Raw genomic sequence first — 144,179 nt, 5'->3', positions numbered from 1 at the left:
CTGTCTGTGGAGACTTAGCAGTGGCTGAGCAATCCCTGTCCCAGTCAAAAGGGACACCAGTAACAGCCACTGTATCTTCATGATGATACTTTTATGCTTTGTGCTTGTCCCCAATTTATTATATCCCAAAGTCCAAGAGTCTTCTCATAGAGATTGCATTGCTGACAGCATCTTCATCCATGTTTCAGCTGTGCTGCCTATGTTGATGAGAATAGACTCTATGTAGCTTGGTCCAATGTGAGTGTTTTAATGGAGGAGGGGAAATTTCTAAATTAGGTTAATTCATTATGCTCTTTTATCATTGCCTATTACTAGAAAAATTCTAGCAAATGAGCTTGTGCTACTTCATTTGCATCGTTGGTTTGCTTCTGTTTAATTCCGGCAGACTCTTTGGACCCAGATTCCAAGGGGATGACCATGTTGCAGGAAAAACATGGTCACAGCAGAACTTCCCAGCCATTAGTTATGATAGCTTTGACTTTTCTACCAGGCTAAATTTCAGAACAACATTGATTTTTATTTCGTGTAACTTGTGATTCGCTGAGTTATAGCTGACAGCAGCTTTTCCCCGTCCTTAAGGGGTCATTCTGAATACATGTGCGTGTTTGAAAGCTGCAGAATCACAGCTTAAAAAGAAAGTCCTCTAAACATGCTTAGCTGAGTGTAATACCTTTCCCTTTCCACTTAGTTTTAAAGCCAAATGTCATAAAAACAACTGTCAGTGCTTTGATGTGGGTTCATAATTTTCTCATTGATGCTATTAATATTGCATGCCCACTTGCTCCATGGTGGGTGTCAGCACTTGCTAACAGCAGCCATCTGTGAGAAAGGAGCTGCTTCCTGGCATGGAGTAAAATTTAGGCCAGCTGTGGATGCTGGAACCACATCTTAGAGACTGTTCCTCTGGGCTCTCCCTTCCCTGTGCTTTGCCTGAGACTCTGCACTGAGCAGATTTTCTGGTACCCAGGATCCCACAGCATGTGGAGTTGCATTTCTGTATTAATGTCTGTGCCTCACGCTCTGAAGGCAGAAGGTAGAGGCTGAATTATTCCTGCATTGGGCTCGTGCCGTTGTCATTCCAGAAAGCTGATATCCCTCAACTCAAGGGACTGGCCTATTTCAATGCATTTAATTGTGAAGTAGTTACCAACAAACGATGCTCTTGTTCAATTTGGGCAATATTTTAAACTTGATGTCTCCCCCTCCATCTGTTCAGCGGAAGTGGTGTTTTATGGGTCTAGTGGAACAAGTGAAAATGCAGTTGCAATGCTGGCCTGACAGTTTGGGGCAAGCCAGTTTTCCTGTGTTTTTTTTCTTGTGATGTTGGAAAAAAGTCTTACCAACTCTGCCCTTTAGCTGTAATTTCTGGAAATATAAACAGGTTAGAATTCAGAGAGCAGTGGAAACCAACCAACCAAGCAAGCTCCAAGCAGCATCCCAGGCAAGTCCTACATATAGGAGATGTATGTTTTGCCACATGTTGAATTGTTTGCAGTCAAACTTCCAGGATCTGAATGGATTTTCAAACTTGTGTCAGAGCTCAGTGCTGAGGTTACTTTCAGCAAAAAGTAATCTGTCAGTGCTGTTCTCTTAGTCTGCGTTAACTATCTCGCTAGGGGTTTTGTGACACACCTGCTCTTCCGGGGCCAGTCCTTATGAAAAATAATGGCCTTTGGCCAAATCCTGCCTCCAGTTGTGTGGTCTGACCTCAGGTTTTCATTTAATTTACAGAACTGAGGTTTATAAAATAGCTGTGTTTAACTGCATCAATTCTCATCTTGATGTGACACCTAAATGACATTTGCGATAGGAGCATGGTCTCAAGATTTCTGCTGTTTCCCAGCACACATTCATCCTTTCTGTAGCTCCCTTTCAAAGTCCTTTCCCTCTCACTAGATTTCCTTTCTCAGAGTTCTTGGGACAGGCATTTTGCAGATGGCTGCAGGTCAGTCACTCGGAAAAGGACTCCTACCCTGGAGGTGCTTCCTTATAGACAGGGAAAAGAATGCCTGGTTCTGCCGTCCAAGCGGCCTTTAGAAGAATGGTAGCTTGTTTCTTTGAGGGCAAACAAACCTTCTGCAAAGACTTAGGAAATGATTCATTTACACAGTCTGCAGTATTGGCTTGTCAGACTGGGATCATACGTTGCACTTTATGATATAATGCCCCTGAATGTGAATCAGATCAAGGCACTCTTACAGTTTGCAGCAGACAAAGTTATATTAGTGCTGATAATTACTAAAAGGGTATAATGATCTACCCAGATAATTATGACTGAGTTCTATCAGTAGCACTGAACACTCACCTTCTGATAAAGGGCCCAGCTTTCAACTTTGCTGAGCTGGGAATGGTACAAGCCCAGAAAACTGGCACAGAATCTGCCTTGGTGGCTGGTCACATACTGGCCACATGTAAATGTTGTATGGGATCAGAAGACAGATGAGGTTAGAACTGGGTTTATGCTTTTCTTCCTCAAACTTCTCTGTCATATAGTGGAACTAGTCAAAGGGGCAGAGAAACTTCCCTCTTCAGCTCACAAGTCATCAGAGATTTGTATTATCTTATACAAATCCTGTTCCAGACTTCAAGGAATGCAGTCCCAGATCCTTCAGCGGCTCCCAATTTTTCCATTGTAAATACCAGAACCACTGCTTAACCCCCACTGTGGTGATCTCTGCAGGGAGACCAGGACCTGAATGGGCTGTAGAAGCACCAGTAGCTGTCTCAGTCATACAGGTGGGTTCTTGATATTGAAGATGTTAACTGTGGCCAGGCCCTGAAGGTAATGTGCAGAAATATGTGCTCGATACGTGTAAGTAACTCCTGCTTGGCAGATGAGTAGAAGTATTTGCTCTCCACATGGATAGTGAGACACATGCAACCAGAGCTGGATTCTCATGGGAGCTGAGCACTGCCTTCTGTGTGCACCTGAAACAGGCAGTAATTTCTCTGCTGCATTATTGAATCACATAATACTCTTTGAAAGCAAATAAATGAAGTTTTTTTCACGGCAAGAAATTTATGGATAAGATATTCAGTACAGGAATTTTGTTTCAAGGGAGTAAATACAGGAATGGTACAGGTTCAGGTGGAGGCCTGGCACAGCAAACAGGCTGAGCAGTGAGGTCTGGTAGCATTTTCTGATCGGGCTGGGATTTCTTTCTGAATGAAGATTGAGACGGGCTTTGTTTTGCCAGAGAGAACATGGAGGCTCTCTGTTTATTGGTAGATGCTGTTTGTTGTCTCCTTCATAAAAATCCTTGATGGAAGAAAGAATTCTTTGTGGCAAAAAGGGATCATGCCAAGTAAAATAACAAGAGGTGGTGGCTTGAAATAGCGTTAAATATTTATAGGAGAAGCACGAAATATATTCTATTTTCAATGCATGCCTTAATGCCACATTTTAGATTTTCGTTGATAGCATTTCTAATCAGCAGGCCCTTATCCATTCTCTACCAGTTGCAGCTTAATGACATATAATTATATTGGTTCTTTATCACTCAACTTGCCAAGTTGTTTATCTCTTGGAAGGAAGGATGGAGAGGAGAATTTATTGCCTCTTTGTCTCTTGATGTTCTACAACACAAATGCGCATTTTTCCAAAGCCTTTGGGAAGGTGCATTATCTGAAGTTCCAGGCGATTGCACACCTAGAAATGGAGGTGCTGTACGCTGCCTGCACTGATAATCTAGCCGAGTCCTTTTAATACCACATTACACTGTTTCCACAGAGTTTGGTGAAAAGATTAGTGAGGTAGCTGAATGATAAACAGTAATTTCTGATGTGTGCACATAGAGCATTCACGTGCACCTAAACTGGATTTTTGACAGCTGTTGCCAGCAAGTTATCAAAGCAGATTTTTTTAGGATATACAGGTAAAGAGTAGAGGTTTGTAATTCCTGGCAGTGTTCTCTTCCAGGGCATAAGGTGGCAGTGCAGCTAGAGGGGAGTACTTCTCTAGCCTCTCCATGGAAGTCAGCGTGGGCCAGCCACTTACCAAGGCACTTGCTGCTGGGAGGGGGCTGCGTCCTGTGCTGATGTGCCCACTGGAAGAGTGAACTTGGGTGCATCTTTAAGAACTGTGAGCACAGCTTTGGCTACAGAGTAGGCGCTTCTTTGGTCTTTTGCTTTCAAAGAAGTTAAGGTAATCCTGGGAGGAGGAAGTTCTGGGCTTGTTAGAAAAGTGGCAGCAGATTAAGTGGTTTAGGTATAAAACACCTGCTTCAAGTGGTATGGACACCCAGTGTAAACGTGCTTGTGCAAATTCCAGCCTTTGCTTCTATTTTGTGCAGTTGGATTGCCAAGTTAAGAATTACTGGCTGTTGAAGGAGTTAGGCCCACATTAAATGTGTTGGCGTTAAAGTTTAGATTGTAATAAATCATTCTCTAAAGAGAGTCTAGCCAGTGTCTTCTCTGTTGTCAGTTTGGGTGAAGAAGCTGAAGGGAAGGCTGATAAATTCCAGTAGATCCAAGTCGTGGTGGTCCTCTCCTCTCTGGTGGGAGTTACCATTCGTAGAGCCAAGTTGCAAGAATGAGTGCCTCAGCCTTTGTCACTGGAGTTGCAAAGTTAGCCGAAATCAGGGGCACTTCAGTCTAAGTCAGCAGATGCTATATACAAATGGTTTAGTACAGACACTTCTTCCCTTCTGCCAGCTCTTCTGGGTGAACAGTAGCTTTTGGCAGAAGGGCTTCTTCAAATAGTCTCATGGGGCAGAGCGATGTCACACAGCTACATTTGTATGTTAAGAGCGTGTGGCCCGGTGCCCTCCGTCTCCAGAGCTCTCTTAAATGCTTCTAGGCCAAGATCATTGCTCGCTTATTATAACTCACATGCTGTACTTGGAAGAACTGATTCATGTTGAGTGCAGCATCACTGATTCATAGGAAGGACAGATCCAAGTTGCTTGTGGCATGTGTGTCAGAGTGCCATGATAATAATGGGGAATGACAGCAATACCTCACCTTCCAACTTTTCTAAGTACTTTCCAGCCATTAACTAATTAACAACCTGCACAGGATCCCTGGGAGGTGGCCAGCAGGCTGGCTCTTTGTCAGAGGGAGGTTATATGGAGATTCTAACATCCTTGGACTCAGCTCGTGATACCCTGGTCACTGCACACAGCACACTTACAGGTAACTGGAACCTGAGCTCTTTCCCTTTTGTAGGGCCAGGTAGGAAATGGTTTTCTCTTCTATGTCTCCCTGGCACTGGCACCTTTTCAAGCTTTTCAGAAAAGAGTGGGAGTGAAAGAAAAGCTATTAAGAAGTTTTCACAAAGGAGTGGAAAAACTTCATGGCGAATCTGGATCCCCTGTGAGGATACCTGACAGCCTGGTGCCTTCATTGAACCTGGGTTTCCCATTCCGGTTAACAGCCCCAAGTCCACACTTTCTTCAGCTGCTCTCTAAGGGAACAGAAATGCTATTCCCTCTCTGTTTCCTCCAGAGGCACGTCCTTCAGATGAAGCCTTCCAGAACAGTGGCATATTCCCATGAAAAGATTCTCTTTCAAGCCACTGACATGTAACTTGCTGAAAAATTCATGACCAGCTCCAGTCAGAGACCCTGGCTCTCCCAGGAGCATGGCCTGTGCCTGTCGGAGTGTGATGTGCCTGCTGGGAGGCAGAGTCCTAACTATAGCATCAGTCCCGGGTGACCAGGGGTTTGTAACAGCATAATTGTAGCCACTGAGGAATGAGGGAATTGAGGCACATTGTAATTATGTGGTTGGCCGGAATCTCCGTGATAAGTCAGTTACAGAATAGAAGAGAACATCAGATTCCTGGAACTTCATCCTGTGCTCCTGCATAGGGAGGCAATGGGAAAAGCCCTCTGATTATTGGATTTGATTCAGATATTGAAGGCTGTATTTTTAAAGGACCTTAGCTCCCCTTGAGAACAGCAGAAATTATGGGGAAGTCAGTATGGGCATGTTAATTAAATTTTTGGAAAGAAAGCAGCTGCTAAGTGATGTAGGTGGAGGGGATCAGAGGCTGCAAACATGTGGAGGGGATGGGGACAGTGCATGTAACAGAATAATAATCAGTAAGTGGTGTGACCAGGTACACTTGCTCCTGTAGCTATAGGCAAGTGTTTGAATGTCAAAATATTAAGGTAAAAATGGCAGAGGGTATGCACCTTTACAAGGACAAGACAACTGGGTGGCAGGTAAGACTTAGTGCTGCAAACTACCTGATGGCTCAGGGGCAGAGGGATGACAAAGCTGACTTTCCATAGATCTTTATCTGGACTGGACCGTTCTGGATGGTGGATAGCTAACAAGTGCAGCAGTACACTAGGGCAAAAGATGATGTTGTTGTCATTGTTTTCAACTGGCAGTGACTGCTGTTCTCTGGAGTACAGGAGATACTTTGTACAATTTAATTCAGAGTATAGATTTGATATGTTAGGTGCTGTGTGTACAGGGGGCAGAACGTGGGACCTCCAGTTGTATTTCTTGGCTGGAGAGCTTACAGCTGCTGGTGGTGAATGCTAGACAGCGAGAGGAGGAGTTTGGACTCTTGGGGTGTGTATCAGGGACAGGTGGTGGCTTGTTTGTTAATTTGTCTCATTTTTACATCTGTAGATTTATTAGGGCAATTTAGAGTGCTAATTTAATCTCTGTGCATTGATTTCCTAATTTGTAAGCCTTTTGCAGGCTGGTGCCTGTGTTCTGGCTAGCTCAGGTAAGCTCTGTTCGTCTTCTGATGCCAAGGATGAGCTTTGTCTGGCCCAGACTGTGTGGTGTAGTCTGCAGTGTCTGGCTTTAGTGCTTTTTCTCATTTAGGCTGAAAGGCTGAGACTTTTGGCAGTGGAAGGCCCAGGATTCTGGCCCTGGCTGTGCAGACAAGTGTGTGATTTGTCTAATAAGAATTCACTGGTACTTTGAGATTATCGGAGTTGGGGATGGGTGTTACTGAATTTTACCTATATCATGTCAAAGGGTTTAGTTAATTGTAGCTGGTGAACAGCTTTGTAAACCTGAGGTAAATGACTCTTCAGATGCACAAAATGTTACCATTCTGTATAAATATTTTCTAGATAATGGAAGAAAAATATTTTAAAACACAATACAGGAACAAGATCTGGAAAGTTGGACTTATTTAGGACCTGTTGCAGTCCGAATTGAATCTGAAGATAATGAAATAGCAATTAAACCATGATGTAATGGCCCATGTTTTCCAGTGGAGGCTCATTCAAGTGTACACACCATTCTGCATCGGCCCAAATTAGACTCGCAGCTCCCAGAATGAAATGGAGAAGTGTGCTCACTGGTACAGCAGGACTTTCATGTGCCTGGCATGCACAGAAAATGATACAGGACTGCCCATTCTCAGCCATGGGCGCAAAGCTTTCACACTTTCTTTCTTCCCATGGTTTGTGCTTTTACTAGCTGATGTCTTGGCGTTTGGCCCCTGTGTGGCAGGCAGCCTGGTTTTTGGCATGCTGAGCCTTAGAGATGCCCTTGACTTTAGTGGGAGCAGAGGGAACTTAGTCCTTTGCAGGACTGGGCCAAGTGTGTCTGAGTCAGAGAAAGGGCAAACAGCCAGGGCATTTTCTTCACAAAGGCAAGGAAGCTGAATTCATTTAAGTTCTTAAAGGAGTGTTTAGCTCCTCAAATTGGAAGGGCCCATAGAAACCTGATAGAGCATTACTGGAGTCTATTCGGTGACTTCGGTGGGAATTGAATAAGACTCTAAATGTGTTAAAGTCTTTGCACTTTTAGCTGTAATGCTGATGCTGATAAGCAGAATTGAATTAAAGATAATAGAGGAAAGAGCTGTCTTCCTCTGTAATGTTATCTGGTTTCTCCTGATAGAAACGTCTGTATCTAGATTATTTTAGGTTTTGTTTTGTTTCCTCGTGGTATCATACTCTCTTTAATAAATAATTTGTGGTTCTTTGTGACAATTTTCTTTACTCCTGAGGAGAGATCCAGTTTCGTATCCCTTCTGGCTTTGAGGTGTGTACTTGCAAACAGCTTCTACCATCTCTTCTTAACATTTCCTCCTGTTTACAGTTATGCCTGCGCCTTGGGAAAAGTTTACTTAATGCAAGGTAAATATTTTCTTTGGTACACCAAGGTTTTATTGTCGTATTTTGTTTCTGATGGGAAATAAGAGCTGTTTGAGCAAGAAATGATTAATTTTGCAAAAGAACCTTCATGTCTTAAAAGTGAGAGGATGCTTTTGTTCAGGTATAAAGGCTAAACAAACAGGATGGGTGGTCACTGCCTTTTCCAAGAGGCCGCTCTTAGGTTTCCCTCTGAAATTTACCACAAGGGGGGAAAAAACCTGAACATTTACACCAGTAGATCTTTGACTAGTTTTCACTGTAGCTTTCTCCTAGCCCAGGTCTGTGTGTCTCACTGGTGTAGCAGATCTCTTAGCTGCCAAGCAGTGCTAGCAAAGATTGGGGCATAAGCAGATACTTTTTGTTGCTGTAACTTGTTTCACCTGGGACAGTGGCACTAATGAGAATGGCTGGCAATGGTGCATATTATCAGCAGAAGTTCTGAGGACATTGCTGGCTGGTATATCATGACCAAAGAGAAGGTAGTATTTTTTTTTCTTCTGAACTGGCCTGTCAAGGAGCCAGTATTGCATTACTGTCTGCAGCACTCTGAAATCACTTGGAGTCTCCCATTAGAATTAGGTAATAATTTGGTGTGTTAATCTGCTGTCTTCTCTTCCACCGAGACATGCGCTTTACTTTCTGTAAAGTTTCCTTTTCTGTGTGTGTTTTCCATTAGTGACCAACTGGGAAATGCTGTATGCTGATGCTCTCTGAAGAACATGGGCAGTTATCCCTTGGATGTAATCCATGGGGTTGCTTTCATGGTCCTTTCTCCTGGCTTGTGACCCAGACAGTGCTGGTGACTAGTAACATGTGGATAGAAATGTCATATTCCAGGGAACGTAGCTGGTGACTCCTTTTCTGTCTGAGCAAATGTGCTTTGTGACCTGTTACGTGTTGCCAGGTAAATGGGATGGGTCACTGGCTTTCCATACTTGATGTTCTTAAGTTTGCTTCTGAGGCATCTTGGTATTGCTGTGAGCTGCTGTGGAGGACTTTGGTACCTCAGGACTGGGCAGGGAGAATCGGGCATCTGCCCAAGGCTGTGAATTAGGGAGGAGCTGACAAAACCATGCTAGTAGCAGAGCAACTTCTTGTATCCCAGCTTCTTTGAGTGGCTCAAGAGAGAAGGATTGATCTAGGTCTCTAAGCACAGTAGCAGGCAGCCAAGGCTGTGCTACCTGTGTTCCCAGCTCCTGGCTGTGACTGCCTCCAGCCTTAGTGGAGACAGCAGGCTGATGAGCAGCCCTTCCAGCTGGGGTGGGACCTCTTGTCTCGCCATGCTCCCTGAGATGACCCTGACCCCACCCTCTGCTGCTGAGGACCCTTGAGCCCTAGGGTGGAGGTTCTTGGTCCCTTAACACTGCCTATCCCTGCAGTGTGTGCTGCTGGCCTTAGATGTTCCCAGACTTCAGAGTGGTGATGCAGAGTCTGCAGAGCTTCTCCAGCTCAGTACACTGTAAGGTACTTACAGCATCTTTTGCTGTAAATTTCTTTAAAGGCCTCGAGTAAATGCAGGGCCAGGAATTAACCTCACTAGGAACAGGCTCATTCAGTGATGATTCTTAGGCCATGGTTAGTCTTTGTGACCTGTTGGTTAGTGTGGCTTTTAATTGGTTTAATGTGTTCTGTGGGGTTTTTTTCTGTTCTAGTTTTTAAATCAAAGCCTCCTGTCTTCTAAGGCCTTCTAGGGACATAAGTTTCTATGAAAATGATAACATTTCGTTATCATAGATGTTTATCACTTTGTGTTTGCATGTCCCTGATGCCAAGCAGTGGATGGTTCTGTCTGTCAGCTTCTATCAAGCTGAGATAATGCCTCTGTTCATGCGAGTTGTTTTTTTTTTTCCTATCAACAGCTTGTATTTGCTCACTGACCTCAGAACTTTTTTTTTAATTCTATATTGTGTTGGTTTTGGCTGGGATGGAGTTAATTTTCTCCACAGCAGCTAGTATGGAGTGATGTTTTGGATTTGTGCTGAGAACAGCGCTGATAATTCAGGGATGTTTTAGTTACTGCTGAGCAGTGCTTACACAGAGTCCAGGCCTGTTCTGCTCCTCACCCCACCCCACCAATGAGGAGGCTGGGACAGCTGACCCCAACTGACCAAAGGGATATTACATACCATGTGATGTCATGCTGGGGGTGTGGGGATTGGTGTGCAAGCGGCTGTGTGGCACCCCAGCACTTGGCACCAAAAAGGACTGTTATGGTTTAACTCCAGCTGGCAACTAAGCCCCACACAGCTGCTCACCTCCCCACGGTGCGACGGGAGAGAGTAGAAGTGTGAAAACTCGTGGGTTGAGATAAAGACAGTTTAATAGGTAAAGCAAAAGCTGGGCATGCAAGCAAAGCGAAACAAGGAATTCGTTCACCGCTCCCCATGGGCAGGCAGGTGTTGAGCCTTCTCCAGGAAAGCAACGCTCTGTCATGTGTAATGGTTACTTCGGAAGACAAACGCCATCACTCTGAACGTCCCCCCCTTCCTTCCTTCTTCCCCAGCTTTATATGCGGAGCATGACGTCATACAGTCTGGGATATCCCTTTGGTCAGTTGGGGCCAGCTGTCCCGGCTGTGTCCCCTCCCGACTCCTTGTGCCCCCCCAGCCTCCTCGCTGGTGGGGTGGGGTGAGGAGCAGACAAGGCCTTGACTCTGTGTAAGCACTGCTCAGCAGTAACTAAAACATTCCTGAATTATTGACACTGCTTTCAGCACAAATCCTAAGCATCGCCCCATACCAGCTGCTGTGAATAGAATTAACTCTACCCCAGCCAAAACCAGTACATACGTTTTCAACGTTTGGTGGCATTTCTCCAGTCTAAGATTGCCTCTTATTGCAGGTGGCTGTGTAGTCCAGCTGGCATCAAATTGGTCTCTGATTTAATGGCACAGCAGCAAACATAGCTGTAGAATGGCTGGCAGCTTCTTTTGCAGAGCCTGGCTATTATGAGTCTGTTCGTCTGCTGAGGTTGTACTGCAGAGATCCTTCTTTTCACAGGAGCATCCTCAGTCACTGCATTCACTCTTGTTATTTATTTTCTGGAGAAACTGCATTGTAAAGGTATTCTGTTTCCTGTATGTGTTTACCCCGTTGCTCTGTGCTGAGCATTTTCCTTTTTGCATATCTTTCTGTACTATACTCTGGACCACAAAGCCTATATTTTCAGGCAGTCTATCTCTCCATGCTTCCTGGGTTCCTTTAAGCACCTGCTTCCTTGGTGCAAATGCTCTCCCTCTTTGGGCTTGTCACTCTCTTCCACGCCCGCTGGATAGTTCAGATGGCCGTGCTGTTTGGAGGCATTTCTCTAGAGCTAGATCGGGAGCCTCGCAGGCTCCTTTGTAGACCAGAACGCTGCATGTCTCAGACTGTGTTTCACTAAGGGACCTCTAGTATCCCTAGAATTACACATAGGCATGGTGACGCACAGCTCTGTAACCAAAGCATTTATTCTTTTCTCTGCTTCATGATTTTGCCTAAACAATAGTGCTTTTAGGCAGGTTCATTTTTTTATTGGGATCACAATGTAGCCGCTGTTCTGTGTTGGTTGGGTTTTTTTTTTTCAGACACTGTCCCTGGCAATAGTGTCTTGCTCATTTCCTGTAGTTTTCTGCTGCTTAGTAAAATCATTGCACCTCCATTTTTCTTGTCTTTTCCTCCTCAAGGACAGATCAGTGTACAGGCTCTGTTCTAGCTTCTGTTGACTTTTTTTCCTCCAGCAATCCAGCATTTCCAGAGGTTTGATATTCCCCCCAGTACTTGCTGTTTTTTCAGATCCTAGGAGGTATTTTGTTGGCCTTTTTCTCTTCTTCACTTGCTATCCAGGTTGTTGACACTGTATTGCATGTACTGTGTGCTGGCTAACAACATGATTGCTCTCAGGTTTCTGAAACTAAACTGGCTCTTCACTTGGTTCTTTAAAGTCTGATGGATCTGGTGACAGAAGCAACCTCCCATTACATTAACAGGTAATGAGAGAGCGCTGAGGGAGAGCGGAGTTCCTCACAGAGCAAGAACAGATGCACAAAGACAGCGAGTAACTTGTCTGAGGTCATTTGTGAAGTCTGTGGCAGGTGTCCCATACTTGTACCCTCAGCACGTGACTCTACCTCTTAATATGTCCTGCAAGGAAACAAAACAACAGGCACAGCCCTGCTCCTACCCCTGGTGAAGACCAGCTCCAGGCGCTGGTTTGTACCGAGGCAGGGCTGGTGTTACTGTGAGCCCAGATTGCTGGTGGTGTGCTGCCAGCTCCCTTGTGTCCCACCATCTTCCCATAGCTTCCCCTGTTCCTCCTGGCATGTGGCCTGGGAATAAATATGCCTATGTTGCTCACTGCAGATATGGGCATCTTGCAGTCAGGTGCCCACTTGAGGTGGCAGTTGCTGCTAGCTGAGCTGAGGAGCAGTAGTTCGCTGCTGTCTGTGTACACATGGAAATGCTCTTTACAGTTGCAAAAGTCAGCCAGGGTTTGTCAGTGCTGGGAGTGGGGCACAGTTGAAGGCTGCCAGAAAGGGATTGCAAGGCTCTGCAGCTCTACACAAAGCAAGCACGGAGACATACCATCTTCTGCCTGCTCTCCAAATTGGCTGGATGTGAGCTGTCTCTCTCTCGGTACTGTGCCTGTGTGTCGGATGCGATTGCTCAGGCACAGCGCTCTGTCGAGGCAGCTGGATCTGCCTCCTCGCTGGCCGTCTCGGGTGCCCTCGCACAGGCTCTCCAGGCTGCGTGCCCGAGTGCCCAGCTGTGGATGTACGCCTGCGGGGACCAGTGCACCTCTAAACCCTCGGCCCTTGTTTGTAATGTCATTGGAGGGTAAAGGCAGGTGGAGGAGCTGCTGAGACTTTCTTGGACCTCTTCTGTCCTTGCATACTGCTTCTCTGTTGTCCTTCCCAGTTTTCAGCCTGCTTTGCTTCTTATAGAATATGTAACAATGCCACTTTGTGCCTCAAAATCCTCAATTAATATACTTCAGTTTTCTTTTAAGGCCTGAAGTTGTTGTAAATAGAAACCAGGGGGTGTCAAACAGTAGTAGACTTCAGTCAGCAGCGGGGTAAGTTTCTTTGCAAAGCTTTTATGCCATAAATCTGATGTGTGCCTGGCACAAGAAATCTATTTTGGGTCCTGTTGTTGTCCTCTTTCCTCCTACCTTGCTTTTTTGTTTGTTTACTTGTTTCTGTGCTTTTTGATGTTTCCTTATTTTTGGTGCTTTCTTTGACCTGACACAAGATTGCATTAGTGTCAGCTGCTTCTCTGGGAGTTTGTGCTTTTGTAGGGGTTTGCATTAGGACCTCAGGCTGCTTTAGAAACACGTACTGAGCAATGGAGGTGCTTCCCTTTTAAAGGAGCAAGTGCAGACAGCTCTGCACATTCTGGACAGAGACCTTCACAGATGGGGTACCCTGATGTGTTGGAAACAGATTGTGGCTTGGCTCTTGTCTGCTTATATCAAAAGGTTTGTGTCCTTTTGTGTCAATGACTTGCAAATGTCCTCCCAGGTTCTTCAGACAAGGCATCTGTGGTTGTATGGAGAAGCTAAGTGGATTGTCCTTGTGAAAATCTGCAGGAAACAGGAATGAAACCAGAAGTGCGAGATAGCTACCAGTTGCTCTAACTGGGATTTGCATCATGGATACAGTGCTGTTTCCAAAACTAGAATGGTACTAGAATGGTCCCTGCTGGCTCAAGCACTCTCCCTTACAGTGACTGAGGCTGGGATGTCCTTACTCCTGGATGCCACCACCTTTTGGGGGGTTCTTTTGTCCTGTGCTGGGCCCAGTGTTCTTGGCCCTGGTGGTTGCAGACTCTATGCAGGAGGCTATGGACAAATGCAGAGGAATTGTGAGTAGTTCCCTGAACCTCTTTGTTTTTTCATTTAGGTGGTAAAAGGATGGTGAACTGTTTTCCTGTTGTAATGTGGACTCAGGCAAGGAAGAGTAGTAGAGCACTACTCTGGAGCAGAAGACTATTTTTTTGAGCAATGAGGCATTAATTGCTGAATCCTTGTTTTAGCAGTTTAAAAATACCAGACCATTGTGGTGGCTGAGATTTAGTCAACAACAGATTTAGTGTGTGAATCTTGTTTTGCTTTCTGCATAAGGTGTCATTTCTCCCCTGACCTATTTAAGAATAGCATTTGTATGTTTGCTCTGCTAGTCTTCCCATCCTGCTGCTCTGAAGCCAGGGTCTAGCTGGCAACTGGAAATATGTGCACGCAGCAACTGCTTCATTTCCTCCTCTGACTGCTCCAGATCCATAATACCCCCAAGGTAGATATGCCATTACGCACGATAAGATCACTAACATAGCAGGTGAATATTAGATATATGAAGCTAGTCAGCTGTAAATAAAAGGCCTGGCAAAGAATAAAAGGCAAAATGTTGTCCCTGAGGAAGTAAATGGGGATATGAATGTCTTCCTGCCCTAGTGCCCTAAAGAGATGATGCAGAATCTGGAACGCATCCACCTCCTGCGTGAAAGGTATGTGGCAGCCTGAGCTTCATGCTTTCCTTACCTGGAGGCAGGAGCTGTGTCCTTCCAAACATACCGTCATATCTTGGGAAGATCAATACAGCAAATCTTCTCATGTGATGTTGGTGTCTGTCTCTGCTTGTGGCATTTGGAGTCCTGAAGTCCATCCCATGCTCTCCTGATTAGAAGTCTTTGTCTTCAGCTCCAGTAGCAGAGCTGCAGACATCCAGAGGACCCCTTGTTCTTTATTTTTCCTTATTGGAGTGGGATTCACCTCCCAGCTCTGCCTGGCAATCCTGGGGTGGCCTTGAGTTAAGTCTTTTAAAAGTCAGATTCATCCTTCTACTCTGTCACAGTGGTTTAGTGTTGACTACAGCAAGTTTCTCAGCTTGCAGACTAAGGATTGCAAAGGCAAAACGAGCTAAAAGGTCACTGGAAGGTGCTGGAAAATGGCAACTGTCTCTCATTTTCAATTACTGGCATTATACTGCTGCTTCCTTATCTCTTCCACAGTTGTGTGGTTGTTGTTGGCTTGGCCTGCATCTGTCTAGTGGGGCATGGGCCAGTGCTTCAGCAGAGTGGAGCTGCAGTCGGCACGATGTACCCTCCCTCTTGCTGTCTTCCTGGAGAGCTGCACACGTGTCTCTTGAGGCAAAACCAACTCTTGGTCTGCCCATGGGGACTGTTGCAGGGGAAGGGGCCGTTTCTTTGGTGAATGTTGTTAGCGTGGGTTGGAATGGTGCTAGGCTGGGTGGGTTCAGCTGGTCATGTTTATCATGGCACATCTTCTGTGGGTATGTCAAGCAGAGGATAAACTGTGGAAGAGCAGAGAAAGCACCAACACCTGCAGAGAATATGAGGAGCAGGGAAACTGGTCCTCTTTTCTTTTTTTCCCTTTCTTCTTCCAAACCTTGTTTGATTCTTTTTTTATGTAAACAAAATGAAAAACATAATAGGCAAGATGCCAAGTGGTTTATTAAAAGCAGTCTTAATGCACCAGCTGGAGTTCAGTAGGAGTTTGGGGTGCCCCCAGAAAAAACCCTAACTGAAGGACTTTTTTATATATAGAATTTTTATTATTGAGGTCCAAGCAAGAAGAGGCTTCCTTTGATATTGTTTACATGGTAAGAGAGAGAACAGTGATGAGAGCAAGCTTACATCTGCCAAACCCTGTGACTGGTGAATGCTCTGTCCACATCGCTGGTTTTTAGCCTGGGTATAGCTGGGGATCAAAAATCTTCTTGAGAGTGGCCAAATTCAAGCTCCTGTGCTGGTGGTTTCTTGTGCTGTCAGCCTTTCCCCTGCTGTGATAGAGCACACTGTGTGGAACAGATCTCAGGTCTCTGCCTCGGGATGCTCCAAGTCTGTTTTAAGATGGTGCAAACGGTGGGGTTGGTGGGCGAGCGTATGTTGCTCCGCTGAGAGTGTAGATACAGACCACTGTGTGGTGCTGTGCCTGTAAGTTGGAGACAAACCCTACACCCAAATGCATGCCCACTAGAGAGGTACAAGAAGCGAGGAAGAGAGGATAAAAGGTAGGAGAAACATGGTAAAGAGACTTGCAAGCTGTCCAAGGCCAGTGGAAGAACTGGCAGTTCAACCTGCATGCCCTGAAGCTGTGTTGCCAGAAGAAAGCAGCGTCTTCCAGTATGAAGTGATGACATCACCCTTATGTGGCTCCAGATACATTGGTGTAAGGGAGCTTTGTATCTTTTTCTGCAGAAAGGGACACTCATGGTGTGTAGAGTAAGAGACTTTTGCATTGATGCAGTACTGCAGCATGATTTTTCCTGGGGTATTTCTCAGGTACAGGTGATGCATGCGTGATAGCCTGATACCTTACTACTATCTTTAACACGCCTTCACCAGAGAAGATGAGAGAAGGGGTGAAGTTCTTGTGCTGAGTTGCAACAGTTGTGATCTTTGAATGCAACGATAGTGTGGTCCCTACCATATAAATATGGGTATTGTTCAAACCCTGTCTGATTTATGTTTCAGATGTCCAGGTGCTGTCGCACTTGATAACTGTTGCTGTAAGGAGCAAGCCCAGATTTGCGTTCTCTGGATTGCTTTGGGGCCTTGCCTTTCTCCAGCTTGAACTGATATAATCACAGCCCTTTTGGTTAAGCCACTGCAGAGACACTGCTATAAGGCTTCCCAGTGTGAATGCTCTTTTGTACCAGAAAAAGACGATGTCTGGAGAGCATAGATCTTTTTACTCTATACTCAGGTTGACTGGCCAACTAAGTAAGCCAATAAATGTTCAGCTTGAACCTGCAAAAAATCCAGCACCGTGGGTTACAGAGCCGTACTGTGGCTGAACAATTACGGGATGTCTGTTGAGTTGGGTCAGTGACTGATCCATTTTAATTGTCCGTTAGAAAGCATTTAAATCACTTGCAGGATGCAAGAAGGGAAGGGCATGGCCGGGCTTTGTTGCCACACTCAAAGGACTCATTAAGTCACAGTAAGTGGATTGCTTGTAACTGTCTCTCCATATGTAGGTTGGAGAGAGACTTCTCTGTAGGTTACAACCTGTAGGTTGCAGGCTGGCTTCTCATACCTGATCTTGGACACTGTTTTGGGATTGACTTCAGGTTGCTAACTCTAATTAGAACTCAAACAATTTGTCTGGGCTATTTCAATCCAAATCAAGGTCATGAAATTTTTATTGCTGCAGTTGTGATGTTGGTGTCTCCAATAAGCTTTTCCTGGTTTACATTTGACTCCTGCTAGCCAGTAAAAGTGAACCTTAGGCTTAAGCTCTGAATTAGGAGTAATAAAGTCCATATGGAGAATTATTTCAGTCTGTCTACAATGGTTTAAGTCCGCACTTCACACAGATGCTTTCATTTGTAGACAAGGGCAAGGGATGCAATCCTGTGGAATGTGGGATAGTTGATAGGCACAGCTGATTTTGAGACATCCTTTTCTGCTTTATAGAGCCCTTCAGCTGTGTAAATAAAAGGCAAAAGAGGGAGTGATAGATTTTTGGGCTTTCTTCTTGCATATGAATCCTTTTCTAGGTAGTCTTTAATTATTTCTTATCAATCCCAGAGAAGTGTTTCGCATTACATTAAAAGAAAAAAAAGAAGGGGGAAAAAAAAAAAGGTTGTGGCCCCATGGAGATAGTTCTGGGAGCTTCCGCCTCATTTTGGTGTCCTTCACTTTTTCTTCTTTTGGCTCCTTCTGGAGTGTCCATTGCTTTGGCAGTCGCAGTCTAAGCATGTCTCCAGATTCAATGGCTTAGAGCACAACCTTTTTGTTTCAAACCGTGGTTCAAAAAAAACCATGACAAATACCCATGTAGTTGTTTTGGGTTGCGTACAAGTGGGTGGAGGTTCTGGTGGCTCTTCCCAAGGCAGCCAGGAGGGTGGAAGCCCTCCACATGCTCTCTCTGGGTAGCAGAAGTGTCCTAGTCACTCAGCTAGCTTTTCTGCATCATCAGGGTATGATGTATCCATACTGTTGTCATATGAAGTTAAGTCACTTTTCCTATCAAAAATAGTTACCTAAAAGTGTGTTTCTTAATGATTTAAAATCCATTACAGTCAATGTTTTAAAAATAATAAATGACCAAGAGGCTTCCTGGCACTGGGTTACCACAGGGGCTTTCCTGGCAGCCAAGCTTTGAATATGAGCTTGCTCCCCATACTCCCCTCTCTGCCTTTCATTTGCTTGTTCCTGTTATGTGACTGTGTGCCTTAGGTGGTTTTGCAACCACTTTGCAGGCCATCTTCTGATGCTGTGATGCTGCGAGGTGCTCACTTAATGTAACCCGTAGGAATATACTTCCCTTCCTTGCTGTGCTGTTATGAGGTTTAATTACTAAATGCCTGGACAAGGTTTCATGTGGAAAGCTGTTTTACTGCCCCACACCCTCTGTACACACACTTCTTCCCCTCCCAGGTCATGTAACCATCCCAAAGCTCAAGTGATTTAGTGAGTGGCCAGGATCCTGGCATGAGTGCAGTTTGAACGGATTGTTTTTGTGTTGATGTGATTAAAAAACACCCAAAAAGAAAATATGTTGCATTAGGGGTGTGCTCTAGGGCTCAGCCCCGTCCCAGCAGGGTGAAGAGGGACTCTTGCTCTCTCCAGTTTTTCTTTCATGGTGTCTCGCAGCGACGCTGAAGCCTCAGTGTCCTTGTTCTTGTTATCTCATCTATTAAGCACTGCCTTTAAATACACACCTAACTTTAAACATTGCTGGCTTTAGTGATGCAAAAATAATCCCATGGTTTGCTTTTTGGGACCACAGCCTGAAGAGTCATGGCTTTGTACAGGAGGGAAAGTGAGAGGTGCTCTCTTAAAACCTGGGCAAGTCCCAATACTTGTTGCACTTGGAAAAGTGAACCTAATGTGAGGAGCCGTGAAGCTTTTGTAATGGGAGCAGGTACTGGGTAACAGGAGTCTGCGGAGCAGCAGCGAGTTTCCACCGTGTGGGAAGAGGCACTTAAAGCGGGTGGGCTGAAGGGTGTTGTGAGATAAGTCAGATGCATTTTGTAAATTGTTGCCTGTGGTTGCATTGGCAGTTTGCAGAGAAAGCGCTGAAAGTGTTGTGGAAAGAAATGTAGTTAGATAGGTAGACTAAGCATTTGAAGAAGAGAGATCCTTGAAGGCCATTTACTGAAAAATACTGTCAAATGTAAATTAAGCAAGGGGAGAAAGATAACTTTGCAGGTTACTTTCATCAACTGTGACAAGCTCCACTGCTTCAGTCCATGCCCAGCTCTTAGCAATTTAACTGGGTGACTCTTGAGTTCCAGACAAAGGACGGCATAATTTAAATTTGAAGAAATATTTAATCAAAACCATTGAATTCACAGCTACTGCATTCACATCCCTTCTGTATTCATTTTTTGACAGTATTTCTGCAAGTGCACTGCAAAGAGTGAATTTTAAACCAGTAAGTCACTTAGTAAAACTCTTAATGCTTCAGTTCCTAACAGAAGCTTGTTTATCCCAGTTGCAAGTCCTCGTGACCTGGGTAGTTTTGCTTGGATACAACCTGAATTCAAAATATCCCTTCCACACAGGGAGCTGCTTATGAACAGCTAGTTCAGAGGCCAGAAGTTACTTGTAGCAAGATTCAGAGGATAACTTCTGAATAAATGAATGTGTTGGAGGAAATCACAAGCTGCTTACAGGGTGTTTGCAAACAGAAACAGAGAGTACATTCATCAAAGAAATTACTCAGTTTGAATAATTTGTTCAGCTCAGAGCATGTTTACCTGCCTGTGAGGGGAATGGGGAGGCTTAATTGGCAAATGTCTGTATTGTGCTTTGAGACAGTTGTATGAAAGGCAATGTGAAAGTGAAGTGATATTGTTACAGTTTCTAGGGTTATAATTTCGTCTGTAGTTTGTGGGAATGCTGCCTTTTTTCAGAGTTGTATAAAGAAAGGACACAACGGTTGTTTTGCAACACGTGCATGTAGGGGAGGTCCCAGAAAGATGCCTTTGCTCCCAAAGGCACTGGCTGCATCTGCCCTGCCCGCAGAGCCGGCCCTGCACACCCACCTCCCAGTCTGCAGGCACCCAGGGGTGCAAGCAGCTGACCACAGACTGCCCTGGGGGCATTGTGGACCCCGAGTGCCCAGGCAGAGTTATGTCTGCTTTAGCTGATGCTGAATATCGCCCTTTTTTATCAAAAAGACATCAGTATTGTATTTTAACTTAACCAAGTTTTGCAGAGAAGACAGTAAATATCTTTCACGTAAGTAGTGAAACCATGACTGCATCCATTCTGCACAACTACTAGCTGCTCTTTCAAATGCACTTTAAGAAAATTGCAAGTAAACATGCAGATGTAGGAAAGCAGATACAGTTCTGCAACAGGGATGGGAAGTACTGTATAAATACCTTCAGATAGTACCTAACAGAGTGTCTCAGTACTCAATATCTAGAGAGAATCCTTCTCAATTATATCACCATTGATTTCTGGGAAATGGATGAGCATCACTGGGAGCAGAATTTGGCCCATATAACTAAGTAATAAAATATCTTTTTGCAGGAAGTATATTTATAAACAAAGAGTGAGCATTGCATCTTCAAGTTACATTTGCAAAGCTACTGCCTGAAAATTGGCATGTGTCCTTCCAGTCAAGGGATGTGAGAAACAGTTTTGCTGCATCACAAGCTGCAAGAGTATCTCTGAGGCTTTGAAAATGAACACCAGTGTCTCTGCAAACAGGATACTCTTTGTGAGTTTTAATTGGAACCAGTCATGTCTGAATACTGCAGGCTTTGAAATAACGTGACTAACCCAAGAAAGCTATTCAAGATCTATCTACAAACAGTATTCCCCAGACACACAGGGGTGAAGAGCTTACTGAGTAAGAGGCCCAGCATGAGATTCTGCTCTGAAATTGAACTGAATTGAACCAATTTTTTGTGTGCGTGTTGTTTTGAAGACATTTGGGTGCTTCAAATATCTTCCTTCCTCTCCTCTCCCTAGCTTGGCAAGAACTAGATGCAAAAATATTGTAAAACAGGACTCTGCAAAGGGGGAATCGAGTCATGGAGAAGCTGAATGACGTAAATTTAAAGTCAATGTTTGTCTTTACACTAACACAACTGGTGCTTGGAAGAGGTGGGGGGGAAGGCTTGTTGGATCGTCTTCTATAACCGTGTAATAGTTGTGTAGAAGCAAATGTCGTGGCTGAGAATTTCATTTCAGCTTTTGCCACTCGGCTGTGAAGCCCTAGCTAAAATACTCAAATACACTTTGTACTTTGCTACAACAGTCTGTTTCTTTAAAAGCTTCCTTAAAGCCAGTGGGCACTGAAAGGAAATTTCTCTGGAAGTAGGTAATTATTGGGTATCTGTCCCCTTTGTTTGCACACATGCTATTATCTTGCGAATTTCTTTTAAAAGAGTTACCAGCGCTGCCTTGGTTGCATTAATGGGTTCTTTGAGGACAGAGATGAGGAAGATCCTCTTGACCATGCACTCCATCCTCTTGGTGAGCACAGGCTGGCCTCTTCCAAAAGCTATCCCTTGCTGACAATCTGGGTGGCTCTCACAGCTCTGGTGAGGTGTGGTAGAGTGCTCTGGTATCTGTATTGTAGCAGTGCTCAGAAGCGGGGCACAGTGTTTCACAGGTCTGCGTGCAGCGTGTACCAGGATCTCGTCTCCACTGCAGAATTATTCTGCAGTCTCAGTTCTGCTCTTTAAAAATTTACTCTCTAGCACTCAAGGCTGCAGAAGGAGTCTAAAAAATGTGACAGGAGTGCAAACCAATGCCATGCTGTATCCCTGACCTTGCAAGGGTTGTGGAATATTAGCTCAGAGACCCTGGAACTGCTTCTTACCTTTCAGTCAGTGTCCTGTGGATTTTGCCATCCTTTGGGCATGGAGTATGTTACCTCAGCATCATTCTATGAGAATTTGCAATTCTGATAACAGGTGGAAATTGGAGGGTTTTTTTGGTCTAATTGAGGGATTTTCTTTCAGTAGCTTCTTTGGGAGAAGATCTTCAGTGGATTAGGTGCTTCTTGAAGTACTACATAGAAACTTAGCATGAAGTCATGGACTTGGGAATTCATCTTGCACCTAAGAAATGGAAGTTTTTTGACCATTGCTCTACAGGGAAGAATGCAGTCATCAACACCTTGCATGTCGAGTTGAGACAGCATTACAGGGAGCAAGGTTGCCTGGGAGCCTGCCAGGAGGCATAGCAAAAACTCATTAAACCAATGCGTGTTTTGAGTGGAGAGACTTGTGTCTGTATGAACAAGAGGTGTATGAAGGGGATGAGGTAGCAGAGATAATTTCTGGGAGGCAGGAATTGGTGCTGCTGCAAAACTTAAGGATTCTTAATGAAGCAGTAGTTTCAGTATCATTTTCATGGAAAAAAGGGTACAAACCCCATCTTATAATCAGGAGGCGGAATGCACCGTCTTGCTAGGAGTTTCCTAGGAGTGCTTTGTTGCATGCTTGCTGGTTTGTCAGATGATGAGAGCAGTGAAAGCATTTTGTTTTGAAATGTAATCTCCACAGAAATTCTTAATCACAGAATCACAGAATCACTAGGTTGGAAAGGACCTTCAAGATCATCAAGTCCAACCATTAATCCAGCGCCACCATGTCCCCTAAACCATGTCCTGAAGCGCCACATCCACATGTTTTTTGAACACTTCCAGAGATGGCGACTCCACCACCTCCCTGGGCAGCCTGTTCCAATGCTTGACCACCCTCTCGGTGAAGAAATTTTTCCTAATATCCAATCTAAACCTCCCCTGGCGCAACTTGAGGCCATTTCCTCTTGTCCTATCACTAGTTACTTGGGAGAAGAGACCAACACCCTCGTCGCCACAACCCCCTTTCAGGTAGTTGTAGAGAGCGATAAGGTCTCCCCTCAGCCTCCTCTTCTCCAGACTAAACAACCCCAGTTCCCTCAGCCGCTCCTCATAAGACTTGTGCTCCAGACCCCTCACCAGCTTCGTTGCCCTTCTCTGGACACGCTCCAGCACCTCAACATCCTTCTTGTAGTGAGGGGCCCAAAACTGAACACAGGATTCAAGGTGCAGCCTCACCAGTGCCGAGTACAGGGGCATGATCACTTCCCTACTCCTGCTGGCCACACTATTCCTGATACAGGCCAGGATGCTGTTGGCCTTCTTGGCCACCTGGGCACACTGCCGGCTCATGTTCAGCCGGCTGTCAACCAGCACCCCCAAGTCCCTTTCCGCCAGGCTGCTCTCCAGCCACTCCTCCCCAAGCCTGTAGCGTTGCATGGGGTTGTTGTGGCCAAAGCGCAGGACCCTGCACTTGGCCTTATTAAACCTCATACAGTTGGCCTCTGCCCATCGATCCAGCCTGTCCAGATCCCTCTGCAGAGCCCTCCTACCCTCCAGCAGATCAACACTCCCACCTAACTTGGTGTCATCTGCAAACTTATAGAGGGAGCACTCAATTCCCTCATCCAGATCATCTATAAAGATATTGAACAAGACTGGCCCCAGAACCGAGCCCTGGGGAACACCGCTTGTGACCGGCCGCCAGCCAGATTTAATGCCGTTCACCACAACTCTCTGGGCTCGGCCATCCAGCCAGTTCCTCACCCAGCGAAGAGTAAACCCATCTAAGCCACGAGCCGCCAGTTTCTGCAGGAGAATGCTGTGGGAGACGCTGTCAAAGGCTTTACTAAAGTCCAGGTAGACAACATCCACAGTCTTTCCCTCATCCACTAGGCGGGTCACCTGGTCATAGAAGGAGATCAGGTTGGTCAAGCAGGACCTGCCTTTCATGAACCCTTAATGACCCTCACATTTGTAAGAAATCAAGATAATTAGCTTTTAGAATAGAACAGACTATTTCAGTTGGAAGGGACCTACAACAATCATCTAGTCCAACTGCCTGACCAGTTCAGGACTGACCAAAAGTTAAAGCATGGTGTTAAGGGTGTTGTCCAAATCCTCTTAAACACTGACAGGCTTGGGGCATCAACCACCTCACACGGAAGCCTGTTCCAGTGTTTGACCACCTTCTTTGTAAAGAAATATTTCCTAATGTCCTCTCTTTTGACCTTCCAATTTTATCAATATCCTTTTATTTAAAAAAAAAAAAAACAACAAAACCCTAAAAACAAAAACAAAAAAAACAGGAAGAGCGAGAACACCAGAATTTGACTGACTGAATATATGGATATGGCATAATCATTTCTAATAGACAGAAGGTGGTTTTGGACGGGGTTGTTCTATGCAGAACAAGACTAGCGAGACCAAGGAGTTGTTATTACGGCAGGAAAACTTGGCCCCAGATTGAGTTTAACTTGGCCTATTATGCTGTTGACACTTCTCTGCGATGAAAACCTGGGAAGTTTCTGAGCTGAATATGTCTTACTGGCCCTCCATTCTTTACAGGTTTTCTCTAAGTTAAGGTTTGAGTGAATTGGTACAGAACACTTAAAATCTGAAGTCTTACATGGTAGTGAATGTTCTTTTGTCATGATGCAGTGGGACATGGGAATTCTCAAAATTAGAATGGATGGAAGAGCAGATGGGATCTGATCAGGAAAACCATAAATTGTAAGTCTCTTGGTGTATATTGCCTTGTGGTTTGCTTTAGTTTTCATTTATACCAGCTTTAGAAAGTTAATATCAACCGTTAAACCTTTTAGGCTATCTCTCTTCCCCCCCCCCTTTTTTTTTTCTGGTTTAGAAGTGAATAAAAGAGCTTTGTACAGCTCTTGAAACTGAGCCTGAAACAGCTCTGAACAAAATATAGTGTTCCTTTCAAAATCTTTTAAATAATTGCATCATAGGCAAATTGGGCCAAAAAACCGTTAATAGTATTCTTTGTGGAATGAAATCCGATGGGAGGACCTATTTCAGCAAACTGGCATTGTTTACAAATAGATACAGTGACAGATACAGTTGTCCCATTCTGAGGGACAGTTGAAACTTTGTGTCCTGTAATGGACTTCACAGAATAACCGTCTTGCTTTTGATGACAAGCTGAAAACGTGCCTTGGTGCTTCTGTGCCGTGGTCAGCCTCACGCCAGTGATCTCAGGGAATGAAGGCTATCTTTGGCACTGGAAAAGTATTTGTAGGTGGGTTAAAGAGAAAATAAAAGCCGCTTTTGCCATAAGCTCTTAGTCTGTGAGAATCGCTGGAGGGACAGGGAGCCATGTGCAGTACCTCTGTTGGGCTTCATAAGCTGGGAACTCCCTCGCGCTTCCTTGTGCAGAAATACCTGGGCATCGTGTGCTTTCCCTTCACCAGAATAACATGCACAGCACATGTAGTTCTCCTTATTACCTTACAGCAGTTTTCATCACTGTCTCTTCTCCCCCCCCCGCCATTGCTGGAAAACCAGCTGCATTTCAGGATAGAAATCACAAAGATTAGTAATGTTAACTGTTTGACCTAAATCTACAAAAGCATTTAGTTCTCTAGGTAAATAGGCTAGTCTGTTCTTGAAAGTTAGATCAGCACAAGCCCTAGCCTCGGCCCAATTATAGCTATTCCTTGGTGATACAAAGCACGTTATTGCCTACATATGTACTCCGTAGGAGGGTGGGCCATGTTCCTCCATCACCAGAGCAGATCTCCCGGTACATCTCTACTGGGACAGCTGGGCTGTGTCAGCAGAGCCCTCTCCTGGGGACCGGGCACATGGTGGGGATGGTGGTTTTCTGTGAAGGATCACTTCTGTGCTTTCCCAGGTGGTGTGTTCCAAATGACAAAAACATTGACAGCTGCCTCCAATATATGACTTCATTAGTTGTGTGGTCTTTTCCACGCTTCTAGGCCTGAAGGCAAAGCTATAGGGAACAACACTTGGTTGGTGGCTGCCTGTTGTTCAGTATTACCTGTGCAGTATACAGGTGGAGATGAGCAGCTCCACAGTGTAGGGAAGGTCTAGCAGTTCACATAGGACATGAACCTATGAGCAGACATCCTCTTTGGCTGGCGAATACCATATTAATCTACCAGCGGAGCAATTGTTCACACTCTCCCTAATTTGCTGCAGGCAAAATATGCCAGAATAGCTCAGATCACTAGTGTAACACAAACCAGTTGAAGAAGTCATCTGTGAAGGGTGCTTATACAAACTGCTCCCCTGAAGGAGACGAGCAACTGGGGTCAGTAATGTCTTTAAGTGCGTGTTTGTGAATCAAGGTCACCAGGATCCCCACTTGATGCTGTATGTACTAGGGAGAGGGCTGGGACCAGCTGTTGCTCAGGTTTTCAACTGTGTGAGCCCAGGATGAGTCCCTGGGATCCCTTGGGGATCCAGATGTTCAGGAACCCCACTTTGTGGTCCCAGGGACTGGTGCAAAACAGAGATGTGATGGTGTATTTCATTTGTTGTCCCTTGTCACTGGGCAGATGCTTTGAATCTCAGATCTGGCATTTTGGGATCTCATTTAGATGAAGTTAAAAATGTAAGTCAAGTAATAAAAAAAGAAGTGATCATTTTATATGTGGTAATTTGAAAATGGTAACAGAGACTAAAATGCCATGTCATGAAAAACAGTCTAGAGTGAACATGTCTGAATATTTCAGCTGGTCATTTAGTTTTTACATGGAAGGTATTGTCAGTTAAGGCAACATGGATTTGATTATCCCCTATTAGTATGTCAGCTGGAAATCCTGGCAAAATTCCCACTATATCAAAATAAATGCAATTGTTGAAAACGTTAACCTTCCTCGGTTCTTAGGAAAAAACCCACAACTAAACAACCCCTGAAACCCTTAACCATGGCAGCTTTACCTGACCAAAGTGAGAGCAGCGATGCTGTTACCACTTGAGCTTCAAGAACTCTTTGTGTAAGTGACAGTCACCATCTTTGGCTGATACTTCTGAAAAAAACCTACAACTTCCACAACTGAAAAACATAAGTTGCTTCGTTTTAAATTTAAGAGAGTAGCTGATGACTGCAATAACTTGGGTTACCTGTAAATCAGCACAAGGAGAGATCCCTAACACATGCACAGTGCCTTCCATAAAAGGAGCCAACTGAGGGGTTGGAAGGCAAGGTGCCTGTAGAATTGTAACCTTTAAAAATATGCAGTATAGTCCACATCACATCTGATCTGTCTGAAATCATACTCTATTTTCAGGTCTTAAACCAGTTCATTTTACCAAGCGTTGCTTGTTTGTTAAACCAGCTACTTAATTCAGGCTTGAATTATAATATTAAAGATAACACTAGAAAGATTAGGAATTTGAAAGGTCTTACATGTCCTGTGTTTTCCCAAATTATGGAAGTTTTGTAACAATTTCTGGGTATTTTTTTCCCTTAGATCAGTACCCCTGTTCTTAGCAGTCAACAAAAGACTGTACATGTCCACTCCTTGCTGATGTACCGTACTTGGGACTCTATGGTTCTGTTACTCAAAGCTGTGCCACAAACAGCCCTATGATAACAGACCTGTGTGCTAGCAGGACAGAAAGAGGAAGACTTGAATTGTTTTCAGGATATGATCATTTTCCTGCTTAGGTTTTGATTGATTTTAGCAAACGTGTTGCTCTTCTTTATGTGCAAGAAAGCTTTTAATTGGTACTTCTGAATGAATTTCCTTTGGGAAGATCATTCCTTTTGAAGCCCCACACTCCCAGGACAAAACTCTCTCCAAACACAGAGCAGGGAGGAAACAGAGATCTTAATGCTGCTATCTATATCCCCCAGGATGCACTTTGTTTCTTACATCCTAAAAGTGGTTCACTATGATACCAGGTAATTTCAGGTAATTTAAATTTTGCTTTGGAAGTCTGCTTTTAGAAGAAAATTTGGATTGTAAACAACTACAGGAAGAAAAGTTGTAAATAAAAAATTAAAAAGCCTTTACCAGATATAAAAAAAGCTTTCTTTTAATGGTAATACAGTGATTTTTTAGGAATTGGTGACTGCATTTATTTATAACAACCAGCAGTAACCTTACTCAGAGCAAACTTCTAATAGAGAGGCTTCCTTATTCCACCAGAAGGCTCTTTCCTCCCCAGGACACCAGCCTTGGCATCCTTTATTGACAGGCATGCTTTCTGTTCTGCTTTTGCAGGAGGCTGTGAGGACTGCTGAAGATGTCCGATAGTGTGGATGTTGAAGAGAAACCTCCAGCCCCACCGTTGAGAATGAACAGCAACAATCGCGATTCTTCAGCACTAAACCACAGTTCAAAACCGCTCCCCATGGCCCCTGAGGAGAAGAACAAGAAAGCCAGGCTTCGCTCCATCTTCCCAGGAGGAGGGGATAAAAGTAAAGTATCAGCAATGCGAATGGGTGGCTACATGTCTGTTTGCTTTCTGTTGGTTGTTGGTTGCCGTGTTTACTTTCTGCCACTGTTTTCTTTCTGTTTCAGTTGCGGAACATGGTAAAGTCCTTCCAAAGCCTTCTGTTCCAATTACTCTAGTAACGTTTTTTGAAAGAGGAGGAGGTGTTCAGTCAGTTACTTTCTTGTCTTTGAAAAGCCAGTAAGATGTGCACACATTGTGTGACTTGCCTTTTAAAGATAACTTTATAGTTAAACTGGGAAATCCTTTCCTTTGGAGATGGGCCATGAAGATGATCCAAGGGCTACAGCACCTCTCCTATGAAGACAGGCTGAGAGGCTTGGGGTTGTTCAGCCTGGAGAAGGGAAGGCTCTGTGGGGAGACCTTATAGCAGCCTTCTGGTACCTAAAGGGGGCTGGAGAGGGACTTTTTACAAGGGCCTGTATTGATAGGACAAGGGCTAATGGCTTTAAACTGAAAGAGCGTAAATTTAGATTAAATACAAGGGAGAAGTCCTTCGCTATGAGAGTGGTGAGGCACTGGAACTCAGTGAAGTTGTGGATGCCCCATCCTGGAAACATTCAAGGTCAGGCTAGATGGGGCTTTGAGCAACCTGGTCTAGTGGAAGGTGTCCCTGCCCATTGCAGGGGGGTTGGACCTAGATGATCTTTAAGGTCCTTTCCAACCCAAACCATTCTACGACCCTGTGATTTTTCTTTGCATTTGCAGTAAAAACAGAGATTGAGGTTGTATACTTTTGAAAATACATTTGCAGAAGGGAGAAGGCAATATGCCTGACTCTTCTGATGTTTTTTTAATGCATTTGCATTCCAGGAACAGGAGCAAGGCTCTTCTTGCTTGTTGCTTTTGCAGTGAGAGTGGACACAGAATGGCTTGATTTAAAACCTACTAGGTGTGGTTGCAGAAAGAGAGTCTTTTAAACTTGCAGGAAATAGCATTTCAGCTGCAGTCTTTGAAATGCATTTGCAGAAAGGAGTGTGTTTGGAGTTACAGTATTTACAGAATTAAGGGAAGGGATCTTCTTCTTTGTAATGCCATGGGAACTGATGGGCTGCACCTAAAAGTGCTGAAGGAGCTGTCTGATGTCTTTGATTTGGTTATCTTTGAAAGGTTATGGTGATTGGGGGGTGTTGCTGATGGCTGGAAAAAAGCAAATGTCACTTCTGTCTTTAAGAAGGAGGATCGGGGGAACTGTGGGCCAGTCAGCCTTTCGTTGGTCCCTGGGAAGCTAGTGGAGCAAATCCTCCCAGAAACCATTTCCACACAAATGAAGTACAAAAAAGTGATCAGGAATAATCGGCACGGATTTATGAAGGGGAATTGATGCTGAACCACACTGACAGCCTTCTACCATGAGATGACAGGCTTGGTGGTGAATGGAGGGCAGTGGGTGTTATTTCTACTTTAGTAAGGTGTTCAACACAGCCTCCCATAGTATCCTCACAGACAAACTGATGAAGTACAGTTTAGATAAATGGACAGTGAGGTGGACTGAAAACTGGCTGAAATGCTGGGCTCAAAGGGTTGTGATCAGCATCACGAAATCCAGCTAGATTTTGAAAGGGATTCCACCTTCAGAGTGCATTGCTGCTCCTCCAAGGAGAGCTCGGAACTGTGGAAATGGGGTCATTCCCTCGGAGCTCCAGCTCACCTGTGCTGCTCAGCTTCCCTGTTCACGAGTCTCTTCCACATGTCATGGGGAACAGTTGGAGGTAGTCTGGCATTCAAAACTTCTTACAGGCAGTAGAAGGCACAATTTTGGCCCCATTCCTCCCCTCAGTCAGGGGCAGTTCTGATGACTCCTCTCATGTGAAGGCTGTGACTAGATGGGCCCATTCCTCAGGCAGACCTGGCTAGTTCGCTCTGCAGAGTGCTTCCCAAAATGTCCCCTTCTTGGACCAAAATTAATTTTCAATTGATTCTTTTCAAAGGCCAAAATTAAAATCTCCCCTGGCTTGTTTAATTCGTGGAAGGACTTGGGTCACTTCTTCCCCTGACTGCCAGCAGGATGATATCCCTCTCCGAGGGAACATTTCTTAAGCAGGAGATGCTGAAAATGGGGACATCCAGCAACAAACCCTCCTGGAAATGATCAGTGACATTAAAAATAGATATAATTAACTACTAGTCAGAGCAGTCTTAGGAAACATACCAGTATCATGATTTTAAATGTGACTGTGAACAAAAGTAAGCTAAGATTTATAGCTTAATTTTGCTGGGTGAAATAATAAATGGAGGAAGTTTAGCCTGGCTAGCCAAACCCCTTGAGGGGGTTTCGTATCAGGGTTGGCTTGTGGGTCAGGGTATCAGCTGGCCTGTGCATGCTTCACAGACTCAGCGACACGTTTTTGAGAGTCCTGCTTATAAAACAGAAGGCGATTAATACGGCTGCTCTCATCTAGTGCAGTGCTTTGCAACATCACAAATTTATATTAATAGTCCACTGCTGGTACTAGTAAACAGAATGTGAAGAAAACACCATGGCAGGGTGTTTCTGCCTGAACCTGCAGGAACTTTGTTGTCTTTCATTTGCTCACCAGACAGGAGGGATGTGAGGATGGATAGGCTACGGTGTGTTCTCTCCAAGGCAACGGCATATGCCGGGACTGCTGTGCTCAGGGACCGAGAATCTTTCAGTCACTCCTCTGCTGAAGTGTAGGGTTTTCAGTTGGAGTTTGAGCTCTTTTGTGTGTAAAACCTTATTTTGGCAAGCCGCTGATGACACTGTGGGGCCCCTCTCTGCTTCTACAGTTGAAACAAGGCACTTAGGCGTTAGTGTCCTGCTCCTTCCCATAGCACTTGATCCCCACATGTTCCTTGGTATAGCTCCTCTTACCCCGATCTCTGGGGTAAGGTTGCCCATTTCCCAGGGGTAGGAAACCAAGGCAGACATACTGAAATATGTTTCCAGTGTTGCATGGACAATCTGTGTGGAACAAGGAGCTGCACCGGTTCCCCCATAGCCTGTGCTGAAGCTGTGAAATTGGACTTCCTTCCTCAGAGGTAATGATGGTGATGGGAGCTATGTGGAGTTCATAGCATTAGCGTTTCCTTTCAGCAGGGTGCTGTTACCTCAGGAGAATTGAGAGCAGAAAGAAATTACTTGTGTTCTTCCGGTTGTTTGATTCGGCCTTGTTCTTCTTTCATTAAACCACCTGAAATTGCTGTGCTATGAAATAAATTAATACTGTGTGTGAACTAGTGGCTCCATGAAGGCTCTGTAGAGCGTTCAACCTAAAGAAATGACAGGGGAGCAGGCCCACCACAGCTCAGATGCCCCTTTCAGCTGAAGAGGTACATCTGTGTTAAGATTACTGGATGAATAATATCACTCCTATCGAAGCTGCTATCCACTTAGCTGTGGATGGGAGCAGAGGCTAACCTTTAGTCATCTGATTGCCTCCTGTACAGAAAAACAAGAAAAGAGGGAAGGAGAAAAACCCAGCGGTGTTAAGATCAATGGATGAGAAAGAAAAGGACAAGGCTGCTGGTGTGGGACAGGAGCAGCAGAGCAGGAAGGAGGATGGGAGGACAGCGTGAGTAACAGTGGAAAGGAGAGAGGATGGAGGAAAGAACAGAATGAGATGAAGAGGAGGCAAGTGAAAAGGAGGGCATAAGCATGAGGTCAAACCCTTCCTCCGTCTCTGGAGAAAAGCTGCCACTTAGCTGAGTCACATTTTTCTGCCAAACAACTGCTCTTTTAACATAATGATGATGATGATGATGCAGACTGTGGAAGACTGAAGACTCTTTCCTTGTTCACTTTTAATCTGTAATAGTTGCCGAGGTGGTGTGGGTGACTCTCATGGCTAACTGCTGTGCAGCAGGAATGCATTGTGAGGGGCATTTATAAGAAAATCAGCTGGGAATGTCCAGTATAAAACTCTTGAATGCAGTTAGTCAGTACTTCAAAGAAGTCGTGCCTTTTCATATCATTTTGCCAGCTTATGTAAAACAGAAGTGATTTGAGTTGCAGGGTGCAGACAGAAGTGTCAGAGTTTTTAGACTGGGGAGGTGTGAGGGTGTTGCAAGAAGATATTTAATTCTGTATTTAATGTATAGTTTATCAGCATTTGGACCCTAGGTGTTATATCCACACTTATATCTGGTAGGCAAAGGTGCATGAAGTAGATGAGCCAAATATTGGGGAACGAGCTGGAATGCTTGTGGGACGGCAGGAGAGGCCTAGAATGGACGAAGTGCTGCTTTTGATGGAATGTTTTCTGTAATGCTTTATTTAGCTTCTAGATTTGGCTGTTGCTTTGAACTGAATTTGGTGGTCCTTTAAATCTAATTTTCACTGTATTTGCTTGCAAATGATGAGGTGGGAAGCCAGTTTTGTTATCTACAATAAAAAGTTATATATGCTGAAGGGAGGTGACATCTTGTAACTGGCAACATCTATCCTGAAAATTAAACAACATCATCTTAAAAGATAGAAGAAGGGGAAAAGCCTTTGCATTTGTATTTGACACATTGCTGCCATCTTTACTGAATGCTAAATGAAAATAAGTCATCAATTAATGTTGTGTAGGGGTGTGCAGTACAGACAAAAGGTGACAGTTATTTAATGAGATAAATGCAACAATGCAGAGAAAGGATTGGAAACATCCAAAATACTCTATACTATAATTACGAAGAGCAGACCATCTTCCAACTAAAGGAGGCTGAAAGGTAGAATAAGAAATATGTGCAAAAAGAGGCCTCGTGGAGCTACTATCTGTGAGCAAAGACAGACCCAGGCTGGGAGGGATGCTGATACATAGTGAGTTCAGCCTTCGGATGAGACCCCTAGGTAAACTTCTGAAACTGGCAAATATAATACTAAAACACCGAAGGAAAATATTAATTAAAAGTCTGTGAGCATAGTAGTGCTTTATTTTAGAAGGCTGATGTCCCAGAAAATACATTTTGCAAAGCTCCATCCTGGTTGATATTGGTAGAAGGGGACGCTTGCTTTTGAAATAAGACACACACAAAATTGTCTTCCTCCAGCTGTTTTTGATGTGCATAGCATGGCTGTCACTGGCGCTGCACTGAGGGAATATGGGAGGCAAAAACAGGACCTGAAAAACTGCTCCTTTCTCTCCTGCTGATGTGTAACTGTGGCACATGTGTTCATTTTCATATGATCATTAATAAATGGCGATACGCTGGCCTTTAGAGATCCTCATATAGAGTCCCATTGTGATAGGCACAGTAGCAACCTCGCGTGTATCTCCGGATTTCTCACAAATGTTAGCATGAAGTCATGTCACATCAGACCTATGGAGCAAGCCTGCTCAGGACCACAAAGAGGATAGGTAAACCAGACACGCATTAAACTGTTAAGGAGGGCAGCAGAGGAGAGGTGGGATCCTGGGGTGCAGAGTGCTCTCTTTAAAGACTTGAGATGATGTGACTTTTTTGTATGCGACATGAGCGCATTATGCGTGTCTTATTTCCTGAGTTTGTGTTAATAACTCTTGCATACTGCAAGTGGGCACTGTAGTATTTGTTCTGTTCCAATGAGTAGCATGTAATTTTTCCACTGAAATGACAAATGTGTTTGGTAGAGTGGCACTTCCCCTCTCGGCTGTTACGGATACACCACTGGCACTAGAGAAGATGCTACAGATAGCTCTGTGCTGTATTATTCCACCACATGGTAGTTAGTCTTGGAGCACGCTGGTTCTCCAGGGAAGCCAGATATTTCGGGTACCTGCTGGCAGGATAGATGTTTGAATGTGGGTGTATGCTATGTTATCTGGGTGTTTGGGAGTTGTCCAGAAGTGGCATTATTGTCACCATTTTTCAGAGAAATAGCTGTTGAATGTGGATTCTTGATGCATCAGAGTGAAGGCAGCTTCTCTCAGCCTTTAGTCCAGTCATTCTTTACCAGGGTCAATAAAACTGGGATGAAGTAAGATTTGTCAATAGTAAAAAGCACAGGAGATGGATGACCACAAGGGATGTTACTTTCAAAAGGTGTTAAAATAAGAGGGAGATGAGAAACATGCAGATTGACTGACTTCCAAGTCTGTCTCCTTCAATACGATACTCCACACTGTGAATACTGGTGGAGTGATTTAAAAACAAGGAATTCCTGGAGACTAATAAAGCCTGGGTTTTATGGTCATATGTCTTAGTTAATTGAGAGCTCAAATGAAGCTTTTCCAATGGCATTTATAGCATCTTGTTGCTGTGCAGATTCTGTGGTTTCTAATACAGAGCTGCTACTTCAGCCTTTTACTCAGCGAGCAGGCAGGAATTTTTCTTCTCCTGAACTGCCTATTTTCACAGAACTTGTAGGAACCTGGTTATTTTAAAAAACCTCTCCTCTCTGAGTTGGATGCGTTTGACAGAGGGTAGATTTAGACTAGATATAAAGAAGAAATTTTTCACAATGAGGGAGGTGAAACACTGGTACAGGTTGCCCAGGGAGGTGGTAGATGCCCCATCCTGGGAACATTCAAGGTCAGGTTGGACGGGGCACTGAGCAACGTGCTCTAGTTGAAGATGTCCCTGCTTATTGCAGGGGGGGTGGACTAGATGACCTTTAAAAGATCCTTTCCAACCCAAACTATTCTATGATTCTATGACAACAATTTCAAAGCATGTTGGAGAAGACACATGTGCAAACAAGCATGCACACGCATGTCCTGGGTGCTTTACTTCTGTAGGAACACACAGAGCAAAGTCAAATGGGAATTAGTTGGTAGATATGAAACCTTGATGAAAGAAAGAACTGATAATAGAAATCATACTGGTTAGAGAGAGCCTAAGGCGGCTACTTCATGAACAGCTGGCTTTGGCAGCTGTGACACCGATTGGAAGAAAACCAAAATGAAATAACATCTTCTAGACCTTCCCAAACAGGGGTTGACAGTTAGGTGTTGTATTAGCTTGGGTCTGTTTGTCAAATAAGATGGACATTAGTTGATTTGTTTTCCACTTTTAAAATACTGTTTTGAGCACACCTGATTGTGAAAATTTTTGAATGAAAAGCTGTGCAGAAAATAAGCGTGTGTTAACGTTTTGCCTTTAGCCAACAAGAAGAAAGAGAAAGAACGTCCTGAAATCTCTCTTCCTTCAGACTTTGAACATACCATTCATGTGGGATTCGATGCTGTCACTGGAGAATTCACGGTAAGTAACCGCTTACCAGAGCTTCTAGTTTCTTCATGTAAAATAATCTCCTGTTGCCAGAAATGTCAGATGACAGCAACCAGGCTGTGAAGAAAGAGACATTTATTTGTTGGGCTTAGGATGTGGAGTGTTTCACTTCTGATTCAGGCAGTTGTTTTTTTTTTTTTCTCTCCAAGGATTGTCAGCACAGTGTCTGTGGAAAATGAAAACTAGTAAGAACGTAGGTGTATGTTTTTATCAGTCCCACAAGCTGCTACAGTGGTTGGTTTTTCAGGGTCTTTGGAAAAGCATGGAAGACCCACACACATGTGCATAGTGTATGTCTTGCTGTAGAGAACCAGCCCCAAAGTGCAAAGTCCAGCTGCTCTGCAGACAGCCCTTGGAGACACCCAGAAAGCAGCAGCATTGTGGAATTCCATTCATTTTAATTTAATATCCTTCAAAGTATGTCCATAGACTAGGTCATCAGACACATTTCTAGCCTTTATGTATTAATAAAATAGCAATGAGCTTTTTCTACTTATATCACGATAAAGTGTATGAAGTGTTGGGAAGAATGAGTGATAGAAGCTCCCTGAAGTGTGCAGGGGGCTCAAAGCATTTTTTCTCGGACTACTAGTTAGGTGCTGAAACCGTTAATCCTTAAAACTAAGATGGCAGTAAGCTTCTATTCGGTTGAGCTGTGGAGGCGAAAGGAAACATGAGCAACTCTCCGTACCATCAGTAGTACCCTGTGAGCTAAGTGGTCAGACTGTGTTCTCACCCTGTGTCAAACTGTAAAGTGTGCTAATGCTGACTGGCTGCATACACCAAACAGGATGGGACAAATCATATGCCTGAATGAAGGATAGTTAATTTTCAGAACTTGAGCCCTAAATGTGATTTCTTCATAATTTTTTACTTTGATTGCTATTTTTGTTTCTCAAAAATATTTCAGAAAGCTCGAAACTTTCTGTATGCTACAGTAGCAGTAGTAATAATAACAATAACAATGGAAGAAAAAAAGACATATTTAATGACAACATGTCTTCAAAGGAGTAGTGAAATTGAATTATCCTTAGTAATTAGGAAATACAGCTACATTTAAAATATGTGGACTAGTTAATTAGCCTTTTTAAAATAGATGTCACTTATAAAATCTTACATCAAAATTTATTTTGTGACAAACCCTAGGGCTTGATTAAATACTCATTTAAAAACCCTGGATATGGTAATTTTTGATCAGAAACTTAACATAAAGCTTTTAAAATTGTGTTTTGCCCGCTCGCTCTCCTGGTTTTCCTCTTTTTTCCCCCTCTCTGTCTCTCCCTGTAGCTACTTCATTGTTCAGGTTAATCTTCAGTGCTGTTCTCTTTATCTTGGTATCATATTATATATTCTGTTACTTTCTGCTTATGTTTTCTCCCTTTTGTGTTTGCATCCCTTCTTCCTGTCTATCTTTCCCTTTCCCCTTTCTTTCCCTTTCCCTTTCCCCTGAATGTTCAGCTGTTCTTATTCTTTATTTGTTCTTCCTTTCAGCCTTCTGCCTTTATTTCTACCCTGTGCTTCAGCCTTTTTCCTTCTGGCTTTATGCAAAAGCGATGGGTCACAATCGTGTTCTCTCGTAGACTGACTGGTGGTGAGGATCCCAGTTAGTTTTGTGTCCCTGCCAGCTGGAACAAAAAGGGATGTCAAGGTTAACAGACTTCAGTTCTAAGCACAAGCACTCTCTATGAGTACTTCAGAGATCATGGTTTGGATCAGTTTGAATGTTATTATTATCATCTAGTGTGTCAAAACAGTCTCTAGCATCATAGATTTTTTATTTTCTTAATTTATTTTTTATTATTTTTTTTGTGGTGTCAGATGCCACCAGCACAGGTCCTGGCCTTTTAATAGAACAAAGCAATTGTACATAGCTAAATATGTCCAGCGTTATTGCTGTAGCACAATTTCTTTTTAATATCTTTTTCCTTTTCAAAACAGAGGACATTAGATGACTGCTGTTTTACAATTACACAGTATTTCTACAATAATACTTATTCCTAAAGCGTGGAAGTGCAGTGCTGCAGTTTGAGAAGGCTCTAACCAATTCAAAACAAACCAAAGGGACAGGTGACTTCCCCCATGCAGCTTGCCAGCACAGGACTTAACACTGCAGTCCTTAGTGGAGTGAAATGTTAGTCAAAGCAAGGGAATTTTTGCACCATTAAGAGCTAGCAGTCGGCTCCCAACTAATCCCAGATGCAAGCATTATGTTACACATTACATTAGGCACGTTTGATTTGTCCCAACCTGGATGCAACCCATGTGTCAGCTGCTAGGCATGTGGTAAGTGTCTCCTGCCGAAGGGACTGCCACTAGCCTTATCATGTAAAAATATTCCCACTGTCTAGTGATCACACTGTCTGTCTCTTTAAAAAGTTTGGAAGTGCCATGGGAATGTCCAATAAGCGTGCAAATATATGGGGTTTTTTGTTTCGAATTATTACTGTTGTCATGCCAATAGTGTCTGCTCTACTGGTTATGTGCAATGCATTGGGCCATTTTCTGACACCTAACAGTCCCCCCCCAGCTGCATTACCTGATTGCTGTTAGTTGCATCTCAAATCAAAGTTGCATGGGCTCCTGAGTTTCAGCTTTCAGGCTTGAGCACCAAGCTGTGTTGTTGCTCATGAACGTATGTTTTATCTCCATTTCATTGTGCTTGGAGCAACCACGTTTGCTGAAAAGTAGGGCTTTTAAAGCTCAAAAGAAAATTGTTTGGAAACTGTCGGGTGGGAGCATGCTGCTAGAGCTTTATGTTGATTTATTTTGAAGAAACAGTTGCATTTTCTGAATGGAGGAAGAAGTGTGGTTTGCAGGGCTCTGGGAGTGCGTTTTGTAAGGCATGCATTTTTGAAACAGTTTCCTGATTCCTAATCTAGAATAAAATGTGGTCACCCGCCAAACTTTTAAAGTTTCAAGATATGACATTAGCAAGTGGGAGAAAGTTGTGGCTATAGATCCAAAGAAGTTGCACGCTGTTAGTCTAATCAAGCATTTCTTCAGAATTGTCCTGATATTCAGTCTGACACGCATAGATTATTTGCATTACGACAATACACAGTCTCCCAATGTGAAATCTGAGTTTGACCAGCTGCTTTCTCCACTGCACTTGTTGAGTCATGCACTGGCCAGTTGTGATCTTGGGGTTGGAGAACCATGGGAAAAAACTTGTGTAGAGCCATTCAAAAATGTGAACCTGGCTTTCAAAACTAAACAGCAAAAGCCCAGATCTTTCTCTATTTTTATTTTTACTTTTTAACTAAAAAAAGAAATCACAGGTAATTTTTCCAGTCACTTGTCATTAATCCTTAGTAATGTATTTTTATGAGGGAGAGGAAAACTGGTTTAAAAGAGAGAGGAGGGGGAATGATGCTTCCAAACTTTGGACCAGTTGTGATTTTTCTGTTTCCCTAAGCCTGCCTTCCTGTAGCTTTTCCACCACCTAATTTATTTGGTATCTACGTCGTAACTCCCATTTTAGATGGGACTTCCCCATTTTGGCCCATTGGTTTCCTCCTACCACCTTCTAAGTTGTCCCACATTCTGTTTTAACTTTCTTTTCTTTCTTTATTTACGTCCATTACAGCCAGATCTCTATGGCTCACAGATGTGCACAGGGAAGCTCCCAGAGGTGCGTCACAGGCCCAAAAGAATCTTGCATCAAAAAGCTTCTTTGAGATGTCATAGCACTGCAGCAGCAGGTCGATGTGTGTGCAGTAGATTTGTTGCTTGGCTTATCCCACTTTTTCTTCATTAATCCTAAACTTTGGAGGCCCATGTCACACATTGTTTTGTGGAGAACTTCTTAGGAAGAAGCTATATTAAAGTGTTTACCTAGATTGGGGTGGCACGATGGCTAAGTTTAAATTTACTTCAGGTGTAGTTTTTCATTCAGTAAGCCCTACAATTCGCTGGTAGATGTTGGCTGTGCAGTAAATGGGGAAAATTACAGGCTTTCAAATTTAGGAAATTATACTGGATATTTAAGGCAATTTTTCATCAATATAATTTCAATGCAGAGCTGCGGCTTTCAGCAATTGGATCAATTTTCAAATGCCACCTTCACTCGTAAGATGTCCGAGAATTCGTGCACTGCTTTGGCACTCTCAGCCTGTTTTCTCAGTCCCTGGTTTCTGTATATTTACAGTAGAGAACCTACAGAGCTACAGGAGCTCGAAAAAGAGACATCCTTAGCAGCAGTGGTACAACTCAGTGTTATAATTTTGAGAATTTAAATGCAGATTCTTAACCCCACAGTGTTCCCTGGTATGCTGAAAATTCACTGTATCAGGGTGGGGTTTACCTTTTAATCAGACAGCAGTGATCATTTCAGCAAAATGTCTTTGTGTTATTAAGCATTAAAAATCCAGTGTAAAGCTCCTAAAATACACTGTGTTGTCCACAAATACAGAATAGTCTTGTTATATCTGCACTGAATCACCAGGAAAACAAGCTAAGCCTTAAATCATTATTCCATGGAAGAGCAGAGTTGATTTAAAGATGAGTTTCATGCACTTTTTTTCCTGTCACAGTCATAACTTTCTTTTCTTTTTGAAGTTGGATCCTGGTTTTAGCTCTATATTTGATAGAGAAGAGAATGATTGCATCTAATGTATAAGCTACTAATTTTAATTGTAAGGTGTCAATCAAAATTTCTGAAAGTAATCTTACAGGTAGCATGGGATCTTGGTAAAGATCTGTGAGGCTGCAGCTGTTAAATATTCTAAAACCACATTCTTTCCACTTGACATCTGCAGGGCATTCCAGAGCAGTGGGCCAGGCTACTACAGACCTCCAACATAACAAAACTGGAGCAGAAGAAGAACCCACAAGCTGTTCTAGATGTTCTCAAATTTTACGATTCCAAAGAAACAGTTAACAACCAGAAATACATGAGCTTTACATCAGGAGGTAAGTTGACATCTCACTGCGAAAAAGGGAGTGTCAGGCCTCAAAATGAGTCACACTGATGTTCAACATTCAAGTGGTCAAGAAGTAACCTTAAAAAATTCCACTTTGTGGAATATTCCTGAAATGAATTATGTTTCTCCTTTCGTCCCCTAAATGTCATTGAAACGGTAACTTTTCTTTGTCGCTTGTTTTTAGAACTAAATAAGATACTAGATGGAACAATCATCACCGTTTTTCGTTAGAAGCATTAGTGGCCAAAGGTCATGTTTACTTTTATTTCTTTGCATCCTTGTTCCTTCATGGTGTTCAGATAGGGGTACAGGGTATACTTGTTTTATGCATTTTATGAGTTACTCTTGGATCCTTTGAGCAATAGGTTATGGACTATGAGGGATTTGTGTGATATTTTGTGATAGAGGAGAATTTTCAAGGATTTTTTTGTTAGCTGTAGAGAAGATTAGGTTGCTATGCATAAATTCACAAACTAACCTAGAATGGCTGCTAGCCTGATGTAAAAGGAATGTTGTCACAGAGGATGAGAAGGCAGGCATAAGTGCCCAGAGCACTCTCCATGGTAGGGTCATTCCCAGAAGATCCTCAAAACGTGGGCACTACTGTCCAAAAGCCTGCAAATGTGATAGGGATGTCCTTTTTTCTCTTGGTTGCGTACAGTCTTCAAAATTGTAGTGCAGTGTTGCAAAAATGAGAGAGCAATGTGTGCTGCAGTTTGCTTTTTTTTTTTTTTGCCTTTGGCTTTTTCTTTATATGCCAGACAGACCCTGGCTGGTGACACGTCTAACAAGTAAACAGAGGTTTTCACTAGGTGCAGCATATCTGGCTTTTATACCAATGTGTTCTTTTCCTTCCATAATAACAGAGTTGATTTTTAAACAAAAATACCGTTAAGATACCATTACTTTGGTAAAGCTCATGTCAACAGCTTCAGCTAATAAGGAGTGTGGATAGCATTTGTAATTTAACCTGCAGTGGTTCGGTTCCCTACACATGATAGTCTGTGGCAGCAGAGTCTGTAATTTCCTCCGTTTGCTGGTTCAACCAATACAACTTCTAAAATACAGACTGGGAGAGCTTCTTGGAAGTCCTAAAAACTGTGCAGTTAATCTCCAGAATTTACTAACATTTCTCTTCTTTTGAGAGAAAGCATCTTTTTTTCTAAATTTGACAATTAAAAGATTTGACTGTCTAACTTGACACTTAATGTTTGCTAAAATAGCAATTACTTTTGTGGTGAAATGCAAAATTCAAAACAGTTAGTGTACACTCCTGAATTCAGGAGCTGTTACTGTGCTATGTCAGGATAGAACTGCCACGGCTAAGGGGGATTTTGGGGAAGCCTTTATGGGGAAATATTTTCAGCAAGCTAAAGAGAATCAGTGCATGCAATTTATTTAAAGGGGAAAAAAAAAGTAAAAAAAGCTGCTTTAGCCCTTGGGTGGAACAGAAGCATTAACTGTTAAAGAGCAATTTGTATTTTCTGGACCAAGTTTCTATTTGTTTTATTTACTGGCAAAACAGGGCAAAAAATAGACATAAGAAACTGTAGAAAAAGAATAACCTAGTATATTGTCCTGTTGTCTTGCTTGCTATATAAACTAGCTGTTGCTATCAAAGGGATGGTGTGAAAGAAAAATGCTCCCTATTTGGATTTACTCGTTCTGTGGGATTCCCCACAACAGGCAGTTTTAAAACAGCATCTGGTTAATTTTCCCTTGCACATTGCAGATAAAAGCGCCCATGGATACATAGAAGCCCATCCTTCGGTGAGTGTGAAAGTGACCTTTTACTTTCATAGCATTTAAGAATTGTGGAGCAAGCTGTGAGTTTTGCCTTTTGTGATAGAGTGCCAGCCTTGTAGGCTGAAAGAAGGTAAATACTAGTGTCTTTGCAGCAGAAGAAAAGGGATCACTGGCTGTTTTCTAATTTTCTGTTTAAGAACTTTTATAACAGATGAAAGTCTGGTTTTGCAGACAAAAGACTGCTTGCTGTTCTTAACCATGGTGGAATATATAATTCACAACAATATGCAGTACTGTCTAATTATCCCATTTTAATTTATTTTTAACAACTTAAAATTTAATAGAAGTGGATTCTATGATTTATCCTTAGTACAGCTGGATATGTAGCTGAATATAAACAAGGTTATAATTGATATGTAACTCACTGGAACCACTGAAAGAAAGTTTTAAATAATCATCCACTCTAATTAATACTGGATTGCCATAGCAATCCCAGAGATGTAGCCGTGACATCCGCATTAATATTGACCAGATTTATTAGTGTTAATGTTAGTGCCTTAAATAGCAAATGACTGAATGGGGATTTGGCCTTTCTTTTCAAGTGTTAAGCAACTTAATTTTAGGTTTGTGATTACACAGTAGAGAGTGTAATGAAAATCATCTTTGAATATTCACAATTCAGACTTTCAATTGATGCCACTTTCATTATCTTTAATAAAACACACTTTTAAAAGGAAGTTTGGGGTTCACCAGTGCATAGTAAGCTTTCCCAATAGCTTCTCCCGTGGGTATGGACACACTGGTAGATGCTTTGGTATTTTGTTCTAGCAGACATAGGCAGTGGTGAGACAGTCAAGATGTCAGCTTTCAAAAGTTACCGACTTAGAGGATGCTGGCTGAATGTGATAGTACAGCGAAAACAACGCTCTGACAGGATCGAGCAGTCATTGGAATTACTTTAATTTCATTTCAGTCCTTAATGGGAGTCTGGCATTAAATAATATGACATTGTATACATTCTAGCTGCACAGTTTAGTGCTGTCAGATCAAGCGTAGAGCCCAGTGGAAAAAACAGTTGTAAGCATGTGACATAACAGAAAGGTGATTATTCCCTTCTTTATTTTGCTCTTAATTATCTGCTATCCCCATGTAAGCAAAGTGCTTATGATGCATAGAAAGCTATACAGTGATCTAAGGTATGACAAGGTAATATTCACCTTCCCATTAGGGAACCCCTGGCTTGAGAGAATTTGCCCTTAAACTGGTCCTTCAGAATGCCTGACATACCATTCCCTGCTTGGGGCAGATTAATAGCCTGTTTCACTATTTATGTCTAAAAGTTGGGTAAGCAAACTGAGTCTCACAGAAAATACAATACTCTCTCTGTGCGTGTATCTGTGTGACAGTGTGTTCAAGCACAGGTGGCTTAAGGCAGTGATACAGTCATCTCTTCAGTAAAACACAGGCATGAAGGTGAGGTCTCCCTGTTGCCTGTGGGCTGTCCCTTACTGGTATTTATACTGGACCAAACCGAAGCCATTTTAAAGATGATGCGAATGAGATGTCAGTATTTACAATAGTGCCTTTGATTTGCTTCAGTTCTCTAAGTGGCCTGTTGTAGCCAGCTTGAAAGCAGTCGGTAAACACTTAACAAGGCACCTTTTCAGTTTTTTGTTTCACCAGCAAATAAAATTGTGACAATGTGATATACCCCCTGCCTCCGTGTAGCAGCCGGGACTGGCGGGGGGGTTCAACTCACCTGACTTTAAATATCTGCACTGTAGGCTTCAGTTTACATGTAGACAACTGACCAGCCAGACTTCCCTTGCCTGCCCCACATCTGGAGTCTGCCTGAAGGTCGGCTGCACGCTGGCAGTGGCTTTTATTCTCCGCTGCCTGTAATGGGAGCCCGGGTGAGCAGTCGGGGTGCCTGCCTGGCGGCCCCGGGCAGGGCGGCAGGATGCGCCGTGCTGCTGAGAGGGCTGCGTTCACTCCGGGTTACTGTTGCAGTGAGACACGGGCAAACAGAAGTAAGATTGATGTGTTAACTCATGACCAGGTAAAAAGGAGGATGGTGCTGAAAAAGGAGCTACTAAACAGGGAAATTCAGCACCGTGGAAACAGGCAATATGATTACCCCCTGGGTAAAATAGTAAAGAAACAAATGGCTTTTCTCTTCAAAACCAAATTCCCAGCAAGATGACGAAGGAGGCTTTGCACTTTGAAGTGTGTTAATTAACCTAGCCAGTAGACACCTGTTAGCTTAATTAACTGGTACCATTTCTGTAGATACAATGCCAAAGCAATTAACCAGCAACTAGATGTGATTTCTAGTGATATATTCAAGCATTGCATTTTGTGAAATTAGGCTTTGACTAAGCGTGGGAATGATTTAGTTGTTTTTAGCAAAAATGAAAAACACCAAGACAAATGAACAAAACAGCACGGTAATTTGTAACCTTTAAATTGTATTGTACCCTGTGTAACTTGGAACTGAGGCCTGTAAGACTACAGGCATGTCTAGATCGGTTTCTGATGTCTAAGCAGACTAAAGTTGTGTGTAATTATCAAACCTCCCAAGTGCCAAAATGGTGACTGTCACTCATGCCACTGTCTGTCCACAGAGCACAAAAACAGCATCAGAACCCCCACTAGCTCCCTCTGTTTCTGAAGAAGAGGATGAAGATGATGATGAAGAGGAAGATGACAACGAACCTCCACCTGTTATCGCACCACGGCCTGAACATACAAAATCAGTAAGTTGCAGCTTTGGTTAGCGCTATATTTGCCGTAATTCAGAGCTGCATGTTTCTGATCAGACAGCACTTGCAGATGGAGGCTCTGCGGGCTGGAGTCCTACCATGACAGTGCTTCACCCAGGCCACTGGCACTGGGGAAATCTGTTTTGAACTTTCATATTTAGTCATGAGTTTCCCATGGTTCTGATGGGTCCATGAATTTATTTTGGTATCAGAGAAGAGGTAGCATTGTGTCTTTTAATGCTACTGCTGTAAATGTGAGCAACTTTGTCCAAAGTATCTGTGTAGGCTCTCTGTCACCAGTGGAGAGAGCAGTTATCAGACGCAGTTCATAACCCTTGGAGGATACAAAGGAGAAACTGTCCCCTGGAGGTACCTGTCCCTCTCCACAGACTGTATAAGTAGCTAAATGAACAGCTTAGACCATACCCTTAACTCTTACTTGACTGAAGGTTGGTGAGAAGAATCCTTTGCTGCTATACATTGTAAAGAGGAGGTAGGTCTCTGAAGGACTGGAACGCAGTCACTAATGGCCACTCCCTAAAGCTTGAAATAGTGATGAGAAGTCAGTTCAACAGTTAGGATCAGAAAAGGAAAATGCTTCCTGCTTCTATTCTCAGGCACTTACGTACCAACTAAAGAGTCATTTTGTGACCCATAAAAACACAGGAGCATCAAGGAACAAGGCTCTGGGGCCCGGAACAGATCTATTTCTGTATCCTTGCAACACAGTAAATTAATTGTTTCAGCCATCTTTCAGAAAATCAATGGAAATTTAAAACGAAACTGGCCATGAACTTGTGTAAAACTAGCCTTTAATTTTTGTCCATTCAGTTTGAGAAGTGGGTAGGAAAAACAAAATTTTAAGAGCCCTGGATGTGGCAGACAGCATCTTCCTGAGGGTTTGCATTTGAAATGTGATCTCAGGGGCATCTCTGCAAGCCACCTTTCTGACACAAAATAATTTCTTGTCACAGATCTACACACGCTCTGTAATTGAACCTGCCGCTGCACTAGCACCAGCTAAAGAAGCCACCACTCTCCAACCTGAAAACTCGAACACAAACACTTTGTACAGAAACACAGACCGGCAGCGAAAAAAATCCAAGATGACAGATGAGGAGATCCTAGAGAAACTGAGTATGTATTCTGTATTTCTTGTCTGACAAAGCAGTGTACTGTATGCACGTCTCAGGATTATACGTACCAAATGCTTATCCTCAGTTTAGTACCACAGAGTCTCTTGTGACTCCCTACACAAACTGTTACTGTGCTTAGAGGAAGTGAGAGAGCACTCTGGGTATTCCTCCTGCCTCCAGGGGCAGCTATTGACTGGGTTAGATTTGTCTGAGCTTCCTTCTACGCTAAAGGCAAAAGCAGATTGTTTCTGGTTGAGCAGAAAGCTGTGAGCTAGTGAATGACCTAGTGAACTCCTGTGTGCTGATGGCCAAATGGAACAGAATATTTGGGTTCCTAAATTCTCTTTAGACTCCTGACTTCTCACCAGCCATCGGAGCCAACGTACTTCGCAGAAATCTGTTGGGGGGTTTATGGTGGGGCTTTGGTTGGTTGGTTGGTTTGGTTTTTAGTTTTGGGAGGGCTTTTTACCAGTAGACAACGACAGCACTAAGCTGATTCCTTCAGCCTCAAGGAGCTCTCCTGCACCAGATATTCAATTGGTGTCACTTTTATGACTGTTGTTACTACTACTACTACTTTTACTAATATCAGAGTTCGTTTTTATAAGAATTCTATGTTTTTGTCAGAAGGAACACCTTTGAAAGAACATCAGTTGACACCATGGATAGAAAGGAGGAGGTGTTTCCAATGTGCGCCAAAAGGAAAAAAAAAAAACCTTTTAGAACAATCTTTATTTCTTGGCTTTATGCTGATAAAGATGTATCAGACAGACACATTTATGTGGCATGATCAGGTAAAACTGCACTGCAAGCATTTTTCAGGAGACAGCTTCCAGCATATCCACTGTATATTCCTCAGATTCATGGCACTCTGTCATAGCTAATTCCCAGCCAGTTATTACTATTAGAATCCTAACCATTGGCCCCAAACCCCTGCACCGATCATACTATAGGAAAACACATCAAGCCCTTCATGATTCTGCAGTACAACCAATTTAATCTGCTTCTTGCACATAATAGCTGCCAGTGCTATGTTCTCAGATAATAAATTGTTGGGTTCATAACATCGCCCAGTTTACTCTGTGTTTGCCATTAACTGTTAGGACAAAAAGTGGGTTGATCTACACCTCCTTGTGTTTAAGCTCAAAGCCAATAATGTTCTGTCTTTAATGGGAGCGACTGCTTGTAAAGGGGTGCACTCTGGCTGTGGCTTCTTCACAGTGGTTGTCAGTGCTCATTCTTGTGCTGTACCAACTGTTTTGTCATACCTGCCCTGCCACTGATGGCTAGTGTGACTGCAGAGGCTGAAGGCTTCCTTAGCTGCGAGATTTCAGCTGCTTGTATGGAGTTTTCTGCACCCTTAGCAGGTTGACAGGACTATAAAGACCTGAATCTCAGTGCTGTGACGGAGCATCCAAGAGGTAAGTTCAGTGGGTTTAGCTGAGGCCACAGTGAAATAAATTCCAGAGCAGATAGTTACCTGCAGGTATGTCAGCTTATAAAGGGCTGAATTATAGCTCCTTCAACTAAGGCTAAATATCTGAGATCTGCAGGTACCCTGCATACGTGAACACAAGTATGGGTGTCCTTTGTTCAAGCTTCTGTGTGTGCCAGATTAGGACTGAGCCCTTGAATTATTGTGGGTGATATATGTGAAATGTTACATGCTTTCATGCTTTTCCATTCTTAATAATTTGATACCAAGTAAGCAAGGTCTGAAGGTCTGCCTTGGGGAAATTGTGATGTGGACAATGAAAATCTTTTTGTGCTTTCATGAAGCTATCTGAAAATGAGGGTGATCATTTTTTGTTACAGTCCTGAGCTAATTATATTTAAGCATGTGGTGGTTGTTTTTTTCTGGTTTTTTTTTTTGTTTTAACTCTTATGACTTCTTCACCCTGCCTAGTTGTCCCACAGTTGATTTTATGCTACTTTTAGGAAGATGTCCCCTGTCCTCTTTTATCTTAAATTGCTTTCATGATTCTTTTCAGCTTGAAATAACTTGAGGTTTTTTTAGAGTCACTTTCATTACAGGTTTTACTAGGGAGTAAAGCCTGTAATATTGAGATAAGATCAAACAAAATTCTGGCTGCGATGAAATCATGAATATGTTCCACTGTAATTATAAAACAGCAGTGGCCCAATTCTGCTTTCTTATCCACTTAATTTAGGACTTGATAAAGAAGAGTGCTTGAAGACATCAAAATAGCTGGTATGTTTATCTTTTGTCCAGAGTAGGGAGTGCTTCTCTGAACTGGAGCCGCATACTCACTTAGTTGATTTTAGTGCTGTCATACTTGATGTACGTTGGCTTAAGCACAGGAAACCAGCCACAAACAACTAACTTGTGAAAGCAGCTACTCAAGTTTTGAGGAAAAACTCCAGAGATCTGAACTGCAAAATCAGTTTGGAAAAATTATTTTTCAAAATATTTGTTCTGCAGTCTTTTCCTTTATTCTTTTCTAACATGAACTTCCATGAACTTCTGATAACTGTTCGGATAGTACACAGTTCCATTAACTAGCTGAAAATAACACCTAGCCAGACACCGACAGCACAGTGCTTTTCCTGTTGCCCAGCCCAGCACAGGATTACAGCAGTGTTAGGTTTAGTACTGCAGAGTCTCATGGCGATCCCTCTCTGTGGATGCTTAAGCTCAGCAGTGTGGGCGGGAGGGTATGCTTTCTCATCTCACGCCCCTTCTTCCAGTCAGTTAAAAGGGAGTCCCAAAGTCCTGTGGTCATATTCTTCTTGACTGAAGAGTTATTTTGTACTGGAGACCCACTATAGAGAAGCAGAATGAAAGCTTCACCTTACGTTTATGTGTTTCAGTGAGCTGAAACTACGAGAAGTTAACCAAGTCCTGAAAGCGTTATGTCCTTGACTTGGGCTCCAGGCAATCCAGTTACTCTAACTCTTGCAGGCTGGCACAGCAGGGCAGGACGGCGTCAGGCTACTTGAGACTGTCAGCATCCTCAGGCAGCAGGCAGGCGTCAACCCTGCCATCAGCAAGGAGCGCTGGCTGGCATTCCGGGAGTCCCGGGTGAGGGGAGCGAGTACCGCAGGGCAAAGGAAACATCTCCTACAGCTCCCCTTAGCCATCTTGCCAAGGCCAGCAAAATTGTTTTAGCAGGGAGTGTACCAGATGGTGTTGATGCCCTATCGTCTTGCCATGCTGGCAGGCAGGTTCCTGGCTAGGCATCCAGTCAGATGCCCATTTGGATGCTAAAGCCCTCTGCTCCGTAGTAATGGCCTGGACAGGGGAGAGGTGTTTGTTACAGTGCATAGCACATCACCAAGTTTTCTTTGGGATGCACAGGTGAACAATAAATGTGTGTTTGTATTTGTGATACAGGAGCATTTCCAGATCAGTCAAACAAAATACGCTGTGAAACTTTGGAAGTCTTTCCTCTTCAACTAATCTTCTTAAAGTATTTCAGTGATGTACGTTCCAAGTTAAATCTTTAGAAGTCATTTGCATTGAGCCATCACCTTAGGCTTCATTGTTTGTATTTTATCTAGGAAACTACCAGACCAGAAAAAACAATATTGTTCTTGTAATTATTCTTTCAGATTTGTTTGAGTTTATCAAATTTTAGCTCTTTCATTCGACACACACACAGTATCCTAATTACTGCTTGCTTTCCTTCCCGTTCAGACTGCCCACCCTTCTGAGTGGGCAAGCAGCCGTCAAGCAGTGCATGCTTTAATTTTAGCTGTCGGTGGCACATGAGCTGCACAGCGGCTGATGGACCCGGGCTGTCCCATGCCCTGTGCCGGACGTGCCGGCCCTGCCTTCCTGCTGCTGCAGTGCAGAGCTGCCGGGAGGCGGCAGCACCCCGTCTGGCCTGGCTTCTGAGCCTTACTGCTGGAATTACCAGCATGTCATTTGCGCAGCTGTCTGTGTAACCCTACAGCCTGAGCAATATTGCTGTTCTTGTTACCCGGCATGGCTGTGCTTACTCGTGAAGATCAGCATGTGTGCAGTATGGAGGGTGCGAGGTAAATGCGAGTCAATCCGAGCCAGGTTGAAGACGAGCAGTGTGGTTCTTAAAATGGCATAAGCAAGGTCTTCTTCAGAACTTAGCCTGGCAGCAAATTATGAGGGTGATAGTTCCTAAAGACCCATAATTATTGATTATAACATAAGATTATGTTCTGTAAAAACCTGAAGGCATTCTTTTAGCAAACTGCTGAAGGGTTGAGAAGATCCCCTCCTGGAAACACGCTGCAATATTCTTTCTGTTCTGAAAATGGCACCTGTTTTTAAAAATTGATTGCAGAACCCAAGGTGCATTTAATCTTCAGAAATATTAAACCTTCTGTTGAATCACACCGAGTATTTTTTCCGAAGAAAATAAAGGCTCTGTTGTTCCAGCTCCCTTTAATGTTTATAGACAACAAACACTTGCATTAGTACTTGTTCTTTCTGATACCTGTCTCCTGCAAATGTTTTTCCATGTTCTTAGTTTCCTGTCAAGGTAACTCTCCAAAGGACTGTAGAAAATTGGTCTTCGTGGAGGGCATCTCTGCTACGGAACTGCCTGCATGCCTGTATTGTGGTGGTGGTGGTTGTTACTCAACTGACTACAAACGACTCACAACCCCAGACAGTGGGCTGCATTTCTGATCTGCTGGAAGGTGGTATCTCCAATTTGAAGTGAGCATCTTTAATTTTGTTTCTTTCAGGGAGCATTGTGAGCGTGGGAGATCCTAAGAAGAAATATACTCGATTTGAAAAAATTGGCCAAGGGTAAGTCCAATCACAGTTACTTATACAAAAACACGGGCCAGGTACTTTGCTGGTGTAATATCAAGTGTGAAGTCGGGCAAGCTCCAAATATCTTTAGACACTAGGTTTACATTCTCCTGTTTCTCAGTACTGATCAGAATTTATAACGGTGGTCAGAAGGCATGGCCAAAGACAACTTGATGCTGGCAATGCCTCGTCTGCAGCAAGGAGCAGGACCTGGAAGATCTACTGTCAAGATCTCAAGTGTGTGGCACCTGTTTGCTTATTTTCTTAGGAGAAATATTTTTTTGTATGTCTCAAAATAATATGGCCACTCTAAAGAAAGGAGAAGAAACTTTACTGCCTAAAAGAGCAAGTTACCACCTGATAGCCGTCAGATAAATAACAGTTCTCAGTAACATTTCTTTCAATTATTTTGCTTAAAAAAATATATTGAGTGATCAGAATTATAACCACATAGTTTAGAAGCTGAAACCAGAGGTTAAATGATAAGTTCTCTTTTCTAGCAGAGGTATTAAAAACCAAAAATTTAGTAATAAACACAGTGTTGATGCACAAAGTACTTGATGAGAAAATGCATCATCTGCCTGATGGCAGACCACTTGTGGATCCTGCAGGTTTTAGGAGTTTACTGAAAATAATCAACCAAGCTATTCCCTTTTGAAACCCAACTGTGCTTACTGTAAATAGGGTTGATTTGATACATTTCCTATGTGAGGAGGCAAGAGCAAAAGAAATTTCATCAAAATTAGGTATCTGACTTGCATTTTAAGTATGAACAGCCTCCCTGCTTGGTCAAAGTTTCCTTGGCTGTGTTGCAATTCCAGGAGGACTACTGCCTTTTGTGTAACGCCAGGATCACGCTGCTGTCAGTGTTTGAACTCAGGGTAGAACGTTGCTGACTTAGAACTGATACCTACTGCAGAAAGCCAGACACACTCATGCTCTTTCTCTGGCAGGCTTTATCGTAGATATATCTTGTTTGGTAGGGCACTTGTGGGAAGGTGTTTCTGTTCCATTCATTCTGTAAAAACTCTTTCTTGGATTCCAGCTTATGTTCTACCCGAAGCTTTGGTTCTTATTGTCATTTGTAAAATGTCAGTGGACACTTAGAGCTGTGCCAGTCTCTCAAAAGATAAGTGTCAACTGAAGAAGTGAGAGTCAGAATAAACATGCGTGTGAAGCAGATTATTGCTGTCACCGTGAGAATATGGCCATCACCCTCACAGTCTTTTATTTGGACAGTCCTAGGAGTGAGCTTGTACAAAGGTGCCTCAATAACTGGCGGAAAGATAAGTGGTTAATATCTGGCCTAAAAGGGTGTCTGAATTGATTTCCTCCAGATTTTAGTACAGCCTGAAGATTGCATGCCCTTCTTACAAAGCAGTGTGAGTGCTGCCGTAACCAGCTCATGACTGTAACACTGCAGGTCAATTTACAGTGATGGGGAAAGATCTGAAAGAAAAAGTCATCACAAAGGTAATCAAAGAGGATGATCAGGAGGAACCAGACTGCTGCATGGCTGGAGTTAGTGCGTCTGCCTGCAGCAGGGCTGGGCTGAAATGCACTGCCTCGGGTGGTGCTGATGTGCCTAGTTGATGCAGGTACCAGTTCCTGAGCTGCCCGCCTTTGCAGTGAGTTGGGTACAGTTATGCCAAAGGCACTAGTAGTGTTGGAAGCGAGTAGTTTTTTAGTAGCTGCTAGTGAGAGCACTGCAAGGCAGCCAGAGACGTGGCTGCTCAGAGAACTGCAGGTAGAGAGCAACTTCTTATGTAAGGAAAAGCAACTTGACCAGCACATAGCACTTCATGGCTTCATACAGCTGGTAAGTTAATAAATAGCATGATGGTTTTGCAGCCACTTTGCAGTGAATGGTTACTGAAGAACAGGTCAGCTTCAGCGCTGAGTCTCTGATTTGCCATCTGTCTGCAGCTGTGGACTGAAAATGCTGCTGACACCAGAGGAAACTTGGTTAACTAGTGCTTGATAAAGAGGCTGTGTTTGCTCAAGCAATATTAGCTCTTGCTAGAAAGACTAATAAGTATGGAGCCATGAGCAGCCTGGGTTCAGGTTGGCTTTTTTAACTTGTACTGCACTGCATCACAGTGACACAGATCTAATTGTGGGCCCTGGTACTTGCCTAACTGTATTAAAACCGAGATACTACAGAAGCATTTAAAAGTTAGATACAGATCAGAAATTATAGTTGCTTAGAAGTAAAAGTTTGCAATGTGGAATTGCAGAGCCCTTGCAATTAATTTACAGCTTTACTTAAATTACTCACCTTTATCTAAACTCCTCACAGATGGCCTGGAGCATACCAAAAACATCCTAATTTAAATAGCTGTTTTTAAATAAACCCTGACAGGACTTTGCTCAGGAGGTACAGCACAGTGTTAGCAAGTCTGAATAAATGGTGTTGGCTTTTTATGAAAACAAATTAGATTAATCTCAACAATTAGTCATAGGAAAATGCATTTGCATTTATATTAAAAGAATACATAGCGTGCCCAATGAGAACATTGTTCTCAACACAGACATACAGTCTCTGGTGCCTGTTGAATTAAAATGCTTCAGAAATATTTCAGCCTGCAGGTATACAAACAAGCCGAGGGATCATGTAAAAATGAGCAAACTGATTGTGGCATTTTCAGTCAGTGGGACACTTGCCCGGATGACTGTTCCCACTTCTCAGAATTCTCTCCCTGGCCTCACTGCCCATGCAGACATGGACTTGTTAAATGACGGCAGTGTAAACCTGTGGTTAGCTCAGAAGGAAGCCCCATTAGGGTTTACAAGCCCGCAGTTGCTTTTAAACCCAAATCCTCTGATCGTGGGCTTTGTAGCCCTTCACATCACTACAGGGGAGGAACCTCTTTTAACGAGAGGCAGATGGCAAACAAAACCCCACACTGTCTAGTCTTCAGATGAGCATGCCATTCATTTCCGGTGGCCCTACAACACAACCTATGTCTGCCACAGAAGCAAAACACAGGTACCATGAAGATCCCTTCACGTGTTTGGTGCACCTAACGGAAGCAGCTGCTGACACATAAAGAAGCTGTCTAAAGATCCCCTGTTTTGAGTAGTTCTCCATTTGTGTGTGAAACAATATATGCCTTAACCTGCCCCAGCTGTGACCTTGCAGGATGGCTGGAGAATAGTTTCCTTGCATGCTAGAGAAAGCTAGATCCTTTCCTCATGTTGGACATCCCTTTTTCTTCATGTTGGACATAAGTTTTATCTTGGATACCTTGCATGGCAGAGGGCTGGTGGGCTGCTGCGCTGTGCATTGCTGGCTGAAGGAGTGGATGAACAAAGGTGTTTTATAAACACTACAGGCGGCAGAGATCTCCTGTCCGGGCTTGCTTTTACTCATAGGAACTAAACTGCTCATTTCTTCACTGCTGTTTTGTTTCTAGGGCATCGGGAACTGTTTATACGGCGATTGACATCGCCACAGGACAAGAGGTAGGTGTCAGCAGTCCCAGCAGATTTTGCAGGTATTTACTGCTTTCCCCTCAGGTGCGAAGGGTGGATGGGGCTTTTGGGTCTCCCATAGATCTTTACTGCAGAGGCTGTTCCTCTGAAGCACAGACTAGTGTCAGCTGGCAAAATACATCATCTACTGTCTTCAGCTTTTCAGTGAAAGCTTTTTAAGGGCAATGGGGTTCTGCGCCTCAGTAACTGAACACTTACTGTGGCCATCTACTTTCCAGCAACCATTACACTGAGCTGTTGATTAATGCCTGAAAAGGTGCCTGTGAATTCCTTGAGGGAGGTCCTGGTCCCCTGGAATCAGTAAGAGCCTTGGTGCGCTCTGTGCTTGGGCTGATCCTTCACCCGTAGCTTTTAAGGCCAATTGCAAGAGAATTACTTTTTTACTTTGTCTTCAGAACAGGTTGGTGCTCTCCATGCTATTGTTGGTCCCAGCCTGGTACCATGTTATGTCATCCCTGAACGGGTATTTTAATGGAGAGAAATCTGAAAAGAAATCCCAGCCAGCTTTTGGGCCTGATAACAACTATGTAATTTTTATTGCCAGCGTAAATGTACTGGTTTAGAAATTGTTGTATCTCTGTTCCCTAGTGTGCATGAAGTTGTGTTATTACTGGGAATGTTGGTCTGTATATACAATTTAACTCTGTACATTTATAGCATAAAATCTGCCTGTCGACCTGGCCATAGACTGCTTAGCAATACAAATTGTAAAATCTAAAGATCTGTCATAACGAGAGGGCTCAGGAGAAGCTTAGGGGTGGCCACAGATTCCCCTACTGCTGTGAAGAATAAGTAGCTTCATTATGTTGCTTAATTTCGGACAGACTTTGTCCTTATTAATGACTAGAAAGAATGCAAGGAGAGAAGCGGTATCTTTCAGAGAAGGACACACTAGCTCTGTCTTAATTACTAAATATATTAATGCATCAAGTAGCTGATGGAGGCTGCCGTCATTCAGTCCCAATTTATCTCAGTCACAGGTTCAGACAGTAATACTACTTAGCATTTTTTCCATCATGTGTTTCATCTTCAAAGTATAATGCAAGACCTAATGAAGGAGAGATTATGTTTAGGACGCAGTTTTGTTTTAGTCATACTGAAGCTGGTTGACACACACACACTGACAAATGAGAAGGCGTATATCAAGAGCAAAGATCTCTCCTAAACAAAACAGTCGTGTTTAGGTCTGGTGTCAGTGACAGCCCGTTACAGCCCGTGAACTGCTCGCAGGGAAGTGGGGGCCAGGAGGGTGAGAACCAAATCTTGAAGGAAAGCAGCGTTAGATTTGACAGTCCCTGTAGTGGCCGATTTGAAGTGGTGTCTTAACATTCCTTTCCTTTTCCAAGCCAAGAATTTTTGACTATATACAAATGCTGCCTGAAAGTCTGGCTAGAAACCCAGGAGTGAGAGCGGAGGGGTGGTCTCTCGTGCCGTGTCAGGAGCAGGACTAGACAGCGGGGGAGGCTGGCCAAATTGTGTACGGAGGGAACAAGGGGCAGCCTTTAAATAACCACAGGGCCACCACATGTCCCCACGAGGTGTGTGTCGGGTAGGAGGGCTCTTCTGGGACTGCTGGGGAAAATTTGTAAGAGTCCTTGGCCAGTGCTGAGCTGGAAGGCAGGGAGGGAAGCAGGGCTGAGCCCGGAGGGACAGGGCTGGCAGAAGCGGGCTCAGCAAGGAGGCCAGGACGAAAAGCTCAAGTGGAGACCGTGGCTGCCTGAGGGAAGATGGGACTGGGTGGAGGAGCCAGGGTGAGGCAGAGGCAGGATGGCTACAATGGTTGAGAGCAAAAGTGATCATATTAGTAATGAACAGACAAGGTGGTGTCTTAGAGAATTCCTTTGCCCTTTGGGGCTACAGCTTAAGGTATCTGATTTATCATTTCTGGCTGTCAGCAAATACGTTTGAACCTTACCGGTATTTTCTCACCCACTTGCAGTGCTGCACTTTGTACCTGCTCTTAGAGGTCTACAAGGATTCTAAAATCCCTAAGCCCTGCTTATAACCCTGGATGTATCCAGAAAATACCATAGAATGGATTATTTTTTTTAACCCAGAAAATAATTGCAAATCTAAATTGTGTTAAAGAATGTCTATTTAGAGTTGAAAAATCAAAATTCAAGAAGTTAGGACGTGCTAGGTATGTATTTTTGTGTGTGTAACCGTAATGATCTTTTTTAGTATGACAGTTTACATATAACGTACGTGTGTGTGTTCTTTTAGTTATGCGATCAAGTCAAGAATAAAAGCACTTGCTGAAATTGTGATCAAAAATCATATAATTGCTAAAGCATCACCAGCTGTTTTTATATATTTCCACAGGAACAAGATCACTTCCTGCTTGCAAAACATGCATGAATAATAATAGTGGTGGTAAACTAAGGGCATTTAAGAAGAATGTAGGTCCAGAGAATGTTGTTAGAGATTTGTGGTTGATAGTTTAAAGACCATTTTTACAGATTTTACAAGACAAAATATATATGGCCATGTCTCCAGTAACTGGCACTCAGGCTAGCAGAGAAATACGGTGATGAATGTAAGTTACTGAGCTCTTATGTCTAATAATAAGACAGTTTGGCACAGCTGTGCTATGTCATTCCAAAAACACTCACTCCACATTCATTCTGATCTCGTGCAACAGACTAGTCAAGTTAATGGTTTTCAATGTTGTTTTAGGTGGCTATAAAGCAAATGAATCTCCAACAACAGCCCAAAAAGGAACTAATTATTAATGAAATCCTTGTCATGAGGGAAAATAAGAATCCAAATATTGTTAACTACTTAGACAGGTAAGTAGTTCTGATAGTATCACGTGTTCATTTACATACTGTAAGCCAAAGGTTTAAATAAACCCCCCCGCCTTGGTCATGCGCAGAAAATTGACTTCTGTTATTTATCTACTCATATACAGTGTACGGGAGGAGATGTCAGCATTAATCTTTTCTGGCATATATAGTTTAAGACTGTTATCAAAAACCTGGATCAGCCATATCAGCCTACCTCCATGTTGTTTTGTTGTTGGCTTGTTTTGGTGTTTTGTTTTTTTTTTTTAAGTTGATCACATTTTGTATGTCTTATCCTAAGTGCTGATTAATTGTCATAGAAATTATTTCCCTTGGGCTGTTGCCACTATTTTCCATTGCTGTGAATGTGAGGGAGGTTAGGTTCTTGTTTCCAGAAGTACCTAATTTGCCAGTTTTTAAATTGTTTTTCCTGTTTCTGAATGTATTTTATGTAAGGTTTTCCAAACTGTTGACCAATTTCTGTCCTCAGTGGTACACACCCTCCTACCATGGACAGCTATGAAAGTTGTGTTGCCTTGTTCCTGGAGTTAATCATGGAATTTATGTGTTAAGATGATGAACCAGATGACATGGTATGTCCTGGTTCAAGGTTTATCTTTGCCATTACTGAACTGCATTTTTCACTTGCTCGCCAGCTAAGATCTCTAATTTTTCACTTACGTGTCTCTCTCATTTAGACTGCACAGATTCTAAGTACTGTGTAGCCCAGAAGGAATGTCTATTAATTTTATTCTGTCTTCATTTAAAAACGACCTGGAAACAAAAATCAACTGTAGTCTTTCTCATAAGGTAATTTAGCTATGCACAGTCATCTCAGTGCCATTTTCTTCTTTCAGCTACCTAGTTGGTGATGAACTCTGGGTGGTTATGGAGTACTTGGCTGGAGGCTCTTTAACCGATGTTGTTACGGAGACATGTATGGATGAAGGACAGATAGCAGCTGTCTGTAGGGAGGTAAGGGATCCCGCCTGTGCTTCCGATTGCTTGGACAAAATGGTACTTCTGAACAGGTGGTAAGAACGCGAGTGATTTCATGTTCAGAGCTTTGTTTCTGTGTTGCTTTTATAATACGGAGAATAAAGAACATTTTAAGTGAACTGCCTGCCAGTATCACTGCACTTCTTATACTCTGTTATTTTACTCTTATATACTGTTATTGTACTATCTCTTTTCTTTTTTTTTTTTTTTCTTTTTAGTTTTACTATTCTCAACTTTGCCTCTCTAAACATTTGCCTGGAGCATGTCTGTACTGCATTCCTTGCCTGTAAAAGCAAACATGCTGGTGGCAGAATTTTAAAATAACAGCAAAGAAAAATAGAGGCTCATTTATCACAGTCCTCAGCTTAAAAGGATAGCATTCCACCCAAAATGGTGTTTGCTTCTGAAAAATGACTAACATGCTATTTCCAAATCTGCTGTATAGCCTAACAATAAAATCTTTGTCATGCAACCTCCTACCCGAAAGTGATCCACTTCATACCGAAGGAAGGGACTTTTTCTTCTTTGGCAAACAATAGTTTGTCATATGGATGGAGATAGCACATTCACTGCAGCAGCAGTCATTCAGTTTGTGCTTTCAGGGGATAGTCTGTAACAATAATTGACATTTCTCTTTCAAAAGCTAATATGCCTTCATTTAGGAAGTTATTACTCTGTGTCGAAGCAGCAAGCTATTCCTCTTGACAGCACAATATTCTGCCATTACTCACAATTCATCTAGAAATTAAATCTTTTAGAGCCATTTCTTTTCTTGTGTGATGAAATAACGGTCATTAATTTTTACCTTCACGTTTCTTTTTTATCTGTCAGTGCCTGCAAGCACTGGATTTCCTTCATTCAAACCAAGTGATTCACAGAGACATCAAAAGTGACAATATTCTTCTCGGAATGGATGGATCTGTCAAATTGAGTAGGTATTCTTGGTCAGGCATGACGTTCCCAGGATGTGGTGTGGGGCTGCTTTTGACTGACTGCCAATTACCCAAAAGTGATGCCTGTGGTAGTGCGGTGACCACTGCTGCAGCTAAAAGCACAGTTCCAACGTACAGAGAGGTATAGAAAGGAAAAAGGTGTAAAGAGTGGCTTCGGTTTGTGAATGTCCCTTCCAGAGGGAGGAAGTTAGAATCTAAAGCTTCAAGTGAATAAAAGCCACTGCATGAAACTTGAGGGTTTTTTTAAGTGGCCAGTTCAGTATTTCCTTGGCTACAGCACTGAGTAAACGGAGCATGGCCGCTTTTCCAGATAGATTCAGCAACGCTTTCTCAGGCATATAGTAGGGATTTCTTTTGGTTGGTTTCATAATTCAAGCTGGCTTTAACAATACTTGCTTTTCTCCTCAGCTGATTTTGGCTTCTGTGCTCAGATCACCCCTGAGCAGAGTAAACGGAGCACAATGGTCGGGACTCCTTACTGGATGGCACCAGAAGTGGTGACAAGAAAAGCGTACGGCCCCAAAGTGGACATCTGGTCGCTTGGGATCATGGCAATAGAAATGGTGGAAGGAGAACCTCCTTACCTTAATGAAAATCCTCTCAGGGTAAGGCACGACTAAAATTGGATACCACTGTCATTCTAATCTGTCCCATGTTTTGTCTCTCATGAGACAAAATCCCAGTCACATCAGCTTGAACTAGTTCCACCAAGGCCTGCTTCTAAAAATGTCACTGGAGCATATCAGCATATACTGTAGCTTTCATTTTGTCAATGGGGGAACCTCAAAAGAGAAGTGACATGTAGCCAGTTCAGAAATGTCATTTTTGCCCTCAACAGTGCTTGAAATTTCTCATGTGGTTTTTGAACTCTCTTTGAGCTGTATCTCTGAATGACAAGAATTTGTCTGTGGCAAGTTCCTCCAATTGGGGAATTTTTATGAAAAGCATTTCAACTGTATCTGCAGGAGAAGTCTGAAAAAGATTCAGATCAGTGCCGATTGCTTACCTGAGCTTTTCAGGAAGCGTCACTGGTTTTAGTAATGCCATAATTGCTTATTACCAAATACATTTCTAAAAGTATGTTTTAGCACAGATACTTGTAGTAAACTAATGTATTTTAATGTTTTGAAGTTTTCAGTTTTATCCTAATTCCTTAAAATGAAATGATCGGTTCTTACACCAAATAAGCATGTAATAGTGGAGGAATGTATACCAAGATAAAACCTCATGACTGATAATTGAAACAAAGTTAAATGCTGCACATTCCTGGTAGGATGCAGGAATTCATGAGGAAATTAATTTTGACCTGTGTGTATACATATGTAATCTTTATTAAGGCTACAATTAAAAAGGAGCATGACCTTTAGCCTTTCTCATAGCAGTAAGGCTGTGCTCTCTCTGGTCTCTGGCACCCAGACTGTGTACTGCAGACTGAAAGAAGAAACGACGGAAGGGTCGCTGCTTAAGAAAGATATACAACAATTACACAAATTTCAATCTTCTGCTCTTTTTGAAAAAAGGCTCCCGAGTTTTCTTGGAAAACTTCATTTGGATTGGTAGGTGCCCTGGGGTTTTTGGTTCCAGTGCACACATGTGGAGCGGTGTGTGCTGTGCCACCTTGTGACGGCGGATAAGAAACAAACAGGTTTGGATTCAGACTGATGCTGAGTAAGCAGAGTGCAGCTTAGCTGGCAGGGTGGCAGTAGGCCTGTGTCACTGGAGCCCAGTTTTACCAGCAGAGACTTCTGCACATCACCAGTTTTGCTTCGGTTTCCTGCAAAGAGAGGACCTCATATTCCACTTGTTTCCATGCAAGACCCTTGCAAAAAATGCATTTGCCTTGTATAAGGCAGCAAAAACAGGTGAAGAGAATTAGCATTACTGGTCTCGATGCTGTAAAATCCCTGCTTCCTTAACCTCAAATGTTGATTAGGGCTCCTCGAGAAGCCTGAGGTCAACTGTTAGAAAGATCACTGGATTTCTCATCTCTGACCAAATTCACATTCAGCTATTCCTGCCCTTGCCCACATTATTTTATATGCTCTTTTCCTCCATACACGTCTCATCTCCTGCTGGATTTAAGATCAACTTGAACACTTAAAGCTTCAAGGTATTTTCAGGTATCTTAGTAAAATTGCAGTAGATTAAAATCAGGCATCTGAAGTTGGTACCATCTGTATTGGCTTCCTGGACTCTTTTGCAGAGGTTGTTGCCCCTGAGCTAGGAACACTGAACAGCCTGTGATGGACTGCCTGAAGCTCCCCAGTTATCAGCTAGCTTTATTAAGGTAAATGAACCCCAACTGGGACAGGATCCATCTGCTGTTGTATGTGTAATCAGAGACTTCAGTGAGCGGTCTCAGCTGCACCCAAACAGGATTGCTTATAAGCAAGGCAACTTTTTACAGCAAAGTTTTTTGGCTGATGGCACACAGTATTGTTGGGTTTAAGTCACATTTAGACCACATTGAGGGAATTCTGCAAAGCCTGGAAACAAAAGGATGCTCTTTCATTTTTATGAATGATTGTTTTAATAATGGAAGGCATACAGGAGCTGACACTAATTTAAATACATAAATAAATCGTAAGGGCATTAAAAGATCATTAATCCTAGAGTTGACAGCAGTCTTAATGTAGATGCATTTGTTGTTTTCCACATGTAAAGCGAACGCATCCCATGCTGCTCAGGTTCTTTCCAGCTTATGCAGAACTCGCAGGAGTGAACAATTTTCCAGCCATGAGTATCCTGGATATTTCTGTGATGGTATTTATTTTCTTTCACTGTGATTTCCTTCCATCAGGCATATGCCTAGGGCCTGGGAGGCAGACATTGGTGCGATAAATATCCTTTGAAATGCAGCTTGGACCTCCTCAGTTACAATTTAAAAAAACCCAACCAAACAAAAATAACCCTAAGCATTTCTGTTAGCTTTTTCATTTATTAACCACAGCACATCAATTTTCCTCAAATATTAACCACAGCGCATCAATTTTCCTCAAAACTGTAGCATATTTTGCAAATGCTGTGGATCTTCTACAGTTTCAGGTTTCCTCTCTATGTGGTTCTGTCACATATCCGTGTGGCCTGGATAACTTTTAGGATATCGTTTTCACCGACTGCAACTATAATTGTATGCTGAATCCTTTCTTGTTTCTTGGTATGCTAAACAAATTAATGAGCTTATTGCCCCTTTGCAGCTACTGCAGACACTCATTTCCTTTGTACTGTAGTTGTTTTTCTTTGCCGGCTGTATCATAGGAAACCAAAAGACATATGAAGGTACTTCAGCTTCCCATAGACCTTCTTTTGTTGTAGAAATATTTAAAAGGTGCAGTACCTAGCTGAAGATGACTCTTCCTCATGATTCATGTTCTGTGAAGAAACGAGTAACTAAAAGAGCTCCATTTGTCCTGACACTCCTGTTTCAGAGTTCGGTGAACATAGCTGGAATAAAATTTCCAAGGTTGACTTCGGTCCCGTAGTCCTTTACCACAGGAGAAGTAACATCCCTTGGGTAGCATAATTTAAACATAGTGAGGACAGGCACTGCAGCCCACCACTGTGTCCGGTGGCTGAGGTCAGCTGCAGATGGACAGGATAAGACTCATTTTGTGACACTCACATTGTGGGAACAGTAAAGAAACCTCCTTTTACTGTTTTTACTCTAGGGTAGTTCATTTGCCTTTTTAGGCTTGGAAATTTTCTTCTGTATTTAAGAGGATAATAACAAAGTCAATTTGGTCACAGTCTATTTAAATGGCAGTAGTGCAGGGCTGTTGTTACGGCAGACGTTTTTATGGAAGACTCCTAGGCCTATTTCTATTATTATTACCATGTGTTTTAGACATATTCTGCAAGTTTATGTTTGAGTAGTTCAAAACGTTTGTCTTATGTTTCTAAATAACCTCTTGCAAAAGTGAAATGAACTCATCTGTCTAGCTTCTCATCATGTTAGACCTTGGTTACAAGTGAACCACACTGGATAATGCTCACCCTATGTTTTGCAAAATTATGTTGTAATTCCTTGGCCTGAGGAATATCAAAGACTTGCTAAGCTGCATGAACGCTGTCAGCTGCATGTAAGTGAGCGTCCTTGGCTTTGCTTAGGAAACTTAAGCTTAACTTAGGCTAGATGCTATTGAGGAGAAGGGCTGGAATTCTCAAGTGTTTGGGTAGGCCTGTTTGTAGAGAATGACTCTGCATTCAGGTGAGCAGCTGGACATTCATGCACGTCATGGAAAGGAATTCACAGAGGACTCAACCCTTAACACAGACTAATAGTCCCAGTTCTCAGGTGACACTTTTGCTTTGGGTTTTAAGTTGTTCCAGCTCTGCTGTCTGTGAAGATGACCCTGAAAACATGAAACAAGTGTACAGATTTAATGTTGCCATTCCTAAAACAAACCAAATAGAGGTACACTTTTCTGAAACAGTGGTTTTGAGAGATGAACTACCCCCCCAATTCTTCTCACTGGGAAGCTTGCGTGAAACATGAAGATTGTAGTTTAAAGGCAACATAGTCTATTCTGCTTCCTGTCCATTTTTGCTGAAATACTTAGTGAACATATTTCTCCATGTCACCAAGACTGACCTTTCAATAATCCAACTGCCAAAACCTCCCATTCTTCCCTGGCAATTTCTGGCATGGGGACATCATTAATGTATTTACTTGAGTATCAAAATTAGCACAGGGTTACCATAGGGATGAAATTACTCATTTTTCTGATTAGACCATTAAAATTTTTTCTTTTGCCATATAAATGAAGCTGATTTGGAATTTGGAGACTGCTGAAAAAGACATAGTTGCAGGTGGCTCCGGTCTGCCCAATTATGTGTTTTCTTCATAACATATTTGTGCATGCAACTTCTCTGCCTGTGTTGAAAATGAGGTTCCGAATGTTTCTGTTTCTTTATCCAAGGAATAAGCTGATGGATTTGCTTTTTTTCATCTGGTTCTGTTCTTGATAAGAATGGTAACAAAAAACTTGACTACCTTTGCTTTATGGAAGCTATACTTTAGGCACCACTGAGCCCTGCAGAGAGGCATTTTATACAGTAATCCTTTGAAATAATATTGTTAGACCAAATTCACTCTTTAATATAGCCTGTAAAGCTAGTGTCAATACTTGGAGAAGCAAAATGTGCTTTTGCTGATGTAGTTCATACTAACTAGGTCAGCCAATGAAATCAGCTGTCAAGGCAAGATCATTTTGATGTTGCAATAGCTGTGGCTGTATCAGGTGTTTTTTTTATTGGTATAGAAAAATCATCTCTAACCCTCTGCCAGGGAAGAAACTGCTACTGGAGACTGAACCTTAAAAAATGGGGTCTATATGAGCAGTTACGGATATGAAGGAAGCAGGTGGAGTCTCCTGTTTCCTTTTTCTCTAGGCGCTGTATCTGATAGCTACGAATGGGACACCAGAGCTGCAGAACCCCGAGCGACTGTCCGCTGTGTTTCGCGACTTTCTGAACTGCTGCCTGGAGATGGACGTGGACAGGCGAGGGTCTGCCAAGGAACTTCTGCAGGTAAGATGCGAAGCAGCTGCAAGTGAAACAGCTGTACTGTGTAATGGTTTTCTCATCAGCTAAACTCGAAGGCATCAGATGGAACCCCCTCGTATTAGTCTCTGTTCTTGGTGCTTTTCAAATGAAAAATAAGAAGAATCATAGAGTGATTTGAGTTGGAACAGATCTCTAAAGGTCGTCTAGTCCAACCCCCCTGCAATGAGCAGGGGCATCTTCAACTAGAGCAGGTTGCTCAGAGCCCCATCCAACCTGACCTTGAATGTTTCCAGGGATGGGGCATCTACCACCCAGAGGGCAACCTGTGCCAGGGTTTCACCACCCTCATCATGAGAAAATTCTTCCTTAGATCCAGTGTGAATCTACTCTTTTTTAGTTTAAAACCATTACCTCTTGTCCTGTTGTAACAGGCCCCGCCATAAAGTCTGTCCCCATCTTTCTTATAAGCCCCCTTTAATTACTGGCAGGCTGCAGTAAGGTCTCCCTGGAGCCTTCTCTTCTCCATGCTGAAAACCCCAACTCTCTCAGCCTGTCCTCATAGGAGAAGTGTTCCTCTGATCATTTTTGTGGCCCTGCTTTGTATTTTAGTAGTATATTCAGTTTTACGTAGTGGCAAAATAACTGAAGTGGAATGATACCAGGTATGGAGGCTTGAAATGGTGTTGGTGACTGCCGAATACAGAGGTGTGACCAGGGAGGAACCCAATGAAATCAGTCACAGCCAAGCAGTCAGAGATTTGGCTGTGGGAAGGAAGGGACTGTGGGGTGCTCATATCAGACAGGCCCCATCTTGTCCATCCTGCCCCGCTCTTAGAGGTTTCTGCCACTGAGCCCCACTGTTAGAGGTTTCTGCCACCAAAACAGGGACAGGTGAGTGAGACTTGTCACAGTTCCACTTGCTGCCTGGCACAGCTGAGTAGCTGGGCACTGCTACAGGTTTACTGCCAGGTTCTGTAGCAGATAGGGAATTGCAGCATGTGCCACTTGGCTGGCCCTGCTGTGAAGGCACCAGCCAGCCAGCACAGGAGGGACAGGGGATGGGATGGGAGACACTGCTCTCACTGCAACCCAGAGCTGAGTCCATCAGTGCTATCACTTGTCTCCTGCTCTTGTCTTGGTGCTGAAACCTGTACCTCAGTGGCCTTCAGAACAACACATGGGCCTAAATACTACTGGGATAAACATTTCCTAGAGGTATTGGACTTCCCCAAGGAATGGCTTACGCCCCTCATCTTTTCTGACAACTAAAATAGCCCATGTCTTTAGAAGACAGGAACCTAAGTAAGTATCTTGAGTTTCCTGAAAGGAAGAATGCCCTGAGACAGCAAACAGCATTCCCAGAGCACTGGCAGGACAAAAATCCCAGCAAGCTGAAGACACCTTGATAAACGGATTAATAGGATTACGGGCCATGTTTGCCTGTGATAGCAGGGTACTGGACATGAAGATGCAGGTGCAGATGGTCCGCTCAGTCCTATTTCTGCATATTCCTGGTAACCAGAGGAACACTGCTTGAGCCTGTGAGTACCTGAGTTTGGAAAGTAATGGTTTGTTTCTTTTTTTCCTTTGGGCAGCATCCATTTTTAAAATTAGCCAAGCCTCTCTCCAGCCTGACTCCTCTGATCATTGCAGCAAAGGAAGCGATTAAGAACAGCAGCCGCTAGCGCTTCAGGCCGGCTTTCTCCCATGCCAGCTCAGAGCAGGACTGAGAACAAAAACTCTGTAAAACCTCAACTCTTGTGCTGCAGGACAGATGGATGGATGAACAAACCAACAGTCACAGTCATGGTGGTAGGAGGGAGAACAACCCAGTCCCTCAAGGAGTAAAGAATTATCATTTGTCCTCTTCCTGCTTTCTGGCTCCTTAATTTATTTTTAAGATGAAACAGGGCTTAAGACAGAGAGGTAATTACTGAAAATGCTTGCCTGCCTCAGCCATTTCCAAGGTAAAGCAAATTCAGCTGGAAGGTTCCCTTCCTTCTCACCTGTGAATAAGCTGTACATTCACTTTTAAACTGTCAGTTGTTTCTTAAAGATGGAAAGTCCCTTTTATGTTTTTGTTTTTTTAGTATGCTTTGGAATTGGAGAAGGGTCTCCTTCATTCACAAACTCCAGACTGCACTGCCTTTTGAATACCACCAACTCGCTGGTATTTTCCCAGTCATGGTACTTCTAGATGAGGAGGAAAGTGAAATTGCATTTCCAACCAAAAACAAATCAAGAGTGGGGCAGACAAAACATCCTGTTGAGATACAGGCTTTCAACTGTGAATATATAGTGTTTTGGTTCTTGACAATTTGATTTGTATAACTAATTGTAATCTGTTTGCCTGGATGAGAGTCTTACTGAAATGAAAAAGCAGAAGGATCAGTTGATGCGCTTAGAAAGGGCTTGTCTGATGCAAAGCTGTCAGAGGAATGTGAGGTGAGAGCGGGCCCAGCCTTGCCTGGTGCTGAGCCCCAGCAGAGCCCTTGCAGAGCACAGAGCAGCCTCAGCATCCACAGACCCGGGCTGGAAGGCGGCACTTGTAGCGGCGAGCGGCAGCAGGCGGGCACTGGGTGCTTGCCTCTTCCTGGGACCAGACTCATCATCCGTACCAGAGCCCAGCTGGCAGCGGGCTGCTCCCGAGGTGAATCGTAGGCATGCTGTGAAATGCGCAGACCTGTGGGATTAGCCATCTTGAGTCTGTGCAGGAGTAGAGAAGGGCAAAACAGAGCTGAGTGTTGTCACTTTGGAGGATGCCTACTCTCCTGGTCATCTTGTAGCTCCTGGGAGAGGTTAGTAGCATCTGCGCCACTCTCGGCAGAGGGGGAGGGAGCCGGGCTGCCGCGCAGGTGAGTGTCCTTTAGGCACGCGAGTTCTGCTGTGGAAACCGAGGCCGATGCGACTGAGTGACAGCTTCCGCGGTTCAGTTATGCGTGAGCCAGTGCAGTAGACGGCTTTGGAAGTGCATTAAAACCTGGAGTTCTGCACTGAGCAAAAGCAAACGTGGAATGCAGAGTGGACTGTGGAAATATTTAGAGGCATCAAGCCAGCCTGCTTTCTGCTGTCCTGTGTATAGCAAGCACTGCTGAATGCAGCTCTGAGTTGCTGGGAGAGATGGAATCCTAGGTGTGACTGAGGATTGTGCTTGACTAGTCAACTGATTCATAAGGGAGCAGAAGAGTTTAAGTATGCAATTTGTGTTTTATTTATTCATTTCTGAAAGAAAGACGCAATGTGGCTTCACTCAGAAAAAGCATTTGCATGGAGTATTTGTTGCTGTATTTTAGTAGTACGACTAACCAAAGACCTTCAAAACAGCAATTGAAGCAACACCCACCCAGTGAGCAAAAAAAAAAAAAAGTAAACCAGCTTGCTGCTGTAGATCTTCATGTCTAGGCCTGGTCCTGCAAAGGGCTAAGTAGCCTTTAAGGTACTAACCACGTTCATGTTTTGCTGGTAGGAATGAAGGATGTTTGGGCTGGTACTTGAATTAGGCTGTTAGCTTGTTTGGCTTTGGCTTCTTACTTAGTTCCAGTCTTTGTGCTGCAGCTGTCACTAATACCGCCAACTCGCCTCCCCTCGCTCACTCTGTCCGTGCCAGTGTCTTTGGCGGAGGCAATGCTCCTTGAGTTACCACAGCGAAGTACAAACTAACCGTTCCCGATTTCCTGGGGAGCACGACAGGTCTGATTTTTCAGATGCCCAGATAACATGCCAAGGCAAGCAGCTCCGGTTCCCTGAACCAGGGGAAGCTCAGGGGAGCCAAGAGAGCTGCCGGGAGCCCGCAGCTGGGGCGATGGCGGTTGAGGAGACCTGGGTGGGGCCAGGAGCAATGGTGGCCAAGCCCCACCCCACGTATAAAAGAAGCCCCTGCGGAACACTAGCGAACAAGGCGAGCAAACAGGGCATGGTGTGGCAATTTGCGCAGGAAGGGCACTGAAACTCTGCCAGCTCGACCGGGGAGCAATGGTTTCCACCAGGCAGAAAGCCATGGCCTAAGCTCTGCACCTGCCATGACCAATGCAGCTTCCCAGAGTGAGCTCCGGTGGGAAAGTGCTGCCCCCAAGGTGTCGGGCCACGGGCTGTGCTTCCCTGGGACCTGGGTTAAAGATGTGAAGAGAAACCTTCCTACCCTGGTACAGCCCTCAGATTACTATCTATTACTGATTTTTCAGGTAGGCAATGATGAAGTTGCAGCAAGAATTCTGAAGGCAATCAAGAGAGGCTTCAGGGCGTGGGGACAACCAGTCAAGGGATCAGGAGCACAAGTAATGTTCTCCTCTATCCTTCCAGTTGCAGGGGATGATGGGGGAAGAAACAGGAAGAGCCAGCAGATGAATACCTGGCTCTGAGCCTGCTGTCACCAGCAGAATTTTGGGTTTTTTGGTCATGGGTCTGTTTATACAACACCAGGCCTGCTGGCGACAGATGGGTTACACGTGTCTCAAAGAGGGGAAAAGGATCTTTGCACAGGAGTTATCAGGGCTCACTGAAAGAGCTTTAAACTAGATTTGAAGGGGGAAAGGGATAAAAGCATACTCGCTAGAGATACACCTGGGGGTGACATGCCAGTGTTTGAGGGATGATGTGCTAGTGAGGTCCTTTGGTCTGCCATCTCAGTGGAGGTAGTGGATGGAGAGCTCTGCGACTGCAAAGACGCAAGGGCTGTTGATGTGTTAGAAACCATGGAAGCGCCTGAGAATGCTCATGTAGGAATTGGGGCTTCTGCCAAAAAGGTGGCGGGATCAGTATCCCAGCTGAAGTGCATCTACACCAATGCATGAAGCATGGGCAACAAACAGGAGGAGCTAGAAGCCACTGTGCAGCAGGAAAATGAGATTGTTGCCGTCACAGAAGCATGGTGGGATGACTTGCACAACTGAAGTGCTGCAATGGATGGCTTTTATACTTTTTTTTTTTTTTTTTAATAAAGAGTTTGTACTCATCAGAAGTGATAGGCAAGGACAGAGAGGTGGTGGGGTAGCCCTGTAGGTTAGGGAGCGATTTGACTGTCTAGAACTTAATGATAGTGACGATAGGGCTGAGCGTTTATGGGTGAGAATCAGGTGAAAGGCCAACAAGGCAGATAGCATTGTGGGAGTCTGCTATAGACCACCCAACCAGGATGAAGAGCAACAAAATATTCTATAAGCAGCTGGGAGAAGTCTCACGATCGCTAGCCCTTGTTCTCACAGGGAACTTCAACTTAGCAGATACCTGCTGGAAATACAATACAGCCGAGAGGAAACAGTCCAGGAGATTCCTGGAGCATGTGGAAGATGGCTCCCTCACCAGCTGTGTCAGGAAGTTAACTAGGGAAGGCTCCCCACTGGACCTGTTGTTTGTGAACAGAGAAGGACTTGTGGGTGATGTGATGGTTGGAGGCCATCTTGGGCATAGCGATAATGAAATGGTAGAGTTTTCGATTCTTGGAGAAGTCAGGAGCCTGCAGGGCCAGCAGAACTGCTACCTTAGACTTCCAGAGGGCAGACTTTGGCCTGTTTAGGAGCTTGGTTGACGGAGTCCATTTCGGGGCAGTCCTGAAGGGCAAAGGAGTCCAGGAAGGCTGGACCTTCTTCAAGAAGGAAATCTTAGATGCAAGAGCAGGCTGTCCCCACGTGCCTAAAGATGAGCTGGTGGGGAAGACCACCAGCCTGGCTGAACAGAGAGCTTTGACTGGAACTCAGAGGGAAAAAAAGAGTTTATGACCTTTAGAAGAAGGGGCAGGCAGCTCAGGAGGACCACAGGGATGTTGTGAGGTTATGCAGGGAGAAAATTCGAAGGTACAAAACCCAACTAGAACTTAATCTGGCTACTGCCATAAAAGACAATAAAAAATGTTTCTATAAATACGTAAGCAACAAAAGGAGGGCTAAGGAGAATCTCCATCCTTTATTGGATGTGGGGGGAAACACAGTGACAAAGGATGAGAAAAAAGCTTAAGTACTTAATGCCGCCTTTGCCTTAGTCTTTCATAGTAAGACCCATTGTTTTCCAGGTACGCAGTCCCCTGAGCTGGAAGACAGGGATAGGGTGCAGAATGAAGCCCCCATAATCCAAGGGGAAATGGTTAGTGACCTGCTACACCACTTAAACAAACACAGGTCTAATGGGCCGGATGGGATCCACCCAAGGGTGCTAAGGGACTTGGCAGAAGGACTCACCAGGCCACTTTCAATCATTTATCAGCAGTCCTGGCTAACCAGGGAGGTCCCAGTTGACAGGAGGTTAGCAAATTTGACTCCCATCTGCAAGAAGGGCTGGAAGGAGGATCCAGGGAACTACAGGCCTGCCAGCCTGACCTCGGTGCTAGAGAAGGTTATGGAGCAGATCATCTTCAGTGCCATCACATGGCACATACAAGACAACCAGGCGATCAGGTTGACCCAGTCAGCATGGGTTTATAAAAGGCAGGTCCTGCTTGACTAAGGTGACCTGCTTAGTGGATGAGGGAAAGTCTGTGGATGTTGTCTACCTGACTTTAGTAAAGCCTTTGACACCACTTCCCACAGCATTCTCCTGGAGAAACTGGCAGCTTATGGCTTGGACGGCTGTACTCTTCACTGGGTAAAGAACTGGCTGGATGGCTGAGCCCAGAGAGTTATTGTGAACGGAGTTAAATCCAGTTGGCGGCTGGTCACAAGTGGTGTTCCCCAGGACTCAATATTGGTGCCAGTTCTGTTTAATATCTTTATTATCTGGACGAGGAGATTGAGTGCACCCTCAGTAAGTTTGCAGATGACACCAAGTTGGGTGGGAATGTTGATCTGCTCGAGGGCAGGAAGGCTCTGCAGAGGGATCTGGACAGGCTGGATCAATGGGACAAGGCCAACTCTATAAGGGTCAACAAGGCTCAGTGCCAGGTCCTGCACTTAGGTCACCACAACCCCAGGCAACGCTACAGGCTTGGGGAAGAGTGGCTGGAGAGCTGTGCAGCAGCAAAGGACCTGGGGGTGTTGGTCAACCACTGGCTGAGTATGAGCCAGCAGTGTGCCCAGGTGGCCAAGGCAGCCAACAGCATGCTGGCTTGTATCAGACATAGTGTGGCCAGCAGGAGTAGGAAAGTGATCATGCCCCTGTACTCAGCACTGGTGAGGCCACACCTCGAATCCTGTGTTCAGTTTTGGGCCCCTCACTACAAGAAGGACACTGAGGTGCTGGAGTGTGTCCAGAGAAGAGCAACGAAACTGGTGAGGGATCTGGAGCACAAGTCTCATGAGGAGTGTCAGAGGGAACTGGAGCTGTTTAGTCTGGAGAAGAGGAGGCTGAGGGGAGACCTTATCGCTCTCTACAACTCCCTGAAAGGAGGCTGCAGTGAGGTGGGTGTTGGTATCTTCTCCCAGGTAACAAGCAATAGGACAAGAGGAAATGGCCTCAAGTTGTGCCAGGGGAGGTTTAGATTGGCTATTAGGAAACATTTCTTCACCAAAAGGGTTGTCAAGCTTTGAACAGGCTGCTCGGGGAGGTTGGTGGAGTCACCATCCCTGGAGGTATTTCAAAGCCATGGTGCTTAGGGATGTGGTTTAGTGGTGGACTTGGCAGTGCTAGGTTAAAGGTTGGACTTGATGATCTTCAAGGTCTTTTCCAACCTAAATGATTCTAATGTATTCTATTCAAAAGATTTTGTTTCTTTTGTGAGGTCCTATTTTTCTCTGTCAGCTCAAGCTCTGTCTGGGGGAAGAGACCTTCTTGAGAGAGAGTAATTCGGGCATGAGATGGGCTGCCCTCAATTTGTAAAGCAAAGCATTCATCTGAATGAAACATGTTTGTATTCCATGTAAGAAATGAAGAATCAAGTGACAGTTTCTGTTTCCAGTATAGCTTTTATTTTTTCCTACCCACAAAGGAACAGACAGCCGTCCTTTAGAAGGAAAGTACTTTTTTATGGCATGTCTCTGCTGGACATGCGATATAAATACTTATGTTGACAGACTGTGCTGCTTGATTGCGTTTTTTCCTATTTATTTTCTTTGCCTGTAAGTATTTCAGTATCTCTACTTTCAAAAAAACCCCACAACAACAATAAACAACACCTCCACAACTTCCTGGAAGGTAACAGATATGAAAAACAGGAAAATCAAATGGTAGCTTTTTTTTTTTTTTGACCAGTGTATGCCCCAGCATACAGAATATTATTGGCACTGGCTTTTTAAAGACAGCTGCTGTAATAAGAGGCCTTACTTTTTAATTTATTAAATACTATTTATTTTTCTTTGTATCAGCAAATCTAGAGATTTTTCTTCCAAAAAAAATTTTCCTGGGAGGTGACAGGATTCAACAGAAATAATCTCTGCCAGTGGCTGTTTTCCACATGGACTGTCATTGCTCATCTGAGACTGTCTGACATGCAGGGAAACACACCTCCCTGTGGCTCTGTGCTTGAGACAGTCTGTAGCACTAAATTCTCAGTCACTAGATACTGGAAGATGGCACTGCATTTATATCCTCCCAATTCTAATAGGAAATGTGGAAGAGGTATATTAATATATTAAAAAAAAAACCCCAAAACCCTCAACAAACAAAAAACCACAGTCCTGAGAGGGGCAAGTCTTGTACATTATTTACAGGCTCCCATGGTATGTTAGGGTTGACAATAGCACTAACCTTGCAGAAAGGAGAGATGAATACTAGAAAATCTCTGGAACCATCTTGGGTCTTCTGCTATCCTCAGATTAAGCAATTAGTTATATATGTTTTTGGAAGTATTAGAAATAGGCTGTTTCTGTTGCAAAATGCATACGTAAATAGGTTTCAAACACTTTCTTTCCAGGGTTTTAAAAGATTGGTTAATTGTCTTCATTTTTAAATCTGTTAAACAGTAAAAAACCCTATCCAGAGCTTGACTATGATTCCCATCCCTGCACTGAAGATGGGTGAAAATGACCTGATAGCTTGCTGTGGTCTTAAGGTGTTTTGGGGCACAAGTATAACAGCAGTAAAGTCAGGGAAGTTTGAGAAGCACAGAAAAGTTTGTTTGTTTAAGAAAAAAGAAAAAAAAAAGGGGGGGAGGGGCGGGAAATAACCATACCTATGTAAAATTCCACACAGCTCCTGCATGCACTGCTGGGAGCCTTCACGGGAGTGGATCATACAGTGCTCTCAGGGTTTGATCACAAAACTCTGGCTGGGGTTGTATTCTCACTTCTTGTGTCTATTGCTTTTGTAAATATGTGGGTGTTTATTCTCCATCTTTGGCTACGGGTTGGCCAACTTGCACTACACACAAATGAACCCAAGTATTTTCTTTTAGCTGTTTGTGCTGAGTTTCTTTGAGGCCAATGGCGGCACCTCAGCAGGTCTTTCGATCAGTCTCCCCCCATGTCCTGCCACTGAAAATGAAGCACATTCCAGTCACCACAAGAAGGGAAGTAAGTACCTGTCTCCTGTCCTCTAGCTGTAGGAAATGTCACCACACGCTGTTGTCTGTATGGCAGTTATTTCCAGTATACAGTCATTGGTGTGGCTAGTGAATATTCTTCACAGTGGGCATGTAAATGCATGTACTTCTTAGTCCAGTCCTGAGCAAACCCAGTGAGCAAAGAGCCAGAGCGAGCTCTGTAACACCTACCATTGAAGACCAGTGTTTCTTTGCTTGCCCTCCAGGGCATGCACGCTAATGCCAGCTTTGCTGTGTCAATGTTACCAAGTTAAGTGGTCCACACACCTTCCCGGTGGACTGTTGTTCATTCATGTGCAGATGTGTGGCAACTTAATGATGAGTGATGAGGCATGCTGATGAAGAGCCATAAATGTAAGTAAGTGTTCAACTTCTCTTTTTTTAGTTTTTTAATTTTTTTTATTGTTCTGTCTCCCCTGGCCAGGTAAATATCTTTAATTTTAGCCCCCAGTTTTCAGGAAGCAGGCAAAGGACAACCTTTGTGTTTCGACAGAAACCATCCAAGGTTTGAGTGTGATGTGCAATTCAGGGATCTTTAGAACTTCTCTTTCCTTCTGTCTGTCCTTGAGCTGACAGCGTAATTTCTTTTTCTGGCTGAAGCTTGCAGAACCCTGCTTACACATCCTCTGGATGCGGTTTAGAGCCGACTGCCGTAATCCTAGGTGTGCACCATGTGTCTAAACCATCACTGGCCTGAGCCCACCAATGGTTGCGTGCACCTTTGGTGACAAGAGCCATCTCAAAAAAAGAAATGGTAGTATAGGAAAGAGAAGGAGGGGTGCTTACATGCTCTTCATGGGTGCCCTTTGGGCTTCCATGTGGGCACGAGCCTGCAAACTTTGTTCTTGCTGCTTAGCAATTCTCCCAAGCAAGCACTTGCGTTCTGCTAGAATCTGACCCTTACTGAGGAAACTGGGGGTGACATCATTAGTTGAAGTTGGTAATATGGAAAATTGCTAATTGTTTTAATAACCTGTGAGCACAGTGGCTTTGCATTGGGCAGTTTCCCAGCAGACCACACATCAGATTCATCACGTGTGTGTCAGGTGCCTCCTGCTCCAATTGAGTGGCACCATGTCCACAGCTGCTGAGGGATCACACTCAGCTTCTGGGAGGCTTGCTAGCAACATTTGCATTGCCCAGCTTACGTACAAAGTCAAAAGGACTGCAGTTGGGCGCAGTGGCCTGAGCTGGCAGGCGTGAGTGCAAGTCAGAAGAGCTGTTGGGCACATGCACACACACCTTTGAGTAACAAATCTCTCATATTATGGGTTTACGCGTGCCGGCCACCGTAACGGGGTCTGACCCTAGGATCCCACTGGTTAAGGTCTGAGTGAAGATTTCCACTTCCTCTGTTATTAGTTCTCATGTGACAGCTTGAGCTGGGTGCCTCCAGAGAAGGACCCCTACCCCAATTCATGCCTCTCAATTATACTCATCACCTGATCCCCAAGTCCAACCACTTAATGCTGGTTAGTGGTCTCTTGATTCCTTAGTGGTTTTCACTGTTGCTGGGCTGGCCAGCTTCTGAAGTTACTTCGTCCTCTTGGAATTGTCTCGGTCCTTGTCTTCATTCTGCTCCTATTTGATGGAAAAGGACCTGGGGGTGTTGGTCAACCACTGGCTGAGTATAAGCCAGCAGCGTGCCCAGGTGGCCAAGAAGGCCAACAGCATCCTGGCTTGTTATCAGACATAGTGTGGCCAGCAGGAGTAGGGAAGTGATTGTGCCCCTGTACTCGGCACTGGTGAGGCCGCACCTCGAATGCTGTGTTCAGTGTTGGGCCCCTCACTCCAAGGACGTTGAGGTGCTGGAGCGTGTCCAGAGAAGGGCAACAAAGCTGGTGAGGGGGCTGGAGAACATGTCTCATGGGGAGTGGCTGAGGGCACTGGGGTTGTTTAGCCTGGAGAAGAAGAGGCTGAGGGGAGACATTATTGGTCTCTACAATTCCCTGAAAGGAGGCTGAAAGGTGGGTGTTGGTGTCTTCTCCCAGGTAACAAGCAACGGGACAAGAGGAAATGGCCTCAAGTTGCACCGGGGGAGGGGTTAGATTAGATATTAGGAAACATTTCTTCACCAAAAGGGTTGTCAAGCATTGGAACAGGCTGCACAAGGAAGTGGTGGAGTCACCATCCCTGGAGGTATTTCAAAGATGTGTAGACCTGGTGCTTAGGGACATGGTTTAGTGGTGGACTTGGCAGTGCTAGGTCAACAGTTGGACTTGATGATCTTCAAGGTCTTTTCCAACCTAAACAATTCCATGGTTCTATCTGCCGGATTCAGCTAGTTCTGCGTTAGCAGCATTAGTTTTATCAAACAGTTCACTCTCAGTCAGCTTTCGGCCTAAGGCTTCAACCGCTTAGGCTAAACGAGACCAGTCAGAGAGAAGAATACAGTTAATCACATTTCTTCTGCAACACTGAGGGAGGAAGTGCAAGAACTGAGAATATAAGCATTGTTTGTGTATCGCTCCTTTCTGTCCTTCACTCCTTTCAGGGGCTTGAAACAGAGTTTTCCTAAAGAGAGAAACTCAGCAGCATGTTACCTCTCACAGGTCTTGCTTTTTCCCGTCTCTATGCTTGACTGATTCTGTCCCTCTTTCTGTGCCCTCTGTTCTTCCTGTGCTTGGTGGCTGCTAACCAAGACTGTGTAACTGGCTTGAGAGCCTCATTTCTCTGCCCTTCTAGCTGCCTGTTTACAGCAGCCTTTTGATCTGTAAGCTTGGTCTGGAGAGGGAGTTAGCACCTCCATTCTGTGCATAACCTCCAAGAGCCCAGGGCCTGTCAGCTGAAGTCCATACTTGCACTGAGGGCTCCCAGGTGCCTCAGGCTGGTGTGACACTGTTGCAGACATGAGGGAGTAATGGCAGGTGGTTGTTTTTAAAGTCAGGTCCTTTTGCTGCTGCATGTTGTGCGTGTCATTTGTCCAGCCCAGCCATAGACTTGGGCATCAGATACAGGCACTGCTGCTACTCCCTTTGAAGTCAGAGTCTGGTGGTTGGCCTCAACAACAGGAGAACTGGTTGCTCAATACACAGCTGCTGATAATGCCCTGAGCCCCAGGGGCAGAGGTGTCCCTTGGCTGAGTGGGTGGAAGGGAGCCGCCCACTGCTCTTACTCTCCATCATGCAAAGCTGCCCAGGTCAGAAGCAGATCAACACAGCAAACATGAAGCATGCACGTCTCCTACATGCATGTCTGCTGAGATTTTTGACCTTTGATCTTAAGGTGCACAAAGGCAATTGCTTTTTGTCACACTGTTTATATTAGTGTTAAGCAATGCTGCTAAATCAGTCTGTAGCACAGCAACAGCGGAAAAAAAGCCTCTCAGCTCTTGAAGTGCGACTCTCATAAGCCGCCGGTATCTGCCTTAGCAGGTAAGCAAGTGGAAGGGGAGCTGCTCTAGATGGGAACTAGCAGCAACGGACTGCATCCACCGTAGTACCCAGTGAAGAGAACGCCTCCTGCTTGGGCAGAGCCCAAATTCAGTGGCCATGCTGGGAGTTACTCTGGTGCACCACCGGTGCTGCGCCCGCACTGCAGATGCTGTGCGTACAGACATACCTTTCGGGAAGATCTGCAAAAGAACTCTGCAACTCTTGACTGGATCAGGATGTAACCAACGCTAAACTCCAGTTTAGTCCGAAGCAACCAGTTTACACCTATGCTGGTGTCTGCTAGATTTTTTTTTTTTCTTCAGGGTATCCAGACAAAAGTAAAGGAGGAGGAGCCTACATTTTCATTGTTTATCAGAAATGTATCTCATTTTGCTGTACATTCCTTTTTTAGGACATGTTATCTGTTTAAAAAAAAGAAAAAACAGGAAAAAAAAGATAAAAGATAAAAAACAAATGTGTAGTGAAAAACCTTCTGTAACTTTGGATTAAGAGGTAACTGATCTTTTTAAAGAGAGAACTAAGTTATTTACTTTGTAAATGTGCTGATGGCATGGATCCATCTTACTGACCTCAGCATCTTTTTTTTTTTAAGATTTTGGGTTTTGTTTCCAATATTAAGTTATTTTAAATTGTGGTTGAAGCAATAGAAAATTGAAATATGGATTGTGCATGACTGTGTCTTGAGTGTAAAAATATTGCAGTTTGAAACTTGGACCTAAAGTATTGCAAATAATAAAAGTTATAAATACCAACGGAATGTGTGACTGCAGCTTTTCCTACAGGATTTGCTGGTGCCATCTGAGAAAGAGCGTGGGGGCTGGCTGAAGGTACGCCAGCCTCGATCGTCTGCAGCGTCAGCGAGACTTCATCTGTATGGCTCCATGGGCCAGATGTCACTAGCATATGATGTCATGAAACAGGACTTAGCTGTACTTAGCCTCTGCTATGGGAGCGACTCCTGCCTCCCCTCCGCAAAAGCAGGCCGCCGGCCTTTCTGCTGCTCGCGTTTGCTCTTGACAGTGCAGTGTGTCGTGTCTCCCTTGTCCCGTATCTGTAAGGAGCCAACACCCCCTCCTGATGGATACGGCGAGTTACGCAGGTGCTGGTTAGCCACGCTTCCTGCCCGGACATCACGAACACAGCTTACTGAACACTAGTCACTGCAATTCTCTCTAGCCATACATATGAAAAATATGTAAATTCTACAGTAAATGAAAATATTTTAATACATAAAATATTTTACGTATTTTTATACATTAATACATAAAATATTTTACTATACAAAATATTTTTATACACCCCCCCTATATAACAGGAGGGAAAAACAGACACCCTTCTATAACTATATAACTCCATTTTATACGTTTAGCTGAGTATATGTATATATATAAAAATATTTTCATATAGTCCCTCATACAAATGCATAACTCTATGTATACATATAGAGATCCTTGTAACACAATCTCTATCCAGCCATATATTTTTAATATATCTATATATGTAGATACAGCTATGTGTGTGTGTATGTTTTATATGCTATATATGTTATATACATTTAGTATATATGTTATGTACTTTTTATGTATAGGAGAGAGCGTGCAAGCAACTTATATAGCACTTCGCACATTATATATATGTATATACAAAGACATAGGAGACCCTTATATAGAGATCTTTATGTAACATACATAGACTCTAGCTACAGGTATTATATATACATACATGTATATGCGTGTACACACACCGACCCTTAAATATGGTCCCCCTCTCTAGCCATCTATATTATGTACTGCCTATTTTTACAGACCCATCCATAAATGTCACTCTATACGACGTACTTACACACGTAGACACGCTGTCGCAGGAGGGGAGTCAGCGATGACTCAGATCGCCGCGTATGCACACGACTACAGAACACACATGGGGGGACGGGAGGCGGCTCCCGTCTCCCCCGCGCCGCTCAGCCGCGCACGGCCCGCTCACGCCACGGGCGCCGCCGCGCCCCCGCACCGCCCCACGCGAGGAAGATGGCGGCCGCGCCCCCTCCTGCCAAGGCCGCGGCGCGCGGGCGCCCCCCCGCGGCGGCGGGCGCTCACGGCACGCGTGAGGTGGAGGCCGTCGGCGCAAGGAGCCGCGAGGGGCCAGCACGCGGCGTGGGGCGGGCCCGCGCAGAGGCTTCGGCGCGGGCTGCTCCCGCCGCGGCCTGGAACGGCCGGCTGCACGCCGCGCGCGAGCGCCCGTCTCCGCGCAGCACCCGAGGCCTCCCGGGCAGGGCGGAGAAGGGATCTGGCCTTGCTCATCCACAGAGGTCGCGCCAGCTGAGGAGCCTTCTTCCCGGCACCACCTTCCCCGTGCCCACACCATCGCGAGCATGGTGGTCCCGGGACGGGCAGGAGGAGAAACGCAAAGGTACCTGCTGTGGCTGCTAGCACAGCACCCCTTTGGAGTCGAGAAGACGTTCACCCTTCGTAACCTGGAGCCGATGCGAGCAGCGCTGACCCAGCAGTACCAACGGAGCCGGTTGTTTTCCCCAGAAGTTGCAGGAAACAGTAACACGCCACTCTCAAATGCTGGCTGGAAGCTGCAGCTCTGGCTATGCACCATTAAGATCCAGGACCATCCTCTGCACCCCATCCGTGGGGAGGCTGCGGGACTCAGGCTGGCTGTCTGCCCTGCAGCTTCCTAGAGTGGGAATTCAAAACAGTGAGGGTTTAGTTGAGACAAACAGCAAAAACATGGGTGGGAGCGGAGCGCTTCCAGCCCCAACAGCACTGCTGTGCACCACGCTCAGCAAGGTCAGTCCGTTATTCCCCGCAGAGGTGGCTGGTCTGGCCTGCCTGAGGAGACCAACAAGCGTCAGCCTAAGCCTAAAGTGCCCAAGGAGACCAAAAAGCGTCAGCCTAAGCCTAAGGAGGGGAGAGTCACTGGGATTCACAGAGCTCGTCCTGGTCGAGGGAGGAGGGAAAGGCAATGGGAACACAGCAGTGGGAACCTGGGCTTCACTAAAATAAATAGCGTTTTAAGTACACAATATAAATATAGCATTTTAAGTATACAATATAAACAGCACTCTGCCCAGGGCCAAGGGCTGGAGAGTGCGTCTGAATTACACCATAAAATCCAACAGGAGTCCTGAGGCGCTGCTGTTGTGCAGCCAGGGACAGGACGAGTCCCCAGACCTGGGCCTTGGTCTTCCTCAGGCTGAAGGACAGCAAGGAAGGCTGCAGTACGATGGAGATCATGATGAGCTGGGAACTCATCAGGGGAAAAGTAGGGAGCAGTTGTGAAATAGAAGGCAGGCAAGGGGGAGAACTGGTCAGGGAACATCTGAGATACATTTTTCTTCTCGAGCAAGCTGAAAAATGTCATTTGAGGTCATCCCAGAATGATTTATCTGAAACCAACTGTTTCATTTCAGAAATTACCGAACACATTTATTTTTTGTTAACCTTTTATTTAGGTCACTTCATATTGAAAAGTAAAGACATGTTGAAATGAAACATTTTCCAACTATTTCCCTCTGTTTTAATTTTTGGGGGCCAAAACTCTCTGCTGAAGATGGCCCAAGTACATACATAAATGCAGTCCCCCATAAAAAACCCCTTTGTTTTCTCACAAGTTACCATTACTTGCTAAAAAATACTGCCCAGCTCTAGTAACTTTTGATCTCAAATTCCTGTCTGAAAAGGCAATCCTCAAAACATATCACGCCTACCTGCCCTGTAAACCGAAAACCCAGGGAGCTGGCTTTGGTTTCAGTGCACGGCAAGATGTACAGCACGAGAAAGAGCCCGCAGAGCAGTGGCAGGGAGCAGGCAGCAGTGCAAGCCCCCTTCAACCTGCTCATGCCTTGGCTTCACCTGGGAGTGCTCCCATCTCCCACGTGCCCGGGTGGGAGGAAAAGCCAGAAGCCTCTGTAAAGCAGCACAGCCAGTCATGGTGCCAGGCTGGACCAGTTCCTGCTGATGGGCAAATCCTGCCTCCTCCACCCACTTCCAAAAAGTAATAAATGCAGGGGTACAGACATTCTGCTTGGTCCCAGCATGCCGAAGCCTCACACAGCTAGCGGCACTGGACGGCGATACCCACAGAGCAATGCTGAGAGCGCAACAGAGCTCCATTTCCAGCCTGGCCAGTGCTGGTGTTCAAGGCCTCCCTGCCCCCCTACCACAGGGACAAACTGTAGGAATGTCTTGAGCAGACATAATTATCAAGGCCTAAAAATCATCACCTTAACCCACTCCACCCTGACTTCCCTCCTTGTCAGGCTGCACACGACAAAGAATTGCTGGTCAAGCTCCCTCTGCCCCGCTGACACTGGGGACGACATTTACACAGATGCTGAAATGGGGGGGCAGTGCTGGGAGCTGGAGGCCAGGGCTATGGGGCTTAAAGGAAACAGGCAAGGGACCGCCCCCCCCCCAGCTAGGACACGGGATGGCTTTGTGCCCCCGAGGAGCTCAGGCAAGCTCTCAGATCAGCAAATACTGGGGCAGTTTGCAGAAGGGAAAGCCTGGCTGTGCTGGGTGCCATCTCTGAGACGAACCTTCTTCAGGCTAAACACTGACCCAAATCAATCAGCTGGCCCAGCCAACCCCAGCTCACTGCAGCCCCTGGAGAACAGTCTGTCTGAAAAGGGGGTTATACGACATGATCTACTGTGCTCTGGCTCAGTGTGCTCTCCTACACGCCTTGCTGCCCTACGAATTGCAGTGCAGGGCTTTAACCATGCTGGAACGCCAGCACAGTGCTCTCCACCCATATGGTGAAGGTGTGCCAACAGGCTGCAGTCACTCCTTGTGCCACGCTGCTGAGAAGCGGCTACTGTGACATAAAATAGTGTGTGAGAAAAAGCAAGGCAAACAGGTCTTGGTGCAGGGCTAGGACAGCCCAGACTGAACTGCAGTTCCCTGTGTGGCTTGCCCGAGCTCTGGTCTGTATGAGAAAGTTCATGCTTTTTCAAAAAAAAAAAATAATTGGTTCCAAACATATCTCGAGAGTAAGCAACTCTGAAGCTATGAGTTTACAGAGAAGAATTACACTTGCCTGTGGGGCTGTCAACTGCATGTCAACTGCAGTTCACATCTGACAAATGCTTTGCGTGCAAAATGGCTTGAGCCCAGGCTGTTTAAGAGAGCAGGATTTAGGTGCTTGGTACATGCAACTAAGCTGATGGTGGTATAGTATCATTCATGCCCTTAACATTCCATCTCCAACATGTCAGAGAAAGCATTTTCCTGCCACAGCAATGATCCTTCGGGAGCCCTGAGGAGACTTCAAAACCTTTTGTGAAAACATGTACTCTACTGAGGGCCATTTTATAAATTATAAAAATTGCACAAAATGGCTGAAGTGGTTACGAGGCACACGGAAATCCAAATTTCCTGGCTGTACAAAAGGCAGGATAGTCATCCTTTAGCTTCACTTTCAAGACTAGAATTTACAACCACAAAAAATCCATTTCCAAGACGTCTAACACAGTGAGCCTCTTACACTACCAGAATCACCACACATCTTGACAACACAGAAATGTCTGTTATGAGGAAACCCTGCCATCGGGCTATACGCAAAAGTGAAAACAAAGTTTGTACCAGGAATCACTGAAGGTTCATTCCTTCCTTTGAAGGAAATGTGAAGCAATACCTGTCCACCATTATACACAAGTTAAACTTCATCAAAGACATCAGCTCTGTCAGCAGTAAACCAATGCAAAATTTCAAGAGTGAAACCCGATGCCTGCCAGGGCGCAGCAAACAAACCCATCCTTGTCATGAGCTAATTTCGTCCCCTTTCAATCTGGTGCTACTCATCACATCTAACGAAGCAAAAAGAGTGTTACTCCATTTTTAGCATCATGTGGATTAAACAGTCTCCATAGCAAGGAGGCCTCCATTACTGAATTTGTCCTCTGAGCAAAACCAGAGCTGAATTGTGAGGTGCCCTTCTCTTAGCCAGGGATACCAACTCGTGAACCGTCAGCCTGAGGTGGAGAATAGAAGAATGAGAAAGTTAATCTGAGAACGTTTATGTGCGCAAAGCTCTTACTTGCTGTGGTTTTCAGCCAGGCACTGCAAGACCTGCCCTTCTATTTTAATGTTGCCCTAGCATGCCTGGTCTTAAGACTATGACCTATGACTGAACTCCTTGAGTAATGACATTCTTGCCAATGAACAGAAACATCTTATCTGTAGCAATAACAATGAAATTAATCAAGAATTATATATGTCTATACGTGGAAAAAAATTCCAATCAAAGCTTAAAAAAAATTCCCCCTCCCAAATACAGCCTGGCAGTGAACAAGGACTGAGCCATGCGAGTCCACCTTGTGCTTGGCACCCCACCAACCTGCTGGTACGTGACCATGGCGATGCAGCCTTTCCTGCCTGCATCCAGTCCCACTGCTGAGAACAGATGACGATGCTCTGAGAACCTGTGACAACAGTCATGTGTGCTTCCAGCTTATGTGCCGAGAGCTCCTGAAAGATGCTGCTGGGGAAGATGGTCACATCTTAATGAACTTATCTGCTAATGTTTAGTTCTACTGTATTTGCTGTATCATGAACATATATATGTATAAATATGTATTTTTCCCCTCTTTAAAAGCCTCCCTCCCCATTATCCATGATAATGTGGAGAGTTAGAGGGCTTTTTCTTTTTAAAGTGATTATGAATATGTGCAACCTTTGCTCCCGAGTCATTCACACAGAAAGCACAGACAAGCTCCCCTGCTGCGAGGTGACAGCTCTGTCTGGTTCTGCGGGGCTTTGGTGTTCATAGCTCCACGAGGTCATCGCTGGAAAAAACCGTGATGGTGATGTGACCTGGCACCTCGGCTACTTCTCGGCTGCCTTTCCCTCGGAGCTGCAGAGTCTGCTGTTCTCTGGGGTCACTGGGTGAAGCTGCCAGCACCGCCTGTCCAAGGAACTGGTCACAGAATATGTTGCTGTTCCAGATCTAGGGACAGAAATAAACCCAGCTGAAGCAGTGCTTCTCTCACACTCCACCTGAAAGGGTTGTGCAGGAGGAGGGTCACCCCCATTAACCCCTTGAGAAAGCAGTGAGGAGGGGGCGAACATCTAAATTTAGCTAATTGCCTAGAGAGCCTGTGGGAGATTCTGGATTTGCATGCTCATTTATTTACATACACTATGCAAATAAGGAGCTAAATGCAGCTTTTTGCTTTCTAGGTCACAGCCTGCCTAGAAGAGGTATAAAAATTACCTGTTTGAGCTCATCAGCAGTAAAAACCTACATGCAATCAGCCTGTCTGTGTCACTCTGCCTGCTTGTGCTCACCTCTGCAGTGCTTTTCCTCCGACTGTGTTAGAGCCAGGTCCACACTGCTACAGCAGGGGACAGCAGTGGTTTTGGAGATGGACATGTTCTTTGTCACTGTCAGGATGGGGTTGGGCATATCGTAAGCAGCAACTGAAATGGTGTTAATAGTGGCTTTTGCGGCTAGTCGCACATGCCAGTCTTTGTGTAGTCTGTGAAGTTCATTAGTATCTAACTTTCAGTTATCCTGGAAAAAAAGTGTTTCAGCTGCAGACTGTAGAGGAGACGGGGTAAGGTCCCATGTGTAAATCAAGTCTTTACTAAGGATTAGGCAATCCTGCGCATGCCAAGAACACAGACCATGTTCCATCAGCTATCGTATCAGTTCCCTCTAATCCGTAACTACAGTCTGTGGTTTGGGGGATAACAGTGCTATCATCCTCCTTCTATTTATAGTATTTGTAGAATATACCTATTGGTTCAGAGGAGTACAGGAGTACTACGCACCAGTACTGCATTAGGCAGTGAAAGTCAGAAGTTTATCTCTTCTTGCAATGCACTGCTATAAAGCTATTTCAATTTCTGGCACTTATGTGCCACAGCAGATCGACTCACAGATTCATCATGAGATCACCCTACACCAATGAAGACGACATAGTTCTTAGTATTTGTCCAATACTAAACAACTGTGTGTGTCAAAATGAAATGCTGTTCCACTTGCGAAGTTTTCCTGGACTGCCTCATCTAAATACCAAGCTCTGTTTCTCCAGCTAGTGCTGAGGTTAACAGTGTGGTCTAGTTCCCCACACGACTAGAACTCAAGGTAAAAAGACTTCTTAGTAGCAGCCTTCGCTTTGGTTTTATTTCAAACACTGACTCTGGACAACACTTGGCTTTTCTTTGTCTCTGTTTCATCAGGTACCAAATGAGGCAAAAGGTAATTCTGTGAATTCCTTCAAAGCCTTGGAATGAAATACGCCTTCTGATCCCTAAGTGTCCTCAGTTGCTGTTTTATGGAAGAGACCTAGACTAAAGAATCGGTAGAGCAGCTGAATAGCTCCAAGCATAGCCCAGTAAGGGGAGCAGAGGTTCTCACACTCCTATGCTGGGTATCAGTCATATGAACAGTTAGCACACATCAAGGCCAGTGATGCTGTTGTGCTCTCTTACCCGCCTTCAGCAGCCCATGCTGTGTGGCTTATCTCACCTGGACAACGATAGGACTGTCGATGTTCTTCCTGTAGAAAATCACTTGTGTGTCAAAGGTGGCACTGGTCGTATCATGTTGCACAGAGGAGCGCACATTTTGGTTCTCACACTTGATAAGCACATAGGGATCTGCTCCTAAAACACAATCAGCAGCACAACTCTTAGGACACAGAATGGTGGCTGAGACCTGCCCAGAAACCCAGCAGAAGCAATCCCCTCCTGTGCCTGGCAGCACCACTGCTGCTGAGCACAGAACAGGGCACCAGAGCACTCATCCACTGCTAGCTGCCCATCACCGGCAGAGGTGAAATACCTTATTCTTGTAACAACTGGATGCTCAGAACTGGAAATCAAATGCCATTTGCTGTGAAACCAGCTCACTCCTAAACTGGGATTGCGATTTTTCCACCTTCCTTTGCTATGCATCCTCCTGGCTCATCTAACAGACAGTCTTCAAAGTGACACTCTAAGTTCCCCGACACCGCTCTAGATGCGAGAGCCAAAATGCATCTGTGCATATGCAGTCTGGGCCAAAATGGAAGGTAAAAACTGTTCATCATCCACAATTCCTATGGACATCAAGGACAGGAACTGCACAGAACTGCTTTTAGATCAGTGAATGCACATCTCAGTGCCCAGCATTAGACTGCCTAGCTTCAAAGTGCTGTCCATTATATTCTGATATTAGTGTTAGGAGTCGTTTTCAAGAAGCAGTTATCTCTCCCAGAAAGTAAAATATTGTCAAAATGCAAAAACATTTTGTAGGAGTGCACTGGTTTCAACAAAGTTTTCTGTGGGAAACTGTCAAAGCAAATCCTCCCCAGTTTCTCATCTCACTGCCATGAACCTGAGACAATTTCTTCGGTTCTATCATTTGGATCAATGTAATTTTAAATTTCATGTTATCAGAACATGTTTGTATCTGTTATAGGTCCTAGTAAATGTTATAAATTACACTTTAATTATATGTAACCCACTGAGATTATTCTAGAAATGCTTTGTTGTTTTTACACTGGATGTTTTTACTTTATTATAAATGTTGATATTTTCTTTCCATTCCTATAGGGAGCAAGAACCCATTTGGAACACCTGTCAAACAGAATGCACTGTTCCACTTTCCAATTAATTTTTAATTAAACACAGGGACTACCTTTTTTTGTATTTCAACACAACTATTTCTGTGTATTCCTATTGTTAATGACAGCATATCTGTTTTTACACACCTTCCTACTTTTTAGATATGGATTTTAAATAAACCCACTGAATGTGTGTAAGTCAGACCTGTGATCATTTCTTACACACATTTCATCATTATCTACTTGAAAATGCCGCCACTGGAACGACAGCCATAAGGCAGCATAATTTTAAGGCAGCTTTTGTTTTTTACCAGTTCATACCCAGGATGATCTTCCTCAAGCACATCACTCACATGCAGGAATGGATACCAACACGTCACACATACAAACCACGTAACAGCTACGTCCAAAACAGAAAGAGCTGCTTCCATTTTGGAGAAAGAAACAGATTTTTCCATATGCTGCACTGCGATTACACCTGGCCAGAGATGAGACAGGCCTGTTACCCTGACAACATCTCACACTTGCTATAGCAGGTAGCAGTGTGTTGGCTTTTCCGATAGGCAATTACTTTCTGTGTCACTGAATGTGTGGATTTAGCTCTGGGGCATGGGGCGGCACCACGCTGTGTAATCAGTGATGGAAAAGCTCCCCCCTTTGCAAAGAGATTTGGAAAATGGATCTGAGTAAAATGGGGTCTTGCATGAAATGGTGTCAACTACTTTGGCCGCAGGCAAAGAACAAACAACATCTGATCATTAACAGTAATTAAGAGATAAAGGGCATAAGAAGGGGTGGGGAAAGGACACAGAGCTTAAAGAGGTAACAGGCATATCTGCTGGACTGGGAGCTGTTAATGAAGGGACTTGCTAAGTGCACGGAAAAGGAAAGCTAACATCTGAAAGAAACAGATTCAAATTCTCAGAAAGAGGCAGAAGAGAGGAGGGAGGTAGAGGAACATGAAAGGTACCTGCACAGCACGACCTCATGATGGCATTGCTGAATGGTCAGTTATATTAGGAGGACTGGCTCCAATTCCAGAACGAAAGAAAGAAATGGGAGAGCTGCACATTTGGGATGAGACAAGGGTCATTCTCAGCCACAGTTGGCCCAGTTCTTTGCAGCTCTGGGCCTGGTTTATTTACAGTACAAAGACAATGCAGAAGAGGCTACTAATGTGGAAAAGCAACATCCTAGTATTTGCCATGAGCTGGGAATGAAAAAAACTGGAGCTGCTACTCTGCTAACTGCTCTGGCAGCAGCAGGAGGACAGGGTTCAGTTCTCAGGGACACAAAGGACTCAAGCTATGCCTTGGACACCATACTGTGTATAAACAGCTGTTTCATCTCAGTCCTATGGCCATGCTGCTGTATTAGGAAGTTGTACGAAAGAACAGTGCAAAGGAAAGTTGAAACCTGTAAATGCCAGAAACAGTTGAACAGTAATGACATTTCTAAGGCTTAAAGAAATCTATGCGCAGTAGTCTACGGCTAATTTTTTTTGAGAATTGGACTGAGGATCTAACATCCACATCCTTCAGCACTGTACCAAACAGAAAAGGCTTTCTAGAACATGTTCTTGAGAAAAAGTTCTGAGACATTCCCACTCTCCTCCAGCTAGACCACCCTTACTGGTATACAGTGAGCTATGACAAACTCTGTCACTGGAAAAAGACATGGGCCAAACAGAGCAGACACAGTGCTGAGGCACAAGCACTGCCCTGGGAATTACAACACGTTGTTTTGCCTTTTGCAGTTGAGTCTTTGCTCATGTGATACCCCTTAGCTTCTCCTGCAATACAGATAATAAAAGGGAGTCTTTTCCACTGGCTTCAGTAAATCCTCCCTCCATCTCTGCTCCATTTTCTCTCTGCTTCCTTTCTTGTGCTTTGACTGGGTATTTACCAGCAGCTTTTTGCTTTCTCCTTCCCTGTTTCTCAGACTGCTCCCAAGGCAACTGCCATTAAAGTACCAGATACCCTGCTTACCAGGTATGCTGCATACGAGGGATCACAATACCTAGTTTAGAAAAGAAGAGGTGAAAGGCAATTAAACATGCGAATTCAACGTGGAATTTCAGTGGGATGACTTAAAAATGCAAAAGGTGATTTGTTCTCAAAGATAAGCTCTTGGGGAAAGAGTGTAACAGACAGTAGCAAGAGCAATTTTTAAAACAGACTTGGGAATGAGAGACAGAGAATCTCCAAGCAGACAGCGCTTCCTCATCTTCTTCCAAATCTGCCACTGTGCTTGGCTCACAGATAGCTGGATTAACTTCAGAACAAGCTAACTCAGAGAGAGGTACTTCCAAGAGAAGCAGCCTATATGCATCCAGAATTGAGTCTGGGCAACTAGATTCATCCACTATTCTTGACAACAGCAAACCATCCATTATTTTTTCCAGCCAGGACAATGGATCAAAGACAGCAGCAAGGAGGGTCTTTACAATGAACATTTAAAATAGAGATTAAACAACCTTCCTCTGGCAGGGAGCAGGGTTCTGATGACAACCAGCTCGTGAACGAGGCCAGCTGTGCACTTGCTATGCAATGTTCATTCTCTTCCAGTTTTGTTTAAGTAGTTGCTCAAAAATTTGTGCTAAGCACAACTCAGATGACAGTGATGGGCTTATGTGAAGAACAGCACATCCAAGTCTGAAATCCCTCTACCCAAGTTATATTAAAAAAACCAGTATCTCTGTTGAGGCTGCTCTTACCTTCCACAACTGCATACCCCGGTGTCAGAGTATAGAGATAGTTTGTCACAGAGGTGTAATGCTACGTCTCAGTTCTCAGAAGCTTCAGAATGAAACAAAATCTCCTCCATTATCATGAAGTTTTGTCTTCTCTCTATGCAAAGGGATGGTAGTGACAAACCAGGCAGGTGGCTGGGCAAGGTGGAATACAGCTGACAGGTGACAGAGACTGAGCATAAGAAAAAAAGCATCTTGAGAGCTGAGATGCTGCAGATCAGAAGGTGAAGAAGTCAGGAAACCCTTGTGAAATGCAGTGGGGCTAATCAGACACAGCAGCTCACAAAGAAACAAGTTGCCATCAACCTTCACACCAGAAAATGAGTAACCTTTGTGTGAGGTCCTCTTAGCAGCAGGCAAACACAACCACTTAATCTACCTATTTTCCACTTGAATAAACATATTGATTGTGCCTAACCTGAAAGGAAACCTCTACTTGTCAATCCCAGTGGCAATTGCTATGTGGCCTCTTCGCTCACCTCACAGTATTGATTAGACTGGAGGCTGCTGTTGACTTTTAAGTCTAGTTCACATCAGGAAATGCTCCAGGAGCAGCAGCTAAGGCTGGTATTTCGGTAACCGCCCACATGCCTTTGAGGTCTGAACTCATTTCTGAGAAAGCTGGTCTTTTTCAAATGCCTGGCTGCTATTTCTCCTTCAAATAAGCATGGGATAAGGGTCCAGGTGTGGGCCCAGAGAAGCCAGAGAGAAGACGAGAGATGACAAGGAGTTGTATTCTTTTGTGGCGGTATTAGGAAGCAATCTTAGAATATGGGATATTTAATGTTCCTGGATACATTACTTTCTAGTGTAAATTTACAATCCAGCCAGTGTGCTTCAAGGAATTTCTACATCCACTCCTAATCTACCAAAAAAAACCCAAAACCCAAATGTGAGGAGCATGTACCATACCCAGCTTTTTATGTTACCAAAAGTGGACTCTAGTATCAATCAGGAGCTTTGCCAAATTTCCCAGCAAGGTGCCCTTTAGAAGGCACAGTGCCAGCTATGGGCGTTACCCTTGTCATTGCACAGCTTGATTTTATTGTGTAGCACAAATGTCAGCAGTGCACATTTGGCTTTTTTTTTTAATTTACACACTCTCCCTATTTCATTTCTCTGAAGCTGCTAGAAGATGTGGCATTCTGCAAGACAGTCTATGAATGTACTCTGTGAGTTGGAGATACTTACAGGAAAAAAAGGCTAATAAAGAAAGATTCAAACAGGGATTTCACGGCAGAATTCAAGATATTGGGGAAGCTACTGAAGTAACTCAGCTCTCAGCTCTCCCTCAACAGCCCCTGAATGGATGAGATTTGGAGCTACAGGCTGAAAAAAGACAAAAGCTTTTACTGAAAGTTTTATGTTGATACAAAAGGAAAATATTTTAACGTTTTGGTGAAAATTTATTCAAAGTCAAACAATAAGATTCATTTAGGCTTTGCATTCAAATTCCCTTATGTTTTTGATGAATTTAAAAATGGTACATTGTTTCACACAGGAAAAGGGAAACACTTCAGAAAAAAATTGACAATGGTAGACTGACTTTTTTCAGCCACTTGATGAATTCAATACTAATTCACAAATAGTATCACTTGACCCAATTCTGCATTTTTTCAGCAGATAAAATAATCAAGCAGAAGTTTTGCTTAGGTTTAAACAGAAAATCTGTGAGTTCATTTCCTATCGACAGTTCTTTCCACAATAGGTTACCTTTTCAGTTCTGCCAGGATAATCATCAGCCCAACACTGGATGCTGAAATCAAAGTGCAAGAAGATGCTTCAACTCAACCTGACCATTTGTGGTGGCACTGAGTCCTAAAGGTATTTGGGCTATGCTGTAGTTAAGAGTATCTATTACACATTGCTTGTAAGTCCTGTTTGTGTATTCCTGAGGGTCACAATGCACCAAATCCAACAACGCTCTCTGAAGCTGAACCTTTGGCAGTTGCAGGCAATTTTTTTAATGATTTTGTCAAGGCTGTAATTGTGCTAAGGATTGTGAAATGCTAAGGGTGGAGAATTGGCTTTTATTGCTTTACTACAGGGAATGTTGGAGAAAATTGTTTAAGGAATTCTAAAAGCAAAAAAAACACCCTTAAAAATGGAAATGTCCTTCATAGGGCAAGAACAAGAACATACTGCCCCTTTTCAATGCACTGCTCTGCTATTCCTGTCACATATAGCTCCTTCAGCCTCACTCATCCATCCTGACTTGCTGAGGACGTGGAGCCATACCGCTTGTTTGACTGAGGTGTTTGTGGCTTCTGTTTTTCTAGAAAAGTACCAAGAAAAATGAATGGAATCAGTTTTCTATATCTCTTCCCTCCAACATTCCTGTCCCCTGAAGAGACAACCAGACTTAACAGAAAGAGGCTTTCACAGTGAAAAGTACATTCAGTCATTACTCAGTGGATGCCAGGAATAACTATGAAAAGGGTACTGGAATAAAATTGTAGCCAGCTGGTGGGAGAAATTTTACAGCTCTTTGTGAGACTGAAGATTAACTGTACTACAGGTCTAAGTCTAATGCCTTCTCTCCACAAGAACTTAATGCAACTAATCCCCACATCTAACACTGAAGAGAGCTGAAGAGTTATCTGGAGCAAACACAGCAGATGTTTCAGGAACCTCTTTAGTTTCCTGTTCCAATTTCACCATAGTATCTCTGCTCCTTTGCTTTCTCCCTCCCAACCACTCAGTGCTGGATGCATCTATCTTTTCCTGTTGCACTGGTCATGGAAAATGAAGGCCGACAGATGGAGAGTAGGAGTAGAAAATGAGGAAGCAAATGACAACTGGACAAGTCTCCTAATTAGCTGTCAACATCAGGTGCCAGAAAGACATTTTAGTGTCCTGAAGGACACTTCCTTTGACACGTAGATACACGGTCTTGTACAAGTCATTTAAATTCTCCCTGTCCGAGCTTACCCAGCTGAAAATCGTTGTTTGAAAACCATAATTTCCTCCCTGAAGGGCTGTTAAGCTTGTGGTAATGAAGGACAAGGTGCTCTGAAGGCCGTGAATGACATTGCTGAGGTAAGTGTAATACACTACATAAGTCAATGCGATTCAGCTGTCTCCCTGGACATTTTCCATTTAGAAAACACATAACCCTGAAAGGTGAATTTCTTACTAATCCCCACAGGAAAACTTCTCAGAGGGTCTGGCTATTACTGCCTAACTGGACCAGCACAGATGACTCGTAACTCTTGCTGTTTTACATCATCTTATTCATCTGATCTCACCTTTTAAGTAGAATTTACAATGTGCTGGGAAAAAAAAAAAATCCCATAAATCTTCAGGTTTTTTGGATAATTTCCGAGTGCTTACATGTCAACTCAGATCATCTTTAGAGGACTGAAGCAGCCCTTTCCACTCTTCCAGGCTCGCTTTACACTTACCGCCTGATCTGTCTTGCTTCTGTAAACCCTCTGCAGAGTGAATTTTGATTTGGGTGACTCTGCGTGGATAGCCACAAAGAAGACTCCAACATGTCATTTTAGGCTTATCTGCCTTCAGCTCCCTGAAAAATCACAGAAAAGCAATTGAAGCAACAAATGTCAAGCAAATTATCAATAGTTGTAGAAATTTGGCATTTTCAGAACATGAGATTTGTACTCTTTCCTTATCTACCATTTTGGAAGTTTGTGGTACAGAAATGACAGACTTAAGAAATAAAAACAGAGCAAAACAAAGTAAACCAAATTTGTGTCATCTTTTGCATGGCAGCAAAAGTGGCAGGAAAAAAACCCCACAACTTCAAATTAATGGAAAATAGTATCAAAGCAAGAAAAAATTCAGTAGGCCTGATTTCATGAAACAGTAGTTTTGCCCTCGCAGACAACCACTGGTTTCAAAGGAGATGGTCAAAGAAATAAACAGCATCAACTGTCACTGCAAGCACCAGTGCTTAGTGTTCTGACCTAGAACTGGAGGCAACTACAAAAGACAAACTAAAAGGTCAAAAGAATTGAATTGTCGACTAGGTTCCTAAGTAAAAATGTCCTGACCACGCACAAATCCCAGTGAGCCATCTCGAGATTCTTGGAGGTGACCCTGACCATCTCAAGGGCCTGGTTGTGGAGTGATATGAGCTAGTGAGTCAGGGATATTTGAGGGCAAGCAGGCAAGGTGCCTCCAAGGAGGCGCAGCCAATGTGGGCAAGGGAAGACCTCACATAGCTGTGAGCGCAACGTACCTGAGTTTTGATGGCACATCTGTGAAGAGTCTCAAGATAAACTTTGTAATGATGCCAGGATGATATGTAGTTGGGATAAGGATGTAGCGGCCTTGCTTAAGGATCCTCTTCAAGAACACAGTGCGTGTGTTGATGTACAGAGATGTGGCCACTCTCTCCTGCACAGTCAGCTTGTGTAGTCGATAGCTTCTGTTATCCTCCACCTACAGCCACAAAGCAGTATAGGGATTAATGCAAGGAGGGATACCAGAGCGAACAGGCAGAATTTTTCCTGCACATCACAGCCTTTCACAAGCAGAAAAGACAACGTACAATAAAGGCAAATGGTTTGGCCAATGGTTTTTCACCCACTGAAGCTGTGGCAAAGATAGTCCTGACGGGCAACCCAGTGCTCCAAGCACTAGCCCACACAGGCTTCCAAGGAGTGCTGTTCTGCACTTCACTGCATTGGTATATACACGTATACACCTAAGTGAAGGTGAAAGTTTGGGGCTGGCAAAGACACATATCCACTAAGAGACATAATGCTACTGCAGAGTTTTCAGTACTTCCAGAGATGCATGCGCACTCCAAGGACTCCACCTGTTGAGCTACATTGCCATCTTGGATGGGGCTGAGATTCATCTGCTTTTTTCTCTAGCATGTAGAGAGAGGATTCCTGTCTCACATAGCAGGCTCTCAATCCAGATGCACACAGCTGTATTTTCATTGCCCTTTCCTGAATACAAAAGCCACAGAATAACCATTTCTGTTATGTTCTAAGCCTTGAAGCTGTGCTTAACTATTAACATCCTCTTCAGGGAACTGACATCTGCCACAACACAGTTAAAATATCAACCTATTTCTTAAGCAGCTCCTGGGGGCAAAGACAGCCCTACATGTTTTTTCCTGGTAGTTTGATTGTCTTCAGATAATTTAGGCCACGGTCTTCCAAAGGCCTTTAGTCACGATAATGAGCCTGGTGGGTTAGAACGCTTCTGAAATAGAAAAATTATTGAACAGAAATAAAGATAGACCACTGATACTTTTCCAAAGGTGTGATTTTCTTTTCCAAGCTTTTCCAAATTAGATATACAGGCAGGAACAGGGCAAGGTAAATTATACTACTTTCTATAATGACACTTTTCAATATATGTGGTTAACAGGTGATTGTCAAATGAATAGGTATGATGCAGATGTCAGCAGCTCTAACTGACTGTTAAAAACTGACTGTTTTTCAGGGTAGGGCCATAGACTCAGTGTAGTCCCACTAGCTATAGCAACAGATGATAAAATAATCCTGATCCTCAGTGAAAAAGCAGATGCATTGCTGTTTCTCTTGCTTTCCTCCTTCTTTGAGTTCGTATGTTTTCATTCCACTCAATTTGCCCTGGGAGTGGGCAAAATTACTGTCTGGGATCCCTTTGGTTTCTTTTCACATATGCTCATTTCCTCCTCACTACCCCAGCTTTTGAAAATGCTCTTGACTTTTTTGTAAGTGGCAAAAGAAAAAGTGCAGACTTTTCAAACTCACTTGGCTGTATTTGCTGATGAAATGGAGGTAGGAGCCTCCAGTGAGAAGGAGAAAAAAACCCCAAACCTCCATGTTTTAAGCATTAATATTTTTTTGTCTTTCTCTTCAAAGGTTGGGGTAGGAAAAACACTTAAAATTCTTTTGCAATGGGAAAAATGACTTATGATCCTTTAGTTCAAATAGAATTTGAATTGAACTAAATTAAATTTAGTTCAAATAGTGTGTCTAATGTCAGCTCTGGTGACTAAGTAAGTGCAGTACACACGCAAAGCTCATGTTGAGAGGACAGCCAGATCCCACCATGATAATCATGCCTCTATCTGCCAGAGATCTCATTGCCAGGATGAAGTAGGACTGCTGAACAAACTCTGAACCAGGAGTGCAGATGGCTGCCTACCTTGAATATTTCAAAGCCAATAGGGATGCTGTCTCCCTTCCCTTCTTTCTTGTATTTGCGGCGATCCTCCTGTTGCAATGAAACCAACACTTTGTCCTCAGTCTTCTTAACATCAAAGACATACTAGTACAAGAGAGAAGAGGGTAAGCTGTTAGAAATGCCTTAGGATACTGAGGATAAAGCCATCTCCAAAGAAATACCTGCATACAAAGGAGGCAAATGAAAATACATTTGGGGGTGGGAGGAGAGTTCTCCATAAAACAGACATTCACAGCAATTCACAGATGAAAATTACTGCTAACAATAAGGATATTTAAACCAAAAGTATCAAAGACACCGAAACAGGTAATTGACACAAAGGAGAGCATAAGACAGTCTTACTGTTGAGGCAGCAGAAGAGAACATCTCTTGAAAGCAAAAGACAACAGATTATGTTTTATTTAGATATATGTAAATCAGGAGTGAGATAAAAAAATTAAACCAACAGACTCCAGATGGGGTCTTTGATAATTTTTGGATTCTTCTTTTAACTTGAATATCTAAACAGGGCCTGTAAATTTCAAATATCTTTATATAGGACCTGCAAATAAAGGAATCTTCCAAATCCTAGTTTAAAAAAAAAAAAATAATTCCACAACTTTGCTCCACACCTACAATTTCTATCTAATATAAGAATTACAAGAATGCTAATGGTTGACTTTCCCAGTTTTCCTGAAAGTCTTAGGAATACCCAGTAAAAAGGGCTGAGAAGGACTCCATCTTTAACATGCATCTTTAACATGCAAATATTTTATCCAAACTGTTTAAAGTAAACTTGAATCAACTTGGGTTTAAGACCAAAGGAAATTATTTTAAGTTTAGGCAGCAGTTCCCATCTCAGTAAATCAGGCTTGAATTACTTATGTTATTAAGTATCAGTATCAGACCAGTTCACAAGTATGTACCCTTTCAGTAGGCAAAAAGGGTCAGATTGTTTAATTCTTTGTCGTACAAAGAAACACCTATGAAATTCATTCACTCTTACAGACTCCTTTAAATTTTGTTTCTTTTGTGCAAACAGAGGGCAAATCTGAGCTGTCAGAACCAGTGGAAGGGAAGGGGACACTACCTATACCAAGTTTAGACAGATACTGTATTCTTCCATACTCAAAGACCTTTCAATGTGAAGCAAACAAATAAATGCATAAAACTGCAGCGGTGCACAGCTGGGTACTATGTGCATCACATGTTCTGATTTAAGCTGAAATTCTCCGAGATAGCATGGAAAGGAATATCATCAGTGGTTCAATTTCCCCCTCCCTGCTCCTCCAAGAGCTGCTAAAGAGCACATTCTCATGGAGCTTTGCTCTGAGGTAGATACTGAGATTGCCTTGGTTACTGTTGTGGAACGATCCCCTTTAATGACTTCTCACCCCCCTGTGGTTAGAGCTCTGCAGAATAAGGCACCATCCCATTTCTCATCCCTGACCCTCACTGTCTCAGACAGTGTCACACCCACATGGAGTAAACAGCAACCTCTAGCACAGCTGGCTGAAGCACAGCAGTATTGGAAAGAGAATCAATACTTTCCCAAGCCTCTGGGCTTCATTAGTTGTTCATGGTATTTACAGCCCAGATTGGCCTCCTACAGAACTACCGCTTGCTATTCTGGGCTGGCTGGCTTTTGGTGCAAATTCAATGCTTCTCTGTATTCTTATTTGTGTGCTGTATCAACGTTGTGGCAGAGAAAGCACAGGATCCTGAAGAGTCCTAGGGGTTGTAAAGAGCCTCTGCAGAGAGACTCTAAAAAGCAAGATATAAATATGCAGCAACACCTTGTAAGGCACATTTTAATTCTTGTCCCTGTTGAACTATATGCAGTGTTACCCTGTCAGATAGCCTAGAGTGGTCCAGGGCAAATGGAGGTGTGGGAGGGCAACTGTGAGAGTGCAAAAGTGCTCTGGGTCTGATGAGAGGTATGCAACTGTGACGATTTTTGATCTGATGACATTTCAGCTGTCCTAACGGAAGTCAGCAAGTGGCTGTAGGAATACATTTATACTTGGCCTAAATGCCCTTATTTTAAAGGGACTGGAAGTGTCACAATCCCTCTCTGTACAGATAAGCTTTGCAGGAGGCCTCAGTGTCAGGCATTTCACTGAGGGAGAAGAGAGAGAGATTATCTCTAGACTATGGTAGTATGTGCCACAGTAATTTATAATGGCCCTAAGCTAACATAAATGTGTTCCAGCGCTGCTATTAAGAGCCTTTTAATCAACTAGCCTAGAGATAAAACTAGAATAAAAAGAACTTCCATTGCATCAGGCATTGCACTCAACCGTGGCATGTATATTTTGTTCTGTGGCAGCTAAACACTTACAAATTAGACCCAGACAAGCACTTGGAATACGTCCAGAATCAAACGGGGTATAGCTGAATAAAATCACCCTCTGGAAATGAGGCACTGACAGAAGACAGAGCAGTGAAGAACTGCTTCTCCATCTGTACCTGTGTGACAGTATGAGCTGGGAGTTTGAGATTCGCTCCTAGTCTGAACAGCAAAAGGCTGCACTTCTCCAATATCCTGCTATGAAAATGGAGGGTTGCAGACAGAAACCTCCCATACAAGGGCAGAGGAGCAGACGCAAGAACATCTTTAATTAATCTAAAGGATGTGGTGAAGTATAAAAGAACAGAAAGGTCCATTTTCAAAGTAGTAACTAAAGCAGTAGGTGCCCAGATCTCATTGACAGTAATGGAAGTTTTATGCCTGAATTTGCATGTGCGAGGACGAAAACATACAACACTGAGAAGGGCAGGAAGGTGAGAAATGGAGTAAGAATGGATGAACAGATAACGTGAATATCTTGAAAGTTACCAGGTAAGATGAGACAAGGAAAATTCTGTAATGCTGATGAGAGGGTGAGCTTGGGGAAGAGACTAGATACTTTCAGGATCTTAGATTAATGCAAAGGGATACTAATTAAATACAGTGGACCAAAGACCTCAGGCTGTTTAAGGGTGTAAAGTGAATGGAGTTCTGTCAGTAGAAAATCAGACTTGCTGCCTTTCTACAACTAGGAAACTGAAAGAAGTCCAGGAACGACTTCACTAATCCTGGTGCGTCTGACTCATCAGCCCCGAACATGATCAGTCCTAAGCAAATATCTAAACTCTTCTGAGAGATTTCACAGAACTCACTGAAACATGCAGTGAACCAGCATAATCCCAGAGGACAGGCACTGGCAATGACAATTCTGTCACGTAGTCACTGCCAACTCTTAAATAGGGTGAATACTTCAGAAGCCCTAGCTAAGTAGATACACATCAATACCTCACAGAATACAGGGATTCCCACCTGGGGATTCTGAAGGAAGGTGTCTCTGTTATCAAAGCATCCACCAGAACGATTTAGCAGGGGCTCTGAATTCTTCGCCCAAGCCCCATGCATCATTTTCTTCTCCCAGGTCTTGTGGATACTGAAGTAGGAGGTATTCACAACCCGGCAGATGTCCACGTCAGTGAAATTCTTACACCAGTCCTCAAACGTCATCCTATTTCATGGAACACCAGGAAAGTAATGGTTTATTTAAAAATAAACAGTGATACTCACGCAAAGAGCCAAAATAACACACAAATTCTTCCAGTAATTTAAGAGGAGGCATTGCTCAGCTGTCCAGAGGACAAACTGATTCACTGGAAAGGTCTCCATGTGGAAATATTTGTGAAGCCACAATCACACTTAGAACTTAATTTAGAGAAATATCATCTCAGTGTGTTTGGTCAGCTCTGGATTTGCTCCATTGCAGTACCTAAGCCTAAAGGCTAGGTTTTATCTACCAGGCTAGATTTGATAATACATATTTTGCAAAGGCAAAAGAGATTTCCTGCAACCAGAGCACTATCCACTCCTCATTATTACAGTCCTTATTGTTACATTTGTCCCTGAGCATGACTCAAACCTCTGTCCTCTGGACATAACTTTTATTTAGCACCATCTCAATGCTATAACTACGTCTGCTAAAAAGTGACAGACTGGACCACAGAGCAGTTAAAAAATATTCACCTCCCCCAACAGGTTGGTATCTCTGAACTACTATCATGTCCTAGCTTATTAATAGGCCAGAACTAAACCCTACAGCTGGCTTCCAGTTGCCAGTTCTGACAAAGTCAAGCAAACAGAAGACTTTTCATACTGAGCCCTACCACACATACTGATGATCTACTGAAGAAGTTGCTGGACTGCCTCGGTGTATCTAAGCTTTAAAGCAGAGTCAAAATTATTAGAGTTCTAAAAATTCTGTAGAGAATGAATACTTCTCGTGCCCATGCTGGAAAACACCAACAAATATCAAAATTCATTGGCTGCAATTGTATTTACAGATACCTCAGCTATGGTTGACCTAGAAATCCTACAGATAGGCACAGTAGTCAGTAAACAGGATTGACAGTGTGTTCAATATTTGGCATTCTGTCATGTAAACCAGCACATGTGTTGTCTTGGATTTTGAGTGAATGTCCTAAATATAGATAATAGATGTTGGGGGTGTTTGAAACTTATATTTACTAAGAGCTACTAATTTTGTTCTGCTAGATTTTAATCCTTTTTTTTCTTGTTATCCCTTGAGAATTTAAAAGAAACAGACCTTGTGCCAGGACTGGATAATCTTATCCATTTGGGGAATTTGTTTTCAGAGCTGTTAAATAGCAGAATTAATGACAATTACTCTGTATAGCCAGTGTCTCCAAACCCTTCACATGACTCCCACTCACCAGAACTCTCCATCATTCTCAAGAGTGAGTCCCAAGCTCTTACGTTCTGAATTGCTGACTTTCTTCCACTCCTCAGAACTAAAGGGAAAAAAAAAAGCAGGGGGGAGAACAACAAAGATGATTAATAAATTCTCTCACCTGGGAAAAAAATTGCAAGTAAAATTCTCTCATGGTCCCTTGTTGTGAAGGTAACATCAGAGTACTGAAAGGAGAGATGATATTCAAGGAAGAAAGTGCAGAGCTTACAGGAGGAGTTTTAAAACATTAACTGATTTGAAAGCTACTAAAAGAGAAAGAGTTGAATGAGAGATTGGCACAACTAGAGCAGAACCTTATTGATTTTCTTTGTCACACCCTCCCTTAAGAAGCTTAAACAGCTAGTTTGGAAGGTCATGTGAGATTGACTCCATTCCCTAGAGGCCCTTCAAAAGAAACCTGGTTTTCCTCCTCAGGAGGTTATTGAACGCTTCACTTAGACCAGAGTATTCTCTTTGTCTTTCAATCTCCTTGAATAAAACAGGCCCGAGGTCTGAGATTTCCCCAGAGAGCTTTTGAGAAGGAACTGTCGCAGCATGAGCCTATTGTCCAGTTTTCAGAGTAACACTACACTGCGTAGACACTTCACTGCCTGCATTAGCATATAACTTACTTGCTCTGCATTGTCCTCAGCAGGCACCTGCCTCTTTCCACTGCCTGCAGGGCAGCACAGGATCCTAAATGCAAGCAGTCTGATACTTAAACCAGACAACACGATAGAAGATAGCGTAAGCCCCTTCTCTAATGTGTTACATTAGACAAACAGAGACACAATTCCTCACTCCCTTTCCAAAAGTACTTGGAGGATAAAGTTGAAGGTGGCTGGCAGGAGGGAAGGGAGGTTGCTTCCCATAAGCAACATTTTCTTAACCTATTGGGAAATTCTTAATTTAATACTGTCAGGCCAAAAACCATGGGCCAGCCTCAGCCTCCTCAGTCCTTCCACTGGAATGAGTGGCAGCTGTGCCAAGACAAGGGCTAGAGGAGAACCACAATGGCTTAAGTTAAACAAGACACAGTAGCTCTTCTTCACATTCTTCGCATTTCACCTGATCCGAACTTTTTGAAACCAATAGATTTTTGCTAGCTAAAGTATGGAAGATAAGTTGTTGATAGCTGTTGTTGCATACTGCAATGCAAGAACACTGTATTATTAAATGCTAACAGTTGCTGGTAAGCACAGTGTTGAACCGTAATATCCTACTTAAATGTTTTTCATGTGTAAATTGCCAGTGATGGAATATATCCCCTCCAGCAATCATTTCTGTCTCTGTAGGGGTGCCTACTAAGATCATGTCCCACATTAAAATTCATTAGAAAATAATTCAAGAAATCACAAATGTGGCAATTTTACAGCTTTTCTCACCAGTCACTTAAATTATCTAAGAATAAAAGACTTCTACTATCCCCAGCAGCTAGCAATTACAGATGAGAAACTGAGTCACAGACAAACTCAGTGGTGAAGCTGGAAACAAACCTCATGTTCTTGACTCATCGCCTTAATCGTAGGCTATTCTTCTACTCATGCTCCAGTGTGCCAGAACAATGATGTATACAGTAAACTAAAGACCAGAAAGCCATAAACTCCTGGCTCCTCCAGGATGTATTAATTTCCTCAGAGAATGCTATGCTGGGAGGAGATGGCATAATGGTTCAGCCATCACTGGGTACTGCAGACTGACATTCTGTGTTGCAGTGTTTAACCATGCATTTAACGTCCGGTGGCCCCAATCAGAGTTTCATTCCTTGTGCAGCACTTACTTGTCACTCCAGGCACCATTCCACTCTCTTTTTCCCCAGGGATTCCTCAGCCTGATCATGAACAACTTTTCCGCCTTAAAAGAGAGTATGAGCCTTTCTCCAAGGCGCAGCTTCCGAATTGCAGTCACTGAGTAGGCATGACCGATGACAAGACCCATCGCTGTCTCCACTTCATTGGTACTGCCCGAGGAAGCCTTTAGCACCAAGAATGACAATTAAAAAAAAAAGAACTCTCATCACTGAGGGAGCTGACAGCTATGTGTTCAAGAAAAAGGATGGGGAAGGCTTGTTCTCTTTCAGAGAGCTCTATGTTCCCTTCCCAAGTGATTTGACTATGCAGGAAAACAGCAGCACTGGGGCTCAGAACTAGTGGCTCACTAGTCTGGTCTTTTGCATGATAGTGCCAGACAAGTCCTAGCAGACAGAAGCCCAGCATGTAGGAGAATACTGCCTGCTACAGCTATTCTGTCTCCTCCTGGCCTCAGAGAGTTAAAGACTGGGCTGATGGACCACCTTTATCAGCCCTTCCAAGATCTTGTCATCAAATCGCTCTTCTAGATATCGATGACTGTGTTTAGACATAGGACTGTCTGGTGAGGTCCTCAGCTAGACACTGTAGGGCCTAAGGATTTTAGCCAGCGAATCCAATGCCTGTTTCTGTGTTGGGTAAATTTGATACCCAGGAAGAACTACAGGCAGTGGGTAAAAATAGAGGGCACAGGCAAGAAAACTTTCTAGCCATTTGTCAAACCTGTCCTGTACCTCACTCGAGACCTGGCAGGCCTCTCTTACATGGCAACTGGCAGATGTGCAGGCTTTCTTAGGAACTGGGTTTGCTCCTCATAGACTTCACATAAGAAGCCTAGTTTCCAGCAGTGATTAAGCAGTAAATTGTCCTGCTGGATGACCTAGGCCTGATCAGATGCTGATCTAAGAATACGTGAAAATTGTCAAGCTCTGAAAAAGACCACAATTTCATTTAATGCATCCAGATCAAAATCTCCTAAGAACATCTCAAAACAGAAAAGCAGTATCATACAAAGATGCTGGAGTTGCTTTGAATGATTGGCCCATTACTAAGCCAGTACAATGATGCTTCTGATCAACACACACCAGGCAGGACAGTGGAAAAAGTAAAGCTGTGCCAGTGCTATAACCCTTCTTCCAAGCCAGAAACAATCCAAATAGTCGTGCCTCCAGATTCATCATACCCTTGCTGGAGCCAGCTGCGCATCTTTGCACTGAGCCATATTCAGCATCTCTCTCACCTGCATTGGGCTAAGACCCATCGGGCCTTAGGACACTCACTCCCTTGGACAGCAAGGAAGGAAGATTTGACTCAGTGCAGATCCCCACGTGTAAATTTGTAATAACTAATGTTGTGGTTTAGCCCCAGCTAAAACCAGGTCACCTAATTAAGAGCTTGATGATCATGCACGCCTTTGCTCTGGTGGAAAGAGGTGGACTTTGCAGAGTTATGAAACGCACATAGTACTTTCTCAGGTATTTTTACTCATTTCAAAATTTCTCTGGTTGAAACAGGCAGGGCCCTTCTCCTAAGGCAGGTGTTGCACTGATACAACAGTGTTCAGTCCCCAAAGATAAGAAATCAGGAAAAAAAAAAGAAAAAAGGAAAAGATAAATTTATATAAAATTGTAACTGACAGATGGTCTGGCAACTACAAGACTCTCACCAAGACCTCTTTGCCTTTCACCGACAACAGCTCCTAAAGAATCAGCTCATGTGTTACACCGAGACTGGCTGACATTTCCAATGGGTTTGGGCTTTCTCCAGTTAACTATTTTACTTGCATTTTTCACAACTGAAAGCAAACGAGAGTCCTTGACAGCATGGGAGTCTATACCCTCTCCTGCTGCCTTTATTATCCCCCAGGCTTTTCTTCCTGGTGGGCTGCCTTTTCCACCTCATTCTGAAGGCATTTATTTATTTATTTGAGATATTTAAACATCTATCGTCTGCTCAAATTTCTAAATGGTGAAGCTCAGGGCTATTTTGTAACCCAAGGCAAATGATGACATGTTTGCAAGTCAGCAAGAAGCCACTTGAGTATTAAATATTCTATACCTAGCAAGCTTCATTGTGTGTATAATACATCTATCAAAAAGTGATAAATGCAGACAAGTCAAGCCAAACCAAACCAATAGGAACAGTCCCTGTGTAATCTATGGTTAGAAGTATCCACATTTAATTTGACAGGCAGAAATATAACACCAGGAAGAAGTGAAGGCATTACAACTGTCTAATTAATTGCTTTTTAAAATACAGCTCCCTGTACTTAGCTTATCTCCTCACCATATCCACGTTAAAAAACTGAACTGTGTTGGCATTTGGGAGCAACCTACAATCCCAGAAACAATGTTTACAACAACAATTCACACCAGGAAGTCTGGTCTGCCAGCCTCGTCTGAGCAAATCAGCTGGAATTCTTTCTAAATAAAAAATCAGACCTTGTGAAAAAGGTAAAACAAACACCAAAGTCCTGGAAGAATTTGTTTCTGAGCTGTTGCCTGATGTTGCTGGGAGGAACAGTTCAGGACTCCTGTCCTACCCCAGCTGAGTTCTCAGGTTCAAATTCATCTCCCAGAAGGTACCACGTGGTCCTCTTTGGTACCATGGCACTAGTGCAGGGCAGTGCATGGCCAGGGACAGCTAAACAGATAATGTTTCAGGCACCTCCAAACATGGCTGATTTTCTGTTGTTTTAGACAACCACACAGCTACCATGATACTCGCAAGAATTTCTGAATGAACCAACACTTGGGGATCACAGAATCATTAAGGTTGGAAAAGACCTTTAAGATCATCAAGTCCAACCATCAACCCAACATCACCATGCCCACTAAACCATATCCTGAAGTGCCACGTCTACACGTTTTTTGAATACTTCCTGTGATGATCCAGTGACCCACCAGTTTACTGTGGATTTAGGACTTACAGTACAGGTATGAAATAGTTAAGTGCTACAGTAACATCATCTTCATTTCACAGACAGGAAAATTAAAGCAAAGTTTTAAAGTGATTTAACTAAGTCCACATAAGATTAGCCTTAGCTAAGGTCTTAAATTGGAAGCAGAGAGTATGGGAGTAAGATGCTGAAGTGCACCTAGATGCCAACCCTGCAATGTCCAGAGAATGATCCGTTTCCTGAAGGCTGGACTTCAAAAATCATTTAAAAGCAATCTTCTAGGAAGTATTCAGGTGGCAGTTTGTTAGCCCTCTACGTGCGGTAACAGCTTCAGACAAGGTGAGAATTTCAGTGCTACCCAGTCATGGCCTGACACTGCAGACTTTGATGGAAGGCGAGTTAAGCCTAGTTGTCACTGGTTTCCCTCCATGGGAAGGGGCTGTGCAAGGCCCTTGTCTGCCTGTGGTTTGTGAAGTATATAACAAGCACCCTTTGGGAGCTGCTACTCATCTGCCTTCTAGCGCCTCAAGCAAATGGAGAGAGGTAAAGCTTCCACAGAAGGCAACCCTGTATCACCCTTGGGGAAGCCATCATCTCTCCAGTGACTAAAGGAACTTCAGGGTCATGGCCTCTTAATGTAGGCACCTGAGTTAGCTGCTTCACATTAGCCAGTGTAGGCAAGTTTTGCTGGTTAATTCTAACGGGAAGTCTTATTAACAAACAGCACTACCTGAATAACCAAGTGAGCTCAGCCTTTCAGCTCAGCTTCTGTGTTACACTGATGAGATCACTGCATCATCACAACCAAAGTCAAGAAGTCTCAGCAGCTCAGTGCCAGCAGAACTGTTTTCTGTAAACAGACTTCCCTAAGAAATTGAGAAATCAAACACTGCCATCTGACCTGTAAATTAGGGCATTCTGGGTGGATTAACCTCAGGTCAATACACAACTGCGACCATCTAGAAAGAATAGCATTTCAGATCCACAGAGAAGTGGCAGCACAAATGACTTTGTGGTTTTGTGATTGTATTTAGTGGCTCACAGAGTTGTACTTGGCTGACAGCATTGCCAACTTGCTAGCTTTTTCCATATGAAGCTTTTCCAAAGCATACAAATGAAGGATATACTCAATAAACTTATACTAATAATGGTATTTTTTCCATAAATTAACTCTTAAAATCCAGCTCTCTATACATACCGTAATGGAACAGCTGATCAACCCGCCTCTTTTATGCACTTTCAGCAAGTCTTCAAACAGCTTCATCTGCTCAGAAATAATCTCACCATATTTGCCCTGTACCAAATCAATAGATTCTGCCACTGCTCCAGTGAAATCCACAATTGCATCTGCAGCGCTACCTCCATCTAGGGCTTCGTAAGATCCAGCCAGCCTGAAGGTAACACAGAATATTCTCAGTCACCAAGTGGCTATTAGAAGTGCTCTAATTTGGCTTGAATGTAGGTAATATGTTTGCGTCTCACCAAAGAAAAAACAGCACAAAACAACACAGCAGATTGCAGATAAACCTTTGCTGGGTTTCTAGGAGTGTAGTGATACTTAAGGCTTTGGGCTGCTGAAGTAGAGTATATTGAACTTTTATGATTCATTTCCGCCACGCAGATTAAAGGAGGAGTTTTTAATCTTTTTTAGGTTCTCTACTAGCAGCAAACCTAAAACCTATGGGAAGTACGATAAGAGTTGAAAGACAAACAGATGGGTAGAAGGGACAGCACTGAGGACTAAAAGGACAACGAACTAGCTCATACTTTGCATAAGCTTTCTCCAATAATGCACTCCAGAATTCATTTTTCACATTGGAACGGCAGTAGATCAACTTCCCATCCATTGTTGGCAGCAGATCATCAACAACCACCTCTGTCCATTCTCCAAAGCACCAGAAACGGAAACGGAAAATTCCAGCATGTTTCTCTGGGTTTTTAGGGTCCCATTCTTGTTCGTTAAAGTCTGGAATCACCTAGAAACCACGCAAGGGAAAGATCACCAAATGCACTATGTTAAGATTCATTCAGAGGGCAGACTGCCCTGGAGCTTGCACTATGCTGGTATTCAGCTTCATGAGCAGTAGATCTTAAATAGATGAAGCAGTGAAAAAAGAGGATGAATTTGGTAGAGTCAAATACAGTCCCACTTCAAAGAATCATCTAGGAAAGTAAAATTCAAATTGATCTGCAGAGAAAGACAAACAGAACCTATTGCACTCTCTGGCTTTGCTACATCTCTTCTTTGGTGCTCAATGGGACTGTGGAGTGAGAAGGTCTCATAACATGAACAATGAACTTCTAAAGAAATGGAATATTTGAATCCACTAAAATTCTCATCAGAGGCACATAAGTCCTAGAAAGAAAAACACTGGCTGATAGGCAGGGAAAAAACCAAAGTCATTAGCTTTATCACATGCACAAACACATTTATCACCTACCTGCTGCCAGAGGGTCTTCCTCAGAGCCAAGCAGGAGCATGCAGCCACAAACCAGCAGTTCCCCAAGATGCCCTGGTGTAAGTCATGGGAGCTGATTCCATTCACAAACAGGTGTGGGTCTTCACACAGGTCCTAACAAAGCAAACCAGAGATTACTGGACACTCCACTCCAGAAATGATCACAGCATCCTTCCAGATATTCTTCTCCACACTTGTTCTGCATCACATTCCCATTGAAGCGTGGAGTTTCTATACCAGGAAGTTCAAAAGCCTTCTGGCACCAAGTATATTTGAAAGTCAGGGTATATAGGATTATTTAAGTTTTTAAAAGTACATTGTGTTGCCCTATCTAAACATCAGGATTTGCCTCCCCCCACTCCCCCCCCAGCTGAAGGTGGTCTTTGAGGACTGGAATGAATTCAACATTGGGAAGATTTATTTGGCATTGGGGCAGTTAATAAACTGAAAGTAAGTGAAAGGAGGAGGAAGCATTATGGGGAAAGGCTTTGACAAAACAGTAAAGAAAAGCAGCAGGAAGTGATGCTACTGACAGCAGAACTCTAAGCTCCTCTTCCTTCATTGCTACTCCCTTGGCTGACATACTGGAAACCCTCCTCCTGCAACTGCATGAGTTACTGCAATGAATCCTGCCACTGAGCACCAAAGGCGGCAGAGAATACACATCTGTGAGTGAAATATGCCTCATTCTCTGGGTCTCATCCTTCTCATTTATCTGGCTCTTATTAGAGCCACTCATTCTTCCTCTCCCATTGCTTTCCTGGCTCCATCTCTATTTACATGCAGATTCTAACCAAAGCATAGTTGGGTCTTCCTGTGATGACTCCCTGCTCCTCACTAGCTTGCCCCTTGCTGCATCTTTATAGCCTGCAGAACAAGGCACTAAAAGGAGCACCCCTAAGTATCATTGAACATGGGAAAGCCACAGGAATACATTTTGCAGCAGTATTGTGTTTGTCACCAAGAAATCCTTGGTAGACAATGTTCTGCTGAACGGATATGTATGTGGCCTCATAGTCCCAGAGAGAACCTCCCAAGCAACACTTCAGAAAACTGGTAATCTGACTGGTAATTGATACAGAACTGGTAATTGATATGGAACTAGTAATTGATACGGAACCTACCTGTTTCGATCCAGTGATTGCTTATGACACAGTATGAGAATAACCCTGTATTTCAACATCTTGGGAAAGAAATGATCTTATATCCAGGTATTAGAAACGTAGAATAAATAACTCCCTCTTGCCTCAAAGTGGCAGGAGACCCCAAATTTACTGTAGTCTTTCCAGTTTGTTATCAGCAGCAGAATAAGGAGCTGTGCTCCTTACCTCATGGATTCTCATCACCCTTTGATAATTATAGATGATGATCACAAAATACCAAGATTGCAATCCAAGCCTGGCTACGCATCACGGGCATGTCAAAACCTCTCAGTCATTTCTAGTTTGTTTTTCCTTTGATGGGACTGTGACAAATCAGTGCCAGCTGAACTTACGTTGAGAGAAAAGAACCACCTCGGTGCTGAGTTGAAAGCCTATATTCCTGGGCTGGTTTAGCAGATGGCAGCCTGAAGTCAGCTCACTGTATATAATGCATGGAGTTGCTGTTGTTTTCTTTAAGAAAATTATAGTTTTGGCATGAGATTTTTATCATTAAATAACAATTTGTAGAAATTTTAAATGCCTCTTGTGAAACAAGTAACTGATCATTATATGACACTGTTCTTCTGTCAGTATTTCTTATATGTGTCTTCACTTAGAGAAATTTCAAAGCTTATTAACAGACCTTAATAAAATTCTGAATAACAAATGGTGCCTACGCGGAACATTGACCATGTACAAGATACTCCTCTGCATCATGGACAGATTAATTCCATCTGCCCGTATGCTCTGATATAGGATGGCAACAAGAACTTCAGGTTAGCACTTCAGCTGATGTAAGTTGCCCAGTCACTCAGTTGCCTGTTGCAGGGGTTGACATCAGTTGACTACTTGGCCTTCATGGTGGTAGCACACATTCCAAACCCAGCTTGGGTAGACTCAAGTTCCATATTCTATTTCCATGCACCTCTGGCAGTAATAATTTCTGGTTTGTTTTTCCCCTTTCAAAATGTTATTTTGTTAGCGTAATAAACAAGGGATAAATTGAGTCTTCAGGCTTAATATTGCCCAAACTTTTCTATGACTAGAGGAAGGCAAAACTTTCATTGGTTTTGCAAGAAATTAAGCACTACCATGTACTGCAAATATCTTCTGTTATTTGGTTTGCTTTGCTAAAAATAACCACATTAAACTGTCATTTTTTAATTGAAGTGTGTCTCGCATCTCACACAGTCCTCAGAGAAAAAACAGAGAGCAGCATGTGTCAACTGCCAAAACTTATGGATGAGATTAGCATTTGCTGGCTGCTGAGGTCCAAAACAAACATGGAACAGCAGACCTTAGAAACAGCACCTCCCTGTTTCCACCATAGTCACTAAATTCTTCAGGATCCTGCTCAATAAACCCTTTGTTATTAAACTGCCTAAGAGCCCTGGACTTCTGAGACTAAAGAACAGTGTAAGAAAATGACATTAGCTCTGGTTCTCTTGTCATTAATTACAGCCATTACAACAGCTTCTAAGATGACTGTCACTGTGTGGCTCAGATGACATGCACAATAATACTCAGATGCAAGCTATAGCTAATTTCATCTGTTTGCTCTCTTCTGGGCTTTTTTGCTCTTCACCACTTATGCAGTATAGAAAATTCTAAGGAATACTTTTGTGATGGAATTAGCTATCTAAGCCACACTTCCCCCAACACAGTTAGAAATGTGTTATTTAAATATATTATTCTGCAGTGCTTGTGAGGATCTTTAAGCATTTTTGGTTGCCCCAAGCATGTAAAAAAAATTTTTCTTAAAAATCACTTTTCCAATAATGGTCCCAGCAGTAATAATTTAGGATAGTTGAGAGCCAAGCCAATTACTATCAGAGAAATTATAAGGAAGAGAGACTGACGTGAGATGTGGCCCAGGCACGTCAGGAAACCTGGTGCCTTCTCTCCCTTGCAAACTTAGCACTTAAGCACTTGGGTTCCGAGTCCACTAGAACTACCTCCTTTGCTAACACAGTGTTTTAACCCTAATCCCTTTTCTCAGGATCAGCCTGCATCATCTGTGCTGTAAAAAAAAAAAAGAGAGAGAGAGAGAGAGAGAGAGAGAGAGAGAGAGAGAGAGAGAGAGAAGTATCTTCACAAGTATCTTCACATTTCCAAGAAAAAGTTTAAAGGAGGATACTGGGTCTTATTATATATCATTAACATATAATAGCCACACTATTTCTGATACAACACTGCTAATAAAAGCCGTTGTTGTATTATTTGTGCCCACAGGGATAATTCCACCATCCAAAAATGCAGAGCTCTCCCAGTTCTCCCCTTACGCATGTGCATAATAAAATAAACAACATCTGCAGAGCTATAATTAGGCTGTACAGAGTCTGAAAGTAAGGTAAGAGGTTGCAGGGGCTTATGGTTCTGCTGAAAACCCTGATGCTCTTATTTTCATACCAGACTTTCATTTGCATGACAGAAGTCTATTTGTGTCACCACCTAGCCTTGCTGCACTGCATAGGCTTGAAATATCTGACATTTAGTGTTACTCAGCCACTGATGCTGTGAGAAATAAAGTGGCTCACAAATCCCTTTTTCTGATTTTAATTGGTTCATCTCTTTGCAGTGGAGTAAGTAAATGAACTGGTTAATGAGCAGACTGGGAGAACACTGAGCAGTCTGGAGATGAGAAACTCAGCGTGAGATCACAGGAAAAAACAATGGGAGAGACCTTGACAGGTTAGTCAGTCCCAACACTTGCCTAGTGTCCAAATTGGCTGTCCCTAACCTACTTGTGACTGAAGCTTCTCTAACCTGCATTATCACAGCCCACGAGGGAAAGTCCACATGCTTCCTCCACTGATCAGCAAAGAAGTGCATTACTGAGCTGCTCTACAAGCCCAACACTTCAGCGAACAGAGAGGTCAGTTACTTTTCCTCTCTACAGCAACCCCTTATATAACCTACAAACCTCTAACAAGTCTCTCCCCTCTAATCTTAATAACTGATTCTTCATGTTTTGTACCACTGGCGAAGCGTGGTGCCCAAATCCAGACACTATGCTCTAAATGAGGCTTTAGCAATGCGGAGCAGACCTTGATGCTCTCGCTTACTGAAGCTGCGGTACCATTCTTCTGTCTGTTTCACTTGAACTTCACATATTTAACTTGTGTTCAAGACTGTGATCCACCCTCTAATCCTATTCTATGGACTTGCTGCCTGGTCATTCTTTCTCCCTAACCGAGCCAGAAAGTCGCTTAATACCAAAGCATTGTACTTGGTTGCATTGACGAAGTGATGCTGAATTTCATCCTGTTTATTACATACTATTTTCCCAAGACATCAAGATAAGTTTGAATTCTCAACCCTGTCAACTGGCTTGCAATCGTATCCCAGTCTGTGTCCTACAGCTTCCCGTACATGCCTTTCTGGACTCTCATCCAAATGAAAATACTGAAGAATACCAGACTAGGGAGATTTCTGCAGAACTCCATCGATACAGTGCCAGCTTGAGAGCGCTCCAAGTCATTTATTTCATCAGCTATGCATCCCCATTACAGAAATTTGAATTAATACAAGTTTTCATACTTTGGAGAGACAGATCAGACATTGCCAAAGTTTTATGGAAGCCTAACTATATCAGATCTACTGCTCCTATCTTAGTCACAAGATCTGTTCCACCGTATGGTAGAAGGAAATCAAGCTGGTACATGTTACTGTATATGACACAATACATTTTTATAATACATTCTATACCACCAGACTAACAATGATCTGCTTAGGTCTGATAAATTGCAGTCAAGATACAAAAATGTTTGGACTGTAGTAAAAATATGAAAGATGGCAACTTAACTTTTCCTTGCTACAACATATCTTCCTTAGGAAATCTCAAAACAATGTGAACCATGGGAGACAACAAACATCCATTTCACTGGAGCTATGAAATGGTTTGTATGTTGCCCTGTCATGAGTCCCTAATTAAAAAAAAAAAACAAACAAACAAAACACCAAGAGAGAGAAAGGATGGGTTTTATTTGAGACCAGAAGCACCAGAGAAAAGCACAGGAGACAACTGATTAACTATATGCATTAACTTCAGATTGCTGTGGCTACTTTGAATCTTTGAGTCATTTAGCTAAAAGAAAAAGTTCCCCTCAGCTCTGAAGACTCATCTCTTGGCATAAGTATTACGAATATACATGAACTAAAAAATATGCAATATTGGTTATAAATAGGGAGAAAGACATTCAAATGATAAATTAATTAGCTATGTGTCTTCACAGACATTAACTGAAGCTACACTGTAAAACATTATGAGACATCTCTGTTGTCTGAGAAAAAGGAAAGCTTATTTTTTAATGGATTAGGGTCTGCCAGGTGGCTCAGATAGAAAAACAAAGATTCAGGGAAAGGGAAGAAGAAAAAAGCAACAATTATGTTTGCGACTAAGATTTTCAAAGGATTCAGTAGCATTTAGAGCTTACTTTCTTCAGCACCCTTTAAAGAACCCAGCCCTAACATGAAAAATAATCTACCTTTGCCTGCACACAACACCTACAGAGACAGGCATTTTCTTTGGTTCTGTCAGACTGATCTACTTAAGCCCAGTACACCCACCATTCCCTTAAATTATGTCAGAATTATGAGAACTCTTTCCATTTTCTTCTCTTCTCCCACCCTCATACCGAGTCTACTCCTATAGACAGTGAGGTCAACGTAGGGAAGCAAGGGGAAGGACAATTCTTTCTGAATATGGATGGAAAAATTCAGCTTTGGCTACAGCTAACTATGAACCAACCTCATCTAAAGGAAGGTATCAAAGACAGCACTTATTTTGAGGTTGTGTAGTTGAAGAAGTAGAAGAGGTTGTCTATCCTATAATAAATCCCAGCTGTGCTGGCATGTTTGTAGAAACCCTCTCCAGATCAGGCTGTTTGTCAAGGCAATTGCAATTAGCCCTAAAAAAGATAACTGAGTCCAACTGTGCTAGATTCTTCAATCATACAAAAAGCCTTTTGCAACCCTGTTATGCCTGAAAAAACTCTACCTATGGAGTGAAAAAAGAGGAGCCTTAAGTTACAATCATACCCTGTGGTATAGCTCTAACCCCTCAGAGGACAGTTCTCAGAGAAACATCCATCAAAAGAAAACCAGGGTCAGATATGCTGACATCAGGAAGTGACCATCATCAGTGCTGCTATACCACGTAAATCAACAAAAGCACGATTTAGCCCACAGGTTTCTGTCTGTACACCCTGAGCTCAGGATGTGTAATTCCTCCGTAAACAACATGCCCATTGACCAGCAACATCAGTTCCTGAGAGCAAGATAATGCCCAATATTGCTTAAAAAAGAAACCCAACTGTACATATGCAAGGGGAAGAGTATGCCAGTTTGCTCCTGCCCTGTGTAAAGAAAACTTATTTGGGGATTGAGAAATGCTTCTTCCCCCTCCTCCCTCTCCAATAAATCCTCTTACAAAACCAAATGCATCACAGGCACTTTTATAGTGTTCTTTTTTTCCATTTTCAGTTTGGGGCTAGTGGTGACTAATACTCAGTGAAGGCCATGGGTATCAGCCTTACCCTGCCTACAGGACACATGTATTTGGGGAGGATCCGAATCAATGTTTTGGAAGAAAAAAAAAAAAAAAACCTAAACATTGGGCAACATGGTGTGTATCTTGGCTACCTCTAGATTTCACCTGACCCTTGGAGCAAGCACTACAGCTGCTCTCATCCAGAATGCTGACAGTTGCTGGAAAGGGTACAAATGCTGTGCCGTAGGGCTGACCTTTTCCTCAACTTCAGTAACAAAGTGTTTACTGAAGCTCTTAGAGTCCTCTGCCACTTCATCCCAGAAATCACTCAGGACTATGGTGAAAGACTTTCTGTTCTCCCAGGACCCTCTTAGAAGTGTATCATGCCATCTCTTGCAGCACTATCTTAGTTTGTGATGCTTTAGATCAACATTCTACAGAACTGCAGCACATTTGTAATACTTTGTTTTCAGAGAAAAGTCGTCTTGTTTGAAGACAACATTTTTTCCTCACTGAACTTACCAGACAACAGCCTTTTTCTCCTCCCTTCTCCCCATAGTTACCTGTTCCCTTCTCTAAATTCAGTACTACAATTTGTGTTATTTTTCCTCGTGAGCAGCAATCAGAGATGCCATTCTTAGGACTAGATTCACCTCAGGAAACAGTCTTGTTCTCTCAGCTAGGTGTCTACACTCCCCTGTTCTTTCAAAGGGCAATTTACAGTCATTACCTTGCCACCTCTCTTAAAACCTAGAATACAACTATTTTAGAGGTTATTTTATGTGAAATTTTTAAAAAGTATTAACTGGTGATCTGAAGTTAAAATTTCCCAAATATTATTGTTGGTTTAGTGAACACAGACACTGAGCAGTCTGAGATGACTTTTGGTTGGTTAATGTTACCACCTTTTCTGGAATATCTTGTTTCTTCCACATCTCACTCACAATTCCAGTCTCTATGGAATTTCATTCTCTGCCACACCAAAGCTGCTATAAGTTTGACATAATCTGGGGAGAATAATTTAATCAAAGCATCATTTTAATTGGCTAAAAATTTATATATTTCAATTTCTTGAAAAAAGTAATTGTTTTCCATCAGAAAAGACACCATTTTTGGGCCACTAACCCAAAGTTTTCTTGTAAAATGCTTTTACACGGATTTACTGTGATTTTGAGATAGTGATGCTCCATGAAAAACAGGTAGATATAATAGATATATTACTTAAGGCTAGACAATATTCAACACTTACTACTGTGAGCATAGACATCAAAAGAGCTTTTGTTGGATGAGCTGCCCACCAGCAGGAATAAGGACATTACAAATTTGTTCCTTCGTATTTAATAAAATCAATCATGAATGAGTTCAAAATCACTATATTTGAATGTGTATGACAGCAAGGGGATACACAGCATACGGGGAAGGACCCCAGACAAGCCAGACTCATCACACATGAGCAGTTAGTCTGCACGTGTGCTGTAATGGTTGACTTGGGAGTGTTACTTAGCAAGTCGTAACCACTCAAAACAGGCTGCCAGCAGTCCAGGCATCTCAGACCACATGCCCTTTTTTCTCCAGTGGAAAGGGAAGAAATTGAGGGCATTTTCAAGAAAAACTGAATGTACAGTTCTTTTGAGAAACAGGTGGTATAAGCCAGCTAAATCTACTTCTGCGAAGAGCAATCTACCAAAGCAGTGGAAATGTCTCTGCATTAAATGCAAGTAACAGAGGGATGGCCAAGTTTGAAGACTCAGTTTAGAGCGACTTCCTGACATCACTTCCAGGCACACACTAATGTGCTTGAGGTCAGACATGGGCTATAAGTCCACTCATAGCTCAGACTAAAAGGCCACCCACCATCTAGCTATGTTTTTTTAATGCTTCCTCAAAACATGTTTTTGAATCAAGTTCTTGAACTAGTTTCCTAAGATGGGAAGTAAAAACAATAAGAAAAGGAGGTTGGAAAACTTCACGCACAATTTTTCACAACACTGAAGTATTCGGCACTTGGATTGCTGCGGAATAAACAATTCCCAGGTCTGTATGCCTGACTGTTCACCTCTGGCTGGGGAGGCAGCTATTTTCTTTGCCTGATAATAAGCATCATTTTGGCTCAGAAGCCATGACCTTTCTAGGCTTGTCCTAACTGACATTATGCTGTGTCTCAAGGGGCTGGTAACTGATGTAGACTGAATTTTTCATTGCTGCCTTTTATGAGGAGGGGAATATGCCGTTTACAAAAGAATGTTAGGTAGATTTAAGCAAAGTCACCCCTTTTTTCCGTTATCACATTATGGTGGTTTTTTGTTATTACATAGGGCATCGTGTGGCAAAAACAAAGTCAGGTCATCTAAGAAACATTGGAGTGAAAATTCAGATTAAGCTGGAGGTGATTTGTTTTAGTTGAAAGGAGATATTTCTTCCTTGGCCAATGGCAATACACAGACTTTAAAGATTAAAAAGTGTTAAGTCCAAACCACAACATTAAAGAGCATAAGCCTCTTTAGCAACAAATTCCTCCTTTCCCCATCCCTTTTCCAGCAGGGTTTGGTTTCAGCCTAGATTCTGATATCTACTAATTGCGGCATTTATCTCAGATACTTTCTTGAAGATAAAAATCCTTTATCTTCTTCTCCCAGCCTCCTCATCTTTTTCAGACAGCACCTTGAGGTGTTCTTCCCCACCTATTTGCTTAAAGCAAAAAAACCCTTAATGCCTGGGATAACAGTGCACGAAGTAGCCATTGTAACCTCCCAGATACAGTTTTGGATTTGTGATATATGCCACGCCATTCTGTACTATAGGTTTGCCTCAAAATAAAAACAGGAACTGTAAACTTGTATATCAAATCCTGATCATAAGACGCAAGCCTCTTTAACTATCAGATGACTTGTAATATATAAAATTTTGGATTTTGAAATTAATTTTTTTTAAATAGAAATTTTGTACTAGCCAGCACAACCCAACTCTTCTGAGCCTACTTTTTCTGAGCCTACATAAGTCAAAGTCAATGGAGTCTCTCAGTTCCAACAGGACACGGGTCAGACTCTTAAATTCCAATCTGGACATTCTTTCTGGCAAAGATCAGCCTAAGATCACATAAAACAGACAGCATTCGCCTTTTAGCAATACAGAGATATGCCCAATACCTTGCAGAGAACCATAGGGCTTTAACGCCATCAGAACTTTATCAGATCTCTCATCTACAAGCTCTAGAAAAAAGCCTTCCCATCAGGCTACTCCTTGAGCCTTCTGGTATAGCTCACTCCTTCCACTCGTTGCCCAGACTGGGTGAGAGCTGCAGACAGGAGAGTAACACCAGCGTCTAGTACTGTCTGGGTGCTAGCAGTTGTCAGGGCAGCAAAGTGTTATGAAGTGAGGATAAATGCCAGCACCCATCACAGTGGTCAAAAAAGTCACCAATGTTGCCAGCTGCAGCCAACGAGAGTAATACAGAAAATGCTGCTAAGGAGCAAAACACCTGTGACCAGGGAAGAGAGAGAACCCAAAATATGTGATGCCAGTTTGACAGTCTGAACAACCAACCACCTTCTCATTTTAAGGAATCTCACTGCTTGCCTAGGAGTTCACATTCTGAGCTATGAAAAAATGTTGCATCAAAAGTGACACAGCAGCATTCGTTTTGCTTCTGAATGATAAAAGCACTTTTATGACTCAGCCAAATCAGTGGATCATCTCTCATAAATTCACAGAAACTATCAGAAAGAATTTTATTTACAGATCTTGAAAATAAACAGCAGCTTCTATTTCTAAAAAAAAAAAAAAATCTTTTAAAACCTTATCTTGGGAAGATGTTAATTTAGCAATAAAGTTATCAGCACACGAGATAAGTTTCTTCAGTTTTGAGTGATGAAACTGAAAACTCACAACAGTGATTTCCAAAGTAAGATATTTCAGCAAAGTCACAGTTGTCTATCTGCCAGGCAATCAAGCACGCGCTTTTCCCTCTATGCAGGTTAGCTCTTATTTTGCCTAATTTTAGAGGCGAAATGTTAGAGGACTGAAATGAATAAAACATCGTTGGATAAGCCTCTTTCCTTCTACTTACGTCAAAACTTCAAGAAGTTTTTGAAATTTAAGTAATCATATTAGGTGCTAAAGGGTAAGCTTTTTAAGGGTAACTGTGTGACTAATATGCCATCTCTGCAGCTGATGATGCCAAATGATGGCCACTCTATCCATGAATTCACTTTAATTCACGCTTTAACCAGGCACCCTCCTTTCTATTATGTTCTTTCATTATGTTCTCACCTTCGCTTTTCTTCCCCACATCCTGTTATCAACTCAACATGTTTCAGAAGGAATTTTGATTCTAATTGAAGAAAACTACTTCCATAACTCACAGATCTGTTTAGGAAGCTTGCTTTCTGGTATCTCCCTCTCTTGCGGGCACTCTGATATCTAATAAAGGATAAGCCTTTTCCCAAGTATCCTGCTCCCACTGAACTGCCCGTTTTCATGGCACATGTAGTTTCACCAAGACATCTACCCGTTTACCAAGTGGGTTGGACTTGGTCAGTAGTAATGCATTGTTGAGGGAAGAGGGGAACAGACAGACATAGACTTGGAGACAATGTAACTGTAATTGTGCTTCCTCTGGGGAGGAAAAAGGCCAAAAGGAACAAAAAGCCTGATGGCAAGTTGCTAACTGCTCAGTGTTCTCCATTGACACTAGTCAGTCTTGCAGATCGCAGAGCACCCCCTAAATATGACCAAAATTACTTGGCTACTTAACGTCAAGGCTGTAGATACCCTTTCTTTGTGCCTCATTCAGTCTGGGAGGTACCTCTATACATACCTTGATGTCAAAGGCAAGTGACTCCAACCTCACAAGCACTTTCAAGGTTTTCTCTATCATGATCCAGCGTTTTCTTCTGTTTCAACCCAAAACAGAGACCAGAGCAGATTCAGTCAGATCGATATATTGACAAAAGCCTTTGGCTCCTCGGGAGGAGCCAGCCTGCCAGGGTACAGTCCAAATTCTTTACCCTGTCGTGATTTTATCCCAGTTGAAGTGCAGTCAGTTTCATATCTGTCCTTAAATTGTTTAGATGCTTAAGAGGCCTCTTGCTTGGAAACACCTAATGAGAAACTTTTTTTCTTATTTACATCATGCTGTTTATTTCCATAGCACTTTCACTGCATTTATTGAGCTTATTTTTGGTTTTCCCTATGTGATACAGATATACTGATTTGAATTCACTACTTCGTTTCAGACAAATTCCTTTGTTAAACACTAACATTACATCTGCCTGATGCGCAGCCTAAGACAAAGATGTTAGTCAACTGTCAGAAAACAGAGAAAGTCAATATGGCAAACAGAAGACCCTAAATCATTTTGTCTCAAAATTCACTGCTAACAGACCTGCATCTTCATCAGTTCAAATAAAGTTATTACAAAGATCAGGGTGCGTATCAGAATGGATGGTAGTTCATTAAGGATCATATGGGATTCCTTATCTTCAAGGGGATCATATACATATATAAAGAAAAAACAGGCTCTGTAGAACTGTCTATTTAGAAAATCATCAAGTTACTAGGAATTGAACAAAGGTCAGTGATGGCAAACAGATGAGTCAGTGCCATCACTGAGAAATTACCCTCCTGATTTACTAGTTTAGAAATCCTAGCAAATCCCAATAAGGTCCCACTTATCTTGTGCAATGACTACCACCAGCCATAGGAACATTCACAGTGTCCAGCCTCACAACACTTTTCCAGAGAACACAAGCTGTTTGATTTGCAGTTATGTATTTGAAGTCACATTCTGGGTAAAACAGCAGGGATTCAGATTCGAGTTCCTTTAAAGATGGAGATTCTCTATGAACATTTAGGAATTGCTGTGAGAACTTCAAGCCTCCCATCATCTGAGAAGACAGAAACTTCCCAAGGTCTTCTATTGTGAGAAACAGTCTGCTTGTCTCCCAGGAAAAGAAGTTTGAGAGGTGTTGAGAACTCAAACATTAACTTGACATCAAATTCCAGCTAGTCTTAGAGCACAGTGCTCCACCTCTAAGTGCTGGAGAACCACTCTAGTTCCAGCGCTGCTCCTCTCCTGCCAGGCTTAATTTCTTTACGATGTACCAGAAAAACCATCTCAGCCAGCTGGAACTCTAAACCCCATCAGGGACACTGAAATCATTCTGGCTTATTTGTGTCTCCGGTAACCTCTCTGCTAGGGCTCAACACACAGACCACTTCCAAGAGGAAATCATGAGTCACCTTTTCACCCCACCCTCACACTATCAATCACATTAATTATTTTATTCAATCAGGGTCTAACAGTCAAAGTAAAGTTAGTGGAAAACCTAAGGAAACATATCTTAACTCTCAAAAGGCAACAAGGGCCTGTTTCTAATAATGTTGAGGTTTGCCAATGTTGCTTTTTTCTTGTCTTACAATTTAAGTATTTACAGTGCAGCCTTTATGTTCACTAGAGGGGATTTTTATTTTTAATTTTTCACATATTTTGGAATGTCTGCAGAAGTAACAGCATGGTGTCCTGTCTCTTCCAAGCACACCATCCCCCTCAGAGTCTATAGTTTTCACTCTATTCAAATGTAGATGTATTCACTCTATTGTGAATGTAAATGAATCTAAATGTATTCACCCTATTCAAATACAGACCAGATTCTCAGCTGTAAATCATCATCATTTCAGCTAAGCCAAGGGGGTGATGTTGCTTTATACAAGCAGAGGTGCAAGGCCCCTCAAACCACCTCTATCCATAGACAGATACTGCTTTGGTTTTGTTCACAACAGATTCATCATGCTTTTAGGAAGAGAGAAAGCCCATTAAGACCAGGGATGAGAAATGCCGTGGTGGGATTACATTTGAAATGTTTTGATTAAATTTGAATTATTCCTCTTATAGCCCAGACATTAGCTGTTTTACCAGTTAGATCACGTGGCCAAACGTGAAAGCAGCTTTTGGAAAACATCACTTCTGAGAACTTTCATTTGCAGAGTGCGGAGTCAGCGAGTGAAAGAGGAGGGAGGCAAGACCACAGGATGAGGTACTGCATTCACATGTCTATTTAGGGAGGAAGATTAGATGTCCAAGGCTTAAATGCCCCTTATCTGAAGGGAGGGGAAAACGGACAACAGTGATCATGCACAGAACTACAGCAAGATGAGCTCTGCACAAAGTCTTTGCACATGGATCCAATTATCTATAGGGTTATCCTAGTGACCAAGGGAGAGTAAAGCCCTGCATTCATGTTTTTCATCAGTCCCACAAGTGCTTGTATCTGTGGTAAAGCTGAAGCAGCAAAAAAAACTCTAAACTTGCAGACCAAAGCTCAATCCACAGCTAGATCATTGCTTGATAAGATTTTTTACTCACCATCACAAGACTGTACCAAACCTTCAGTCCTAGGGAAAAAAACTATTTTGATTATTCACTGTATCAAACTAGAAAGCGCTGTCCCCAGGCAAAAATTAGGCCTCAATATGCTTTATACAGCATAGAGACTCTTTATTAGATGGGCACAATCCTGAAAGCTTTTTTAATTAATGAGGCCAGTTCTGATCTTTTCCAGGGCCAGTTTTCCACCCAAAATGTTGCAGCCAAAGAAATAAGAATGTGCATAAAGCTGTATGTTTCATTATTTCTGATTAAACAGATAAGATATGGGAATTATGGAGTAAAATTTTGAGGATTTTTGTGAGCCTCTAAAGAGACTAAAGGTATTCTGCCTTTGAGGAGTGAAGATAAGAAATAGGGCCTGCCTCCCCAAGTCAAAGAGCATGTACAGATATATGTATATATATGTATTATATAAATATATGCACATGAATGACTGCACACACAAGACCTATTGGCCTCAACATGAGAAAACTGAGATAAAAAGGACCATATGGACATTCATTATCTAATTGAACAGGGGAGTCCCAGACCCTATATAACTGCACACTCAGAGTCTGCACTGAAATCCCCCATGACCCAACTCTCCTCTCCCTGATCACCGAATGGTTGAGGTTGGGACCTCTAGAAGTCACCTTGTCCAACCCTCCTGGTCAGGCAGGGTCACCTAGAGCAGACTGCCCAGGACAATGCCCAGACAGGATTCGATTTCCTAATGCATGAATTGGTCAAGATGGCTTCTGACATCCAAAACACTGGCCAAAGCTCAGATCCTGACTCCTACACTATGACATGCTTTAGTTAATTGAGCTTGAAACTCAAATATGCAAAGACAAAATTCTACTTCATGCGTAAAAATGGAAGATAGCCTTTGCTATAAGACAGTGTATTTTCCTGAGAAAGAACATTTGATTTCCTGCAAATGTGAAAAGATGCAAATTCAAAATGTTTTAGCCTTTATGGTTAAGTTAGAAACAATGCCACATACAGGCAAGACAGCAGTTCTAAAAGGTTCTTTCATCTGTGAAGGATTTTTAAAAGCTTCTTTTTAGCCAGGAAAACATACATCTTTATTTAATTTTTAAATAGAATTAATCTTGAGGGAAACATATTTCAATCACAGGGAAGCAGCATGAAATTCAAACAAATTCTTTTGCAAATCTAAGATAATAATGGCTTACAAAACCTCAAATTCCAGGACTTTACTCATCCCAAATATCCTTTTAAATATGGAAATAAAATGAGAAAAGCATAATGCTCTTAACATACAAAGCATTTTTTGGATGTGGATGCTTTCCACTCTTGGGGAAGAGTGTTGACAGAACAGTACCTTAATTTCCTTTGCAAAAGGCATGTTTGGGCTATAATTTTTCCGTCAGACAAGCCAGACATTGAATTCTTTAGAAAGACTAAATCAATGAACTAACAATTACTGTAAGAAGACTTACACTAGCTGAGGATGTGATCCTTGGGCTTTTTGTTTTACAGGCTCAAAATAAATTTTACCATGTCATTCTTACCATCATCACATTGCCTCAGGACAAATGGAAGCTGACTGTCTGAGAAACCAATTTTCATGTAATGATGATTGAACTAACTAAATAAAACCTGACATTTTAAACTTTACAGAAACATTCAGAACCTTGGAATTGTACTTATTGTGTTCTAGAAGTGACATTGAGGTCGTTTAGCATTTTTTCTTTAGAGGAAACAACCTAAACAATTCCAATCTGAAGGAGGGAAATATAAACTGGAAAAACTGCCAAGAGAGAAGATAACAAAATACTGGCATCTGGAGAGCTGTCTGCTTGGCAAGCATGCATGTCATTTACAAATGTTTGCTCATAATTATATTCCTGGAAGACTCGGGTGAATAACACTGTTGAGAAAGATGCCACTTTCAAAACTGCCTCTCCATCATATTTAAATAAATGCAACACGCATGGAAGGGTGAGTGTATCTAAGGCTATGGCCACAAAAAAGGGGAACCCATGCCTCACACTGCCCCAGTACCTGCGAGACAAGGGGGAGGAAGGATGCAGCTGCGTATTAGGACATCCACTGAACTCGCAGCTCTTCGTCAAGCTTTCTGGAGGAGGGAGGGCAGGGATGCTGGCAAGGTGCCACTGTGTTTTTTGCTTCCTGTCATGACACAGCCGACACAGAAGGGCACAACTAAGAACAAAGAATTTTCTGAAGTGACGCTAGAAACAGGATTGAGCCATCAAGTTCACATCATACAGGGTCCACCAAGTCACAAGACTGCAACAGAGAGCTTATACATGGGGTATTTGCTGATGGCTGAAGGCATTATAATTCCTTGCTCATCTCTTTTTCTAGGTAAGCTCAATCTTAACAAGATTTTCCAGGCAAAATAAAAATAAAATTATGGAATTAATAAAATAAGGGTGAGCAACAGCTCTATTCTAGGAACATTTCGACAATTCCAGAAAAAACATGTCACAACTTCCCCAGATGAAAACAACAAGGACAAAATATTCTGGGATGAATGGTTTATCCAGTCAGAAACCAAGATGGAAACATGCCAAACAATGTTTTCATGATGCCTCCCATCCTCTGCCCATTGGGGGACAGGGCAAGGTCATAACCCAGACCATAGTGAAAATTCCAAGGCTTTGAAAGGGGCCAAGATTTCACTCCAAAATATGTTATCAATATTGAGGTGCACCACCTCATACCACTGATGGGAATGACAGTTCATAAATTCCTATTTTTTAGAAAAGGACACTTTCTAAAATAACATCCTTAAGAGAATAGAACAGTATTTGTTTCAGTCCCAATAGCACTCCTTAAATTAAACACCCATCTCAGGAACTGAGGATCTCTACTCCCCAAGTTCTGGAGCGCTAAGTTCTCCCATGTTTTCAGTTTTCAAATTTCTTTACACCCAGAAGCACAATCAAAGTCTCTTCAAGGTTAAGCATGTTGCCAGAGTTGGGTGTCCACAGTCTGCTGCAGAAAGGTGAGGAAAAACACAAAAACCTAGAAAAAAGCAGAGTTCCTGTTCCTATTTCTGATGAACCTTCTCAAACTCAGAAACGGAGCCCATCTGAATGAAATACCATAAAGTTTTCAGGGCTTCTTATTTAGAACATGGCTGGGCCACAGCACACTGAACTCCCCAGCACACCTCAGCCTTGATTTGTACAACAGATTCCGGTCTAGGAAACTGGGACATGGACAAGGGTCACACAGCTGTACATACCTCTCTGAGAATTTAATCCCAGCCACTGCCAGCAGTAACTGCCAGAATGGATTAAGGGAGTTAAGAGATCCCTCTTTGTTTGTTTGGCTATGTGAGAGAAGTCCTCAGGGCACCGCACACAGCTCTGCTCACTTCCTCACTACAGGAACAAAACAATTGGGAAAGAAAGTGCTTAACACATCTGCGTCAGTCCTTTGCATTTGATGATTGCTCTGTCCAAGAACTTCTCCATGCTTCTTGGACCCATCTTCTAGAAAAACAGATGGCTGTACTGTCCATCTGGAATGTTACTATTTTCCCATGACTAGTCTTAGCACATGCAAATACTGACTCACCTCAATGAGAAAAAGATTTTTTTAATCCCCCCTTATAAAGCTAACATCACTCAAAATTTTATAGCACAGATTCTGGGTCTCTGCCTGCCTTCAAAATGCCACAGACTCATCCTGGTGTGCAGGTCCAAAGCACCGCTTCACCCTTCCTTCCGCTGCACCATTCTGCTTCCCAAGGCCCTGTCAGATGCCCATGTACGTATATCCATGTACATACATCCATGCCCGCCTGCTCTGGGTGGGGACCTGTGAGAGTGAAGCACTCTCAGACACAAAACTTCTTCTTGCATAGTGACTCTGGCACCCACAGCCCATCATACAGGCGTCATATTTATATTAGCAATTGAGTTGGTGTTGTCACAGGCGGAAATGCTATTGCAAGTGAACCAAGAAATTTTTCACAATGAGGGTGGTGCAACACTGACACAGGTTGCCCAGAGAAGTGGTAGATGCCCCATCCCTGGAAACATTCAAGGTCAGGTTGGACGGGGCTCTGAGCAACCTGGTCTACTTGAAGATGTCGCTGCTCATTGCAGAGGGGGCGGACTAGATGACCTTTAAAGGTCCCTTCCAACCCAAACTACTCTGACTCTAAAATTTCAGGTTGCTGGGGGTTTATATTGGTGAAATTCATAGCTGTACATGAAGTTTATATTGCTTGACCTTTAAAATTCTCTCTCTAATAAAATGCAATCAAATAATTTGCTGTTAACAGGGTTCTTGCAGGGTCCTATGCACAGTAAACTTCCAGAGACAAGCCTGTTAATTATTACTTTTTTTGTTTTGGTGATAGAGGTTACTTTAGAATAATAACAGGCCAAATCTGCAGACAAGTCAACACATACTTTCCAACCCAAACCTCTGACAATAAACTCCAGTTAGAGTGCCCGCTGGAAGATGAGGCAGGACTTGCAGCAGAGCATGTCACAGCCTCTGTGAATGGATCAATGTCATGTTGCACATGAACATGTCGTACAGTGGCGATGGCCTGGGCACTTTGACCCAGGATGGTCTCCCATCCACGCTACTCCCCTTTTACTGTGATCAACATAACGTGCCCTCAGGTGCTTGAGGAGGCATATCTTGTGGCAGCTGACTCTTCTACTCTGTCAATAAAGGCCACTCCTTTTGCCCTACAGGAGTTGACTCTGTAAAAGATGAGCTAACAAGAACAGATGAATAATAATGTTAATCTTAAACACAGGAGACTAAACTGTATGCTCTCCAGTGCCTCCTTTAGAGTCTCCCTGTTTCCTCAGGCTGCTTTCAGATGTTATGAGCTGTCAACCATGTTTTACATTGCTAATGTAATAAAAATGCTCCTGTTTGTTTCTTCTTTTTCTAGCCAGCTGGGCAAAACCCCTCCTCCCAATTGTGAAACACACAAGCACACACCCCCAAAAAATCCACCTTCGCCATTTCTCAGCCAAGTAAGGGCAATGGACTGTATGAAACAGCTCCATGTATCTCACTACCTTCATCTGCCAGGGTGCTGCTAACGGGTATCACACTGGTTCTGGTCTTCCCTTCTGCTCTTAACTCACTTTGTCTGCCAGCTCCATCTGCCCAGTTTCTGAGGCAGCAGTCCACGGCACATCCCAGATACAGAAGCAACAGCACCCTGATGCAAGGTATGAACACCCAGTCTGCGCACTCTTCTGCCTGAAAAGGATGACACTCATTTGGTCCTTTCAGCTTCTTCCTCCTCAGGGAAGTATCTCTTTCCCTCAAACTCAAAGCAAGTCACCATAAGAGATGAAACACACACACGCACTCTCTGGTACCCTCACCACATCAGACCTATTTATTGTGCAAGGCAATGAGGCCAATCAAGTCCTAAAAAGAGGTCCTGAAGCACAGAGACTGGAAGAGGAGGGCTGGAAAAGCCCAGCATGACTCTCCTCAGAATGTTTAGATCATCAGCTACACCACCACAAACAACAGCAGTTTGGATAATTTGCCTGGACAGTTTGCTTCCTTTATTTCTGCAAATAATATGAACAAAGAAATGTCATATGAAGAGGAAGACAGAAAAGCAGCAACAGATAGCAGACAGGGAGAAGTAATCTTCTTTTCACAACACATTCAGTGAAAAAAAACACAAAACCTCAAAACTTTAAGAGAAAATAATAATGGGAGAAAGAAAGAAAGAAACAAAACAAAGCCCATGATGTTTTCAGGGAATTACTTGGCTGGACACTATCAGAACATGCTGTTCCAAGTACCTTAGAAGATCAGCAGGGGAAGTCCCTTTATAGCTGGAAATATTTCCTTGCCTCCAAGAAAAAAAAAATCAGGAACCATTTCATTCTTATTAGTGTATTTGAGGGGAAGTTGCAACATTAATAAATAATTTTTAAAAAGCTTCAAGTGAATATTTCCCCTCCAAAAAAATACTCTCCGCCTCCTTTTTTTCAAAAAGTGTTTGCTCCTCAAAAAGACCAATTACTTGGAATGGCCAGGACTATTTATCACTGTATTTAGGTTATCACCACTGTTATCACTGACAATGCAAGAGGACAGGAAAGTGAATTATAAAGTAAGAACTCATTTTTTTATTCAGTCATGCAAGAAACAGTCTATATTATTCTACAATATAATTATACAAGCCTTGAGGTATTTTATTTAAATAACTTCTTTAAAAATACACTAAATATTAAAATAAAATTATATCAAGATCAGTTTATTTCCCATTAATCTTCTCTATCCTCTCTAACCATGGCAGTAAATTTGAAGCTGCCAATGTCTGATCGCTCAGAAAGCCTATTTTCCAAAGTCATCAACTCATCCCAATACCTCATAAGCCTCACCTTTAAAGTTAGAGCTAGTTAACATAATTTGATAAAACTTCATTTTTGTGGGAATGAGACACACACAATTCAGAGCAGGTTTTTTCCTATTATTTCCAGCAGTAAAGTTTCCATCGTCCACATTACTTACAGCCGTAAATTCCAGATATTCCCACCCCATTATAAGAAATATTCCAAGCACCAAGACAATTCCCATGAATGCTCCATTTGCTGGTGAAAAGCATGAGAAACAACAAAAAGAAGATCTGGTCCATAAGATCCCATGCAACATTTTAAAGTACTGGGCTATGGTGGAATAGAGAGAGTTGCTTGCCTGCTTGTGCTCACATTTTTTCTTCCCTGAAAAATTTCACCAGGTCCTTTTTCATTCCATATCAGAACAGAAACCACTATTACAACTACATGTGTTCCGTCTCCCAGCCAACCAACCTAAATGTGATGTGCTCACATACGTAAGAGAGCATACACAGAAGAACATCAACGTACCCTTCACAGCATTTCACTGCGTTTGTCTTGTGTGCACAAAGTACCTGTACTTCAGCATACAAATATTCTTCTCTTATCCATAAACTGAAATTATCTTCAGGTACGAATCAGTAGATGAAATGATCAATATCTAAACCAAATGCTAAAAGCTTGATTCACACCCAACCTTAGTATTTCTGTAACATTTAGATTTCAATATCCCCTTCAAAATACAGGCAGGTAGTTTAGTATTTATGCTTTTTCCAGGAGTAGAAAAAACATCCAAGACAGTACTTCCTGGTGCTATTTCTCTTATGTTTTTAGCACCCCACATCCACCTGGTCATTCACATCTCAAGTCCCATGAATAGAGGGCTTTACTGCCTAGACTCATCATGAACATTCAGTTGGCTTGAAAACCATTTCTGATGCGCAACTAGAGACAAGATCAGGACTTTGTGATTGATAATGAATACAACCAGTTGCGTGAACCATTGTAAGCAATGCTTGTTTAAGTGTTCTTGCCTTTGATTAAATGTGTCTGGGCTTTAAAAGCATGGGAAACATTAGTCTCAATATACTGAAAACATGCCAGGGTGCTGCTAAGTGCTTTTGGATTTCAGTGGATTCACATGTACATCTCAGGCACCAAATCATAGTTGACCACCTCTGTCTCAGTACTCCAGGGCAAAACCAAGTGGCAACCACCCCGCTTGAACATTACAACATTAAATTTCCAAATTTATGATCCAAATGAACTGATTTCACCAAATAAGACAACAACAAAGCAGATTCTGAATCTAGGTGATCCAGAATTACAGTCATACAGTAAGGATAAGGCTTGTTCTGACCTCGATTTGAAAGACTTTGCCCCACTTCTGGACATCTCCTAGTAGTCCAATAACCCAACCCTACTCTGTGGATCACCAGGATGCCAGAACAGCGACAACAAAGATGTACGGAAGATTGCTAACTCCACTAAATCTACCCTCACTAAACAAATCAAGCTCTCGAGGCAGATTTTTTTAGTCTCTCCAACAAAAAAAAACTAGGTTCAGAAGTACCAGCACTAATTTTACGCTTAAAGAGACACACAGCATGATGGAGTCCTGCCTACACCAGGATCTCAAATGGGTGGCAGTTCATAGTTCACTAATGTTTACCCATCACCCCACGCCTTCCCCCCAGCTCAAAATTAAATCTAACAACCTGAAGACAATTCAACTTAATTGCAACTGCATCATCTTCTTCCCCGATCCAACTGCCAACCCCTGCCATTTGAATGTGCAGTTGCTAGGGCAACGGATGTGAAGAGCATGCTTTTGTGTTGCCACACACATCTTTGGGAGCGATGCCAACATCTGAACTCCCACAGCTGGGATGGATTTAACACCTTCCTCCCCAGAGCAGCCTGTCCTTACTTCCAGCACAGAGGATACGGCAGCCAGCGCTTGGCAAGCAGCTATTTCTCCTCTGCAGATTGACACCTGCATGAGAATGACAGATGGCTGCAGCCAAGCTCAGTGTAATCAAGCACCGAAGATGCTTGATGTTAACACTATCAAATCAAACGTTCAGCTGTGCTAGACTTCATTTGCAGGAGGTTACGGGGTACAGAGTTTGTCGTGTACATAGATAATGAGGAAAGAAAAGATTAATGTACCTTCATTTAAAAATAATTTTCTTCTGGAGGTTTCCCATCTACCTATTGCTGTCCACTTACCCCCTCCATACTAACAGAAGGTTGCATCATATCTAGAGGACTACATGGTCTTCCCTTCACCTCCACAATTTTAACCTAGAAAACATGATTAATGTGTACAGATACCATCCCATTAACCTCTACGATTATCTTCCAGGGCAGACTGCTTCCCAGAGTTTAGCTCTCAATCTCTTTCCTATTTATTTAAGATGAAGTGTTTAAACTTAGGTCAGAGCCTACTTTGCCTATGACCTTTTATACCTCTTTTGAGTCTGCAAGGTTTATACTCTTCTACAAAAATTAAGGTGCACTCCAACCCTTCCCTTTATAGACATACATATGTATGTTTAGCAAAGAAACATCTAACAATCCTTCCTATAGCTGGAGCTCAAGATCACAAGCTAAATCTGCTTTTAATGGCAAGTAAAACTATTTGTAACAATTGCAAATAGCCTCCCTGCTACTGCACTCATTTGTAATCACAGCTAAGTACAGCATACAAAAGTGCCTGTTAAAATGATAAATAGTGTAATCTAGGAAGTCCTATAATCCTCTAGGAACCCCATACAACACCAGTAATGGAGTGCAATGTCTGCAAGTCACCCACTGAAGGTTAAAGTTGGTACCTCAGACTCACTTGGTCTCTCTGCGGCAGACAACATCCATGGTGTTATGCTCTAGGATGCGACAGACACAAAAAGAAGCCACTTGAGACTTATTTCATGTTAGTGCAAGGCCACATCTTTCACAGTCCTGTTCTCCTACAAACATGTTCCAGAGAAGCACAACAAATAAGCAAGCTGCAAGACACTGGCGCGTGGCTCGCACAATCTACAACCTGAAACCACCTTTGTATTCCCATCAGTGCCTCCATACGTTTGAGGCACATAAAAGGATTCATGAGCTCCCTCAAAGCTCAGCAGAGGCTCACCACCACACTCTGAAACACATTTCCTCACCTCTCAGATACAGACACATTCCACATGTGCCAATATTTTAAGTACAACATGAAACAAATGTCACAAATGTCACAGTACACAGGACTTTGCAACTTGCGTTCATCTGCACTTCAACAAGAGTCAATAACCACCAACAATAGAGAAACGTGGACAATTCTAGGCATAGACAGGGAAACAGAAACCAAAATTTTGGCTGTTTCAGGACATGTCAGCAGCCTTTGCAGAGTAAGTCACATTTTCGCAGAAGAACAATAATCAGATCCTGCAAAGCTTGAGGGGCGAGAAGGTGGATGGGGAGGGACCTCTATTCTGATTAAGCAAAAGCACTGGTGTTGGCCCATATTTTTAAGTAGAAAGAATATGCCGAAGGGAGAAAAAAGCACATTCAGATCTGACAAAGTGATCATTAAATCAAGAACTACACTCCAGAAGGGAGCTGGGGGCGTGGGGAGGGAATCTGGCAAACCAGAGAAGTGTCACTATTCACAGAGGCTATTACAATCAAATCAGTTTGTCACACAGAAGGCAGCAACGTAACTACACTGTACTGCTAAGAGTTCACATCACTTTGTCATGCCAGTTTATGGTGTTCCCCTTTAATGTCCACTCTCCTCCAGCTCTGGATTATCCCCAGGCCCCATCCTGGCAGATATCCCAGGGTGCAATGAGCTGTCACTCTGCTCCGTGCCCTGAAACTGTTGCTTGCAGCACGCTGTCGGGCAACTGCTTAAATCCAGACGCAGTGCCAGGATACCTCCCTCTCCAGCGCCAATCCTGCATGCATTGCTGGACTCGACACATAGTCCCAAACATGAGTAGATGTCTCTGTTCTTGTTCACAGTCAAACTGGAAAGTAGGGTTAGACTGCAGCAATGCAGTTACAGAAGAGAGAGAGGAATCAAATGAGGAAGCCCTACATTATCTCTGAGGGACATTTAACGCAGTATGCTTACACAGGACAGCCAAGTCTTTCATGACACAAAATCTATGAGGACTGGGATACTGTTAAACATTCTGAAGGACTGCTTACTGTGACCACAAAGCCTGTCACCAAGAACATCTGTGGAATAAAGAACATGAATGCTAAATATGTAAAGCTAACCCAGACTAAGTGCCCAGGCAGGCATGCCCCAAGCCTCCTCTGCCTTCCAAAGGAGGGCAAAATCTTCTAAGGCAGGTATAGAGGCAGGGGATATTTCCAAGGTTCAAATCAGCACTTGCAAATATGAAGATGCTTCAGCTCCCGAGACAACTGATCATTTTTCACCAGTTAGAAGTGAACAAAAGCTGGTGCCACCTTCAAGAAACATGTGCAGGTGCAGAAGTCGGAGCTCCTGGGTGCTGCGACACCTCAGTCCCTCACACTGCCCTGGATAAGTCACCAACCTGCTCATCCCACACTCCCCAATTTGGGAGCCAGGGAGACGCCTGTTCTGTTTATTCCCATCACTGTATCATTCCAGAACACAGTGACTTATCCTGATCCTTCTCACTTGCATAGTGATTAACCACCCCTGAAAGCACTGGAAAATAGGTGAGAAGAGTGGAGAATTGGGCCCATGGCAGGCAGTGTTTATAGGAACATGGGGCAGGCAGTGGGCTACGAGTATGCAATTCTCCACTTTCAGTCAGATATCTAAACTTTGGCACCAGTGAGTTAATGGGGATTTAATCAAACACAGCAGCAGTCAGTCCCTCCTGTGGCTTGGGACACAAGAAGGGTTTCTTAGGAAGCAGTTAGGCAGTATCGTCACACAGGGTCTTTCTGTGCTGTCTTACCAAAAAAAAAAAAAAACCAGCTCTGTCTTTCCAGAACATAAGGATACAATCATAGCCCTTTCATAAAGGGAAGATGCAGTCGAAAGCAAAAACAAGGCTTATAAAACAGAGGGTCAAGCAGGAAAACCAGGAAGGCACATAAGACTCTCATTCTGTAGGATCAGACTATTATTTTCCTTTATGAATAACTAAAGAACATCACTTATCTCTGAAGCAAGCTTATTCTCTCTTTCCCCACATGGACGTCTGTCCTGGTTGAGGGATCACTGCTATTTGATTAACACTGAAAAGATGTTCTTGGGATTTAATACTTTTTGCAAGGTCAGTACTCGGTGAAAAAATTGAGACAAACACAAGGTTTAGTTAAAAATAAAGACAGACAAAATATCCTTTCAGCAGAGCGACTGTCGTTCCCAAGTATTTTCACTAGAGCTGCTTGCTGCTAAAAGCCGATACTGACCAGGACCACCACACAGAGGCAACGTTTGCCCTCAGTAAGGGGTTAACCAGGACAGGCGGCCGAGGACATCCTAGGGCCAGGAGAAATAGCAGGGGGGTGAGAGGCTTCTCCTACCTCTTGGCAAGAGACAGCTACCCCCAGCCCCACTTCAGCCTGGCAGAGGGGATGGAAACTCCAGGGAAATCACAGGAAAAGAGCAGGATGGACTTTGACGCCAATATTAATGAGCAGAAAACGTCCACCAATGGGGGGGATTCTTTCTTCCTATTTTTCTAACAAACCAGCGTGTTTTCCCCAGAGAAAATTTCAGGTGGTTTGTGTCTTACATTATTGCTTTTGATGTAAATTGTGGGGACCTAGTTCTAAAAAGGAGAGTCCCTCAGCTCTGCATTAGGTTCTAAAAGCACTTCTTGAAAGTGGCTGTGACAAAAACCCAGCCATTTATAAATCCTTGCTCACAGACTGAGCCCTTCTGGCTGAGGACAGTTCTGACCAGTCCCTGCATGACTTCCCCCACAACCTGCAGAGACACAGTCCCTCTGCGATGCTGTGGAACAAACAGAAGAGGGAACGACATACCTCGATTTTCGTATGATGCAAGGGGGTCCGTGCAGGTGCTGCAATAGGAAGGTGGGGATATGCTGACCCCACCCTCCCTCAGTGGCAGCCTGGAACAGAACAGACGCAGTGGGAGCACCTCCCTGTGTGGTGTGGAGGGCAAAGGAGGGACTAAGCCATACCTCATAAAGACACGTTACAGCAAGGAGTCTTCCTGCACGCTGAAGGGCTCTGGAAGATGCTGTGCTTTTGAAATGGTCATGCTCAGCTCAGTTATTATTTTACAGGTAGACAGAGGAACTGAGATATTAGCAGAGCCCAACGTCCTGAAACACCAGCAAAGGATTCACGCTGTTGGCATCAACACCTGAATTCACATTCTGAACTTCTGGTTGGCAGAGACCAGGCACTTCTGGGGTATGATTCATCGCAGCCTGGAGGCAACATCTCAGGTATGTCAGTTCAATCACACCCTAAAAACATCAATTCTGCTCCACTGCCTGTAGCGGGAGCTGGTGGTGACTGCCCCACATCAGACATCCATTATGAGCATCTAACCTTTGGGCAAGGCAAGTCCCAAAGTGCCCATAAACGGCCTAGGGCTGGCCGGGCGAGGCCCTCCCCTCCGCTGGGGCTACAGCAGGCCAGGAAGGGCAGGAGGCAAGACGCTGACTGCCAGGGAAACCACAGCCAGCAGTCTGACACCGGTGTCATCTGTCAACAAAAATGTCACTCTGACAAAGATGATTTCTTCTATGAAATAAAGTCCAATATTTCCATTTTTTTTTCCCAGAAGTGAAAAACAGTTTGGCATTTTTATACTATTTTTACTTTTTATAACCCGTCACTGGTATGGAGACCATCACAATGGAAGGTGATATAGAAACAAAGCAAACTAAGATCCAAGCTCATTTTTAGGCAAATCTTCTGGCACATTCAGACTTTTTCTTTTTCCTACTTAGAATAAAATAGGGAATTTCAGAGTGCTACAACTTGCCAATTCCACGTTTTAGCCAGCTCCATCAAATATCCCAGGTGGGTTCAGACCTTTTCAGTTCATTAACTAGCCAGCACTGAAATACAGCATTATCAGCAAACATGCACCTAAGGTCCTGTGTACAATCAGAACCCACCGGCCTGGCCTTCAAATCACACCAAACTGCACCCAAAGAAACCAAGACCCAGCACTACACATAAGCAGTGTGCTTTGCTCTTATTTGGTGGATAAACTTTCCGTAACAACGTTTCTCCTTGGAAAGTCACGCCATCCTAGGGAGACTGCATGGTAATTACATGGTGCCTTTTGTGTTCTCCAGTTTCTTAATACTGGGATGTCATAGAAGTAACACTACCCTGTCTTTGTTCTCTTTCCCAAAGAGACTTTAAAAGTACAAAACAAGTAATTAATGTCAGATTGTTAATGACCTATCCCCATGAGCCTGACTGGAATGAGCAAACAGAACATATTTAACATTGCAGGTGCAGATCCAAGGACAAAAACAAAGTGGAAGAAACCCTTTACCCCTCCTCCTCTTTTTTCTCTCTCACTTATACTCCTTTTTCCATTAGGGCAGAATAAAACCCTTTTGACCATACAGATACTCTTCCTAAGCATTTGCTCTGTCTGGCCTCCACCAACCATTTAGGGTAAGTGAACAAAGCATGAGCATATTTGAGAGCTGAAACTAGAATATCAGCTTTCACCTTTCCTCAAAAAAGCTTTAGATTCACAAACCCCAGATGTAATTGTTTGGACACCAGCATCAGTGACAGCAACTGCAGAGACATGCCCCAGTTCTGCGTGCACTGGGCAGCACTCCCCAGCTGCTCAGACAGCTACACAGGCTTTCTAAAGCAAAAAGGTGCTTGCTTGTACCAGCGTACAAATACCAGCATCGGGACAGGCTACCCACTGCCTGTGTTGATGGTAGGAGTACAGGAAACTGGGTATCACCGTTTAGTTCCTTCACATTCAAGATGCTGTGCAAACATCTGGGGGTGGCTGGGGTAGACACTGCTGTAGTTTCTCAGTGAGTTGGTCAGGCAAGACACCTAAGTGGCCTGCTATCTCAGTAGATGACAGTTCTGGCCTTCACCTTACACTCATATTGCAAGACCATTTCCCTCTCCAAAAAAGGAAAGCCCATCACTCCAAAAAGACAGTTAAGCATTCAGCCAGTTAACTGAGAGTACAATATAGTTCCGCATGGCAAAGCGGAGATAACCTATGAACAAACAGTGGGAAGTAGATCCTCACCTCTGCTGTGCTGCACAGAGAGAAGCCCCTCTCCGTCAAGATGTTCTAAGCGGCTCACCATGAGAACAACGGCAGCTTCCACTACGTCCTAGGCAGCAACTCCCTCTCCCACCCAAGAAGGGCAAGACTGGGACACTCTAGCTGTTCCCTGCAAATCTGTAGGAGTAGCCCCACATGGGCCCCAAGAGCTGTTCTCTCTTGGAGCAAGGAAGGCAGGCACAGCTTTAGAACAGCATACAGAATCACAGAATGACTGAGGTTGAAAGGGACCTTTGGAGGTCATCTAGTCCAATGTCCCTACATCATCATCCAGATCATTAACAAAGATGTTGAACAGGACTGGACTCAGTATTGATCCCTGGGGTACAACGTTGCTTACTGGCCTTCAACTAGACTTTGTATGACTGATCACCATCTTGAATGAACACACACGCACAAAAGAATGGCCTAAAACGGCATCCTTGTCTAGAGTCTAGCTCTTGCTTCACATCTCTTAGGAAGCACAAAGGCTCTTCCTGACCTCGCTGTGACTGGTTGCATGGTATTTCTTGTTCGGGATGGGGGATGAAAAACTCCAATAAACAGGAAAGCACTACAGAAATAAAAATAAACCCAAAGACTTTGGAATGCCTACATTTTTTTCCAAATTCATTCTCTCTGTTCTTCAGTCTCATGTCTTACTTGGAAAACTAAAATGAGAAGCAGAAAAGCAACCCTAGCTCTGCTCACTAAAATGTCAGTATTGAAGCTGCTGTGAGAAATGAACACTACCAGGAAAAAAAAAAAAAAAAAAGAAGAAAAATACCCCAACAGTCTAACACCATCCTGGCAAATACAGTGCAACCTTGGTCAGCCTCATCTGTTAGCCCCTGTCACAGAGGACAGGAAACAGTACCAGTTGCATGTGAAGTAGATCACATTGTCACTGGCATCATGTTTTCTAAGAAAAGACACCCAAGTTTGTGCTTCCAGAAGATTAACTCTAATCCCAGAAGTGGACATGGGTGAAATAACGGACAAATTCATCACACTTAAGTGCATCGGGCTAGAGGCTTCCACTGTCCTCTTCATTACACTTGTCAGAGTATGAGAACAGATTACACTCCCTGATGGAAAGCCACATTGTCAAAGTTTGGAATGATTTTGTATTCTTCTGCATTATTTGCTTATGGCTGTGAACTACTTTATAAATACAAGATATGTGAAGAATAAAACCTCAGAGCAAACCAACTAACAGATACCAAATATAAGTAATATTAACAATTTGAAAGGTCTAGTACATTAGTCACAATTAGAAGCAAGTGACATATTTGTTTTCCTGTTAAGATGATAGTAAAAGTAGCAAATAGTTGTGTACAGACTATAGCTGCTCATTTTGAATATGAAATAACTGGTGTGTAATCGAGGTTTCATAGAAGTCAAGGGCAAAATCCACAGTAACTTCAGCATAGCCATGCAGAGACCAGAGACGACAGCAATCAATAAAGGAAGACTCTCCATTCCCCCAGAGTAAAACTTGCTACTAAGATTTCACCAGAACCTCTACGAAACACAGCCAAGGAAGAGGGTATCAGGTTCACTACAGAACAAAGGTCTGCTTAGACAACTCTTGGGAACTCACCTCCTCCCCTCTGCATCAGCTACACATCAGTGTAGCTGAGTATTCCCTGGGAGTGTCCTGCCTTATATTGCAGAAGTCATCCAGAGCTCTTAAGACCTGTATGTAGCTGGGCTTTGTGGTTCCAGTATAGTTAACACAAAAGGTAACCTGACAGCCAACTATACACACATGGTTCCCTCTTATTTATGGCACTATGTAGAGAGAGAACCAACTGATTCTGGAAGTACAAGTTAGTTCCCTGCGGAACAGAAATGAATCCATTTGCTTTGGCCGGAAAGTCAGTATGTGCTGACAATGAGGGCTCTCAATTCATTCCATTGGTGGCAGTCATAAATATCCAAGTTTGGTTTTTTTAGTGTAACAGGATCACTCCACCAACGGTGCCTTGCTGTTTGCTGCCTCAGACAGACCCCTTGCTGGGCAGTGAGTGGCTATTCTCTTTCCTACCCTCTCCTCCAAGAAATATTATGCATCATTTGTTTATACATATAAATGAACTAGCCATTATTTGAGATGGAGAAACTTCCCCTTGCTACTGTGAGACTTCCTTTTGCCATACATTTTAATAAGGCACAAGTTACTCTGAAAACATGCAGTAAGCTATAATAATGAACAATAATCCTACATTATTGAGTTGTTTCCAGTGTTCCAGGCAGTAAGATGCTATCTATTCAGTTAATAAAAATCCAATTTTCTATAGTGCTTTTTGCAAGGGTTATATCTAACTTAAAGAAAAAAAAGAGACAAATTGGGGGGCACTAGATTGCTAGATTAGCTAGCTAAAGCTCAGATTTTATATTGTGATTACTGTGCACACACACCAGGCCCTCAGAAGTGACAGGTATTGAAGAGATACTTCAATTAAGAATCTCAATACCTTGCTGAAATGCTTCTGCAAACACAGCAACCTAGACAGGTACATATCCACAGAATGACCCAGGAAATGAAGAATTTATTTGCAGAATATATGCCTGTATTGACTGACCCATTACTGGTATTCTTTAATTAAATAGAGGGCTGATTTCAACATCACTATGGCTGGAGTCACCTCACACCACTGCTTCTTATGAGAGTGCCATCAACAGTAAAAAGCATGATTATGCTGCACAGAATGCTTCCTTTTTGTCTTTTTACAGTAAAGCGTGACTTTCATTTCGGACAGTAGTGTGACATAGAGGGGCTGCTGTCTGAATCGCACAGTGACAGGAAATGAATGGAAAGAGGGAGGAAGAATATACTCGCATAACTGTTTTAGCACAGACAAGACAGTAGTGGAACAATACAACCAGCACCTCCTCACAAAGAGAGCATCAGTTACCTTTGGGCGCTTCCATTCAACTTTTCTTGGTGGTGCCGATTGATAGAAAAGGGACTCATCTGAAGCTGGAAACTCAGGATCTTCGAAGAGCCGTCTCTGCTGGATACACTGCCCTTTCAGCTCATGGTACTTCTGATCTTTGAAAAGTCGCACTGACGAAGACATACCTTTCTGTTTAGATAAGGTGAATATCAGCTTGTGCAAATTATGAAACCTCCTTAAAGTCCACGGATGATGCCACTCAATGGTCTCTAATAACAGAGCATGTAACTTGTTCTAAATAAGATTAATTACTGATTTATGTGAAAAAAACAGATTATAAATTAGATTATGTTAAGTAGTAGACTAGAAAACCATAAAAATCAGCAAGATCTTCTATATTAGGATGGTATTTTTGGCTGAACAGAACTCATATCAGGAAAGACATTACAGAGTCCAGACCAGGCACAAAATCAGCATTTTTCTTTATCTAATTGATTGGAAAGTTAACTGAGTGGGGCTTGGCTCTCAGTTCTGTACTATGTGTGAAGGGCTGGACCATCTTTCTGTCCTACATTTTTCTTCTGGCCACTAAAGCTCTAATTATCTACTCCAACTCTTACGCCTAAAGAAAACAAAAAACAGATTTCCACAGTTCTCCATCTTAATTTAAGTGACAATATTTTGGCTGGTATTATTTTCTTTGAACTTCATGTTGTATTTCAGAGAACTGAATTCCCAGAAGCAGCAAATATTTGCAAATAATTGATGAGAAGTAAAAAAAAAAGAACAAAACCAACAAAAGCAAAAACAACTCACAACAACAACAACAGACGACTTGCTCTCAGGCCTTAGTTCCCAGAATCGCAACTATCTAACCTGCCAAGTTTACGGTAACAGCCACAGAACTCAAATAAATTGCTTAAAAACATTCTAAAAACCAGAAATCAACTACAGAAATCATTCAGGATAGTCTGAAGTCTGGGGTACATGAGGGATGCTACCTCTATGTCAAGAGAGGGAGTGGAGAGAGTATCTGAACTTACTCTGTTTGGAACACTCTTGTACGTCAGTTCCTCTCCTCTTCCTTCCCGCCACAGGCCAGAGATGTATCTCCCCTTCCTCGAGTTATCTACAGCAATAAAGACAAATGCAGGTTGTCCTGGTGTCAGATTGTAAGATTTAAACAATGTGCATGCAATGGGCTTGGCATCACGTTGTCCTAGCAGCTGACTTGCTGTGTCCTGTTGCAGTGATCTCAGCTCATGCTCCACCTGCAGCATGAATTGGATGAGACTCCACAAATCTGCAGAAAACTAAACCAAGCTGGGCACAAGCCTTTCCAGGCACAGAAGTGAGCACAATGGGAGAAATATAGAAGAGTAATGAGGAACACTGGGAAATTTCAAATTTACCATGGACTTTGTTCTTGCGAGTGAAAGCTACCATGACCAAAATAGTCTAGGGATGGTTTTAACACTCTCCTGCTCTCCCTCTCCCCTCACGCCAAAACAAATCATGTGGTCCTTCCAGGATGAGGAACACTGCTCTAATGCCTTCACTCATGGGAACGAGGAGAGTATTCAGGAGCACTCTTCTACCTTGTTGCCATTCTTGTACCCATTCCAAAGCTTCCTAACCACACTCAGAGTCATCTACCCCAAGTGTATCACCCGATTTCTACCAATAGAATCTTAACACAGCAAAGTGATAGGATAAAGAACAATTTGTTCTTGATATTTTGACCAGCCAAATCTTCAAATGCCAGCTCATGCTCCTTCCTTTCTCAGGGCAAAAATCCAGCAGTGAATTTTGCATACATCAGGACTGTAACGACTTTGAGTCAAATCCTGCTGCTGCTGGAATCAATGGAAAAAACTCCATTTTCAGCCAGGCCAAGGATTCCCCTTCCGGAACTGGGCCTTGGAGTCCCTTAGTGACTGTGTTATCCAGCTTCAATAAAACAAAACTATACTTAAATGAACTGTTCAAAACCAAAATGTTTCACTGATACTATGCCATTTTTAGTAATTTCATTTTTCTTAAGGGCTGTGTTTTTGTTAATTATCTCCCTCAAAAAAAAAAAAAGTCACAAGGCATCTCACTTGGCAGATGGCCTCCCAAGGCAAGGCAAATAGACTTGCTTCCCCCCCCAAACCAGTTCTTCAAATTCAAGTGCAGAACGATTTGTCAATCATACTAACGTAGCTCAAGGCCAAAAAAAAATTAAATAGTTTGGTTAATTTGGGTGGGATATAGATTATTTCATGATAACTGGCATCGACGCTTATTAAAAATTCCCCACGAGCTAACCAAGATTCTAAACTGAGCCTGTTTGCAAGATATGTTTGTTTTTAAAATAGCCCCTGGGTGATAAGGTTTTCAGCTGCCACTGCCTAATTCATAGAGATAGGTCTTTAATGACCTCATTCCCCTACCCTTTCTCCCCTTCTATCTGCCGGACTGGAACGTGAGTCCTTCCAGCATTAACACCCCATAACACAACAGCCAGTCTCATAGCAGTACACAGAATGTGGTCAATAAAGCACAACACATGAAATCAAGCTGCTACCTGCCTCGGCTGGGCTCCAGGGCTCCCAGGGCTGCCCGGCCTGGCTGCTAGCTGCTTTCCATCCACCCAGGAGACACCGAGCTCTGGAGCTGAACTGAAGTCCCATCACCACCTGGTGAACTAGTAGGAACTCTCTTTTGCAGGAACTCAAAACCACCCTTTTGAAACACAACAGAATTCTCTTTTTCTTGTTGGAAAGTCCACAGTAAAGAATGTAAATGCAGTTTCCATACAATAGCCTGGTGGTTTGAGCACAGAGGATGGAGAACCACAGCTGAGCCCCTCCTCTCCTGGGGTGTTCACCTACTAGGATATGGCCTAACCCGGCTGAGACACAGAGCAGGCACCTGGGTCCCACTCCAAGGTTTATTTTTGAAGTACAGCTCCCAGTTTTTGACACTCAGTTGAACACCGAAGCTCCCAAACTAAGATCCACACTCCCTCCTCCTTTCTCGAGTTCACAGTAGCACAGCTTCCCCTGCTCTGCACCCAACAGATTTACCTCTGGTTCGGCTGACACTCATAATGTACAGCTGCGCTGAGGCAACACCAGGCATGGCTTGGCAGCCGCTCTTTCCAGGGCTCCCTGCGCTGTCACGCGATACGGAGCGAGCTGTGCACAGCGTTACGAGGGCTAAGAAGCACAGTCCTAAAAATACCGTACAACAGTTCAGAGACCCTCTACCACTCTGTAGAGAGAAAGGGACGACTCCAGGAGAGGGATGGAAGAGAAAGGAAGGGGGAAAACCCCCAAAGAGCTCAGGTCAGCCATTCTTGTATTTTTGGTTTATTTCCCTGACCACATACAATTACAGGTTTGCTTTTCATCTTTTCCAGCCTCTGAGCTGAGCTCCCCAGCACTTCACCTCTTTGGGCAGCACTACAGCTCCACAGCTGACCCCAAGGTTTCCACAGCACCGTGACAATCCCCCTTGGCTCCTGCAAGAGCACAGGAGGTCCCACATCGCTCAGCTTTCAACCACTGAGCTCTAAAGTCTTTCTCCGACCCTCTCTTTTTCCAGTGAGATTCCTATTTTGATCAGAAAAAGGATTTCAGCAGAATAGTAAAGACAAGCCAGCACAGGTCCCCGTTTCAGTCAGGCTCTACTTGCAGAGCCCCGTCCTCAGTCGGACAACAGAAGTATTTCATTTTTACTTACAGCTGATACTCAGAGACACTTCCCTCTGTCGGAGCCGGCAAGAGTACGGCTAAATCACATTCAACACAGTGGCAAATACTAGCTCCTGGCATTATTAGCAGCCTTAAATTAAAGGGACATTCACTTGAAATCCAGTTCTTCACAGAAGCATTAAGATGAACGTGAAGTATTATTTCTACTACCCAACAGTATTTATTTATACTCATTATTTTCCCATCTTAAACTTTCTCTTCCCCAGCTGCTACATAAAAGATTCATAACAAACCAGACTGACTTAACTGTCCAGACAGATGAGTGAGGGAAAATTACAGCCTCACTACCATTAACTTCATGCAATAAGCACAGAAAAACTAACAGAAGAGGTCATCTCTTCTCACCCCATTTTTGTTACTCTGTGTAACTAAGTGACACACAGCGTAAAAAGTCAGAGAGAGAAGTTACTGCAGCTGTTAAGCCAGCTGCACCCCTCAGCAGCACGCTAGCTTGCATGCGAAAGCATCCGTCCCACTCCCGTCGCCGCAGGAAGGGGCAGGGACAGCACAGAGCTGGGTTTGCCTTAACAAAAACCAGTGCTTTCACTCCCAAAGGCAAAGACTGCCAAGCAGTTGCAGTGAACCCTCTGTTCTAGATGCAATTCCTCTTCAAGGAAGAGGCTTCGTGTGTTGTAACTCATAAATTTTATCACGCACCCCACTCTTCTGTTCCGACTGCAGGACTCAAAGGAATTTCCATGCACAGCACCAGGACTAAAAGGGCAAGGTGCATTTCTAGCCAGTATTTAAGGCCACAGTTGAACACGGCTTTGAACATGAAGCTGCTTCTTCCAGCAAGTGGATCTTGAGATGAAACTACCCAAGCTCAGGCACACCCCAGCCTCGGGACAACATTCCTGCTGTTCCAGGAGCCCCTGCCTGGGAAGACCACAGAGGGATGCCAGAAAGAAACACACAGCGTATGCCACGCTCTGGGGTAGCTCACGGTTTTAAGATTATTATCCACTTGCAGGTACCAAGCTTGCTTTTGTTTCATGCAAACAGTAGCATTACCAATAACAACCAACACCTAGTTCTTGGGTTTCTCTTTTGGAATGGCAGTTGTGCTCCAGTCTTGACAACGCACAAAAACCTCCCAACTCTGAACTCTGTTCTTTCAATACTGACTTACCACCAAAGGTCAAAACCACTGTTTGGACTGTGACAGCAAAACAGGGATTCAAGTATTTAACTGTTTTGCAAACATAGTTTAGTATTTTCCTAAATAAACCTCTTTCTCCAAACTCAGAGCTTGCTTCAGAGCAATCAAA

The 144,179-nt window shown here is 43.2% G+C and overlaps 2 protein-coding genes across 5 annotated transcripts; one reads left to right on the top strand and one right to left on the bottom strand.

The window, feature by feature from the left end:
- Positions 1-28,082: 28,082 nt before the first annotated feature.
- On the top strand, positions 28,083-66,192 carry PAK3 (p21 (RAC1) activated kinase 3; the record flags this gene model as incomplete). 4 transcript variants are annotated; one of them, XM_082004148.1, is made up of 15 exons in its annotated part: positions 28,083-28,257; positions 35,320-35,420; positions 39,034-39,078; positions 40,205-40,358; positions 42,102-42,139; positions 44,740-44,871; positions 45,852-46,014; positions 50,703-50,766; positions 54,189-54,237; positions 56,944-57,056; positions 57,908-58,025; positions 58,881-58,980; positions 59,411-59,607; positions 64,394-64,531; positions 66,103-66,192. In XM_082004148.1, 15 exons carry the CDS (start codon positions 28,083-28,085, stop codon positions 66,190-66,192), a joined length of 1,677 nt encoding a protein of 558 aa, XP_081860274.1. The 4 variants fall into 4 exon arrangements, with proteins under 4 accessions (XP_081860274.1, XP_081860273.1, XP_081860276.1 ...); XM_082004147.1 differs by having other exon boundaries at positions 35,320-35,447; XM_082004150.1 differs by lacking the exon at positions 39,034-39,078.
- A 17,884-nt stretch (positions 66,193-84,076) lies between these two features.
- On the bottom strand, positions 84,077-140,266 carry CAPN6 (calpain 6; the record flags this gene model as incomplete). Its single annotated transcript, XM_082003970.1, has 12 exons — positions 139,166-140,266; positions 107,645-107,776; positions 106,971-107,179; positions 106,402-106,594; positions 102,277-102,470; positions 100,480-100,557; positions 99,065-99,260; positions 95,728-95,850; positions 93,818-94,020; positions 93,021-93,142; positions 85,787-85,923; positions 84,077-84,259 (listed from the first exon to the last, which is right to left on the bottom strand). Exons 1-12 carry the CDS (start codon positions 139,328-139,330, stop codon positions 84,077-84,079), a joined length of 1,935 nt encoding a protein of 644 aa, XP_081860096.1. The 5' UTR covers positions 139,331-140,266.
- Positions 140,267-144,179: the final 3,913 nt, after the last annotated feature.

The sequence above is a fragment of the Phaethon aethereus genome, assembly GCF_964289735.1.
Source record: "Phaethon aethereus genome assembly, chromosome: 10".
NCBI lineage: Eukaryota > Metazoa > Chordata > Aves > Phaethontiformes > Phaethontidae > Phaethon > Phaethon aethereus.
The sequence above is the reverse complement of the archived record's forward strand: the minus strand, read 5'-3'. Positions and strand labels throughout refer to the sequence as shown.